The 144,179-nt window shown below is 32.6% G+C and overlaps 4 protein-coding genes across 4 annotated transcripts; 2 read left to right on the plus strand and 2 right to left on the minus strand.

Moving 5' to 3' along the window:
• Positions 1-962: 962 nt before the first annotated feature.
• Positions 963-44,859, minus strand: LOC114328273 (zinc transporter ZIP9-A). The gene is made up of 5 exons (XM_050647388.1): positions 44,556-44,859; positions 38,158-38,373; positions 24,498-24,718; positions 15,051-15,169; positions 963-9,414 (listed from the first exon to the last, which is right to left on the minus strand). Exons 1-5 carry the CDS (start codon positions 44,649-44,651, stop codon positions 9,194-9,196), a joined length of 873 nt encoding a protein of 290 aa, XP_050503345.1. The 5' UTR covers positions 44,652-44,859; the 3' UTR covers positions 963-9,193.
• An 830-nt stretch (positions 44,860-45,689) lies between these two features.
• On the plus strand, positions 45,690-85,473 carry LOC114328285 (transmembrane protein 185B). The gene is made up of 7 exons (XM_028277100.2): positions 45,690-45,792; positions 45,883-46,059; positions 55,937-56,144; positions 66,347-66,472; positions 73,501-73,635; positions 73,874-73,997; positions 76,899-85,473. The coding sequence occupies exons 1-7, from the start codon at positions 45,755-45,757 to the stop codon at positions 77,105-77,107; spliced, it is 1,017 nt and encodes a 338-aa protein (XP_028132901.1). The 5' UTR covers positions 45,690-45,754; the 3' UTR covers positions 77,108-85,473.
• Positions 85,474-88,478: 3,005 nt separating this feature from the next.
• On the minus strand, positions 88,479-98,917 carry LOC114328288 (uncharacterized). Its single transcript, XM_028277110.2, has 3 exons — positions 98,355-98,917; positions 93,923-94,075; positions 88,479-89,422 (listed from the first exon to the last, which is right to left on the minus strand). Exons 1-3 carry the CDS (start codon positions 98,551-98,553, stop codon positions 88,548-88,550), a joined length of 1,227 nt encoding a protein of 408 aa, XP_028132911.1. The 5' UTR covers positions 98,554-98,917; the 3' UTR covers positions 88,479-88,547.
• Positions 98,918-98,958: 41 nt separating this feature from the next.
• On the plus strand, positions 98,959-110,762 carry LOC114328289 (transmembrane protein 134). The gene is made up of 2 exons (XM_028277111.2): positions 98,959-99,335; positions 108,083-110,762. Exons 1-2 carry the CDS (start codon positions 99,151-99,153, stop codon positions 108,429-108,431), a joined length of 534 nt encoding a protein of 177 aa, XP_028132912.1. The 5' UTR covers positions 98,959-99,150; the 3' UTR covers positions 108,432-110,762.
• The last annotated feature ends 33,417 nt before the right edge of the window (positions 110,763-144,179 follow it).

Here is a 144,179-nt window from a genome sequence, read left to right on the forward strand (position 1 = left end):
ATTATTTCTGAAGGTAAGTAGCTAATAACTATAAATAATATTTTTGTACTAGTTCGTACAGTCTAGTACTGTCCAGAAACAACAGGGGAAGGTAAACTAGGGATATATAGTTCTTCCATGTTAACTTGGCACATGCATAAAATTATTCACGATTTACTTTTTATACTACGTCTCTTTTTTACTCACAGAAACTAGTATCGCAAAATTAAGCCGCTTGTTCATAGAAACCACAATAAGTTAAACAAGGATAAACAATACGGCATCTCTTTGATACCTTGTTTACTATGAATTTTGACGTTTATCATTTTCAGTGACCAATAATAGCCATTTTTTAATTATTACAGTGACAGTACATATATCAATGATATTATGTACAGATCGATGTACAGCTGGTTCCAAAAAAACTGATACGACTCTTAAAGCGTATTTTGTAGAAAATTGAGCAGTGTACTTTCTTCTTCTTCTTCTTTTTGTTTTTGGTCTCGCTGCAAGGCAATTACCAGCACGATTTATAGGCGATCTTGATGTAATCTGGCTCTAAGCCATATCAAAATCGCTGTCTATGTTCTTGTAAAAAGCTTTTGATGAGGTGTGATATAATGAATATGACTTTAATTATATTTAATTTATTATATTTTGAAGGATAAATACTTATTATTATTTACATACTGTTACTGTCACTGCCAAGTCTTAAAATTTGTCAGATAACTTCAACCTCAAAAAATGGCTGTTTGTTTATTTTATTATTTGTCTGTCATAATAAATATAATATAATGTCAGACCAATCATACACTGCTCAAAATGATCAAATCTTACTAGAGTCGTATCAGTTTTTTTAGGAACCAGCTGTACGTTTCACTTAAATGTTTTGATTTATCTGGTTTGAAAATAAATCATGACTTTTGTGCAAAGTTATAATGGAACAACTATATCAATACTGATGATGATAATAATACACGATACAATAGAATAAATTATATTTAATAAAAATTAATTTCATTAGACTTCATTACACATACAATTAATTTCAACATTTCCACTAAACGAAAAATTTTTCGTTGTACCCTAATAAAAAATATAAAAAATAACAAAAACACGATTAAAATACAATAAAGGGTATACCCCCGTTAAGATACGCAATGGAATTCACTCACAGAATTTAATTTTTTTCATTTTTTTTACGTTCTACATGATTAAAAAATAAGACTCATCGCAATTTTACCTTTTACGCCCCTCTCCCTACCCTCAAAAACCTCATTTTTTCGTTTTTATTATTTTTTTTTGTGTGGACTGAAAGTCAATTTCAAAATAGTCACACGCCTAGTTGTGGCTTTTACAAAACTTGTCTATTTTTTATAGACTTACAACTTGAGTGTACATAATCTAAAAATGCATTTTTTTTTTCAAAAAAAAACATGTTTCTTTGAATAATTGATGGATTCGACCGTTACTTGATGGAAGTTCATTTTATCTAACAATAAAACACTGAAAACGTTTGTTTTCTATACTTCCACAAAATTTATTATAACTAAGTGATATTCAAAAATTCTACATATTCAAAATAAAGGCCTTAAGCTATCTTTTTTAGAATCTATGGAAATTAATAAACTGAAAAATACAGATATAATTCTGAATGACCAACTCGAGACAAACAGCTCCCCACTCCTCAACCTCTTCAGTTGAAGACTTAAAAAGGCAAACACATTGTAAACTATATCACTTGAGAAAGGCACTCCGCCGAAACAGCTGTAGTCACTTAGTTATAATAAATTTTGTGGAAGTATAGAAAACAAACGTTTTCAGTGTTTTATTGTTAGATGTTTCTTTGAGATGGTTGCACGTTTTTTGTTGTATTTTGTGTGTTTTATCAAAACTATATTTCTCATTTTTTTAAGATTTTTCCGTAAGATGCGCCACCTTTAAAAACCCGAAAAACTTTTTTTAGGGGTTTTTTGGATTTTTTTCGATTTTATAGGCTTTGAAATATATCAAATCAAGGTTTTTTTATATGCTATATATAACTTGATGTAACTAAGTCCTTTAGGACATTCAGAAATTGGGCGAAACACCTTTAAGCCCAAAAAATCATGTTTTTGCAAGATTTTTAAGGATATTTCGTGGGCGTACTAGGAAAATCCACTAACCCCATTTTTTTCAATTATGATTTTTTAATACCATTAAATCCACAAACATCAATATGTTAACAGGAAAAACCGCATATCTCCAAATTCATCATCCACCGTGCTTAAATCGATACATTAAATGACAAAGAAAATCAACTAACACCATCTTTTTTCTAAGTTTTCTTGAATAAAATAATGTTTTTCCAAATATTTTTATGTACCGGGTGTCCCAATAAGAATGACTCTCGGCCATATCTCAGGAACCGTTTATAGTACAGCTTTGAGAAAAAAATATTTATAACAAAAGTTGCCTCGGGAAAAGCCTGGAAATTATTTTCATAATTGTAGGTCCACCGCTAGAGGGCGTAATTGAATATCAAAAATTAAAAAATCAAAATTTTACAAAATTTACCTAATGAAAGGGCCCTGGAAATCCAATCATCGTATTCTTCATAAAATTCTGCGCATATTTGGTTTCACAAGTTTAAGTCTACCGTTGCAAATAAGAGGTGGGGGTGAGTGGGAACCTTCTTATGAAAAAATGGCTGTAAGTCCGGTTCTGCTAAACCGAATTTTGCATACTTGGTCTTGTTGAAAACAGCTTTTTTTCGTCAATGTAAGTGTCTTATTTTCGAAATAGCCTAATAAGTAATAAGCAAGCTAGGAGGCTTTATTTGATTATTCTCAGAAATCTAGTTTTCTTTGGAAAATATTAAATACAAGTATGCATTTTTAATCCTGTACATATTACAAAATTAGCAACATAATACCGAAAACCGCATGCCGATATCTTTTTTCTATCTCGAGATATCTTAAGAAATGTGTAAATTTTAAACAAATGTTAATAGGTATAATAATAGGTGAACCAAAAGGTATAATAATGTTTAAATGCGTTTTTCTCAAAACTTTACTTTTGTGAGTTAGTGGATTTTTCCAGTACGCCCACGATTTGCTAAATATTTGCGAGGTTACTCATATTTTTTGAGATAGACTAAATTGAATCATTGCGTCTCCAATTCATATAAAATATATAAACAATAATTTTTTCAGACCTCAAAGAAGCAAATATGTACAACCATAGGTTATTCGAAAAACTAGGTGTTCCAGGGTTATTGGGGGGATTTTTACTAACATGGCGCTGAGTCTTATTTTTTAATTACATACAGCATAAAAAATGAAAAAAAATTAATTCTTTGAATGTGGGCGTTTTGCCTATCTTAATGGGGGGTGCCCTTTGCACAAATCTATTTACTGTCGATTACTAAACGTTTTACGTACATATTTACATATTATACAAGGTTGTATACCATTACATTATGAAATATCTTACTGGAAAGAGTTTCTTGAACTTACTGTATATAAACAGGTTCGAATCATTTTAAGGACGATGTTCAGAGTCCATTCTGATGAAGTTAGCTACAAACAATGACCACAGAACGAAATATTTGCGTTTGGCAGTGTTGCCATTTCCTTATAATGTATTTTATGTACGCCTCAAATACATATACAGAGAAAGCTTTGAAAAAGTACATGTTTATTATATTGTTTTATGAAAGTGTATGTGAAGGCAGAAAAGTATAAAAATAAAATGTGTAATGTTTTGGATATTATGATAATACGGCCTTGCCTGGCCATCTAATGCTTTCCGACCTACTCACGTTTGACATTAAACTGTTAATATAAATACAAGTAAAGTAAACACGAGATCGAATTGAAGTAATGATATTATCGGAAGTTTGTACATTATCATTAATGTAGATTTTTGCCTAGTATTATTTCTACGCGAGGGCTAATTCGTGTCTTCTCCATAGTAAAACAGTGCAGTATGTAGTGATTAAATAAACAAGTAAGTCAGATCAATTTGTTATTCATCCAGACTTCCTGAAGCGAATACGATCCATCCATGGGACATCACTAGAATATATGAATTAATTAACCTCCGACTTAAAGCCCTTAAAGCAGCGGTTCTCGACCTTTTTGAGTTATGTACCACCTACAGTTAATTTTATTATTTTTGGTACCACCTATATTTTTAAATTGTATTATGCTTCTTTTCATGAGCATTTTTCAGTGCGTCACAAATGATAGAAAAAAGGTAAGTTCGTGACAATATACATTTTAGTGACATGGCATTTTAGTTAAATCTGACAATTGTCACATTTTATTTGCAATTTGGTAAGAAAACAAATCAGTTGTGTTTATTGCATTTATAAAATGGTATTTTCTTTGATTTGTATAGTCTTACAAATTGTTCAGATTATATTCGTAGATATATTATATAATTCGAAAATTATTTTATTTTCGATTATGGCGCCATCTATTGACAACTAGAATAAATGTTATAAATGTCACCGACGAAATGTAATCACCGACGTGCGTTTTTTCTGTCACATACAATTTAATGCGTTAGAAAGAAATCGAAAACTGTGACGCACTGAAAGATCCTCATGAAAAAAAGCATATCAATACTTACTAAGTACCTACTACTATTTTAATTTTTTCTGTGTTTTGTGTACCACCGCCAATAATGATATGTACCACCAGTGGTACATGTACCACAGGTTGAGAACCTCTGCCTTAAAGACATTCTTATAATGGCAACACTGCCAAACACCTTCTTCTTCTTGTGGTGCTTTCGCCTTTAGTGGAGGTTAGCGACTACACTGACAAATATATCTCTGTCCAATGTGGCTCTTAACAAAGATGTTGAATCAAGGACGCTCCAGTCTCTGATATTTCTAATCCTGATCTGATGTCTACTGGGACCCCGTTTTCCTTCAATCTTACCCTGGATGATCAGTTCCGCGAGGGGGTAGTTTTCGTTTTTCATTATGTGTCAAAGGTAGTTAACTATTTTAACTTTAATAATCTTTAGTAGTTCCCTATCTGTACCTATTCCCCTCAGAACATTTTCGTTTGTGGTGAGGGTTGTCCAAGGTATTTTCAAGATTCTTCTATAAAGCCAAAGTGCAAAGATTTCTAACTTGTTAATCAGTGTTATGTTGAATGTCCAGGCCTCCGTTCCATACAAAAGTATTGACCACACATAGCCATGCAGAAAACGACATCTAATGCTGATATTAATACTACTGTTACAAAATAATCTTTTCATTTTGATAAACCCTTGTCGGGCTACGTCTATTCTCGCTCTTACTTCTTGTTTATTAGACCAGGACTAATCTGTAAAAAACGTGTATTTTTGGATGTGAGAGGTGGCATTCGGATTTTTGCAGATAAAGTTAGGTGACACCTTCAGTAATAATAATTGACTTATGCTCCTTCTCAAATATGCCCGGAACATTAATAAAAAAATTAAAATATTTAAAAAATTTCGAAAAATATCGATTTTTTCTGCTTTCTTTGCGTATAACTTTAAAACGATTCGTTTTGGAACAAAGTCGTAGAGAAATAAAATAAAGATAATTGAATTTTGTATGATATACGACTGGTCAAAAGTGTCAAGGTATTACCTTTTCTGCAATATAGCAATAAATACAAAATAAGGGGGCAAAATGCGCCTGTTGTTATTCAATGTTTCTTAACCACTTTGGTGGTACTTAGAACCTTAGTAGTTCGCTTAGAAAATTCTTATAACTTACTTAAATGGTCTACCAAATTTAATTAAAATCGACCTAATAGATTTGCATAATAAATTTGCAATGTAAATGTTTTTAAAAAAGTTCAAATTTTTTAAAATCTTTCTGAACAAAAAGTAGACTATTTAGAAGTTGGCTAATATTTTTACATATAAAGAGGTGCTCTACCTATCTAATACACTTTACAGAATTAAAATCGGATTATTTAAGGGGCCTCAGCAATGTTTTAAAATTATAAACAATTTTTTGGCTTATAAACAAATAGCTTTGTTTAATAATAATTTTTAGCAATGCAAATAATTAAAACCGATATAATTTGACTTAAACTTTCAAATGCTGTCAGCAGAAATGCTATTTTATTTTTTAATCAAAAGTTATTCTCGTTCAAAAATTGCAATTTTTCGATTTTTTGAATGTTCTACCGCGTTTATCTCGAAAACTATGCATCCTACGAAAAAACTTGTAAGAACATTTTTTGCTTAGAATTACCCAAGAAATACAAAAAAATGTTTATTTTGCGAAAAATCGATGTTATGTAATTCCTCAAGTTCTTTATTTATAACGATCTTGTCGACATCCGGATCAACTGTTACCCAAAAAAATTCGTGTTTTACGGGTCAAAATACATAAAAAAGACTTGGGTAAGTCCATCTAAATAAAGGAGCCCGTAGCACCCCCTCCTGGACACAACACTAATTTGTTATAAGCCAAAAAATTGTTTATAACTTTAAAACATTGCTGAGGCTGCTTAAATAATCCGATTTCAATTCTGTAAAGTGCATTAGATAGGTGGAGTGCCTTTATATGTAAAAAAATTGACAAATCTTTGTATGTTCTACTTTTTGTTGTGCAAGATTTTAAAAAATTTTAATTGTTTAAAAAAATTTAGATTGCAAAATTATTATGCAAAATCTAGTAAGTCAATTTTAGTGAAATTCGGTGGACGGTTTTAGCACATTACAAAAATTTTCTAAGCGAATTAGGAAGATTCCAAGTGTAACCTAAGTGATGGCAAAACATTGAATAAGGACAGGCTTGTTTTGCCCCCTTATTTTATATTTATTGCTATTTTGCAGCAAGGGTGTTAAATTAAGACATTTTTAACCAATCGTATCTGATGAAAAATTTAATTATCTTTGTTTTATTCCTATACGACTTTGTTTCAAAATGAATCTTTTTAAAGTTATAAGCAAAGAAAGTAGAAAAAAAAACGAAATTTTTTGAAACTTTTAAATATTTCATTTTTTTATTCAAAATCCATTCGAAAAGATGTCAGAAATTACAACACTGAACACATAACTCAAGCCATTGATAAAAATAAGAGTTTAAAGGTACTGCGCCGACAAATGACTGAAGGATCGAAAAATATTTGTAAACTTGTAAATAAAAAAGGAGAAATAACAACAAATAAGGAAGATATTTTAAAAATTGCTCAAGATTTTTACTCAGAATTGTATAAGCGAGAAGAACTTCCAGATCCTGATCAAAGTCAAATACCAAAAGTTCAAAATGTAGGCTCAGAAGACATCCCAGATATCACAACAGAGGAAATAAAATCAGCTCTCTCGGAGATGAAAAACAATAAATCACCTGGAGAAGATGGGATAGTCATTGAACACATCAAAGAAGGAGGAGAAACGTTAATAAATGTGTTGAAAAAGATGTTCAATGTTTGTTTGACAAGAGGGGTAACCCCCTCTCAGTGGCATAATGCAATAATAACCATAATGCATAAAAAAGGTGACATTTCAGATCTGAAGAACTACAGACCTATTAGTTTGCTCTCCCATACATACAAACTATTCATGAAGATAATAACAAAACGGCTTGTGAACAAACTGGATAGTTACCAACCTTGTGAACAGGCTGGGTTCCGCTCCAGATACGGAACAAACGATCATCTACAAGTTATAGAGTATACAAGTTATACAAACGCTAATAGAAAAGTGCACAGAGTATAACAAGCCTATCTTTCTTATATTCGTGGATTATGAAAAGGCGTTCGATACTATAGATCATCATAAAATGCTTCGAGCATTGGCGGACTGCCGCATTGACTACCGATATATCGCCTTGATTAAAAGTATCTACGAAACTGGTACAGCTTGTGTTCGACTTCATGAAGATACCAAGAAATTTAGAATAGAACGTGGAATTCGACAGGGTGATACTATCTCCCCGAAATTGTTTACAGCTGTTCTTGAATATATGTTCAAGCAAATGGAAGGAGAGGATAATATGGGAATCAATATAAACGGGGAGGATCTGAACCACCTAAGATTTGCCGATGACATCGTTTTAATATCTGATAGAGTTGATAAAGCTACAAAAATGCTGCACACGCTCTATAAAGTGTCAAAAACAATTGGTCTTAAAATTAACACCTCAAAGACAAAATTTATGACCAACCTTGTAGTCAGCGATAAAATTCAGATTGAGAGTCATAGCATCGACCAAGTAATAGCTTACAAATATCTAGGGCATGAGATTCGCTTAGGCCGAGATAACCAGACAACTGAAATACAAAGAAGGATAGGTCTCACATGGGCTGCTGCCTTCGGTAGATTAAATAACATTTTCAAGTCTAATATTCCAGTTTGTTTAAAAAGAAAGGTTTTTGACCAGTGTGTTTTGCCGGTTCTTACATATGGTGCAGAAACACTAACTCTGACAAAAAGAACAATAAATAAAATAAGAGTTACACAACGCGCTATGGAAAGATCAATGTTAGGTATTACCATCAGAGATAAAGTACCGAACCTAGAAATAAGAAGAAGAACAGGAGTCACGGAGGCAGTTGAAAGAATAGCCATGGCTAAATGGGTTTGGGCAGGACATGTTGCCAGACTGACGGATGACAGATGGACCAAAAAGATTCTGGAATGGCGACCAAGGCAGGAGGCATATCGAAGCAGAGGACGACCACCGACTAGATGGACGGATGATATCAAGCGCATCACCACAAATTGGATGCAAGAAGCTCAAGATAGAAATAGGTGGAAATTTTTACGGGAGGCCTACGTTCAGCAGTGGACAAATATAGGCTAGTTGATGATGATGATTTTTTTATTAATGTTCCGGGCATATTTGAGAAGGAGTATAAGTCAATTATTATTAACGAAGTTATCACCTAACTTTATCCGCAAAAATCCGAATGCCACCTCTCACATCCACCTAAAAACAGATCCTTCCTGGTCTATACAATCAAGTTGATTATTGAACCAGCAACCAAGATATTTGTATTGATTTACGTATTCAAGCTGTTGATGGTTCATATCTATTGGAAGAGGTAAATTTGTGTTCCTTGCCAAACACCAAATTTCGTTATGTCATTCATAATTTGTAGCTATCTTCATCGGAACGGACTCATAACATAGTCCCATTTTAATTTTTATAAATAAACTTCGCAAAAGCACAAAATAATCATCACACGGTGTATAGAAAACAAAATTTTGGAGCCTATGAAAAAGGAACTTAGTGGTGATGGCCTATCGACAGCAACAACGGACACATGCATCCCACAACGAGGAAGAGTAATTCTACAGATTTTAATCGAGAACTGGGCGAGGGCAGTTTAGAGTTCTCCGATTGCGGCAGTCTGTCGTAGCTGTGTTCGTGGCCTTGCGTTATATCCGCTAAAACGTGGACGGTTGCTACGTACAGGAAGGTTCCCGCCGAAAACAACATCGCTATACCTAAAAAAATCAGGAATATAAGTAATAGGTCAGTCAATGAGGGTATTTGGCTCCGAATTCCATCCTACTACATTGATTTACTTGATATTTTCACATTAACTAGGGAATAGCTCAAGAAACAAAGTCTACCCTATGCCGATGTGCGCTTTTATCTTAGAGGTGGTCCCCACCCGTTCTCGGGGGTGAAAAATGTTTTGGTTAAAATAGCCACGGAAGAGGCTAGAGAACCTAATTTTAAGCAAAAACTGTTCTATAATTATTTTTTGAAAACTCAATACTTTTTAAGTTATTCGTGGTTGAAAATTGGCCATTTTCATTGAAAGATGACACCTTTTCGGACAGACTTTTGCGAATACCTTAAAACTATGCATCTAACAAAAAAACTATATAAAATATTTCTGTAAGTTATAAAAAAACTAAGAGATTCGTTCCTTCATAAATCTTCTAGTTAAAATACAAAAAGGTAGGTAAGAAGAGTTTGTTTTTTTGCTGCATGCTTAAATCGGTGTATTCAACTTGAAATAACACAGAAACTGTCGATTTTAGGTGTATAATGACACTAATAACTTTTGTAGTGCTTGAAAAGACCTTTAAAATGAGCAATACTAAATTGTCGATTACATTCAAAATAAGCGAGATATTCTGCAAAAAAGTTGATGACATGTATTTTAAGAAGAAATGAGAAGTATATTTAACCCCTCATCTATCAGAATTTAAATATATCGTTTTCCTTCTACAATACTTTTTATTATAGTGTTATTTCTATGTTCAAAAAGTTGGACTGGATTTAAATAAATGGTTTTTGAAAAAAATGAGATCAAATTATAGAGCGCATTTTTGAATTTTCTTAAAAATCTTCTTTTTCCTCCATGTAACTCAAAAAAGATAAGAGATACGAAAAAAGATACCACACAAAAATATAGGGATTTTTCAGATAAAACTTTCCATTTTATTTTCCATTACTGTATCTCTTATCATTTTCAAGTTAGATGGAGAAAAAGGAAGATTTTCAAGAAAATTTAAAAATGCGCTCTATAATTTGATCTTTTTTTTCAAAAACCATTCATTTTAAACCCGTCCAACTTTTTGAACCTAGAATAATAACACTATACAAAAGGTATTGTAGAAGGAAAACGATGCATTTACATTTTGGTGGATGGAGGTTAAAATTACTTCTCATTTTTTCTTAAAATACATTAGTTATCAATTTTGTTTGCAGCATATCTCGCTTAGTTTTAATGTAATGGACCTTTAATATAGTTCATTTTAAAGGTCTTTTCAAGCACTACAAAAGGTATTAGCAGCATTATACACCTAAAATCGACCGTTTCTCTGTTATTTTAAGTTAAATACACCAATTTGAGAATGTACCAAAAAACAAACTATTTTCACCTACCATATCTCTTTTTGTATTATAACTAGAAGATTTATGAGGGCAAGTGTCTGTTTGTTTTTTTATAACCTATAAAAATTTTTAATATATTTTTTTAGTTAGATGCACAGTTTTTAAGGTATTTGCAAAAAACCGTTCGAAAGGGTGTCATTTTTCAATGAAAATGACCAATTTTCAAACACGAATATCTCAAAAAGTACATATTGGGTTTTCAAAAAAATTTATAGAACAGTTTTTGCTTAGAATTAGGTTATCTAGCGAATTCCGTGGTAATGTTAACCAAAAAATTTTCCAGTGGGAACCACCCCCAAGATAAAAGCACACATCGGCATAGGGTAGACTTTGAATTAGGAGATAAGTAGAGGCTAGGCCCAAAATTTCATTAAAATCCATGCAGTAGGATAGAATTCGGAGGTAATATCCTATTCTTGCTCCCATTGACTGGCGTATAAATATTTTGTTGATTTTTAGAAGTAGTAAAATATAGTCTAGTCGCAACATAGGGGATCGATCCCGTGGGCACTTTTAGGTCGCCGCGATTTGATGGTGGTATTATAGGTTTTTTGGGTCACTGAATCCAATGGAAGTGTTTTGGAAGCCCAAATGTGGTGCGTTTAATTGTTATTAACAAATTATGGTAATATTAGGTGTTTTTCAGGAATTATTAGAAGCCCAGTAAAGAAATTGATAGTGTTAAGGTCTTCTCTGATGTATTTTTGGTTGCTGAATCGAATGCGACTAGTCTCGATTACTCAAAATATGTTCTTATTTTGTTAATAACAAAATAATTGTTTATTCGCCGAAAAGCTCGAAATGCGTTATCTACAGCAAGTTTGTAGTCGTTTTCATAGTATGTATTTTTATACGCTAAATCGATTGCCACTAGTCGTGACAGCTTAAACGACGTTCCGACTTTGTTATTAATAAATTATTGCAAAAATAACGGTTTATAGTACGTTTATCCACGGTTTTTGCTCTAAATTTTAAGAAACCACTTAGATTGACATGAAATTTGGCATACAAATAACATGTCAAACAAAACAAGTGGTATTGTGCCGATGTGTGCTTTTACCCTGGGGGTGAGTTTCACCCCTTTATAGGGGTGAAAAAAGAAACCTTTAAAATAAGTCCGGAAGTGGATAAACTGATTAATTCTAAGCAACTTTTGTTCTATACAGTTTTTTCACTAAGTCAATACTTTTCGAGTTATTTGGTTTTTTTGTTGAAAGATGAACATATTCACTCACAAATAACTCAAAAAGTATTGACTTAGCGAAAAAACTGTATAGAACAAGCGTTGCTTAGAATTAATCAGTTTATCTAATTCCGGACTTATTTTAAAGGTTTCTTCTTTCACCCCCGAAACGGGGTGAAACTCACACCCAGGGTAAAAGCACACATCGGCACAATATCACTTGTTTTGTTTGATATGTTAGCTACGTGCATGCCAAATTTCATGTCATTCCAAGTGATTTTTTTTAAACTTAGAGCAAAAACCGTAAATAATCGTACTATAAACCGTTATTTTTGCAATAAATTATTAATAACAAAGTCGGAACGTGGTTTAAGCTTTCACGACTAGTGACAATCGATTTAGCGTATAAAAATACTATGAAGAAGACTACAAACTTGCTGTAGATAACGCATTTCCAGCTTTTCGGCAAATAAACAATTATTTTGTTATTAACAAAATAAGAACACATTTTGAGTAATCGCGACTAATCGCATTCGATTCAGCGACCAAAAATACACCAGAGAAGACCTGAACACTATCAATTTATTTACAGAACTTCTAATAATTCCTGAAAAACACCTAATTTTACAATAATTTGTTAATAGCAATTAAACGCATCACATTTGGGCTTCCAGGTCACTTCCATTGGATTCAGCGACCCAAAAAACCTATAATACCACCATCAAATCGCGGCGAACTAAAAATGTCCACGGGACCCCAGTGGCGTAGCTAGCCCCACAGGGGCCCCCTATCAAAGTTTGTCGCGGGGCCCTTTTCCGCGACTGATAAGGGATAGTGCTAAAAAAATGTTCAACAAAAGCAGCAAAAACACGTGTATAGAATAGAATAGAAATATACTTTATTGTCACTGAAGATTTTACAATTTTATGAACAAAGCGTAGGTACAAAGAGTAGAAACAAAACGACAACAAATACAGTTTACTGAAATTGCACAAATCGTCAATATTAGGTATTTACAAAATAAAAGATAATGAAATAAAACAAAACAATATAGAATGTTTCATTAATAATTGGAAATATTTTAACTGTAGATTTCTGGGCTCAAAATATTACGGTTTAAACTAAATCACCTACCCCGAAAAGGCTTACTAAGGGAGCTGGAGCTCTTTGAAGATGGTGCCTTTTAATTAGTTTTTTTGAAATACCTCTAGAATACATCCATTTAGAAAAACTAAAACTGGTACGGCTATTTATCTTCGAGAGATGAGAGATAAATCTATTTCATAAATTGCGAGTTTACTGGTCATATGCATCCTCTTTGGGTAGGGCAACGGTTATTTTATCGCATAACTTTTTTGTCTTTAACTTTTAAGCATTTTTGACACTGGGTTATTAAATTGTATGGTATTCTAGTACCTACTAAAAGTTACTCTTACTTTAAGTCGGTAGGATACAGCGTTTTCTAAAAAAATCGATTTGAAATTTTTTCGTTTCTTGAATTTGATCAAAATTTAAAATTTTTTTCAAAAAACGGTGTATTTTACCGACCTAAAGCAAAAGTAACTTTTAGTACTAGAATACCTCATAATTTGATAATCTAGTGTCAAAAATGTTTCAAAATTAAAAACACAAAAAATACTGCGATAAAATAACCGTTGACCTACTCAAAACACACGCATATGGCCGGTACTAATATAGAAATTCGCAATTGATGAGATCGATTCATCTCTGGAATAAACGTACCAGTTTTCGTTTATTGTTATCATAGTTTTTTTTTGAAAATTTTTTTCAAATTAAAAAACACAAAATTTTCAAATCGACATTTCTAGAAAACGGTGTATCTGTATCCTATCGACTTAAAGCAAGAGTACCTTTTATTACTAGAATGCCTCACAATTTAATAATCCAGTGTCAGAGAGGCTTAAAAGTTAAAGATAAAAAAGACAGATAAATAGTCGTACCAGTTTTGGTTTCTCAGAATAGAAGCGTTCTGGAGGTATTTAAAAAAACTAATTCCAAGATGTCTTTTTCAAAGAGCTCTAGCTTCTGTAAGAAGCATTTTCAGACTAGGTGATTTGGGTTAAATCTTAATACATATGTTGAGCCCAGAAATCCCTAATTAAATTATTTCCAATTATTAATGAAACATCCTGTATATTGCAAAATTTAAATAAATTGCAAATTGCATAATACAACCTTAGGAACTAATAAGTTCAGCGTATAACACTCAAATATAGATAATAATAATAAATCTGATAATCTCTAATAATCCAAAGTCAAAAAACAGATTTGAATTGAGACTCACTGTTTTAAAACAGATTCAGTTTTTTCAAGCCAAGGGTGAATAGACATTGAAAAGGAGCTTAAACAAAGAAGCTCTGTTCTTTAACGTCGAGCGACCGGCAAATAGATATACCTAAATACAATTTATAGATAAAGAACAGATTACACGAAAATATACGCAAACAATACACAGTGTTTAATGTTTCAAATTATCAAAGGTAAAGTGATTACGAATATTGCAATTTCGCATTATACATTATAAAATGTCTCACACAGCCAACGGTGAATAGACAATAAGAAGTAGCTTGAAAACAAAAAACGTCTGTTGTTATAGAACCGCGAGAGGCAGAAAATATATAGGTACCTGTACAGTACATAAATATAGTTTATAATAAAGAATCCATTACACGAAAATGTCGATATCCCAACAATATATGTACACTGTTTCAAAGCGTTTTAATAGTGAAATAATTGCAGAATATTTTGTTCAATATTTTGAATGGAATTTTGTTTCGACATGCTGCATTGGGGCCCCTGAATGTCGGGGGCCCCGTATAATTGATACGGCTGATACGGCGGTAGCTACGCCTCTGCGGGACCCCCTATGTTGCGACTAGACTAATTAAACCATGGTTTTTACTGCAGTAAATGTAAGAAGATGTATCCTTAGAACATAGATCTTTAAATAGATTTTCTATTGACTTAGATTTTTAAATGCTTCGTTTTTTGGGGAAAGCATTAAATAAATATAAGAATATGGCTTACCTGTCGCATTCAGTGAACTAAGAGTCTCTTTTTGCTTCTGTCCTATTCCGAAATACGTCAAACATGTTAGGACGGGAGCAGCTAATGAAAATATCAACAAATGTTTACGTATCCTCTGCCTAAAAGAAAGAAGCTTATATAAGAAATATTTACAAAACTATAAAACGACAATCACAATTTGAAGCATCACAAATATGAGAAAACCGTAATTTTCTTTTGTAATTCATCCTGAATAAGAATATTTTATCAATGATTTCTGTTAAACTTAATCTGAAAACTAGAATACCTTATTATGTAAAATTAGTATTTATTTATTTATTCCTTCTTTATATAGAGTGTTTCATTGGGAAACGGAAATACTTTAATGATGAATAGAGGTCACCGAGCCGGTTCTAGATATACTACATTTTTTGCCCTACCGACTTTTATAACCGAGTTACAGGGTATTTTATCGATTTTGCCCATTTTTTTCCTAAGCCATAACTTTAGAACCACCCTGTATATTTTTTTGATATTTGGTACACATATGTCTCATTCAAAACCCAAAAGACCGACATACTAACCATAACAAAAATCCAGGTCCGGATTAACAAAAAATTATAAAGTAATTGTGACCTTAAAAAAACACCCTGTATATTTAAATTTTGAAAATCTGTTTGCATATTTGAAAAGAGCACAAAAAAGTAAGTTTATTGGTTCGCTTCAATTTTTCGGCCAGACAATTTTATGACTTTAATTTTTAAATTATATTGAATTTTTTAAGAACTCATGACATTAAAAAGCAGATGTTATTAACTTTTAGTTATAAATTATTAAAGTTAATGAATAAATACTCATTTTAAAAATAATCAATACTTATTTACCACATTGGAACCCAATTACTAATGACAAGAAACATCCAGGTCCGGATTAACAAAAAAATATAAAGTAATTGTGACCTTGAAACAACACCCTGTATATTGAAATTTTGTTTGTGTATTTTAAATGACCATAAAAAACTGCGTTAAAAGGTGCATGTCAAATTTTTGCGCAGATGATTTAATTACGACAATTTTGAAATCATATTGATCAATTATGTCAAGGTCACAAGATGCTGCCAGAAAAATGCAGAACAATCCCAATGTAATTAGAAAATCGATTCGAAATCTTTTAAAACGAGCAAGGAAATGCATCGAACAAAATGGCGGACATTTTGAGCAACAACTGTTATAGTTCAAATATTTTTAATTTATGTTAAATTGTTGAATTGTTTAAACGAATTTTTGAAGTGAAAACTTCTTTAGGGACGTTGTGCGATTTTTGGATAGGGGAAAAAGCATTGAATTCGCGACCGTCACTGCGACCGTCATCTCTTCGGCAAAATAAATTTTGTACGTATCTATATTATGTGTATGTATACATAAATTGTATAGAAGTATTCTAATTTAAAATAAATGTAAAACCTATGTGTGCATGGGAAAAAGGGTTTATTTCGCGACCGTCATAGCGACCGTCATCTCTTCGGCGAAAAAAATTTTGTACGTATATTTATTGAAGTGAAGACTTCTTTAGGGACGTTGTGCACTTTTTGAATGGGAAAAAGTATGAAATTGGCGACCGTCATCGCTTCGAAGAAATAAATTTTTGAAGTGAAAACTTCTTGAGGGACGTTGTGCACTTTTCGGATGGGGAAAAAGTATTGAATTAGCGAACGTCATCGTGACAGTCATCGCTTCGGCGAAATAAAATTTTAAAGTGAAAACTTCTTTTGGAGACGTTGTGCACTTTTTAGATGGGGAAAAGTATTGAATTAGCGACCGTCATCGCTTCGGCGAAATACATTTTTGAAGTGAAAACTTCTTTAGGGACATTGTGCACATTTTGGATGGGAAAAAGTAATAAATTAGCGACCGTCATCGCTTCGACGAAATAAATATTGGGTGAAAACTTCTTGACGGACGTTGTGCACTTTTTGGATTACTTTTGGGACGTAGTGCACTTTTTGGATGGGAAAAAGTAATAAATTAGCGACCGTCATCGCTTCGACGAAATAAATATTTGAAGTGAAAACTTCTTTAGGGACGTTGTGCACTTTTTCGGTGGAAAAAATGTATTAAATTAGTGACCATCATCGCTTCGATGAAATAAATTTTTGAAGTGAAAACTTCTTGAGGGACGTTGTGCACTTTTAGGATGGGAAAACATATTAAATTAGCGACCGTCATCGCCTCGACGAAATTAATTTTTAAAGTGAAATTTTCTTTAGGGACGTTGTGCACTTTTTGAATGGGGGAAAAGTATTGAATTAGGGACCGTCATCGCGACCGTCATCGCTTCCATGAAATAAATTTTTTAAGTGTAAACTTCTTTAGGGACGTTGTGTACTTTTTGGACGGGAAAAAGTATCAAATTAGCGACCGTCATCGCGACCGTCATCGCTTCGACGAAATAAATATTGGGTGAAAACTTCTTGACGGACGTTGTGCACTTTTTGGATTACTTTTGGGACGTAGTGCACTTTTTGGATGGGAAAAAGTAATAAATTAGCGACCGTCATCGCTTCGACGAAATAAATATTTGAAGTGAAAACTTCTTTAGGGACGTTGTGCACTTTTTCGGTGGAAAAAATGTATTAAATTAGTGACCATCATCGCTTCGATGAAATAAATTTTTGAAGTGAAAACTTCTTGAGGGACGTTGTGCACTTTTAGGATGGGAAAACATATTAAATTAGCGACCGTCATCGCCTCGACGAAATTAATTTTTAAAGTGAAATTTTCTTTAGGGACGTTGTGCACTTTTTGAATGGGGGAAAAGTATTGAATTAGGGACCGTCATCGCGACCGTCATCGCTTCCATGAAATAAATTTTTTAAGTGTAAACTTCTTTAGGGACGTTGTGTACTTTTTGGACGGGAAAAAGTATCAAATTAGCGACCGTCATCGCGACCGTCATCGCTTCGACGAAATAAATATTTGAAGTGAAAACTTCTGAGGAACGTTGTGCACTTTTTGGATGGGGAAAAATATTAAATTAGCGACCGTTATCGCTTCGACGAAATAAATTTTTGAAGTGAAAATTTCTTTAGGGACGTTGTGCACTTCTTGGATGGACAAAAATTATTGAATTTTCGACCGTCCTCACTTCGCTGAAATAAATTTTGTACGTATATAAATTATTTGTATGTATACATAAATAGCATAGGGCATACGCATCGCGTATATGATATAGGTATAGCAGTTCTTTGTGGATGGGGAAAAAGCATTGAGCTCGTAATTTATATAGTATAAGAAGTTTTCACTTCTGTCGGCACTCCCACGAGTGCCTTCAATTTTTTTTATTAGATATAGCTGCTTTTTTAATTCTTTACTAAATCATTAAAATATCCCAATTCTCGCAATGCTAATTTTTAATGATGTGCATATAGCTACAAATCCAGCGAATCCACTAAGCCAGCGTAGTAAATAAGTATTAAGTATTTTTAAAATAAGTATTGATTCCATCCATCCATCCATCCAATGGCACTACAGCCCAAATCGAGCCTTGGCCTCCTTCAATAAGCTTCTCCAATCATTTCGATTTACCGCTGTTCTTTTCCATGAACGCGTTCCCAGAAAGTTCCTGGCATCCTCATCGACTTCGTCTTCCCATCTCTTTTTAGGTCTTCCAACAGGTCTTCTTCCCTGCATTCTTGCATTCAGAAATTTTCTGGGGATTCTACTCTCATGCATGCGGACCACGTGCCCTGCCCACCGTAATCTCTGCAGTTTAGTGTGTTGTGCTAGAGTTGGTTCGCTATATTAAGTATTGATTCATTAACATTAAATTATTAAAAGGTAATAATACCTGGTTTTTAATCTCAGAGTTCTTTAAAATTTCAATATAATTTTAAAATTGATGTAATTAAATCAACGGCGAAAAAATTAAAATGAACCTTTAATAACATTTAAAATGCGCAGACAAATTTTCAAAATTTCAATATACGGGGTGTTGGTTCTAGGTCACAATTACTTTATATTTTTTTGTTAATCCGGACCTAGAATTTTCTTGTCATTAGTAATTGGGTCGTTCCAATGCGGTAAATAAGTATTGATTATTTTTAAAATGAGTATTTATTCATTATTTTTAATAATTTATAACTGAAAGTTAATAATACCTGCTTTTTAATGTAAGAGTTATTAAAAAATTCAATATAATTTCAAAATTAAAGTTATAAAATTGTCTGGCCGAAAAATTTAAGCAAACCATTAAACTTACTTTTTTGTGATCTTTTCAAATATGCAAACAAATTTTCAAAATTTGAATATACAAGGTGGTGTTTTAAGGTCCCAATTTCTTTAAAATTTTTTGTTAATCCAGACCTGGATTCTTCTTATGGTTAGTATGTGGGTCGTTTGGGTTTTTAATGAGACATATGTGTACGAAATATAAAAAAAAATGTAAAGGTTGAGTCTAAAGTTATGGCTTAGGAAAGAACTGGGCAAAATCGATAAAACACCCTTTAACTCGGTTATAAAAGCCGGTAGGGCAAAAAATGTAGTATATCTAGAACCGGCTCGGTGACCTCTATTCACCGTTAAAGTATTTCCGTTTCCCAATGAAACACCCTGTATAGAGTGTTTTTTTTTTCATAGCGATTTCGAAATAAAAATGGTCATAGCTCGCTAAGTACCCTGTATAGTAGTGTGAAACTTCGTATTGTGAAGAAAAGGGATTATGAGAGGAATCTGAATATAAAAAAATATACAGGATGTCCTATTTCAAAAATTGTATTGATCACCCTGTAAAATTCGGCATATTCTGTCCCATAATGGAATTATCGACCACTAAAAACTCACCTTATCTGTATATTAAATAGACAATGTATTTTACATTCTATTACCTTTGTAAAATGACGATAATGTTAATTTGGTGATAAACGAAATGTACATAAAAATATTAACGACTGTAAACATAACTTTTTAGATTATTTTTGCACAGTTTAAAACATATATTTATGTAATGAGAAAACACACGAAAAGTTTTCAAATAAAAGTACACTTTACTCTTATGTACAGGGTGAATCATATGAAACTGATATTATTTGACCTGTAAACCATAGGACCATACTGTACATTATTGACGATTTATCTAATTTTAGTAAATTGTAGTTGTTATTTGTTATTTATATTATGTTTTTCTTTTGACTGTATGTAAGCTTTGTCCATAAAATTGTAAAAATTTTCAGTGGCAATAAAGCATATTTCTATTCTATTCTATTCTATTCTACCATAGTTTGGGTTCAGAAACGGACTAGGAACCAGAGAGACGTTATTTGCGTTTGATGCTCAAAGATGCACGGATATGAATGTGGATGTGCATATTTGTTACGTTGATTTTGAGAAAGCATTTGACAAAGTAAGGCATGAAAAATTAGTCCAAAATCTAAAGACGAAAAACATAGACCAAAGGGACTTACAAATAATAACAAACCTTTACTGCAATCAAAGAGCACAAATTATAATAGATAACGAACCCAGTCCAGAAATTGAAATCAGAAGAGGAGTTAGGCAGGGATGTATTATATTTCCATTACTCTTTAATGTATATACTGAAGCCGTTTTTGAAGAACCATTACTATCTCAAAGTGAAGGAATAATAATTAACGAAAGATCTATTAACAACATAAGATATGTAGATGACACAGTGATTATGGCAAGCTCTGCCGAACAACTCCAATTACTACTAAACAAAACAAACAGTTTCTGTGAAGAATCAGGACTAAAAATGAATATAAAAAAGACCAGATACATGATAACTAAGAAAACAAACATACAAAACAAGCATACATTTGGGAGCATTGGAGCATACAAAGAGGAATGAACGCATCCCTAAAAATCATAGTGTCTTGCATAATTTTCAACATGGTTTTACATCTTCTAAGTCTACAACTACAGCTCTTGCAAATTTCGTCAGCTTAGTGTTGGATGCTTTGGACAGACGAGAGAAGGCATGTGGTTTATTTCTCGATTTGTCCAAGGCTTTTGACACTTTGAATCATAATTTGTTGCTAATAAAACTTGAGGGGATTGGTATTCGTGGTGTAGTTCTAAAATGGTTTACTTCCTACCTAGAGAATAGAAGACAAAAAGTAAAGATAACATCTAATGGACTTGTAAACGAATCAAACACATTGCATATCAATTATGGTGTCCCTCAGGGTAGTGTATTAGGTCCTCTACTTTTTATAGTATTTGTTAATGATATAGCTTTGGTAACTAATTCACTGACTGGGGTTAACATCAGCGGATGATACCAACATTCTAGTCACAGGAACATTGATCAAAATTTGCAAAATAAAACTACACAGATACTATCCACCATCAACAGTTATTTCTTATCCAACAAACTAGTTTTGAATGAAGAGAAATCAAAGTATATGATTTTCACGTCAAATAATTTATTAAACCATCAAGCCACTATAAAATCAGCAATAGATAAAACAGACTGCACGAAGATGCTGGGGGTCCTTTTAGATAGTAATTGTAAATGGTCAAACCACACTTCTAATTTGAATTCCAGATTAAGTAGCGCATGTTATGCATTGAGAATTTTTTCACGTCTCTTTAATACATCAATATTAAAAACAGTATACTTTGCCCATTTTTACTCAATAGCCAAATATGGCATTGAAGTCTGGGGTTGTACCTCTGAATTAGAGCAGATATTCGTACTTCAGAAAAGAGCTATTAGGATAATGTATAAAATGAAATTTAGAGATTCTTGTAGAGGCATCTTTAGACAAAACAATATTCTTACAATTCCTGGTCTGTATATATTTTCGTGTATAATGTATTTACATTGCAAAATTTATGAATTTAATAAATTTCAATTTAACCATGTTTATTCAACAAGATTTAGAGAAAATCACTTTATGCTTCCACAACGTCGTTCTGTTTTGTAGGAAGGTAGCACACATTATGCAGCCATAAGTTTCTTTAATAAATTGCCAATAGATATACGCAGTGCTGTTTTTGTAACAATAAAGGTTCCGGTACGCAATGTTTCGGGGGGACTGGGGAGGGTTCATAAAGGGAGTCTGCCCCCGGGAAAACTTTTTAAATTTAGCCTCAATAAGGGCGTTTTAAAGCTATTTAGGAGCAAGGAAGAAATACAGGAATTTGTTTATAATTTGGTTGTTTTTTATTTTTTGTCCCAAAAGGTGCCGGTACGGCGTACCGGCGCGTACCGTCACAAAAACAGCACTGGATATACGAATAAATTTACATCAGCCAAACTTTCGGAGGTGTGTACATCAATACATTTGTGAGTTAGAGCCATATTCTAAAAATAACTTTTAAGAATGTATTATCGTATTTATTAATTTATATACTTTTAAGATGTATGTCTGTAACTTTGACTTGTCTCATACATGTACTTTGTATAATGTCGCATGTGATCAATAAATTTGACTTGTCGACATGATTCGGCCTCCTGTTCATATTGCTCAGCGAGCAATTTGTACTTTAAAAGAATGTTGAAACCAAATAAAACAAAAAGTATAGTAATCTCTAAAGATCCAATAAGGTGCAAGCTGGAAGTGAACGGCAAAATAATCCAGCAAGAAAAAAGTATCAGCTACCTGAGAGTGCTAATGCACAGTTATGGAGACACAGAACCGGAAGTTGCCCAACAAGTAAACAAAGCCAACAGAATAGCAGGATGTCAGAAACAAAGGCCAACATCTATAGGACAGTAGTTAGGCCAATTATGACTTACACTGCGGAAACAAGACCTGACACCACAAGGACAAAAAGACTGATGGAAACGAGTGAAATGAAAATAGTCCGAGATAGCACAGGAAAATCATTACGGGACAGAACGTAGCACAGATCTCAGGCAAAGCTGTAATATAGAGAATATAAATGACTGGACACGTGGACACTGAAAAGAAAAAAAATAATCCGATTTTAATTCTGTAAAGTGTATTAGATAGCTAGAGAACCTCTTTATATGTAAAAAAATTTGCAAACTTCTAAATGGTTACTTTTTCTTCAGAAAGTTTTTAAAAAATTTGAACTTTTAAAAAAAAATTAGATTGCAAAATTATTCTGAAAAATCTATCAGGTCAATTTTAATGAAATTTGGTGAACGATTTAAGTATGTTGTAAAAATTTTCTAAGCGAATTACGAAAGTAAGTGCAACCAAAGTGGTTGAAAAATATTGAATAAAAACAGGCTTATTTTTCCCCTTATTTTCTATTTATTGCTATTTCGCAGAAAGGGTAATAATTTAAAACATTTTTAAGCAGCCGTTTATCATACAAAATTCAATTATCTTTATTTTATTTCCGTACGACTTTGTTCCAAAATGAATCGTTTTAAAGTTATAAGCAATGAAAGTAGAAAAAAATCGATATTTTTCGAAATTTTTAAATATTTAAATTTTTTTAGTAATGTTCCCGGCATATTTGAGAAGAAGCATAATGGTAGGGGAGCCCAAGCGGGGATTTTTGCAGTCACTCGAGCGCGTCAGATTAGCATATGGTGAGAGACCTGGTACCCTGCAGATGTACCTCTACTATATTGGCTCTTAACACAGGGGAGTTCGTTAAGGGGGGCCCGAAAAAAAAAATCTACCCTTAAAAAAGCTCGAAATTGTCAGATTAAGATAAGGTAGATTAAGTACATGCAAAAGAGTGTATATTTCAAAAATCTGACGATTTGAGCCGGGAGTAAGGAAATGGGCGAGTCCCAAAATTTCACAAGAAAAAAGCGAATATTTCGCGAAATGAATGACAGATCGAAAAACTAAAAAATATATGCTCAATATTTTTTAAAAATCTATCGAATGATACCAAACACGACTTCTCACAGAGAGGGGTGGGGGGTAAATTTAATATTTTTAATACGAATCCCGCGGTATTTCGCGAAATGAATATCAGATCGAAAAACTGTAAAATACACTTATTCAATATTTTTGAAAAATCTGTCAAATGACACCAAATGCGACCCCCCATGGATGTGGGGTGGGGGGTTACTTTAAAATCTTAAATAGGAACCCCCTTTTTTTTGTATTGCAGATTTGGATTCCTTACGTAAAAATAAGTAACTTTTATTCGAAACATTTTTTCGAATTATGGATAGATGTCGCTATAATCAAAAAAAAACGATTGTTGGAAATGGAAAATTAAATTAAAAAATGGCAAGCGCCCACTAAAATGGAAAACTTTACTTAACTTTTTTTGGTTTTAGGACCTACTCTTTACAACCCAATAGGTCCCCAAAGCGCTCGAGTGACTGCACATTTAGCATACTTTGCTCCCCTACCATAAGTCAATTATAATTATTGAAGTTGTCACCTAACTTTATCCGCAAAAATCCGAATGCCACCTCTCACATCCACCTCAAAACAAATCCGCCCTGGTCTAAATACTTATATAATATTTTTAGGATTTTTGTAAAAACCAACAATTTCGGTGAACTTACCTCTCGATTCCTTCGTGAAGAAGAAAAGTGACGAGACCGAAGGCAGCAGGCGCCTTGTGTAACATTATTGCTAGGAATACGATTATTTCTACGTCCGCATGACTAGTCGTAGCTGCCGCACCGAGCGCCACTCCATCCGCAGCTGCGTGCACCACCAATCCGACGGTAGCGGTAATGTTCCTTTCGGATGGATTGACGTTTTCGTTTCGACTTTGGGATATCTACAAGAAACAGTAAAATTGTATTTATTTATTTATTTATTAACGGGATAACCCCAGTAACAGTAAAATAGAATAAAGAAGCGGGTAGAGGGTAGGAACTCCTTTGGAGTCCATTGGATTCTATTGGATAGTCCTATTAGGGGAGTCAATAAGGTTATTTGGCTCAGAATTCCATCCTACGATATCGATTTACTTAATATTTTCACAGTAAGTAGAGAATAGCTTAAGAAGCAAAATCTACCATATATAATATGGCGCCTTCAAGGGATGGACAATTTTTTTGTCAAAATAGCTACGGAAGTGGCTAGAGAACCTAATTTTAAATAAAAAAACTGTTCTATATAATTTTTTTTGAAAACTTAATACTTTTTCAGTTTTTCCTGGTCGAACATTGGCATTTTCATTAAAAAATGACACCTTTTCGGACGGTTTTTTGCGAAAACCTTAAAAACTATGCATCTAACTAAAAAAACTATATCAAACATTTTTGTAGCTTATAAAAAAACAAAGAAATTCGTTCCTTTATAAATCTTCTAGTTATAGTACAAAAAGAGATATGGTAGGTGAAAGAGTTTGTTTTTTGGTGCATGCTCAAATCGGTGCATTCAACTTAAAATAAGAGAGAAACGGTCGATTTTAGGTGTATAATGCTACCAATACCTTTTGTAGTGCTTGAAAAGACATTTAATGTTGATTACGTTCAAACTGAGCGAGATATGCTGCAAAAAAAATGTATCGCTAATGTATTTTAAGAAAAAATGAGAAGTATATTTTAACCACTCATCATCCAGAATTTAAATGCATCGTTTTCCTTTTACAATACCTTTTATTATAGTGTTATTTCTATGTTCAAAAAGTTGGACGGATTTAAAATGAGTGGTTTTTGAAAAAAAAAAGGATCAAATTATAGAGCGCATTTTTAAATTGTCTTAAAAATCTTCCTTTTTCTCCATTTAAAAATTAAACAATTTCCAACTTTCCAAATAATTAAACTTAATTTACAAACAATTAAACTTTACTATTTTTGGTTTTAGGACCTACTCTTCACAACCCAATAGGATGTTTTCCTCTACTTCTGCTTCCTAACCACGGTCTCCATTGTTGTATTTCGTGATTCCATCTTTTATCCTTCCGTCGGACATTGTGTCCTGCGAAGCTCCATTTTAATTTGGCAGCATGTTCTGCGTCTTTTACTTTGGTTTTGCTTCTAATCCATTTATTTTTTTTGTCTATGAGCCTCACCCCGAGCATCGATCTTTCCATCGCTCTCTGTGCCTTTACTATTTTATCCATATTGGCCTTGGTGAGTGTCCACGTTTGTGAACCATACGTAAGTATAGGAAGGATACACTGATCGTAAACTCTGGTTCTCAAATATTGTTCTATTTTAGTGTTTTTCTTCTGGTAATTTCGGCAGTTTGATTTTCTTTGTTAACTTTCATTATCAGTCCCAGGTAGATGTATTCGCTTACTGTTTCTAAATCTATGTCATTCAACGTTATTTTTGTAATGTTCGGTGTATTCGTCATTACTTTTGTTTTTTCATTACTTTTACCCGTATTTCTAGTTCTTTTAAATCCTAGTTAATCTCTTCCCGTTTAATTCTTCTCTAAGTACTTTTTTTGTACCTATATCTTTTATCATTCATCCTTTCTACTTGTTCGTATTTCTTTTCTGATAGTCGGTCTATTCAATATTTTATTTATTTCCAGGTTCATTCTCATAATTTAAAAATGGAAATGAGTCTCAATAAAACAAAACTTATGATAATAAATGAAGACAGAAAAAAGAATGGAATACCAAAATAATAGTAAGGGAACAAGTAATAGAACAAGTATCTACTTGAATACTTGGGAAATATAATATCAGATCATGGGAAAACGGTTATGGCAATAAGTAATAAACTGAAGAAGGCTACTAACGTGTATTATTGTTTAAATTACACAATTTTAGGGAAATCCGAAATAGACAATATAACTCAACGCAGATTAAGCCCAGGGAAACATGGATTGCGCAAAAGAAACATGAATCAATGATAAACGCGACCAAGGTTAAATACATGAGAAGAATAGCTGAGTTACGAAGTTTAAAAGATTCAGAAATGAAGATATAAGGCGAGAGCTGGAGCAAGAACCGATAATGAGGAAGATCGTAAACAATTGATCTGACTTGGTCACATAGAACGAATGGAGCAAAAGAAACTAACAAAGCAGGTACATGAAGCCAAAGTGGGAAACAAAAGAAAAAGGGAAGGACGAGGAAGACATGGATAGACCAGATTTATGATATAGGTGAAAACAGAGACATAAATATAAGAGATATGAAGCACCTGGCCACCACCAGAAGCACATGGGAGAAATGGATAATAGGCGGAACCCTACATCCGACGCCCCGAAGGGCACTAAGGATTATGAGAAAGAAGAAGGCGAAGATCTGAATTAATAATCTAATAGTAATAAATATAACTAACAGTTTTGTACTGTTTAATTTTTCTGATAATTTCCTTTTCTCTTGGACAGCAAAAACACAATTCTGGTAAATTATGAATACGACTAAATAAGGTAAGTGTGATTGTTCCCATTTTTTTGAGCATTTTGGGAAAGTACTTAACGTATTCTCCCTCTCTTCTCCTTTCCAATGGATTTACGTTTTCGTTTCGACTTTGGGATATCTAGAACAATCAGTAAAATTGTATGAGGGGGAATCTAATCTAAAATCTAAATCTAATAAAAGCATAGGCTCAGCTATACTTTCCCCTCACATCTAATCTTTTGTTCAAACTTCCCTCAAAAACTATGCCATATGCTCAACTCTAAAATATTTAAATACCTCACATTCCACGAGCTCTTATTTTTACCGATTCTCTAAGCTCTATCGAAGCAATATAACATATTATTGTGTATCATTTTGTCAATCAAAGATAGAATAAAAATTTAATTTTTTTTAATATAACGCGGGCACATAAATTTGATTGGTACACCCTGTATATTGATTTGTAACTATTTATTAGAAGTTAGCTTTTACGCAGTGGGTTTATCCTTAATGAGTTTTTCCCTGAAGAATTAAAGACATTTGTAAATAAGGTGAAGTAAAAAGACAATTTATTTCGGATTATAATTTTAAAAAGATTGTTTTGTTACGGGAAAGGCAAAATCCACAGGTAATTGTAATTATTAGTTTTTAGAAAAATAAGGTAGAGAAATTTGGAATTTTAAGTCCCGAAAAGTAATTATGATGAGTAGAAGTATTTGTTGAAAGAATGCATGGGTTTTTTTCGAATGTGGAGAGAGAAATGTTTCTGATTGGCTTGGCAATTTAGAATGGGGAGAGAGAAGTTTTGAATGTTCAGACAGTTTGGAAAAGGAGATTATTATGTGACCGGCATCCGATAAGAGCAGTCAAAGTTTTTGTGAGTAGTTCAGAAGCAAGTACTAGTGGTTGTTTGATAGTGAAGAGTAGCTGAAAAGTGGAACGAGAGACAAATCAAATTGAGAAGAAATACCTCTTTGATTCTGTAAAGTCCAAGAGAGTAAGTCACAAGAACTATAGTTATTAAAATTATTTGTGACACCAAGTAAAAAAGATACTTGGTCTCAGGAGATTATTATTGAGAGAAAGAGAGGAGAGAGTTTTGGAGTTTATTGAACGAGTACTGGTCAAAAGAGGCCTGGCTCGTATTTTGGAGAAATAGTTGCTGGTATGCTGCTGGATTGATGCGGAGAACGGAGAGGGCTTTGACTGGTAGCCTAACATAATCAACAAGGAAAAGCTGTTTGGGCCAAGAGGAGACATCATTGTGTGTGAATCAAAAAGGTCAGTCACTAACTTATGTGATAGATTTTCTTTATAATCAGAAGTTAATCTTTTTTGCGTAAAAGCATATGAATTAAGATTCCAACATTTCAAAAATTTAATAGGAAGTATAAGTAGTTTTGCGAATACCTAAACTGGTTTGTTTAGCTTGTTTTATTAATGGTATCAAGAACAAAGCGATAAATATTTGTTTGAATTAGATTAATTTATATGGTAAAAGTTTCGTTTGGACAGTTATGCCCACAGGATTTAATTGATAAATTTTCAGAGCATTGCTTTTGATAATAAAGGTATTGGTATGTGCTTATTTATGGTATTTCTATTTATTTCCTTTTCCTATTTTATCCCGATAAGGATCAACTAAGAGATACTGAAGCCACGAGAAAGGATAAGTATAACCTAAGATAATTTAGTTATTTTTTATGACAAAAAGGCACCCTGAGATTTTTCTTAATTTTTTTATGTATGATTTGCGACAATTGAATAATTAATTAAATAGATACTAATTAATATAAAAGTAAGAGAAAGCAGATCATAACAATATATATCCCAAACACCCCATATAAAAGATACCTCTTTGTAAAATCAGGTTTTTCGGAGTTCGGAGACTACGGTACGTGCTGGAAACGCTACGTGCAGGATAATATGCTACGACCTTAAGGGGAAACTATTATCTAATTGTCTCGTTATTCTCTTTCCTTGGTTGTTTTCCAATAGTGTGTTTCAATTTTTGTTTTTTTAACACTCTTTCAAATGGATTTTATGAGTTTTTCTCTCATATACGTTATTATTGCCAGATATTCAGTGTTAAATTTAATAAAAACGAATTGTTTCTTCGTTATTCATGTAATATCACGTACTTACCGAACGATCATTGTAATTATTTATTGTTTATTTTTTATATTTTTGGCCTCGAACAATTTTTATGTTCATAATAATTAACAATGACTAAACATGTCTGTTTATCTCTCATATTTTCTAGAACAATTTAAATAAATAAAAAGCACAATAATAATTCCTAATCAACAAATGTATAAGACAAGGTATTAAAATGTTTGGGTTCTTATAATCTTTCATTAATATAATGCAAAAATATTGAATTAAATAAATGCTTGTGCAAATAAAATTGCGGAAAAACTGTGCGATAAAGTTATATTTTTATAGAATATAGCTACTGTTAAATGTTGTTCAAAATATTGACTTTTTTATATAGATTTAAAAGATGCTTTAGAACTTTTTATAATAAGCAGAAAAAATTTACATGTACACATATTGTTATAATTAAAAAAAACTACGTTTTCAATCTAATAGCACATAAAACAACATCCAAAAATGTTACTCTACATCCTTCTTCTTCTTCTTCTACGGCACTACAGCCCAAATTGAGCCTTGGCCTCCTTTATTTTATGCCTCCACCCTTGCTTGTCTGTGGCTGCTCTTCTCCATACACGGACTCCTAAAAGGGCTTGTGCGTCGCTGTTTACTGTGTCTTCCAAGCGCTTTCGTGGCTTCCCAACCGGTCTCTTTCCTTGCATTCTAGCATTCAGTGCTCATTTTGGTAGCCTATCCTCTCCCATTCTTATCATATGTCCGGCCCATTGCAATCTTTGTATTCTAATGAAGTCTGACATGGGCGTTTCCTTATAAAGTTGATAAAGCTCGTTGTTGTATCGACTTCTGAAGATCCCGTTTTCCCTCACAGGTCCTAGTATTCTCCTAAGCACTTTCCTTTCGAATGTGTCGAGTTTGTTTTTGGATGTTTCTTTCAGGACCCAGGCTTCACTGCCATAGCATGTTATTGGTCGAATTAAGGTTTTATAGATTCTCATCTTTGTATTTCGGTGGACACTTTTAGACCGAAATATATGGGAGAGGGCAAAATAAGCTCTCTTTTCCTGCGTTATTCTCTTTCGTATTTCTCCATCTTCTGATCCGTCGGCATATATTTCTACTCCCAGGTATGTAAACTTTTCAACCGTTTCAATATCATCTTCATGTATAATGTTTTCTGGGACTATATTTCTTCTCGTCTGAGTCATTATTTTTGGGATTGGATATTGGGATTTTTCCATTGATTTCATTATTTTTGTTTTTTCTGTGTTAATTTCCAGACCTAGCTCTTTTGTTTGTGTTTTTAACTCTGCATATGTTTCCTGTCGATCGGATAGCTCAGTGCGACTAGCGGCTGACCCGCACTTCACTTCGCCGTGAGGTACGAGAGTTCAAGCCCAAGCCAGGCCATCGGAAAAACAAAAAGGCTAACGCGTCAGTATAAAATTCTAAATATGAATCTGGCGCTTAGACTGGAATATGCGGGCATCTGATCGACCTATGAGGGAGCAGTACGGCAAGGGATAAGGGCTTGCGGCTCGGTGATACTCCCCCATAGATCCCTACCGAAGGGCGTTGACGCCTAAGAACGGTGTATATACATACATATGTTTCCTGTGCTCCTGTTGATGTTCTAGTCATAATATTAATATCATCAGCATAAGCGGCCAGTTGAACCGTTCGGTTGGTCAGTAGATTTCCTCGTCCAGTTTGCATTTGCCTAACCGCATACTCCAGTACCAGGTTAAACAATGTTGAGGCCAGCCCATCTCCCTGCTTTAGTCCCTACGAAATGTTGAAAAAGTCTGTCCGGTGGTTTTGTATTCGTACACATGCCTGAGTTTCATCCATTGTGGCTTTAATGAGTCTTATTAGCTTGTGTGGTATTGCCAATTCAGCCAATATAGTTTGTTCCTTTTGACTGAGTCGTATGCCTGTTTGAAGTCTACAAACACGTTGTGAACATCAACATAGTGTTCCCATGCTTTGCTCAAGATCTGTTTGACTGTAAATATTTGATCCAGTGTCGATATTCCCCGTCGGAAGCCCGTCTGATACTCTCCAATAATATTTTCTGCTAGTGGTTGGAGCCGCTGGTTTATAATATACGTGAGGACTTTATATGCTGTACATAGTACAGAGATTCCACGGTAGTTTTTGCACTGGAGTTTGTCTCCTTTTTTATAGATCGGGCATACTATAATTTTCTTCCAGTCGTCTTTTTTTCTCTTCTTGCCATACGTCTTTGATGAGCGCGTGGATGTGACTTGCTAGGTGGTCGCCACCTACCTTATATAGTTCTGCTGGTATTTCGTCAACTCCTGGAGCTTTATTGTTTTTCTGGGCCTTAATGGCTTCGAGAACTTCCTCTATGGTTGGAGCTTCTACTCCATTCTCTTCTGCGTATATCATACCCATTTCATCTTCCATGTCTACTTGAGTTCCAAGTAGTGTCTGAAAAGAATGCTTCCAGGTTTCTGTGACTTTCTGTTGGTCACTGATTATTTGCCCACTTTCATCTTTACATAGACTTGTTTGAGGTTTATACCCACTTTTTATCTTTTTTAGGTATTCGTAAGCCCCTCTAATTTGGTTGTTTTTGAAATTTTCTTCCATTTTTTCTATTTGTCCATTTTCATAACTCTCATAATTCCCTGTTAACTCTGCATCTAAATTTGGTTTGTACTAAAAGATGGTCTGATCCACAGCATGCTCCTCGTCGTGTTCTCACATCGGAGATACTACTGGCTACCCTTTTGTCTATCAGCACATGGTCAATTTGATTGGTTGTGGTTCCATCTGGTGAAATCCATGTCATTTTGACTCTACATCCTACCAGATTCAAAAACAATGGGAACCTTGAGAATCTACCAGAGAAGGTTCCCATTGTTTTTCAATCTGGTGGGATGTAGACATGTAGAGTAACATTTTTGAATGTTGTTTTATGTGCTCTTGGATTGAAAACTTAGTTTTTTTTGCTAGCAGTTGCCGCTAGGGCATCCCTGTCATTTCGTTCGCTGCAATCCGTGACTGCACGCCGGGGTTTATCCAAGTTGGGTCAGAGAGAGTAGCATATGTGCCTCCTGATGAGAGACTAATAAGTTTCGAAACCGGTAGAGGTGCTTGCTGCACTCTTTGATTGAACTGGAATGATGATGCGGCTGTAGTTTCGTGTTGCAACGAAATTGGAAATGGTTATTCATTTTTGATATTATAATTTTATTATATGGCCACTAATGTACATATAGGCCTGGATCCCGCGTACCAAAAAATGTTTATTAATAGCAAGCTGAAAATTTGTTAATAGCTTAACGGTGTCTAGTCGGACAAACTTTGATGTATTAGAACACTGGAACAGGGGAAGTTTTAATTGTGGAACGTGTCATCCTGACAAGTTTATGATTGTTAAAACTAGCAGGTTTTTTTTTCGTGGATTTTATGGCTTTGGTGAGAACCAATTAGCCAGACTATGTTAGATTGAATAATTAAGTTGTGTAAATTGTTTCATAGTATCAAACTTGAGCATGATGTATTCATTTGTTTTGTTAGTAATATGTAGCATTAGTAAGGTGTTTAATTTAACTTTTTTTTGGTACGCGGGATCCAGGCCTAATATACATTTATCAGAAACAAAAAATTAAACATGCGGAAATTAACATAGTTACCTCTCTACTACTTTCTTTTTCAAGGAAAATCTACAAACCCTGGCATTTCATTGAAAATATGAATTCTCATTTAAAATTTAAATGTTCAGATTGCAAATGTCAGCTGAACTGGTTTATTTTATATAATTTATAGGTATAAATAGTCAAAGAAGATTGCTTTGAACTTTAAATTTACTTCCGTTGTTATATTTAGGCCATTTTCTTAAGAAGACTTTTACTTTCTGAATTAAAAAAAAATCGATTTTGTTTTTTACATTCCTTCGCATCATAGAAATACTGTCCCAAAATTGTATTAAGAAATTATAGCAATTAAGAAAAATAAGGAACTATTTATAATGGGAAATAAGCCAAGTATTTTGTATTTTGACAACGAAACCCGATTTGGGCTTCGAACCGTTAATAAAATCTTTTTTTGGTAAAATTGTGGCTTATTTCCCATTATAAATAGTTGATTATAAAAATGCCACAAGGAAATAACTTAAGAACAACAAAAATAAGCAAGTTATAGCTGTATTTATAACGGTACCTACTTGAGCTAATGCTCGTTTGTATACAACAACCCGCGCAACGCCTGACCTGTGCAGCTGCAACTCGACAGTTGGGTTCCAAAATGTAGGTATAAAAACGAGCACATGTTTTATATTATTGAAATTTACCTAAATTTATTGTCTTTAAAATCGGAAAAAATGCCTGAATCTGGTGGCCATTTAAAACGTAGTCGAAATAAAGGGACGCATAATATTAAAAAACAGCTTAAAGGTAATAAATTTACTAGAGAAAACGTTCAGAATTATGAACAAAAGCTTTGGCCGACCATTCACAGCTTTTACTGGCAAGTGGGGGCACCCAGTATGCACTAGGAATCACTGTTTAGAGGAAAAAAAGTAAAGATGACCATTTTATTCGATCAAATTACAGTAAAAATACTTTAAACGCATTTTTCTCGAAATCAAATTTTTCAAAACTGTGAGACGTTTTTCTCAAAATCTACTTTACCAATGTCAGTAAGCCAAATTTTGTTGATATATACGACTACTAAAACCTTTACAAAGTAAAAAACAAACCTTTTTAGTAGGTACAATGATGAATTCAAAAATATTAACTTTTTAAAGGGTATAAAATATTAAATTAGACCTCAAGAATTGAACCCCGTTGGAATTAAAAAAAGAATTGATACAGGAAGAAAAACAACTGTCTGTCAAATTAAAATGTATCTTTTAGAAGACGCCCTGCCCTGTGCGGTTGTGAAAAACAACTAAAAGTGCCACAAAAAATTTTTAATGTAGGCAAAACCTTCTTAACAATGTATAAAAAAACCATAAATTTGTAGAGTTTTGGCAATGGTTGATATGACAATCTAGCCTAATTTTTCATACGCCGCGCCGCGCCAGTCAATGGGAGCAAGAATAGAATATTACTTCCGAATTCTATCCTACTGCATGGATTTTAATGAAATTTTGGGCCTGGCCTCTACTTATCTCCTAATTCAAAATCTAGCCTAAGCCGATGTGTGCTTTTATCTTGGGAGTGGTTCCCACCCCTTCTTAGGGGTGGAAAATTTTTTGGTTAAAATTGCCACCTAATTCTAAGCAAAAACTGTTCTATAATTTTTTTTTTGAAAACTCAATACTTTTTGAGATATTCGTGGTTGAAAATTGGCCATTTTCATTTAAACATAATACCTTTTCGAACGGTTTTTTGAGAATACCTTAAAAACTATGCATCTAACTAAAAAAACTATATTAAACATTTTTGTAGGTTATAAAAAAACAAAAAGACACTTGCCTTCATAAATCTTCTAGTTTTAATACAAAAATATGTTAGGTGAAAATAGTTTGTTTTTTGGTACATTCTCAAATTGGTGTATTCAACTTGAAATAACAGAGAAATGGTCGATTTTAGGTGTATAATGCTACTAATACCTTTTGTAGTGCTTGAAAATACCTTAATGAGCTATATTAAAGGTCCATTACATTAAATCTAAGCGAGATATGCTGCAAACAAAATTGATAACAAATGTATTTTAAGAAAAAATGAGAAGTAATTTTAACCCCCATCCACCAAAATGTAAATGCATCGTTTTCCTTCTACAATACCTTTTATTATAGTGTTATTTCTATGTTCAAAAAGTTGGACGGGTTTAAAATGAATACTTAAAAAAAAAAGATCAAATTATAGAGCGCATTTTTAAATTTTCTTAAAATCGTCCTTTTTCTCCATGTAACTTGAAAATAATAAGAGATACAGTAATGAAAAATAAAAAGAAAATTTTTATCTGAAATAGTCCTACATTTTTGTGTGATATCTTTTTTTCATATCTCTTATCCTTTTCGAGTTACATGGAGGAAAAGGAAGATTTTTAAGAAAATTTAAAAATGCGCTCTATAATTTGATCTTATTTTTTTCAAAAACCGTTCATTTTAATCCAGCCCAACTTTTTGAACATAGAAATAACACTATAAGAAAAGTATTGTAGAAGGAAAACGATGTATTTAAATTTTGATGGATGAGGGGTTAAATATACTTCTCATTTCTTCTTAAAATACATTAGTCAATAACTTTTTTGCAGAATATCTCGATTAGTTTGCATGTAATCGACAACTAGTATTGCTCATTTTAAAGGTCTTTTCAAGCACTACAAAAGTGATTAGTATCATTATACACCTAAAATCGACAGTTTCTTCTGCTATTTCAAGTTGAAGACACCGCAAATTTTGAGCATGCAGCAAAAAAACAAACTTTTCTTACCTACCATATCCCTCTTTGTATTTTAACTAGAAGATTTATGAAGGAACGAATCTCTTTGTCTTTTTATAAAATACAGAAATATTTTATATAGTTTTTTTGTTAGATGCATAGTATTTAAGGTATTCGCAAAAATCCGTCCGAGAAGGTGTCATTTTTCAATGAAAATGGCCAATTTTCAACCACGAATAACTCAAAAAGTATCGAGTTTTCAAAAAATAATCATAGAACAGTTTTTGCTTAAAATTGGGTTCTCTAGCCTTTTCCGTGGCTATTTTAACCAAAACCACCCCCAAGATAAAAGCGCACATCGGCATAGGGTAGACTTTGTTTCTTGGGCTATTCCCTACTTACTGTGAAAATATCAAGTAAATTGATGTAGTAGGATGGAATTCGGAGCCAAATACCCTCATTGACTGCCCTATCAGGAGAGCATTTTGAAAGTTTGATTCATGTTTTGCCAACCCAAAAATTAAAAGTAATCAACATAAGAAATCAAGTAACATATCAAGTTTTGCCCTACCTTATAAGTAAAAAGCGGGCATATCATATCGCCGCCACCTACGAAAAGTATAACTCCGAAAAATGCCGTTAAGAGTAGAACTTTCAATGAACGCCGCGAAAAATATTATTTTCGATTATATGATTGTGAAAATTATAATCCATAATAAAGTGTTAGCAAAAAAATTTATTTTTTGAGGAGTATCTGCAAAAAACATCATTTCTGTTTGTGGATCCACGAAAATTATAATTACCTAGTAAAAAGTTCTCAGAAATAATTGTTTTCGTCGGCAAACACAGAAATAGAAAGAGAAATAATTGTTTTCGTCGGTATCTATTATGAACTAAATATTTTCATTATAAATATTTTGGGAGTTATAATCTTCGCGGACACGCATATAAAAAAAATTGTAATCGGCAATACTTATCAAAGAGTTATTATTTTCACTGGAAATGTATTAGGAATTACATTAGTCATAGGTACCAGCGAGATATTGTCATTCTCATTTTTAAGGGTTTTATTTTCATCATACATCATACCGGAGAGACCGCAGACGTTCGGATACAATTAGCGTCTCTTTGCAAAGACAATTACGTCGACTTTGCAAAGTAACAAGACACTTACTCAACACACACACACTACACATTACTGCCCTGAGTTAGTGATAAGTTATAGTCTAAAAAATCATTATGAAATTGACTGGTGAGTTGGTTGTGAAAACCAGTGCCAATAAAACACAAAACGCACACACATTTTCATCATAGACATACCAAACTATACCAACTTGAAGAAAAGTTACTATGTAAACAACATATCAAGCAAATAATTTCACTTTGGCAAAAATCAGACATATCAAGGTTTGCCATACCACTACAGAAATATAAGTTTTTTCTTTCAATATATTTAAAAATCATCTTTTTTCCAATTTAGAAAGTAAATGTATCCTTAAGGGAACAGGCGCAAACTTTCTGCTCCAATGCTATTTAAATGGGATTCATTTCTTTCGAATCCTGAGAAAACTAATAGTATTTTTGTAAAATTTAAACGCAGAATGAAAGATTACGTTATTACCGAGGGCCGAAAGTTCCTGAAAACTTCTATAATGTTTATTTTAATAAGTTACAGGGGTGAAAAACTAAAAGAAAATTTGGTGTGATTTTTAATTTCAAATATCTCAATCAAAAGAAACTTTTTATTTATTCTGAGGGACTTTCGGCCCTCGGTAATAATTTAGTCTTTCATTCTGCGTTTAAATTTTTCAAAAATATTGATTAGTTTTTTCAGGATTGACATGTGTCAAGCATGTGTTGACAAGACAGTGACAATTTTAGATATTTGAGACGGTTTCAGGAATATTTTGAGTTGTTTATTAAATAATATTAATAGCGTATTTGATAAATAATTGATTTAAGATGTGAAATTAATAAAAAGTTATTTATTTTTTATTATTTATGGAAGATCCCAAGCAGAGAATACACCAGTATATTCTGTGATCCAAGTATTTTCTTATTAAAGATGTTTGAAAATCTAAGCGTTTCCTATTAACAATATATTATTACAAAAAATCACTTTATCACTACATAGTAAGTATGTATATAAATTATTATAATCACTGAATACATAGTGAAAAAATTATCATATTAATTAACTGAATTAATCATTTAAGCGATTATACAAGTAACAGTTATCCAAGAACATTCAAAAGTCATCTCTAAGTTAATGTCATTGTCAAGTAATGTTTATATGTATCCATACCAGTGAGAATTGTACTACACATACTTTGTCGTGTAAAGAAAGAAAAAGTAGGGATAGCTGTAAAATATTTGCGCCTGAGCTCTTAATGAATAATATACTTATATACAAAAAAATCTTTAAATACATACCTGATCCACTAGCAGCATAAATATAAATCCCAAAACTAAACTAATACCAATTACTGACAAGGGATCCTTATGGTCTTCGATATGAGGTTCACTAGAGGCCCCATGTCCATGAGATTCTTGTGGAATCAACGATCTTACACCTTCTGGAATGATAACAGCTAGTGCTGTGCCCACTAGAAGACCAGCTCCAAATACACTTATCTTTTTTAATTTGTCCTGGAATAAATATTGTTAGTCATAAAATAACTCTTTACAAAATGGTTAAAACTTAAAATCAAAAATACACTGTATTAGGATTTTGAAAAGAAATACTCAATGTGATTAATTACTTAGTATGGGGTTTTTAGAAGGTCTAAAAGAGGAATGCTAAAAAAGTAAACTATGATAATTTGTTTAGATATCTCTGTAGGGTATACCCCAATATTAATATTGACATCACCCAGTATGGAAACATGTAAAATTACATCTAATTTTAGAGAGAAGTCAATCTTCCATAAAATGGATGGAAACAAAAAAAGACATACTTTTTTTCGGATTAAGTAATTTTTAAAAAATTCCTGTTCCGGCTATGAGTTGTTTTGAGTATTATGGCCCTCTATAACAAAAACATATATGTTACTCTATAACAAGAACGACCTGCAGTAGATTTCATAATTAGCATCACTAGATTTCTTAATTAAGTAAGTGTTAAGGACATAGGGCCAAAATTTCGGATCCAATGTTTTTTAAATGCATTCATTTTTTTTTCGAATCCTGAGAAAACTAATAAATATTTTTGAAAAGTTTAAACTCAGAATGAAAGATTGAATTATTATCGAGGGTCGAAAGTCCCTTAGAATAAACAAAAAGTTTCTTTTGAATGAGATATTTGAAATAAAAGTCACACTAAATTTTCTCTTTTTTTTTCACCGCTGTAACTTATTAAAATAACAGTCCAAGTAATGAAGCTTAAAATAGGACAAAACCTCGCAATTTTTACAGAATGGATCGATTTGCTTGAACATTTGAGAATAAGTAGTGGATAGTCCAAGGATCAAAATCTATATGATGCCGAAAGGCGCTTTTACCATGGGGGTAAATTAAGTATTTTTCGATTTATTCGCTATCGAAAGTGTTAGTTTTATATCGGAAAAATCAATGTTTTTAATAAGTTTTCTGCTAATAACTCCAAAAGATTTCGTTTTATCAAAACAACTTTACTTAACAAAAATGTACCTTTTGAAAAAATAAACAAAAACCGTTTTTTTTATTTTCTTTAAGACCAATAGTAATCGAGCTATACTTTATTATGTTAGCTCTTCTTTGTCAAATGCTAAATATTGTAGTTTCAAAGTCAAAAGACGGGAAAACTATGCATTTTTCGAGGATAACTTGTTTAAACTAATTTAAAGTATTTAAAAATATCTATCTCCAGAAATAAAAAAAGTCTCTAGCTCAAAAATTATGTGACATAATGAAAATAATGTCGGTCCCTATTTTTTTCAGCGAAAAAGTGATCGGAAGCAACCCCCTAATCACCATCCTAATTAAAATTAGTCATTGACCGTCTTCTTTATTTATGTATTATTAATAGGTCCTAGAAGTTTGACCGGCTTATAATGAATAGTTTTTTAAAAAATGTTAAAAAGAGTTAAAAGCAAATAACGAATTTTTGTAGTTTGGAAAAAAATGGCTTTTTCTTCAGAATAGAAAGATTAGCACGAAAAAATGTTTAAATATGAAATTGTAGCTTATATAATTCCCAAGAACTTGGTATGCAAAAATTTTTTCTACAGCAAAAATTGAGTGAGATATTGACAATTAAAACTTGTAATAACATGCAAAAACCACCTTTACCTATCAACGTCACCTCTTTTTGCGACTGAGGATTTTAAAAAGATTTAATATTCATAGGCTTATAGGTCTTGTAAAAACCTACAAAATTCTTTTTCACCAAACTTTCTAAGATAAAAAATAAAAAAATTACGGTTAAACAATCAATATATTTTTTTGAAAAAAAAAATGGAGAAATCCAATTGGAAGCATAATAATATAAGTTAGCGGTGTTTTTAGTCATTTTCCTTATTCCTTCTTCTTTATTTATGTATTATTAATAGATTCTAGAAGTTTAACTGGCTTAGAATGATTAGTTTTTAAAAAACTGGAGTTAAAAGTGAATAACGAATTTTTATAGTTTGGTAAAAAATGCCATTTTCTTCAGAATAGAAAGATTAGCATTAGAGATACGAAAAAATGTTTAAATATGAAATTGTAGGTTATTTAATTCCCAAGAACTCGGTTTGAAAAAATTTTTTCTACAGTAAAAATTGAGTGAATCGTAAATGAGTATATCAAAAAACATTGATTTTTTTCGATATAAAACTAACACTTTCGATAGCAAATAAATCGAAAACTATAAATTTTATCAAAAAAATGTATAGAACATTTTTGCTTAGAATGAATGTTTTTATCAACTTTTGTGGTCAAAATATAATAAAAAATATCCACCCCCGAGATGGGGGCTACCACCCCCATGGTGAAAGCGCCTTTCGGCATCATATAGATTTTGATCCTTGGACTATCCACTACTTATTCTCAAATTTTCAAGTAAATCGATCCATTCTGTAAAAATTGTGAGGTGAAAAGCTTCGGATTCTGGACTATAAACATTATAGAAGTTTTTAGGAACTTTTAGCCCTCGGTAATAACGTAATCTTTCATTCTGCGTTTAAATTTTTCAAAAATACTTATTAGTTTTCTCAGAATTTGAAAAGAAATTAATACATTTAACAGGTTGACTGCCGATATAGTGTGCCGGCCTCCTTCGGTAACTCCGACTACTCCATGAGTTGTACTTCAATTATGTGATCGATACTCTCATCAGAGTAGTTGGCGTCATGGAAGGAGGTCAGCACACTCCGATCAGAGTATTCGGCAATTAACCTGTTAAAAAGTATTTAAGCCGAAATTTTGCGCCTACCCCCTTAAGGTCAAAAAATTATCTACTTTCGTTTTTTTCATGTACTAGCATAAAGTGCTATCATATAAAAACCTTCAAAACAGTGTTTTTTTTAATGTTTCTATCCTTATTTTGTTGCTTAGGAAATTTCAGAATAAGTCAGAAATTTCGGTGTTTTAAAAATGTTAATAACTCTTTTAAAATAAGTTTAGAACCTTCATATTACATGGAATGTTGGGACTTGTAGTACTTAAAAAATATGCTCAAAATTTAAGAGCAAAGGGCCAAATAGTTTAAAAGTTATTTAATTTTTTTTATCCCAAATTAAATTTTTTGCAACAATATAATATGAATAATATGTCAGAAAATAATGAAGTTACAGTAATTCTACAGAGTTACTAAGAAAAACAATTTTATATATTGAAAAATTTTTTTTTCAAAAACATGTCGATTTTTTGCTTATAAATATTTAGAATAACTTCTTAACCATTGACTATCTGACTGATCGCTTTGAAATTTGGATCATATTTAAGCACCACAAGACCTAACATTCCATGTAATATGAAGGTTCTAAGTTCGTTTTTTTAACAGTTATTAACATTTATAAAAAACCGAAATTTCTGACTTATTCTATGATTTTCTAAGCAACACATAAGGATAGACACATTCAAAAACACCATTTTGAAGGTATTTATATGACTTTCTAACTCTCAAATTTTTGGACTTAACTTATTAATAACTAATTAAATAAAAAAAAAAACAAATGCAGAAAAATTAGAAACTCAAAACAACTGCTGTTTGCCTGAGTGGGTTAGTGTTACAAAAAGGGTACTTTTTTTATACCATCCTCCATCCAATGGCACTACAGCCCAAATCGAGCCTTGGCCTCCTTCAATAAGCTTCTCCAATCATTTCGATTTACCGCTGTTCTTTTCCATGAACGCGTTCCCAGAAAGTTCCTGGCATCCTCATCGACTTCGTCTTCCCATCTCTTTTTAGGTCTTCCAACAGGTCTTCTTCCCTGCATTCTTGCATTCAGCAACTTTCTGGGGATTCTACTCTCATGCATGCGGACCACGTGCCCTGCCCACCGTAATCTCTGCAGTTTAGTGTGTTGTGCTAGAGTTGGTTCGCTATATTGCTCGTATATTTCTCTATTATACCTAATTCGCCAGTTGTTATTTTCACTTATTGGGCCCAGTATCCTACGTAATACTTTTCTTTCAAACACATCTAATGCATTGGCAGATTTTTGTGTCACCACCCATGTTTCACAGCCATAACTTACTATGGGCCTGATTATTGTTTTATATACCCGGAGTTTTGTTTTCCGGTGTACGTCTCGCGATTTGAATATGTGGCACATCGCAAAATAGGCTTTATTTGCCAGCACAAGCCTTCTATTTATTTCCGGTTCTTCTTCATTGCTTGCAACCAGATCCATTCCTAGGTACGTGAATCTATTCACATGTTCTATATCGTCAATAAAGTGTTGTTGCACCGGTCTATTTGATCTGGTTTGTATGAGTAGTTTTGTTTTATTTGTGTTTATTGCTAGCCCTACTGCTTCTGCACTCTGTTTCAACTCAACGTAGGTTTCTTCCGCTGCATTCATTGTTCTGCTCATTATGTTTATATCATCCGCGTATGCTGCTAATTGGGTAGATTTGTTTGTAAGTATGTTATTTCCGCTTACCGTCAACCGTCTAATTACATATTCAAGAACAAGATTAAAAAGCGTTGGAGCCAGTCCGTTGCCTTGTTTCAGTCCTTGCGTTATCGTAAACGCATCAGTGATCTATTTATTTATTTATTAACGGGATAAACCCAATACATACAAAATACAATAAAGCAGAGCTTTTGTCATAATAATGAAAATATAAAATTTAGATACATGTAAAACTACAACTATAAAACACAAACATAAAAAATAAAAAAGAATATAAATTATTTGTAAATGATGAAAACAACTGAATTAACTATAACAGTTAAATCTATTTAATTTTTTAAATTCAAAATTCAAGACGCCCAAGTTCTTGTTTAATAGAGGAAACTGAAGAACCAAACAGATCTATTACATGACTAAACTTGTTTCCATACAGGGCCAATCTACTAATTGGTGCATATTGACCATAATTTGTAGCATGTCGTTGTTCCTTGAATATTTGTGGATTTCGTGTCAATCTAGCAGGTATATTAAAGTATACAAGACTTATCAATTCTTCGGAGTTAATAGCACCAGAGATAATTTTGCGAAGACAACAAATATCCAACATGACTCTTCTGCGTTCAAGAGTTTGTAAATTTAATCTCTTTAATATATTATCATAAGTATAATTTCTAACTGTTAAACCCATCTTAAAAGCTGCGAAACGTAAAAATTTGTTTTGAACCTTTTCAATATTCTGATCTGTCCTTGAATACATACTTGTGCTTCTGTTTCTGTCATTGTCATTTGCACTAGTCGTATTAATTTTGATGGTATGCCAAATTCTTCCAATATATTAGGTAGAATTGTTCTATCTATTGAATCATAGGCTTGTTTAAAATCTACAAAGAGATTGTAAACGTCCATGTCATATTCCCATGCTTTGGCTAGTATTTGTTTAACTGTATCTTTTTTTTTATACCACATACCATAAATTAAATACTATACCTACAGCTCCCAGAGTAAACCATGGCTGATGACAGCTTATCTCATCGCCATGTTTCGTTCTGGGAGCTGTACTTAAGTGAACACATTTCATTGATATTATAAATTACTTTGACAAACATAAAAAGATAAAGAAGCATGATGTCCAGAAAGAACAACAGTTAGATTGACCAATAGCAGAAAACAGGCATTATCAAAAAATATATAAAATAAATAATTAAACAAAATATGCTACGGCAAAGATTGGATAACAATATAAATTGAAATAAAGATATAATAAAAATATTAAAGAAATAAATCACAAAATAAAAAAAGAAAATGCATTAACAATAATAATATAAATTGAAATAATGCTGATTCAAGAAATAAATCACCAAATAAAAAGAAAATGCATTAACAATAAAAATTAACATGTAACATTTGAAGGAATTGGTAATAAAAGAAAGGAAAAAATAAGTGAACTTTAATCAGGTCTTAACATAAATACATGATACTTCTTGACTAAATAGAAAATTAGATCACTTAAATGTTAAAAAAAAAGATGGATTAAACAAAAAATTTTAGAAACAATGTCTAAAGAAAGTACATCCAAAAAGAAATATGTTAAACACATGCAAAAGGTTCGGTAATAGGGTAAAAAAATTGGAATTCATGAAGTAACAATTTAAATATCATATCTTACTGATAATAAGAAATAATTAACATACATGTCTTGTGTAAAGGTGAAATATATTACTGTAGAAAATAATGAATAAACGGGATAAATTTTAACTTAAAATTATTTATAAACAGTAAATATGAGATTACCTCTGAAAATGTAAAAAATAATGGGATAGATCCTGCTAGAAAGGACCCAACTAGCATAACAAATACCAGTGCCAACAACACAGCTGTTTCTTCCATTTCTTGCCGTTTATAACTAGAACACGGTGGAGTTAAATGTTTATTTTAATATTTAGGCATTGTTTGTAATGTGTACATAAAAAATGCGTGCGTATCACAACAAAATACTACAACAAACATTAACTAAATTTTAAAATTATAACTTTACACGTATCCTGCAAAATTTACAGAAATGTCAAATGCATGTTGTGACATTTGCGGTTGCCGTAATGTCAAAGTTGTCAATTAGACATGTGTCATTTTTCGTGACCGAATTTTTTTCTTTCCATAGAACTTCATCGTTCGTCATTTGCCGTCTTTATTTGAACATTCCGTCGGCTTAGATGTGGCAACACCGCCGAGATGTCAAATAGAGGGCCTATTTATAGATAAGCGGGAAGAATACAATTTTAAAGATTTATATTGGATAAAATTAACACAATATAAATTTATTTATTTTAATGAGATAATAGACGCAGTGATTAGTAAATAAAATACACTTTGACTTTTCATTATTGCCATGTTTATAATAAACATGGCAATAAAGAAAAGTCACATTCTAATGTTTTGACAGTTCTCTTACGTCAAAAATTTTGACCTACGTAATATTGCTTTTGTAGTAAAAATACTATAATTAATTCTATCCTTTTCATGAGACTTTTCCTTTGGCACCATCTTCTTTGTCAAATATTTTGGAAGTCCTGGAAATATTTTTGGAACAGTACTTTCTCTAAAAGGTCTATTGGAAAAGTTTTTACAGATATTTTTATAGGCGGCCCTCTATTCCCTATTGCCAAATTTCAATGCTCTGGTGTAGTGTTACGGGGACTACGATAAGCCGATAAGCCGCATATTTATAGTTCTATACATTTTGGATTATCTCGGAAAGATATTATCTCTATTTTACACGGAAATTATTATGAATTTGAATACAATATTTTATTCAAATTTTTAATAAATTGCGTCATTGCCAAGTTGCCCTATTCTTAAAAACATGCCTAGTTTCATATCATCATCTGACGGACGATGCGTCAAAAGATTGGTATTCCGTGTTCTTGACGTTTATTTGTCAGTCTACAAAAATGTATACAGAAGAGGTATAAATAGATAATTTACAATTTACAATGAACCTGCAATCACTCTTTCAAGATTTTAATCCAAGGTAATAAAACTCTTCAATTTCGTTAAGTGATATTGAACCATTTTTACAATATTCATTTTCAAGATACCATTAACTCATGTTTAATTTCAGTAAGTTTGTTGTACATACTTGCCTCCTAGTATTTACCATTCTCTTCGCCTTAAAACTAGATAATCACATCCACTGGTCCTTTTGGACTGTTTTTACTCCAATTTGGGTATGGAAGGTCTTAGTAATAATGGGAGCAACGGTGGGGAGCTATGTCTGGTGGAGGTATCCACATTTCAGGTAAGCCAAAACAATTTAATATTAATTAAAATGTAATCTAAAAATAACTAATGCTAATAACAACTTATTAAAAACATGGTGCAAGTAAAATTATACACATTAGAAACTATTTTAGAGATAAATACAGTCGGAAAAATTAAAGAATACCCATGAACGAACATATAAAACAGGCCGTATTTTCCTGTCACCGTGTCACAAAGAAAATTGCCCAGCGCAAGTACATGTAATAATAATTATTACATGTACTTGCGCTGGTGACAGGAAAATACAGCGTGTTTTATATGTTCGTTCATGTGTATTCTTTCATTTTTCCTACTGTAAGAATATATTATAAATGTTTTAACATATTGTTTTTTTAAAAAGGAAAGTTTCAATACTTTGTTATTTTGTTACTTTTTTTGTAGCAGTTGTTATAGTTTTAAATATGAAGTTCAATTGAAGTTAAACAAAGGTATGTGTGCAGTTAAACTGAGACATATTTAGTGAAAGCAGGAAGAGCAAGCATCAGTTTCATTGAGATATCAAAAAACATAATTTATTATACATCCCCTTAACATGTTCACTGCCATGTTGGTCCTATAGGACCCTCACTGATACTGCCTCAGCAGGTAACATTGGTCCGATGGGGCTAAGATATATTTTGCCTTACCATGCTGCTGTGTTGGTCCCATGGAGTCAACACATTTTCTAATAGCTGCTAAGCCGTTAAAGTATATTTAACTATGTATGATTGTAAAAATGGACTAACATGGACTAGGCGTTATATGCAGCATTTACAATTACTCAGGACCCCGATTTTTGACCCTTCGTTTGTTACAGTGTACAGATAGCAAATGATCAATAACGAACAAAGGGTCAAAAATCGGGGTCCAGATTATTTCATATTGAGAAACGTGATCCCTATCAGAACATGATTCCTGTAAACAGTGGTTGAAACCAAAGGTTTCAACCCTTAAGTGATATGACCAACAGTTATTTATGGCTCAGTACTTTGGTAGGAAAAGATGGCTGTAGAATCTTGTGTGACCTGTCTCACCACCTTGAATAGTATAGGAACTGTGTATCTTTAGAGCCTATCCCAGGTCTCCTTCCTCTGGAGTTATATAGTGTGGCAAAGCCAAATGGAATAAACTCATTATTTTGTATACTAGCGACTTTAAGGAAAAATCCCGAAACAGGTCGATTTTTATTTTTAAATTATGATTTTTTGACGTATATATCATACTAGTGACATATCCATCTAAACATGATAATGTAATATAAGATTTTTTTAAATGAGAGCAGTCCCACAATTGTAGATTTACAAGCCCAATCAGCAACAAATGGTCAAGAAATAGCTAATTTATTTATGAACTTCTTCCAAACTATGTATTCACCTAATAGCAATAACCTTTACATACCTATCCATCCATCAAACAGCAATGTTAGTACAAATATTTGTCCTTCGAAGATTACCACAACCGATATTTTTAATGGCATATGTGAACTACCCAATAAGCTCACTGCTGACCCAGATGGAGTGCTAATTATTTATTAAAAAAGAATGTGTGTGTACTTTGTACGCACGTAAGAAGTTATACTTCTATTATATGATTTAAACGAAATTAATATACTTTTTATTTATATTTTATTTAAATATTAAACTAATTTTTACTTACTACTTCTCAAACATTTTTATTAAATCAGTGCCAAAAATTAAAATAAAAGAATAAAACACACACAAACACATTAAACATGTCACAAATGATTTCTGAACATTGTCGGAAATTTTTTTAACTAAATACGTATTTTCTGAAAATAAAATTATATAATAAATATACTTACAATCATAAAATGTATAAAAAAAAAATAAAAGTTTCTATCGGGATTTGAACCAGCTTATTAGCGTGGTTGGTATTGGGGTTCATTCGCCTTAAACGTTTCGCCATGGAGACAATGTGTCATTATGTGTGAAGATCGACTAACTAAACGGATTAAACTTTTGACATTTTTGACTTCAATTATTTTGATTTTGAATTGAAATGATTTAGAATTGAAAAAATACAACAAAACATAGAGTAAGAAAATAATATATTACGTGAATATTGATAGAAATTTTGATGGTAATTAAATTATGCAAATAAAAGTATTACATACTATGTATTTTGGTAGGTTCAAATAGGTATGATACATTTACAATTAAGTATTAAGTACCTGTTGCTTTTAAAAACTATTTAAAATTCACTACAATTATAAACTTTTTTGTTTATGTCCTCACAACAATAAAACTAATATATTATACATTTGTTTACCTTCATATTGAACAATTATTTATTATTGACAGATCATTTCAACACCCAATCAGAGCCCGTATAACGACTAATACCATACTGTCGGTGTGCGCATGCGCGCAGATCAATATAAACTCACCCTCAATCTCAATCGCGCCTAAAGAAGTATAACTTCAAAAAGTGTGTCTGTACCCTTGTAATGTCGCTTGTTATGTTGTTTAACAGATCTCTGGAAACCTCGATGTTTCCTTCTTCATGGAAAGAAAGTTATATTGTTCCTATATTTAAAAATGGTCAGAAAGACAACATTGAAAATTATCGTAGTATATGTAGGTATACAATCTGCAATCCCTAAGCTCTTTGACTGTCTTATAGCAAAGCAACTTTCTTGGTTCTGTAAGGGCTTAATATCTCAATCTCAACATGGTTTTTATAGCAAAAGATCCACTGCAACCAACTTGGTTTGTTATCAATCTGATATATTATCTCAAATGGAAAACTGTAAACAGGTAGATGCTATATACACAGATTTTTCCAAGGCATTTGATTGTGTTGATCACCAAATATTTTTGGACAAATTAATTATTAATGTAGGCTTTCATGACACGTTTGTTGAATGGATTAAAAACTCTAGATATGCTAGAAGTCAAAGAGTCAAGATTGGTTGTCATCTGTCTGATAGTATTTCACTAACATCTGGAGTTCCTCAAGGTGGCCACACTTCTCCACTTCTTTTTAATATTTTTGTTAACGACATCATTTCCTGTTTCCTAAATAGCAAATGTCTAATGTTGGCAGATGACTTGAAATTTTGGTAAGTTATAGATAGCCTAAAAGACCAAGCTCTGTTGCAAGATGACTTAGACAGATTACAAAATTGGTGCAATCAGAACAAACTTCACTTGAATATAAAAAATGTTGTTTTATAGGTTTTTTTCGTAAAGTCAATAGAATCGAAACAAGCTATACCAGCGTTTCCCAAACTTATTTTTCTGTGGCCCGGTTATTTTTGTGCTTATCCTTCGTGACCCACTAATTTTTTTTCATACCCTGGTGTCTGTGTGTGTACAAGAAAACATATAGTTTTAGATATTTTAATAAAGAATCATAAGCTCAAACAAAAATATAATAAAACAAAATAAAAATCAAATAGTTTATTAATGAGAAGTATGCAGTTGTTTCTGGTTAACTAAAAACTTCGCGTTTGGAGGAAAAGATGTTAATTTTATTCTCAGGTCCGGTTCGACTTCCAAACGGTCACTATATCTATTTTTGAGGAAAACTAGTGTTGAAAACTCTGCCTCACACTTATAAGTCGTAACAAAAGGAATTAGAAACTTTATCGCTTTTTTGGCTGAAATTGGGTACTTACTCCTGGCGGCAAGACTACCAAAGATCTATTGCTGGTATTTTGTCAAATATGTCTTTGAGTGCCAATATCTGAATCCGCAAGTCCTGTCTCGGATTCTACGTTTATTGTAAATGGATTCCTTATCCATGCTTTGTTGCTGTGGATGGGGGAAAATATTCCTTCAGGTTTGCCTCCAGTCCTAGCAGATGTTCCTTGAAAGCTTCTGAAATCTCATCCAGCAATAAATTAAGGTGAGGTTTTTTGTAGTTTTGTCAATCAGTTCTTAAAAAGCAAGATGTGAAACGGAGAGGTGAGGCGACCCGGCATTTTGCTTTCGTGGCCCGGTACCGGGTCGCGACCCACTATTATAAAATTTTATTTGATAATAATCAATTGTTAAAAAGAACTAACGAGCTCCTTGAAGAAAAAGTAAAACAAAAAACTAAAGAACCTGAATTCAAGGTAATTAACGTTGACAAAAGAAAAAACTGGACTTCCCCTGGTAAAGATGATAAACAACTACAAAATGTTAATGACCTTACTAATCGTAAACAAACTGAATTAGTAGTGACTAAAATTCCTGCAGACGGAACGCTAGCGCGATCCTCAACATCGACAAACTTTGGAAATGAAGTGCCAAATGAAAAAAAATACATTACATCAAGACAAATGAGTGCCGCAATGCAAGAAGCCAAAACTCAAACTGTTTTACATAATCTGTTGAACACTGAAAATAATGCTCCGGTTCTTTCAGAGTCTTCAAGCAACGGTGCGTGGACACAGGTAGCTCATAGAAAAAAGAGGAAGTTCTTAGTTGGAAGTACCGAGTCGCCTTGCAACATTGAGGCTGTTCCACAAATGATCAACCTACATGTGACTCGCCTAAAGCCTGACACAAAACCGGAGCAATTAGAAAAGTTCCTGGAAAATCATTTAGATGGCGTAAAATGCGAAATCCATCAGTCCAAAAAACCTGACATATATGCATCCATGAAAGTGACCATTAGACGAGACTTAATTAAGAATGCATGGAAGCGAGAAATCTGGCCCAGTGGAGCATTAGTCTCGTTTTTCAAGATGAGGAGGACGCTGTCGCATTAGGTGGGTCCTCAAGCAATACAACTATTTCACGTATAGTAAATGACTTTAAATTGAAGTTAATCTCGGTTAATGTACAATGTTTAACAAACAAACTTTTAAATCTTGAGCTTTTTTCTAATGCTGAAAAACCTGACATTCTATGTATTCAGGAGCACTGGTGTAATGAGGATAATATTAATCTTATTTATATCCCAGGGTACACTTTGGTAACCCATTTTACTAGAAAAAATAAAATACATGGTGGAACTCTTATTTTATCTAAATCTGGGACAGACAAGTATGCAGTCTCAGTCGTTGATTGCCGTAAATTCTCTGAGGAAGAAAGCTTTGAATGTTGTGCTGTGACTATTTTAATCAGTAACTGTAAATTTCTAGTCATTAATGTGTACAGAACGCCTAACAGCAATCTAGATTCTTTTATAAATAATTGTTTTAATATTTTAGGTCATTTTCACAACCGTGTTGATAAAATTTATCTCTGTGGAGACTTTAATATCAACTACTTAATTCAGAGCAATGAAAAACTTCGATTAGATGATCTTTTTCAATCGTTTGGTTTGTCTCTTAATATCCCAAATATACCAACACGTATTTTCATGAATAACAATAAAGTAACTAAAACAAAAATTGACTACATTGCTACTAATAATATCACTATGAATCATACTTGTCAAGTCAATCAACCCAATATGGGTGACCATCTTGCCATTATTTTTGACATTGTTGTAAGTCGTAATCAGGATAGGATGGAATCTAATATAAAACAGCAGTGTTTTAGGTGTTTAAATGATAATAATTTAGACATCCTAAAACAAGACTTGATGAGGATTGGTTTTTACGAGGTATACAATGAAAGTAATATTAATAACGCTTTTATCGAATTTATGGATACTTTAAACTTTGCTATTACTTCAAACTGTCCCCTTAAAAGTAAAATAGGTAAGGACGTGCATAAAAGTAAAGGTTGGGTTGATCATGACATATATGCTAGGAGTAAACAATTAAAAAACCTATTTAATGAAGCTAAAAACTCTAATAATAGTAACATCTGGAATGAGTATAAAGCTACCAAGAAGGAATACAATAATCTTATTGCTGAAAAGAAAAGGGAATTCAATTATCTTCAAATTATAAGTAGTAATAATAAACAAAAAACTATGTGGAGTATAGTAAATAAAACTATAGGGAGAAAGCAAAGTACTAATAAAATTAAACTCAAAATTGAAGACAAACTAATATCAGATGATAAAAATTTAGCTCAATTTTTTGCATGCCATTTCAATGACAAAAATAATGCACTAAAAAATAGGCTTGACAATAACCCTCAAAACTGTACTTTATCACATAGGTGGACTATAGACAGTTTTGTTTATTTTCCAGTAACATCTGATGAAGTTCTTGATATTATTTGTGGTCTTAAAAATAAACATTCTTTTGGAAATGATGAATTAAACACAAGAATGATCAAACACATCAAGGATGTTATATCAGAACCGCTGGCATATTTAATTAACCTAGTATACAACACAGGTGAATTTCCTGAAAACCTAAAATTAAGTAAAATTGTTCCAGTATATAAAAAATCCGATCACACTTGTATTGATAATTATAGACCTATTTCTTTGTTAAATGTAATTTCAAAAATTTTTGAACGAGCTTACTACACTAGGATCATACAGTTTTTGGACAAAAATAATGCACTGTGTTCAGAACAGCATGGCTTTCGATCCGGAAGATCAACAGAGGGGGCTACTGAAGTATTTATGGAATCTGTCTATAGGCATCTTGATGATGGTCTTCTTGTAGTGGGTATCTTCTTTGATCTTTCCAGAGCATTCGACAGTCTTAAATTTGAATTTGTCCTTAACAAATTGTATGTCCACGGAATAAGAGGTAACATGTTAAATTTATTGAACTCATATCTTCTGGAGAGGAAATTCTATGTTGAATTAAACAAGGAAAGGTCAGACATCTTCAGTGTAGATGTAGGAGTGCCGCAGGGATCTGTGTTGGGACCACTGCTATTTCTTATTTTTGTCAATGACCTACCCGATCATATTACTCATGACCACATTGTAATGTACGCAGATGACTCATCTGTGATTGTATCAGCACATACATACGTAGAGCTTCAAAATAGAGTGTCAAGGGTTATCAGATTATTCCAAACATGGTGTACACAAAACTTGCTACAACTGAATATTGATAAAACATCGTATATACATTTTAGATGCAAACGAAATATGCCAGTTGTGTCTATTCCTGAAATTGTAAATATTCCAAACATAAAATTTTTAGGTGTATTCTTGGACCAGTTTATGAGTTGGGATGTTCACGTTGAATATGTTAATAAGAAACTAAATTGTTCATTCTATGCTTTAGTACAGTTGAAGAGAACACTCAGTATTAAAACTCTCATTAATGTATATTATTCTTTGGTTTATTGTCACCTTACTTATAATGTTACGTTATGGGGTAATTCCACAAAATCAGACACAGTGTTTATTAAACAGAAGAGAATTATTAGACTTATCTTCAATATTCCTTTTGGGCATACTTGTAAGCAAGTTTTCATTAATAACAATATCTTACCGTTGCCTTCCATATATATCTTGAAATCCATATTGTATATTAAGCATAATTTACATTCATTCAAGAGAAATTCTGATTTACATGCATACTCAACTAGGAATGCCAATCAGTTTGTTACTGTTGGTCACAAACTATCCAAATTTGAGAAGTCCACAGATTATGTGGGGGTCAGGCTATATAATCATCTTCCAAATGAAGTTAGATCTTTGCATCCGGTGAAATTCAAAAGAGTTGTGAAAAGTATACTATGTAAACATGCATTCTACAGTGTAGAAGAATACTTAGCAACTAGATTGCTGTTATGAGTTCTGTCTAATATTAATAATTTTCATATTTATCAATGTACATTATGTTAAATCTAAAATTTAAGTGTATGTATAGGTATTTGATTATGTGTCTGTGACTATATTGTGTTGTATATCTGACGTGTATATCCATCTTTATGATGGCAGCTGTAAAGCTATACCAATAAAGTATTCTATTCTATTCTATTCTATTTGGGAAACGCTGAGCTATACTATTAACAATATGCCATTGAATTATGTTTCTTCTATTCGGGATTTGGTCGTTATTTTCGATGAGAAGCTTACTTTCTGTGACCACATAAACAGTATTTCAATAAAGGCATCTAAACTTCTTGGTTTTGTTACTAGGAATTGCAAGTATTTCTCCATTAATTCAACAAGGTTAGTGTATTGTTGTTTAGTTAGATCTATTTTAGAACACTGCTCAGTTGTTTGGTCACCCTATTTTCAGAATAATATTGATACATTGGAAAGAGTCTAGCATAAATTTTTGAGATATTGTGCTTACCATGTTCATACTACCATTAGAAATCATGATTATTCCTCTATTGAACAACAATTATCTTTACCCCCCACTTAAGAAGCGTCATGATATATCAGGTGCTATATTTATATATAAGATCATATATGGATTTATTGATTTTCCAAACCTGTTAAATCACATTAACTTTAATGTTCCAAACCAAGCTCTACGTTACCACAATGTTTTCAACGTTCCTTTCCACAGAACAACATATGGTATTCACAACCCATTGGATAGATACATGGGGCTATTAAATGAATTTGATTATGCTATTTTCAATTTAACTTTATCTCGGTTCAAAAGATCTCTTGCTTTGTGATATGCTTTGTGATATATAATTATGGTATTGTTGAATTTTGTTCTTATTATATTTTGTATGTTTTTAGTATGTAGTGAATTTAAATGTAACTTTTTGTTATTGATTCTATACTATAGGTAATTTATATTTTGAAACCTAACTGATATTGTATTGTAATTTAACTGTTAATGGGGTTATCCCGTGTTTTAAGTAAATAAATAAATATAAGCAGTAAAAGTATTTTGAATTAAATAAATTACACACATTCTTCTTTTTGTTTCAATTAATTTAACCAAACATTTTTTTTGGACACCCTGTATAAATAATTATGTTAGTGTTTATATTACTGAATAGAGGATTGAATAACCTTTCAATCCTATTCTCATTTAGAATAGCACATAACCCCTATTCAATATCACACAACTCCTATTCTCATTTAAAAAAATCATCGATTATGTCATCACGCCAAGATGCATGACATCACTAGTGTGATATATATCCCAAAAAATCATAATTTAATAATAAAAATTGACCTGTTTCGGGATTTTTCCTTAAAGTCACTGGTTTACGAAATAATGAATTTATTCCATTTGGATTTGCCACAATGTATATTTTGGTGGTAGCCCTTATGACCATCCTGAGATTTAAAAAAACTATACTTGGAAGAAAAATTATGTATTGAATAAATAGTCAAACAAATACTACTGGAACTATACTTGAGGAATTCATCTTTATGATGAACTCAGATAAACATGATGATACCAGTACTAATCTTCACTGAGAAGATAACACAAAAGGGATAAACAAATAGAATAACTACATAAAAAATTCACATTGTGACATGTGTTTTAAATATTCTTATTGTTTATTTTAATAATTGAATCACTCTTTTGAGAAACCTGACATGTCCACAAAAGAAAAGTTGTGAATTAATTAAAAAATATATATACAGGTTGTTAGGTTCTTCTTGATACAGCAAAAAATTTAGGGTAGGGTTTCTCTTGAAACATGTGACTCTATATCTAAGGTTAGTGAAAATACAAAAAAATGAAAATTTATTTTTTTGGACATGGCGAGTGTTTCAAACGACGCGATCTATTCAATTATAAACAATTGAAAAATGCTAACTTTCTGGTTCAATTTGCAATAACTTTTTCGGCTGTAAACATTTTTTAATTGAGAAAATCTTATTGTAATGAACAATTATTTTTAAGAAAGTCATGTGTTGAATGTTTTCATCTACAATGCGTAGTTTTTCACGATATTGAAATTAATGAAAAAGTCACGTTTTTTGCTTAAACACTAAAAAACCATATCGCAGTAAAAATGTTGATACCCACGAAATGGTACTCCTTTTCTATTGACTTCCCCTAGAATCCTTAGATATTCCATTTGAATCCTATTTATGCAATAGTAAAAATAATATTTTGGTTTTAGGTTAGAAGGTGAAGCCTACGTACACTATAAATCGATGTTAATATCTTTAGCATTACATTTAATACTGTTAATGTTTGAACTTTTGGTTTGTGACAAACTCGAATCAGCAAGACACTTGTGGATTTTAGTATTTATTCCTTTAATTTTTATATCAATTGTTAGTATAGCTGTTTGTATTTGGGCTGTGAAACATGACAGATCATTTGAGGTAAGCTATAAAATTGTATTTATAATAGCGTAGGTATATGCTAAGCTAAGTATGCTGCAGAAAACTAATATTAAAAAATTGCAAATACAGTAGAACCCCTATTATGCTTGCTCTATCCAGATCAAATCTGGATATCCTCTAATCTAATCTAATTTCTCATATTTTTTTACCCTGACAATATTTTTTAATTATCAGTTGACGAAATTTATTATGTGTCACACTTCCTCTGGCGGTTTTTGAATAAACATTTTATCATAGCTTTTCGTTCCAGGTTTGTTACCAAAATGTCAAGAAACTTACACTAGGGGAGTGCATATAGATTTTCACTTCGGAAAAAATCAAAAAAGATAGAACTTTTTGTAATTTCATTAAAAATTAAATAAACAACATATCAAAAAGTTCTACTCGAGAAGTGGGTGCTTCATTTTTTATTAAGCAAATGAACTGCGAAATTAGATGTTTTTTTTAAATAACTCCGAAAATATAAATTTTAGAAAAAAACTGACTTGACCATTGAAAAATTCAGAAAATTTTACAAAAAAACTTTATATAAAGAATTTTCTAAAATTAAATCTGTATCTTCTATAAGTTTTTATTTATAACGCTAAAGTCACCCTTCTCACAAACATTGGCGCACTGTAAACTAACGTACGGCGAAGTGCACAGTTGAGTTATTGTAATGTAATTCTTTAACTAATTGATCAAATAAAATTTTACAAATTGAACATGAAAGAAGAATAATTAAGCTGTCTTATGATTATAATAGAAAGAAATAAAATACATGGGCGTAAGTACGGTGTGGGCGGAAAGTGAGCCTTACATGAATTTTGTTTAAAAATGGTTAAAAATGTCTAACTAATACAATTTTTCTTATATAACTCTCAATTTTGCACAACTTACCTTTCAAGCATCTTACTAAATGATGTTTTTTTAAAAAAAATCTCAAAAATTTAACTCAAATGATATGACGTCTCAAAAATTGTAATTTTTGAAATTTTCGTAGTTTTATAGAATTACCACCACTTTAAGACGGTATTACTCAAGTTTGAACAGATCTATTACAGTTTTATAAGTGCTTTTTTTAAGCTTAGGATGTAATCTTTAAAATGCACTAAATTATTTTACTTTAGAAATGAAATAAACTATTTATTAAGATATTATATAATTAAGAAATATAACAAAAATGTAATACAAAAACCGAAAATTACCAGCTAAAATAATGTTTATACAAAGTGATCAAAACTTTTTCTGTACAACTTGCCTAAAATACATTTAATAATACGCTTCAACAATAATAAACGTTCAGCAAAAAATTTTTTTTAGCTCTTATACAGTATGTCTGCGTAACTTGGAACTTATTGATAACTTTTTTATTATCAGTTTTACGAAAAAAAGTTATTCTTTATAAAATACTCTGCATCGTATATAATCTAAGATGCAATCATCAAATATCAAATTTAATTAATGTTATACGAGGTATGTCAAAAAATATGAATTTCACTCCAGAGTAAATTACCTTTACATTTCACAATATCGAAAATTGTTATTAAGAAAAGTTGTTTGGAATTAAAAAAAATGTTTTAGTGTTCAATTACATCCTTCTAATTAATATATTGTGAATAATAAAGGCATTTAACTCTTAAGAAAAATTCACACTTTTTACATACCTCGTATAAAATTTAAAAAGTTTGATATCTGATGATTGTATCTTAGATTTTAGACCAGGGAGAGCATTTTATGAAGAATAACTTTTTTTCGTAAAAGTGATCATAAAATAGTTACCATAATTGTAATAAAATGATGATGAGTATCCGTAATTTGAGAAAAAATTGAATTTTTTTTTCGGTTAGAATGATGTAATTGTATATTTACACATAGTTTCTAATTTCAAACAACTTTTCATAATAGCATTTGATATTCTGGAATATAAAGGTACTTTACTCTTTAACGAAATTTATATTTTTGACATAACTCGTATAAAATTGATAAAATTTGATATCTGATGGTTGAGTTTTAGATTTTTGACTATCCAGAGCATTTTATTAAGAATAACTTTTTTTCGTAAAATTGATAGTAAAAATGTTTTCCATGTGGTTCCTAGCTACGCAGACACACTGTATAAGAGCTTCTGTATAAGAATTTTCAAATTGCAATGCCATATTCGGATTCAGCATAATCAAAAACAAAATAGAAACATATTTGATCAAAGTAAAATAATGAATTTATCGATATTTTTAAAATTAATTATACAAAACAATTGTTATTGTTTAAACAATTAGCGGCCAAATCTGCGAGTAGAACTTTTTACTTTAACATGTATATAAACTAACAAAAAAGAATGTGTGTGTACTTTGTACGCACGTAAGAAGTTATATTTATATTATATGATTATATGATTATAAACGAAATTAATATACTTTTTATTCATATTTTATTTAAATATTAAATTAATTTATACTTACTACTTCTCAAACATTTTTATTAAAACAGTGCCAAAAATTAAAATAATAAAAAAATAAAACACACACAAACACATTAAAAATGCCACAAATGATTTCTGAACATTAATTGTCGGAAAAATTTTTAACTAAATACGTATTTTCTGAAAATAAAATTATATAATAAATATACTTACAATCATAAAATGTATAAAAAAAAATAAAAAAGTAAAAGTTTCTATTGGGATTCGAACCAACTTACCACGCGGCTGGTATTTGCGTTTTCACTCGCATTAAAACTTCGCCACAGAGGCAGCTTGTCATTACGTGCGAAGATCGTCTAACTAAACAGATTAACCTTTTGACATTTTTAACTTATGTAAATCAAATTATTTTGATTTTGAATTGAAATGATTTAGAATTGAAAAAATACAACAAAACATAGAGTAAGAAGAATCAAATTATGTAAATAAAAGTATTACATACTACTTATGTATTTTGGTAGGTTCAAGGTAGGTATCGGAGCCCGTATAACGACTAATAAATTTCGCAATCACTTGCGTTGTGCAAAGTGGCTATGTTCAAATATAACAAAATTTGATCAACTATTTATAAAACACTTACCAGTGAAAGATTCTTTAGCTTTGAATAAGCGAGATCTGCGGCACTCATACTAGGCACAGTTTGATGAGCTTTCACATTGGCATGCAACAATCATCTCTTCTATGTAAATAAGTCCAAAAATATAATATGAAAACTATTTAAAAAGGCAGTATAACCATTAACTAACTTTTTGTTTGTTGTTTCTCTTCCTACAAATTTTAAAACGCAACAAGCATACATTATAACCAAACACAGTCCCACAGCTGTGCCACAGCTGCCATATTGGATAATTTTTGTCATGTCATTTGAACATCCAATCAGAACAAAGTTATAATGCGCATGCGCCCGGTCGCTAGGTTTTCCCATATAAAATTTCACCGTCATTACGCCCGTAAAGAAGTATAACTTCAAAAAAGTTTTAGAAAAATATAAGCTTGTTTGAAATTTTCCGAAACAATGCATGTTTTCGTTCTAATTGCACTCCCCTACACCTTATAATGCGTTAATGTCAAAATTATTTGTTTTATACACTGTAACTAGGTCATTTCGATCATTTAGTTGCCACGATATTATGATGCAATACTTTTATTGTATGTATTTCAATATATTGTTGATCTATTTCTTTAATTTAAAGCAAGGTTCTGAAGATGAATGTTTTCGATAAATTTGCATTTGTCCGAATATTTAGTTCTTCTTTCTAGCTTGATCGATCTTGTTAGTAGTCTACTGCCTGTTCATTGTCATCAAGTCTTCCCTGGACGATGATGTCCAGCATTCTCGTCATCGCTTTGGTGGTCTACCCTGTGGTCTTTTACCTACTGAGTTATTCGTTTTTGCACTTTTAACGAGTCTGCTGTCCTCCATTCTCTTTATATGTTTGTTATAATACCTTAGTCTCTGACTGACCCACCTTCCTATGTTCTGTATTCCACAGTTTTGTCTGATGTCTTCACTTCTTATTCTGTCACATAGAGTTTTGCCTTGTATAGGTACTTCTTAGTGTTCTCATCATTTGTAACATTCTATTTGTTTCTGCCGCATATGTTGTAATAGGTCTTATTGTTGTGTTATATATTTTGAAATTGCTTTCAGTATTTAGATATTTGTTCTTCCATACGATTTCTTTCAGGCATCCCGAGATTCTAGCTGCTTTCATTGTTTGTTCTCTGACCTCATTTTAGTTTCGTATATATGTTATAGTCAAAGCCCGAATTTCAGGCACTCCTAGGTTTGACTAGGCAATCCTCAGGTCTGACTGACGGTCTTAGTCAAAGCCCGAAATAAATTACAGTTTCGGCCTTTGACTAGTCAAACCTAGGGGAGACTAAGTTGGTCAGGCAAAGGTCGAAATTTAATTTTATGAAATCGGGGTTTGACTAGTTAAACCCCGATCAGCTATTAAAATGTCGTAATTTGTTAAATTAGGTTTAATAAAACGTCATTTTTTAATTTTAATGTTTATTATCTTTATATTGTCGTAATTAAAATAAAAAAAATAGTGTGTATTCTCACATGTTGAGGTATTATGGCATTTTAAGTTGCAAAATACGTTAGACCTTTTACACTCACATAATTTTAAAGAGCATTTCTTATTGTAGTAGCATTTTGCCTGATCTTCCAAATTTAGAATCTTTTGTACCAATTTCTCTTAGAGACAGCTTAACATCTGGAACATCCTCTATATTAAGAAAATTCTCGGAAAAGCCTCGGAGGTGTAACCAGAGAAGGTTCCCATTGTTTTCAATCTGATAGGATATAGAGCAACATTTTTGGTGTTGTTTTATATGCTATTAGATTGAAAACTTAGTCTTTTGCTAGCAGTTGCCGCTAGGGCATCCCTGCCATTTCGTTCGTTGCAATTTGTGACTGCACGCCGGGGTTTGTCCTAGTTGGGTCAGAGAGAGCAGCAAATGTGCCTCCTGATGAGAGACTAATAAGTTTCGAAACCGGTAGAGGTGCTTGCTGCACTCTCTGATTGAACTGGAATAATGATGCGGCCGTAGTTTCGTGTTGCAACGAAATTGAAAATGGTTATTCATTTTTGATTTACATGTTTACTCCCATTGGAGTACAAAGGGAACCATTCTCGTTGGAACTTTACCGCGCTGAGCAGATGGGACGTGAATTATAAATTGTAAAATTCCCTCATCTTCCTTAGTCTCAGCATCCGTTATGGATTGCAAATTGTAGAAGCCTCGGAGGTGTTACCAGAGAAGGTTCCCATTGTTTTCAATCTGGTAGGATGTAGAGCAACATTTTTGGTGTTGTTTTATATGCTATTAGATTGAAAACTTAGTCTTTTGCTAGCAGTTGCCGCTAGGGCATCCCTGCCATTTCGTTCGTTGCAATTGGTGACTGCACGTCGGGGTTTGTCCTAGTTGGGTCAGAGAGAGCAGCATATGTGCTTCCTGATGAGAGACTAATAAGTTTCGAAACCGGTAGAGGTGCTTGCGGAACTCTCTGATTGGACTGGGATTTGGCGCGGCTGTAGTTTCGTGTTGCAACGAAATTGAAAATGGTTGTTCATTTAAGAAAATTCTCTTTGCATTCTCTTATTTGATTTCTTGAAAAAAGTGTGGTTTTATCTTGATGATACCCAAAATATTTCGAGCATCTCCTTTGGTTCTATCAAAAGCTGGGGATATGCATTGTTACAGTTTTTCCGATCGAAATTGGTGGACATTTTTTCACTTAATTGTTTCATAGCATTAGCCTGGGCATGAAGACCTTCAATCGCCTTTCCTTTATTTATTTTAATCTTTTCTGTCTGTGCACAACGCATGCATGTAACTTTTCTCTGGTTTGACCATATACTTTGTCAAACCAAATTACGTGTAAATAATAATCAAACTCTGTTCGCTCAACTCAGACACATTTTTACAGATTCAGAGTAGGAAACGTACAACACAAAATTTCCTACCTCACAATATTAACAGCTTAGTGCCGGATTAACCATTAGGCGGACTAGGCGGCCGCCTAGGGCCCGGTCACTTGATGGGGCCCGCATCCCACACAAATGCATTAATTAATATTGAATTATTTAAGCAGTAATTTAAAAAAAATTAAAATGTTAAAAAAATCAAATAGGGCACTGCGACAAAAAAAAAAGAGAATGGTTAATTTATGATTTCCGATCAAACTCAGTTTTTTGCTTTATCTTCGTTCAAATATCAGGAAAATACAACCGACTTCAAGACAAAGTGAGCAGTTATCTTCAAAGACATTTTTTATTCCATGTTCTAATCATTCCCTCAATTTGGTAATCAATTTTGCAAGCAAATTTTGCTTAGAAGCTGGTAATTATTTTGGTATGGTACGTTTTTTTTTTCAATTTATACCCACCGATGGGCCCTTACAGTACATTCACTTACAGTAAAATATTGCAAAACCTCCGGATTTTAAAGAACCTTTGGATTTGAAACAAGAGCTTGGATTGACATGAAATTTGGTATAAGCATAGCTAACATGTCAAAGAAAAAAGTGATATTGTGCCAATTTGTGTTTTTTTTCTACGGTTGAGTCCACCCCTTCTCGGGGGTGAAAAAATATACCGTCAAAATACGTCCGAAAGTGGATAAACTGACTAATTCTAAACAACTTTTGTTCAATAGAGTTTTTTCATCAAGTCAATACATTTCGCGTTATTTGCATGTGAATATCTTCATTTTTCAACAAAAAATAACACGTTTTTAGACGGTTTTTCGCAAATAACTCAAAAAGTAAGTATTTTATCAAAAAAATATTCTTAGCAAAAATATAGCTTTTAAAAAATTGAAAAAATGGTGTATGTGTGCAGTATGTAGACCCAGTAGAAGCAGAGTTGTAGCTAATGAAAAGTAGGTTCTTATTCGTCAAATTCCAAATCGAATATTTCAACGTGAAATAATCAAAAAATGAAGCACTTTTCATGGAAAACTCATCATAACTTGTTTAAATGTTTAAAAAAGCATTATTCTTTTTTTTTTTATTTCCAACATAAAAAGTAAGCAAGATACGCTCAGAATAAACTTGATCCCATTTTTTGGGTAACAAAAACTGGTGAAAATAACCCCCTAATTAGCATCCCAAATGAAATTAATCCTTACCGCTTCACAAGCTACTTTACTTATGTATTGTTTATATGATATGTGAGTTTTATCGGTATAAAGTGCTTATTTATAAAAGGGCTGGAAGGGCTTGAACAAGTCACTAATCACGAGTGTATGCAATTGTTGGCTTAATGCCTCGACAACTAATGGCCATTGGCATGGTACAGTGGATTTTTCAATCAGTTACCTAGTGTAATGGGTAATGTGTGTATTGAAATTGAGTAAATGTCTTGTTAGTTGCAAAGTCGTCATTGTTTTTGCAAAGAGACGCTAATTGTATCCGAACGTCTGTGGTCCCTCCGGTGAGTACCGATCCCGCAAGGATAGAAACTATTTTCATTTATTAATTTTTAATAAATGAAAAATTCTCTACCCAGGGTATGCAAATTTTGAACAGTCATATCTTAACCAATTTTTATCTTCCAAAAAAGCAAAAATCTCAAATATTCAGAAAAGCAAAACCTACATTTTTTACTCTTTAAGATTTTTGGTACCACTAATAATTTTTAAGTTATTTTGAAAAAAAAAACCTTTTTTCAAAATTTCAAAAAATTTGTTTTACTTTAAATCCCAATGTTTTGAAATATACAGTGCTAGTCAAAAGTCCGTACCCCCCTCGTATCTTTTGAACGGTTATACCTATAATAGTGAAATTTAGAGGGAATAAATAAACGGACGTAAGCTTCTTAACTAGTCATAACAGGTGACGTAATAGTGACAAATGACGTTACAGAGCCACTGTGACCGATAATTTTAAATGGGACCTTATGGCAAGTGATACCTCATTTGAAAAGTATTCAAAATACCTATTCAGTCATACTAATTTTTTTGGGATATAGTTAATTTTGATTTTGGTAAATAAATTAAATAAATATAATATTGTAGTTTCGTATTTAATTAATAAAAATTCAAATGTCCGCCTATGGTTTTTTTTGTCAAAAACGTTGACATTTTTCAGTTCTCTAGTAGTTTTTACCTCAACGTCAACCTTTTTGACAAGTAGTCATATGCGGAATTTTGAATTTTTATTAATTAAATGCGAAATTACAATTTTATATTTATTTCATTTATTCATCAAAATTAGCTTAAACTCAAACAATATTGGAATGACTGAATAGGTATTTTCAATACCTTTCAAACGAGGTATCACTTGCCATAAGGTCCCATTTAAAATTATCTGTCACAGTGGCGCTGTAAAGTCATCTGTCATAATTACGTCACCTGTCATGACTTGTTAAGAAGCTTACGTCCGTTTATTTCCTCCCTCCAAATTTCACTATTATAGGTATAACCGTTCAAAAGATACGAGGGGGGGTACGGACTTTTGACTAGCACTGTATAAGCACTGTGAACCGGTGAAACTTACAGATCATATAAATAATATACTTTTTCAAGATTTTCATAAATTTTAAAGATTTTTTTGCCAAAAAAAGGAATCAACATTATTTTAAGCTTTACTTGCTTAATTTTGATACTTGAAACTTGTTTAAAAAAAAATAAAACTTTTTTAACACTAAAAAAGTTGTGATGATTTTTCACCGAAAAGTGCTTCATTTTTTGGTTATTAACGTTGAAATATTTGATTTGGAATTTGTCGAATAAGAATCTACTTTTCATTAGCTCCAGTTTTGCTTATACTGGGTCTACATGCTTCATACATATACAATTTTTTAAAATTTTGTATACGCTATATTTTTTCTAAGAATATTTTTTCGATAAAATACTTAATTTTGGAGTTATTTGCGAAAAACCGTCTAAGAACGTGTTTTTTTTTTGTTGAAAAATGAACATATTCACTCGCAAATAATTCAAAAAGTATTGATTTAGTGAAAAAACTAGATAGAACAAAAGTTACTTAGAATTAATCAGTTTATCCATTAACGCACGTATTTTGAATGTATGTTTTTTCACCCCCAAAGGGGTGGCACGCATACTCAGGGCAAAATCACATATCGACACAATATCTCTTTTTTTCTTTGGCATAGTAGCTATGGACTATTGATGAGAAGTTGTTGCGAAATTAAAAAAAAAAAGAAAAATGATCTTTTTTACATTGTCGTAATTTATTTTTGGAGTAACTACTTCCCAAAACAACATAAATATCTGTAAATTTGTTTTAAGTAAATGGTCGCTATAAAGGGGCCTACTTCTTATGGCCGCCTAGGGCCCCATGATGCCTTAAACCGTCACTGTAACAGCTCAAATAAAGTTTCATTAAAAAAAAGAAGGATTATTGGAAATATTGGGAGTGTATACTAAACTCTTACAATTCTGTGGAATATATTTTCTCAAAATATTTTTATTCTGTGTAAAAAATTTAATATTTTTAAATATTTAATAATGTTAAATAATTTTCTCATTTGTTATGGTGCAAATAAATTCTATTTATTTAAAAAAAACTGTAACAATACCTATCCCCAGCTTTGATAGAGCCAAAGGAGATGCTCGAAATATTTTGGGTAACATACAAGATAAAACAACTATATAATAATAATGAACATTAAAATTAAAAAATGACGTTTTATTAAACCTAATCTAACAAATTACGACATTTCAATAGCTGATCGGGGTTTGACTAGTCAAACCCCGATTTCATAAAATTAAATTTCGACCTTTGCCTGACCAACTTAGTCTCTCCTAGGTTTGACTAGTCAAAGGCTGAAACTGTAATTTATTTCGGGCTTTGACTAAGACCGTCAGTCAGACCTGAGGATTGCCTAGTCAAACCTAGGAGTGCCTGAAATTCGGGCTTTGACTATAACATATATACATGTTAAAATATTCGTAGATATTTAAAAGGTGATGCAATTGTAAGGAGAATTGTAAAAGAAATTTTATTTTCACATACACTTACTTTAATTTCTTTATTTCTTGTCTGGATTCGTCTCTCTTCGGAGATCCCTCTGCAGTCTATGCGTTTGAAATGATAAGTTGACAATCATATGGAATTTCAAGTTTGGGTATAGTTTGACTACAAAAAAGTTTAATACAAAACAACACTAGCACTTTAAAGACATACATTTTACTAAAAAGTTTAATGTAATGTAATGTGTTCTGTTTTTATGTGTTTTAGCTTGAGTTATTCTGCGCTGTCAATGTTTTACAGTTCATATTTCTTGCCTTAAGATTAGATGGATTTATATCATGGTCCTGGGAGGTGGTATTTGTTCCTCTTTGGATTGTTATGTGTCTTTCATTGGTAAGTACAATGTACATATAAAATTTTTATAACATATTTTAAGAAGGTTATTAGGCCTCTATGATATAGATATCATAAAAAACAACAAAGCACCGGAAGAAAACGGTATCATTGCAGAGGTTTTAAAAGATGGTGGCGAAGGACTTCAAGAAGAAATCACTGAGTTAATATGTGAAGTGTGGATCAAAGAAAAAATACCCAATCAGTGGAAAGAAGCTATCCTATGTCCTGTACATAAAAAAGGAGACGTTACAGAATGTAGAAATTACAGGGGAATAGCTCTACAAGATACAGTATATAAGATTCTGGCCATATTAATTAGAAATAAAATTAAAACAAAAGTTGAAATTTTTTTAGGTGAATATCAAGCGGGTTTTAGAGCACACAGATCGGTAATAGACCAAATTTTTGCAATGAAACAAATTTTATCTAGCTCATATGAATTCAACCTAGCATTAAATATGTTATTTATTGATTTTAGACAGGCATACGATACCATAAAAAGAAGTAAAGTATATGAAACGCTAGAATATTTTGAATTTCCACCAAAAATAGTAAGATTGACCAAATGCATACTTAGTGACACTAAAAGTAAAGTTATGATAGAAAGACGGGTTTCGGATAGCTTTATCACCAATAGAGGCCTTCGACAAGGTGACCCGTTATGAACAGATTTCTTCAATTTAATTTTAGAGAAAATTTTACGAGAATGCAACATCTATACTAAAGGCACAGTATATCATCACAGGCATCAATGTGTAGCATACGCAGATGATATTACCTTAATAACAAGGAGACCTGCGGAATTGATAGACTAGAGAGAACAGCCAAGGAATATGGTTTAGAAATAAACGAAGAAAAAACGAAATATATGGTGATGAAGGGAAATGAAAATCATCTGGGACAGTCCTTTAAGATACAAAGCCCAAGTAAAGAATATGGTGTGCCTTAAATTGGCAGAATTGTTTGTATTTCCTTCAGAGTTGAGACTTCTGAGCTTCACCGATGAGGCATAAGGATGCTGAAATAGCTATATGGAGATGGTGGTCCAACTCTGAATCAAATATAAACAAAACCTGCCTTGATCTTTTTTATCTTTTTCATTTTTACTCAGTTTGAGTATTTAGAAACTGTCTTTCGGTCCTTTTCCTTGACGAAGGGAAAGGTAAATGCGTGGCCTAAGCGTCCTCTATTTTCTTTCTCCTACTTTCGTCGTCTCTTGTGATTATATATTGTAAAATCCGGAGATATGGGATGCAGCCAGAAAGCAGTTTATTAACGAAAAGTCTTGGATTTAAAATATTGTTTATTATATTTTTATTTCAATTATTCTAATTGTTTAAAAGGTAGTAAACTTTGCATCTGGGGCTTTTCGTTGTTTTCCTCGTAATACGAGAGATGTCGCTGAATTGCGTTTCAGAGGTGGGTTCATTGCATTGCGATGGTTTGCCTTAAATTGGCAGAATTGTTTGTATTTCCTTCAGAGTTGAGACTTCTGAGCTTCACCGATGAGGCATAAGGATGCTGAAATAGCTATATGGAGATGGTGGTCCAACTCTGAATCAAATATAAACAAAACCTGCCTTGATCTTTTTTATCTTTTTTTATCTTTAAAGAATATAACTTCGAAATTGGGAGCAACACTAACAAATAGGAACGAAGAGAACCAAGAAATCGCAAAAAGAATGGCGAAAGGTAGTAAGAGTGCTGGGAGTCTAACTAAGATAATAAGGTCGAAGATAATATCCAGAAAAGCAAAAAAACGTATATATACAAAAATTATCCGACCCACAGTACTCTATGCTAGCGAGACCTGGACATTAAATAAAGACAAGGAAATAAAATTAGATAGATGGGAACGAAAGATCCTCAGAAGGATATACGGAGGTCTAAAAGAGGGGAATATCTGGCGAAGAAGAACGAATGAAGAAATAATGCAAATATATGGACAACCAAAAATAACAACACTCGCCAAAATTCAAAGATTAAGATGGCTCAGGCATATAGCAAGAATGGAAGAAGGAAGAGTTCCCAATGAACTAATAAACACGGAGGCTGGTACAAAAAGAAAAAGAGGATGCCCCCGAAGAAGATGGTTGGAGTCGGCAAAAGAAGATCTGAAGTCGCTGAGGGTACAAGATTGGAAAAACCTAGCACAAGACAGAAAGAAATGGAAGAAAACCATTGAAGCCTTGGGTCCCTGAGGCCTGTTGAACTGAACTATACATTAGTCCTCAGATGTATGTACAATGTATACTATCACATTGCAGAGCAGAAAATGATAATAGTCATACTGGCATGTCAGAATTGCGTTTGAAGTGAATACACGTTTAAACTGGAATGAATGAGACTAAGTGTGAAAAAAGCCTTTTATTAGCCCTAATAAATAATTCATTGAGACGATCATCGAGAAAAAATACAAAGGAGAGGATGTCTTGATCCCGCCTATACCGATGTTTCCAACAGATTTAGCATTTGATTTTAAGCCTCTGCAATTTCCATTGTATTTGGCTTTTGCCATGACGATAAACAAACCGCAAACAAGACCAATCGTTGGAAGTTTGCGGAATCAACTTAGAGTTTCTGTTTCGCACATGGATGCATGTTTCATGATAATCATGAAACGTGTTTTCACGAGTTGGAAAATCGTCATCGTTGTATATATTTACGAACAAAGACCAAAAATATTGTTATCAGAAAGCATTAAATTGATTAAACTTTTTTCGTACATAATGTTTTTGAGTAATTTTGTTTGGATTGATAATTTTTAATTATTGAACCTTGACACATTATTTAATTCTAAGGCGGTACGTAGTTCGCCGGGCCAGCTGGTTTTATATAATTTTGATTGAATTTACATAATAGAGCAACACATTTTTATTAAAAAAAATTATTGGATAGTTTGTTGTTGACCTAGTTGACCCTGTTGACCTTGTTATTTCTTGAAATTGATAATGACAGATTATTTATGAACAAAAGGTTTCTGTAAATATTAAATTTTTAAAAATTTGAAATATTCAAAGAAAAACGAAATTTTCTGTTGTTACAAAATCATATGTTGATCAATTTCCGTCGAAAAATTCTCCTTTATAAATTTTATGAAATAGGTACAGCCAAATAGGTATTTTGGTTTCAAAGAGGAATTGTGTAGATACCCACAAAAATAACACAAGGTAACCTGGACCTCCCCTGATGGTAACAGTAAGTCAAATGGATCACATCTTAATATATTCAAGACAAGAAACAGCCGTTATAGGCTATTAAAAATAAAAAAATAAAAAAAGCTACACAATGTACCAATGTATCTATAAAAATAATATTGTAGAATGTACTTATGTTTATAAGAAATTTATGACTATGAATCTGCAATCAATCACAAACAAGTCTGGCTAATTGGCTCTGCCAAAGCCATTTTTCAAAAAAAAAAAAAAAAAAAAAAAAAAAATTATTGTTTCATATGGACCTCTATATTTGAAAAATCCGCGGAGTGCCACCATTTAAATGGGTGCGTTTTTGAGAAAGGGGTGAAGAATTTCAGGTTAAATTTACTATCAAAATATTACATTTTAAAGTCAAAAATATTTTTATTTACAAAAATATATTCAAAAGAAAAGCAAAAAAAAACACGAAAGAAAGCAATTTTTTTTTGCCCCATAACTTTTTTCCACGGGGATATAGGTAGAGACATTGCTTCAGCAAAAAATAACTTACATTCTTTCTCTTTAAAGTGACGTTTAATAGAAGTCTCTAGGATTTATATTTTCCGAAATTGGATTTTTCAAAATTCGCCGCTTACAGCATTTTTGGGCCAGTTTCCCCATTATTTCGCAAACATTGTTCTGTAACTTTTTCCAACGCATTTCTAGGTATATACAATGGTACATTTATTAGAAAGAGGAGTCAATTACCTTTAAAATGGTCTATTGTATAAGGTTGCTTGACTATGTTGAAGCAAGTTCTGCTTTTTCAAGCTTTTATACTTTTAATGATTTTTGATATTTTTTATGATTATTTTTTAAATTTCTCATTATGACTTTTTTTCTTGTACATTTAGGGATATACATTGTATAATAGAAAACAACATATTTTCTTTACTTTAAAATGGTATTTCAAAAAAATCTAGGACTATTTTTAAACAAGTTATCCGTAGGATATCGAAGAGTATCCGTAATTTGAAAAAGTTTTAAAATTTTTTATTTTTTTTTTCATCTAGAATATAATTTTTTTTTATTTATTGCCAATTTACAATCTACTTCAATACAGTAATAAGTGAATATGATGTATGTTCTTGGCTTGTGGCAGGTGTCTTCCATTGACGACTCTCTGGAATTTACCTAGCAGCTAGGTCTTCTGTCCAAAGTCTTTTCAGACGTCTGTCAACCAGTGGGGGTTGAATAATTGGTCTATGAGATGATTTGGGTGGTCTGCGCTGCGATTCATGTATCTTCTGGAGTGGTCAGCAATCACATCATTGATGAAGGGGATGTTGAGGTCTGCATGAAGGGTTTGGTTAGACACATACCATGGGGCTTTAGCTAACATACGAATAGTTTTTGACTGGAATGTCTGTAGTATTTTGGTGTTGAATGGTTTGCTACAGCCCCACAGCTCGATTCCGTATGTCCACACTGGTTTGAGTATTGTTTTATAGATGGTCAGTTTGTTTTCTAATGAAAGTTGCGATCTTCTGTTGATTAGCCAGCTCATATTTTTAACTTTTAGGTCGAGGTGTCGTCGTTTGGCTGCAATATGTGATTTCCAAGTAAGTTTTTCGTCTAGATGAAGGCCCAGGTACTTTACTTCTGTTTTTATTGGTATAGGTGAATTATTTAGGTGTAGTTGTGGACATCTAATTCTTCGATTTGTGAAATTTATTTGACAAGGCTTGTTTGTGTTGACTTAGAAGAATATAATTGTATATTATAATATAATATTTAATTCCAAATAATTTTTCTTAATAATACTTTTCGATAATGTGAAATATAAAGGTACTTTACTCCTGAGCAAATTCATGTTTTTTAACATACCTCGTACACTATTAATAAAATTTTATATCTGATGATTGCATTTTAGGTTTCAGACTAGGCAGAGCATTTTATAAAGAATAACTTTTTTTCATAAAATGAATACTAAAAAAGTTTTCCATATGGTTCCAACTATTGCATGTGTATGTTATGTCACACTTTGAAAAAGCATATTATCTTGTTTAAAAATAGTCCTAGAATTTTTACAGTACACCATTTTAAAGTAAAGAAAATGAGCTTTCCTTTTTATTACACAATGTATACTCAAATATACAATAAAAAAGTTATAATGAGAAATTTAAAAATAATTGTAAAATATATCAAAAATCATTAAAAGTATAAAATTTTGAAAAACCATATCTTGCTTAAACATAGCCATACGGCCTTCTACGATAGAACATTTTAAAGGTACTTGACTTCTCTTTCTACTAAATGCATATACCTAAAAATGCACGGAAAAAAGTTACAGAACAATGTTTGCGAAATAATGGGGAAAATGGCCCAAAAATGCTGTGAGCGGCGAATTTTGAAAAATTCCATTTAGAAAACTATAAATCATAGAGACTTTTACCAAACTTCATTTTAAAGAGGAAGGATGGAAGTTATTTTTCGCTGAAGCAATGTCTCTACCTATATCCCCGTGGAAAAAAGTTATGTTCTTTCGTGTTGTTTTTTTGCTTTTCTTTTGAAAATATTTTTGTAAATAAAAATATTTTTGACTTTAAAATGTAATATTTCGAGAGTAAATTTAACTTGAAACAATTTTCCTGTAGACGTCTTTGTACCAAAAGTGCATAGCACTCACCCTAATTCACCCTGTGCCTAGGGACTAATTCACCCATTTTTGAAAAACGCACCCATTTAAATGGTAGCACTCCGCGGTTTTTTCAAATTTAGAGGTCCGTTGACTATATGAGACAATAAAATCTCGTTAACGTTGTAATTCCTTTTAGCATCAATAGCCTATTATGAACATAGACTTATATAACATAGAGTATTAGAGTGTCATGTTAAGCGAAGCGACACCATATTTTTTTCTGGATCAGTGCTGTTTCACTCTTACACATAGTAAAGCTGCGACATTAGTGCTCCCCTACCATTTCTATACCCCCACTTAGTTTCATGTTAGTTTCTCCACATAATGTGCTAGAAAGAGATAGCATCAAACCAGTCAAGGAGATCTTGTCGTCAAGAAGCGCGGAAGGTATGCTCAGGCTATGTTAATATATGAATCTATGATAATGAACTGTAGAAGTTTTTCTTCTTGCAGTACCGTCTCCTATCGGAGGTTGGCTACCATCACAGCAATCTTAACTTTGTTGGCTGCAGCTCTGAACAATTGTATTGAACTGCACCCATACCATACTTTCGCAACCAGGAAATCCTCCTGCGTCCCACTTTTCTCTTTCCTGAGTTTTTTCTTTATGTTATGAACTGTAGCAGGGAGTACTTTCCCCTCTCATTATGTGGCCTAGACAGTTCAGTTTTCTCGTTTGTATGGTTTTTATGACTTCGCATTCCTTCACCATCATCTGCAGAAGTTATAGAGGCGCAAGCATAGACTTAGATCATTGTCTAGTGATCTTAACATTGAGGGCTAGTATTTCAAACGTCAGCAAAGAAAATAAGACGGCTAGAAAGAAATGAAATGTGCAACAGCTGAGAGATGCAATAGTTGCAGAACGGTACTAGAAAACATCACCAAAAAGACTGAAGGATCAAAATGTAAATGGTGTACTGGTCCGGGATAAAGGAAGGAAGATATTGAAGCAGCAGCAAAACAGGTGTGCATGTAAAAATCATTGGTTTGTTGATGAATTTAAGAATATAACAATTTAAAGAAATAAAGCCTATAGAAAAATGGATAAGGATAAATGGAGATGAATGAGAAAGGTCTATGTTCATACCAAATTGTCAATTATTTTACAAGAAACTATTAAGTCACTGTATTGTATGTTAACTTCATTACTAGTCATTCGTATACAGTGTCTATCTTTGTTTTAGGTTGGTGTTTTATATACAATCATTTTTGCTGCCATTTTGTTAAGAACTCCAGAAGTTAACGCTCAACAAAGAAGAAGTAGTTTTATTTCTGCTGTTGGTTATACATTTCTAGTTATTCCTATACTTGTATTTCAAGTAAGTACTTTTAAAGTAAACAATAAAGAACTACTAGTTCACTTATAAACTATTAAACAATGTATTTGTATTATATTAATATGTAGCACTAGCGCCACCTGTTAGAAGTTCTATCAAATTTTGTTGTAACTTTATCGCGTTGCTGCCAAGCATATAATTTTTCTTTCTCTTTAATTCTTTACATATCTCAATTTGATTGGATTTTATTTGAAACCACTAATTGGAATGTACTTTTTAGGTATTATTAGCTGATAAACTAGACGACGATATTCGGTTATCGTATGTAGCAGTTGCCAGCCCACTTTTTGTATCTTTTATCACTCTTATTTTAATGTCATTTAGTGCCAAAGGAGGAAATAAATGTAAGTATACATAAATTTACAAGAGTTTACTAATAAAAGTTATGCTCTTCATCGATTTATCTCATCGGTTATATTTTCTTGGGTTTAAAAATGAAATTAACAATTCTGTCTACAGGTCGGTTGCAATGTTGCCACATACTTTAAAAAGTCGTGGAACTCGGTAATCAATCCTGGTATATTCTTCATCTTGTGGGGCTGTCTCCTCTAGTAGAGGTTAGCAGCTACACTAGCAAATATGTCTCGGTCCAATGCGGCTCTAAACAAGGATATTTAATCAAGGCCGGTCCAGTCTTTAACATTTCTTCAATCTACCAATGGATGATCAATTGCGCGAGGTGGTACTTTCCATTTCTCGTTATTTATCCTAGATAGCTAACTTTTCTAATTTTGATGATCTTTAGCGCTCTTTATCTGTACTTATTCTCATCAGTGATGGCCCACAACCCCGTCTGACACCTCGTTATATTTCAATTGGCCTTGAAGTATTACCATTGGTCAAATATTGCTGTCTGATTCCAATAAATACCTCCTATAATTTGAGAATCTCTTTTGTCGATTCCAATGTCGTTCAATATCTCCATCAAGGTTCTGTGATACACCTGGTCGAACACCTTTTCAAAATCTATAAAACGAACAAAAAGGTCTACTTGTTGATCTTTGTGCCAGAGGTTGAAGACAGAATATTGCTTCTCGTGTCCCCATGCTTTTTCTGAAGCTAAATTTTCTTGGCTGGTGATGTAACAAAAAAGAAAACTTCTCTTGGAGTGAAAGTAAAGAGAATGATAAACTCCAACCGAAGTAGAAAAGAGAAAGAACAGAAGTTTAATGTGTAACAAAATTAACAAAAATGAAAAGAGAAAGAAAATAGCTTCTCGTTGGAGAAGCCGATGAAACAAAATACTACTTTTGCAGTAGTATTAGTAGAGGAAGATGCAAAGATGAAGAGATGGGATGAACTAATAAAAGAAGTATGAATAGACAAACCCAAACCGAATGAAGTTAGGCTAGCGATATATGGATATGCAAAACTATATTAAATATATTAAATCATTAAATGTGAACATAAAGGAATAATAAGAATAAATGATATACAAAATAAGTAAATATTTATTAAAAATAACTAGCTAGATTTGCACAATCTCTGAGTTACAAAATGAATAGGATGTGACTCTAACATGACAAAAGGTATATGGTTACAATATTAAACAATATACCGTAATGTAACAATGATGTTACATGTTACAAAATTAAAATACCTCTTACTTATATATAGGGTACAACTCACATGAGACTACCTGTACCAAACGGTTATAGTACGTTTGCTACGTACAACTAAATCAAATACCGACAAATATAAAAAAAAAACTAATTTTCTGGGCTTATTCCTTGTGCACAAGTAACTTACCGTAGATACAATAGTTTGGGAACTTACTACACTAATATATAAATATGTTATATAACGAAACAAAGGTAAGCTAAATCTTAAAAAAAATAAACATAGTGCATCAACTAAATGCCTGTGATATGATACGCAATAGTTACTAAAATCACCAAACTGAATGTTCCCAAACAAACCTATTCCTTGAACAACTAAACAAAAGGTTCCCAGAAAATGAGCACTAGGATAGTGCCAAACCGTGCTTCCTGTAAGCACAGGTGTAGAAGATAGAAAATGGAGCTGCAATGCTCCAGCTTGCTCCCAGGTTGACTGTGACTGTAGCCGGAATAGGAGGTTCCTCTCAGGTGGTTGAGGGTCCATGACTTTCCATGTTGTGTTAAGTATATTATTTCCCCAAAAGGCTAAAACAAATAGTTTCCCAGTCTTAGTTTCAATTTCTAATCGAACATGTGTGAGTAAAAAAACAAAAGAAGAAATAATGAGGAACAAGTTTTTAGAATGAACAGCAATAAAAAAAACATAGCAAAGCTTATCAGATGTGAAAAGGTATGAGTGTGACCTTGATGTAGAATTTAAATACAGAATATGATATTTAGAACAATATATTATAGGATAATTATTATTAATGATGTTGGTATAATTCAAAAGAAATTTTGACTTTTGTATGACAAAAAAATAAGGTTAGGATTTTCTCTGAATGAATATTACTTATAGATATTGGATCTGCAAATTGGATTATTTCCAACAACATTAATTTAGAAATTCATATGTTTGGTTATGTTAAAAAAAATACTAGAAAAAGAATATAGAATTTTCCTGGACGGAATCTTAAATAAACATCGATTAATCTATATAAAATCCAAATAGAAATTGATTTGAATCCAACAATAAGATTCCAAAATTTTACAAAATCAATATAAGCGGTCATATAAAAAACCTGACTATATAAAAAGTGAATAATTACCGGGAATAAACTCCTAGTGGACTGCCGTTTTCCCTGGTTCAAGACACAGCTGGGTACTATAATATTATTTTAAAGTCAAACTGGGAACTGTAGACAAAACTTAATTAATTTCTGGAGATATTCTCCGCCATTTTGGGTACTGGTACTACACTATTCCGGCTCCACGAGTCAAGTAACGAGCGAAAGGCGCTTCTCCGTCAAGGTAAACGTCAAATTCTCTCAGAACACGAAGTCATATTCACCACTAGGTGGCGTGTAGTACGTTCGGGACACCGAAGTGTGACGTCACGTAAATAGTTGATTACGAGAAAATTAAAGAATTTAATTCAGAGATCAAGAGAAAATAATTATAAAAATAATTAAAAAGTTCAAAAATAATTTCGTAACGTAACGAACCGTTACAGTGAGCTCGTCACATCTTCTATATATTTTGATCTTTATGATTCCCAAGAAAAGGTTCAGAATGTTATTTAGTAAACCTATAAGGCGGACTCTTAAGTCTCTTAATCTTAATTAAAAAAATTAACTTTGTTTTTAGGGTGGTTCGGTATAAGAAAAGACTTTTGCTCGTTTGTACTAGGTGCTTGTCCGCTATTACAAGAATACGCCAACATAGCTTATCACAGCGAGAGACGCACCAACGGCGTAGAACTGGAGCCCCAGGTGGACATACGAGAAAAAGTTGTCAAGAGAGCCGATCTACTGAAGCCCGTTGTACCTATAATTTCTATAGAGATTCCAGACTGAATTTACATACTTTTAGGATAGGATTTGTCTTACTTTGTCTAAGCCCTTTATGAAATCTTTTCTGTTTTATCAGAACAAAAAGTAAGGAACGTTTAGTTATATACGGTATAGAGTACATTTTGGTATAAGGTTTAGATAATATAGAATTTGATAGACTTTAATCTATTCTTATTTAATGAAGTCAAATGATACAAAAAGAAGATCAAAGGTGAGGTTTTCTATTAAGAAAAGCATGAAATTTAGGTTATTATATTTTATTTTTTATTGTATTTGCGATTTATTTCATTACAACTAAATTATAAAGTGAAGGAAAATACAGAGGTAAGTAAGGTACAATAATAGGTACTATAGGTTTTTGAATTATAAATATTTGTTCATGTTTTCTTTTATCATCAAAAAATGCGTCACATAAAGCTAGTTTTTAAAGGTGGTTCTTGTTCATATTTCCTTTGGTTTTTCCTTAGAACATATCAAAGCAATCTTGTCCAACACTTCTCTGATGAAATTGTACAGTGTAATTATCCTAAAACTTCCTTTTCGATGAGTTTTTCTTAATCAGTTTCGATTTTTATCTAAAATGTATACACCTCTTCTTCTAAAGGTGTCTATCTTCTGGTGATGCGTATCATCAGATACTTCAGCAATACGGTATCGTCTGCGTATCTAATATGAAATAACAATATACCGTAATATTAAGAATTTCTTCTGTTTACCATACACCAATTTTCATTTTTAGATGCTCATTAGTCATTCTGCACCTCTATTTTTAATCAATTCCTTAGATACTTCTTCTGAAGAAGGTACTTTTTTCTGTTTCATTTTTTATGAATTAATATATGTTAATGTATTTCTCTCATTATCTATATTGTTCCCTGTAGCATGAAACTTATTGTACCTAAATTTGTCAAATTTTTCCAAATTTTGACCAGTTGGTATCGCTTGAAGACTTAGTTCTTCCTTGTCATCTTCATGTATTTTTTGTTTTAACATTAATCTAAGAATTCTTCATTTGTTACATATTTCTGTACATTATCACAATTGTTTAATTTAGATAACTGTTGTGAAGTGTTTCAAAAGGGCTTAGGATTCTTTAAACCTTTATTATAATTGAATATATATACAAGATTGGAAGTCTAAAAAGTGAACATACAATGATATACTATATAATACACTATAGAGGAAGAGTTTGTGGATAATATTCTAGAACATGTAAAGCATCTTTAGCAATGTTTAAATACAAAATTGAAGTTCTACTTGAAGAATAGTGATAGTAATAACAAATATATTCAAATCCATGCTAAAATTTCAATTAAATACTTCTATTAAATCTATAGTATTCATAAAGTCAATTTTGCGACAACCATCATTTTTGAGCTGTGTCGAATTGCAGCTACACAGGTCAGGCTTCGCGAGCGTAGTTGTATACAAACGAGTTTAAGCTCAGGTAGGTACCTACCGCTATAAATACAGCTCTAACTTCGTTTCTATTTCGAATTTCTGAATAAAGTTTTATAACAGTATTTCAAGATACCAAGGAATGTTTTTACGTAAAAAAACAAAAATCGATTTTTTTTAAATACAGAAAGTAAAAGTACCTATTACTTAAAAAGTAATTATTTAGAAAGAAAGTATAGGTAGGTAATACCTACTCAAAATTGTTTAGTTCTCTCTCTGACAATAAACTGTAGGTTGCATATTTTGCGGTGTTGCGAGATTATATGTTATAACGGTATGTTCGTTTCATAGAGTTCTAACCCTGTACATAAATTAGGATAAAGGACTGGACTTAGTTTTAAAAAAATGTGATTTTTATAGTTGTACAAATTGAGCTACGAGCTATATTCGAATATATATAACTGGTGTTATGTAACAAACGCAGCGGAAAATACACTTATGTGATATTTTTAAACAAAATTACAATTAGATTTTTTAAAACAGTTTATATCTTATTTCAGCTGGAAATTATGTTGTAGATGTTTTAATATTTAAAATTGCGACCAAAAAGGAAACTTTTATATTATTTAGTGTAAGCGCCAGGGGGTGGTTGAGTATGCACTTTTATGTCTCATATACATAATTCTTTGACGTTTTTTTGGTGCCTAGATTCGATTTTTCGAGGCTACCAGGATAAATTTGGGTTAAGTTTATTTGGGCCAAATTATAAAACTAACAAGGAAAACCAAATAGCAGAGACCAAAAGATGAGTTAGACTGGCATGTGTGGTATTTGGCAAACTAAGCTACATTCTTAAAAACAAAAGATATCCACAACATCTTCAGACCAAGGTATACAATCAATGCGTACTCCCTGTTCTCACTTATGGTTCCCAAATGTGGACGTTTACAAAAGCAAACAAGGAGAAAATCATAAAAACACAAAGAGCAATGGAAAGACAAATGTTGCACATAAGACTAATGGAAAAAAAGAGAAACGAGTGGATAAAGAAAACAAAAGTGAGGGATGTTAAACAAGAAGTTGCAAAATTGAAATGGAAAAATTTACCGGACACAATATAAGACAAAAAGAAGACCGATAGAACAAAATTCTTGTAAATTGGAGGCCGTGTGAATATAGACGAAGCAAGCATCAAGAAGCACGTGGGCTCACTCTTTAGTTGCTTAAATGATTGTATTTTTAAACTCTTATAGTTTGTTTTTAAACCAAGAGGAGTAAACTAAAAAGACAGATTCACACCCAAGAAAGTCACCAGAAAAGTCACCAAATACATCTTCTTTTTTGCTGGATCATATCGGCCTTCGACGGTAATCCATACATATTATATTATATTAATACGTCGCTAAAGAGTTCTAAAACGATTGTTTTTTATATAAAAGTAGACTAAAAATTAAAGTAATAACGCAGAAAACACAAAAATCGCCGATATAAATTAATTAACCTATGAAATGTCAGTAATGTCAAAATTTTATAAATGTCATTAGTGTCAATATTTGAAGGGTACAGGGGAAAAAGAAGGAAGGTCACTTTATGTATTATGTATATTAATGGTATTAATGTATATGGTATTTTTTTTAAATCATATGTTTGGTATGTTTACTCTGTGGTCACACGAAAACAATGTGTAACAATAAAAGCCTTCTTAACCGGTAACACCATGATATTCCCCCTTCTTCTTCTGTATAGGTATTTTATTATTCGTGTTATCTCATGACACAACTCATTTTTAACCAGTGTTATTTACGTATAATAAAGTATAGAATATTCCCTATCTAATGAATTATTAAAACAAAAAATGAACATTTCTGACATTCCTCCTTTTCCCCCTGTACCCTTCATTTGATAACAGTGGAGTAAACTTGCCTGAGGTTGGACCAATTACAAAGAAGAATTACGGCGCGGTAAATTTGAATTACTCCTCTTGATTTAAAAACAGACCATAGAGATATTTCATTTTACCAAAATGAAAATTATTACAGTGGAACCCCGATAAGTCGGCCCCCGATAACTCGGAAGTCCGGCTAACCCGGACTGATTTTCATCAGATAAACATTTTGATTTTCAATACTTTGTATTTTGACAACGACCCGATTTGGGCGTCGAAACGTTCATAAAATTATTTTTCAATTTAATTGTGGCTTATTTAGTTATGTGGCCTATTTAAAATAGTTAATTATCAGACAAACCTTTTAACAATAAAAATGTATGTAATATAATATTTTTGAGAGATAATGTGTATGTGTGTAATTTGAACTATACGATAGTAAAAATGACTCATAGCACACGCCGCAGAAACAACAGGCACCTGTCTGTAGTACCTATTCCTTTTTATTTCAAACTGTCTTAGCATTGTTTAGGAAAGACTATTTAAAAAATTCTTTTATAAACAATGGTCTTTAGTTTTCACTGTTCTTAAATAACCTAACATGGTTGTGACTGTATTGTGTGTCTTGTATTGTTCGCTTCCGTTTGCTTACGTTTGTGTTTGGTGTTTTTTTTTTAGTAATTTTGATGTATAGGTACTGTGCATATTTATAAATATATTTCATGTTATTTCAATTCTAATGGAGTTTATCTGTAAGTATACCGTATTTTATTAATTTTTACCATATTCTCCGGCTAACCCGGATTTTCGATAACTCGGATCGGCCGCGGTCCCGATTAATCCGAGTTATCGAGGTTCCACTGTACTTTTGAAAAAATTAACAAAATAACGTTCTATGAACTTTGATCCGGTTGTTAGAACCGGAGTTATAACAAAATTCGTGAAAAACAACTGCAAAATAGGCATTCGATGGGGCTTTTCCAAGTATAACTTAGCTTTCATACACGCGATTAACTTTTCAAAGCCTCATTTTAAAGGTAATTGTTTCAGCTTTAACAACACTTTGCAAAATTACTTTATCTTTATTAATAAAAAAGTTTAAACAATCAAACATTTCACTAAAAAATTGCGAATTAATATGTTTATAATATTGTGACTGGCTGAGTGGAGACAGCCCATGCCAAAAAAAGAAAAAAAATATGTTTACAAGAGATTTAAACAAAATTAAACTATAAACTTTGAAAATCTGGCCAGTGGAAATTATAGAATAACTCAAAACATTTTAAGCTTTGGTATATGTTTCTATGTTCATTTTTGACCAAGATTGGCGAGGAACTGCAAAGTGGGCGACGCCTGGTGGCAAATTTGAAAAGCATCAACTCGAGGAAAACATTGACTTGGTCGTTAATTTGTGTACATATTTGCGGTCAGTTTATTTTGTAATTAACAGTGAATTCGACTTAAAAACACTATTGCAGTGTTCCTCAGTATTCATTCCTATTATACTTTACGTAATGACGTAAACTAACTAATGCCAAATCACACATTTTGTTAATTTAAAGTTTGTATTAAACGTAATATTTTTTAATGTTTAAGCGACTGTAAAATTAAATAAATAAATAAAATGCAGTATATATTCTGTACATAGAATGTACATTGTTATACAAAATATTCCGGCCACCTCATAATTTCCAAAACACAATTTTTATAAAATAAATTCACCTAGTACTTATTTTTAATATTCTTCTTATATTTTTAATATAATTCACCTAGTACTGTTAGTGTAAAATAAATTGTAGTGGCCTATAAATTAAATTAAAAACAAAATTAGAAATTTTAAGATAGATTAATAATTAATTTTTAAAACGCTGTGTGATTATCGGGGGGGGGGGGGCAGATTTTAACAAATCGGTAGTTAGCATCAAATTTTAACGAATGCATACAGATGAAACATAATTTTGAGTTGTCTTTAATTGTCTTATTGGCAAAACACTCGTCTAAATTATTTTAATTTAACGTTTTAGAACAAAATGAATTGTTTTCCTTGAGTTATCGTCCATCTTTGAAATTTTGAGCGCCCTCTGTCAGAATTTAATTTTGCGAATAGGGAACTTTTAATAACGCGCTCTAAGGCGCACGGTCAGCTCAGCGAATGCGGGCGCGCTTAAATCAATTTTTAACATAATTTATTTTAAAAAATAATTAAGTTTGCTCACTTGTAAATGCAGGTTGTTAATGTTAATTTTATCATTATTTTTTATTGTTGTAACTACATTAACACAAAACAATATCTTATTTATATGACGTGAAAAAGTTTTGAATGTTTCCCCTTTTTGGTCGCAAAAGTACATGTGCTAATGTATACAGTGCTTTAAATAAAAGAAAGTCTACAGCCGTATTCACCACCGTCTAAGTACCTACTTCTTATTTGAGTACCGTGGCCAAATTTTAGGAGTGGGTAACTTCCATGACAATTTGCCGAAAACATTCTCGATATTGCGCGGCATGTAATAATTGATCTGCTGATAAGCCAGTCCATTGACGAAGGTTTCAGAGCCAATAATATTTCTTCCTACCAATTCCACTTTTTCCCTAGACCTTTCCGTTGAGTATTAACTGCAATATTCGGTATCTGCTACATCTCATTATACGTCAAGTCACTTTCGCCTTGACCTACTCTGTTTAAGACTTCTCTGTTTGAAATGCGTTGAACCCATAATATTTTGAGTATTCTGCGATACGACCACATTTCAAAGGCTTCTAATTTGTTAATCGTGTTAACCTTCATGATCCAGGTTTCACATCCATATAGTAATACAGAATACACATAACATTTCACTTGCACTGAATTTTCCAGTCTTAAACATTCATTGTTCTAATATCTTCTACATCATCCAGCCATCTTGTTCTAGGCATTCGTCTTCACCTGGACCATATTGGTGTCCGTGTCCAGTTAGTTATTCTTCTCAATATATCTGAGTGTGGCGTCTCTATATATGTCCTATCCATTCAAGCGAAGAGATTTTATGTATCTGATTATATTTTCTCCCTTCATTCTATGTTGTTACATTGTTGCCCAGTATCGTGCTCATTATTTTTCCTTTTAAATTTTAGAAGGCTATCTTCCTTTCTTGTTAATCGTCGTTGTTTCCATCCCATATGTAAGAAGTCTAAGCTCTTGTATAGGGTCATCTTTGTTCTCTTATTTAGAGTCTTGCTTTTCAGCAGATTTCCATTCATTTCATAAGTTTTTTTGCCTTTCATAATTCTTTCCTCTGTTCTCTCTTTTCCGGTAAACAACATAGATCCGGTGAAAACCTGTTCGTTCAAAAGAGCTGTTAAGAGTTATAGGAAGCGTTGGTAAATACGGTTGTAAATAATTTATTTAAAAAATATCTCTGAAAGAAGATTATTAATAACGTTGTTAATATAGTACCGTACAGGAAAACTTAGGACTATTATCAGTTGATACTTTTGGTTTATGCGTGCAGTATACATTCACACATATCTTCCATGAAAGTATTTGGATATTGTGATTTTTGGAATCAAATATAATGCTTTAAACACAGGACTGTTCTTTTTAGGTTACTCAGGTTACTTTTCGCTGATTTACTGGTTAAATTAGAAACAACACTGTGGACTGTATAGGGCTTGTCATCGATTGTCATTTGTTTCAAGCTCCTGTCATGTGTCATCTAAATTAATATATCTACGTCATACGTTATTGGTAGGACCAATGATACAAACCAAAGACGTATGACGTAGATATATTAATATTAGACGACACATGACAGAAGCTCGAAACAAATCACTGTGAATGAAAAGCCCTATTACTTGTACTTGAATATAATTTATAATAGACTAGTTATTTAGATGGGAAATAAACCATCTAAATAGTTAATCATAAAAATGCCACAAGGAAATAGCTTCAGAACAACATGCACGACTAGGTCATATGCATCCACGGTGAGTAACTTGTGAATAGTTGTGAATGCTGTCCATAGATAAATTAACCTGTAGATTAGGCTAGCTATGGGCCGCTCTGTGCATCGAGGTGTAACGCGGATATCAAGGACGCAATTGGTCAATATTCATTTTGAGTGGTCTAGCCATCTCTGTCACTCATATGAGCGGTATCGCTTAGTAAAAAGAGAGATATGCTTTTTCTCATGAGGATCTTTCAGTCCGTCACGTTTTTCGATTTCTTTCTAACGCATTAAATTGCATGTCACATAAAAAACGCACGTCGGTGATTACATTTCGTCGGTGACATTTATAACATTTATTCTAGTTGTCAATAGATGGCGCTATAATCGAAAAAAAAATATTTACGGATTATATAATATATCTACGAATATAATCTGTTCAATTTATAAGACTATACAAATCAAAGAAAATACCATTTTATAAATGCAATAAACACAATTGATTTGATTTTATGCCAAATTGCAAATAAAATGTGACAACTGTCAGATTTAACTAAAATATGTCACTAAAATGTATATTATCACGGACTTACCTTTTTTTCTATCATTTGTGACGCACTGAAAAATGCTCATGAAGATTACGTTTTTTTGCTCAGTATGCCTTGTCTAGGGTTAACATGTCTCTGATGCTGTCTCTCGTTTCTGTGAATACGAAAACCTAGACATGCACAGGGTTGCCAGCTTACCAAATAATAAAAGTCTGAACATAAGCCACATCTGTCAAATATTTCACAGTCTATCGCCAACTATTTCAGTATCTACAGAGGTATCAACTTTTAATATCGTTCTCCGGCTTGATTATAATCAGCTTCAGTGGAAACGAATTATATTTCAACACGTAAAACGTTTTATATATATTTACTTTGTTAATATAATCGTTTGTTGTAAATATCCATTAATTAAATTATATATGTACATGTTATGTTATTGCATCCTAGGGCTTGTGTGATCTCGATTATCTGTCAAAATTTCATATCTTTTTTGATAATTTTATAGTGACTCATTGTTAGAGATTTGTGCCAATTATCGTGTTAAGTTGATATCAAATTTTTGAATATTTTGTACTTACTTTAGTATTTGTAATAAAGATACTATGTTAATTGCGTTTTTTATTCAATTGTTATTTAACAGGAATCTTAATGCTGACGGAAACATCATTTTGGACAAACAGAATAAAGTAAGAACGTGAAAATAATACCTATAAAAACTATTTGAAGACCAAAGAGTCGACGCCTTTGAACTAGAAAAAGAGGTAAATGATGAACTAACAATATTACAGCAGGAAGTTTATTCTGCAATAACACAGCTAAAGGATGGTAAAGCAGGCTCCGATAATATACAAGCAGAACTGCTCAAACTAATGAACAACGAATCAATAACAATAATCACAAAGATAGAGATAGTGCAAACACTCCTGACCATGGACTGCGCGAAGGCGGATATTTTCACGTTGCATAGTACAGTGCGTTTCGCATGGAAGTGGGGACTAAATCAAATTTCGTCTACTGCGCCGTGGTCACGAGTGTTTGCACTATCTCTACTCAACAACTTAAACAAATCTGAGTTGAAGGTGAACACACCGAATATGTGAAAATCATGCTTGGAAAGGTGGCAAGGCTGTATGTTGTCTCCTCTAATGTTCAATCTCTACTATGAAAGAATATTTATCGAAGCTTTGCATGAAACTGAAAAAAGTTTTCTACTAAACAATATCAGGTATGCAGATGACATCACATAGTATTTACGGACAGCCTAGAAGACCTATAAGTCCTTATGAACACAAAATTACGTATTACAGTCAACAATATGGACTCAATATAAACGTAAAGAAGACATAGTTTATGATCATTAGCAAGAAAAACATAACAGACGGTTAACTCTACGTCAACCAAACCCATGTAGAAAAGTGACCCAGTACAACTACATCATACCATCAAAAATGAAGAATGGACCAACAACCAAGAGATAAGAGGGCGCATCGGAAATGGTAGATCCTCCTTCAACCGGATGGGGGCCTTTTTCAAGAGCCAAAACCTCTCTCTTGGAATAAAAGTAAGAATGCTATATCTTCTCTGTTTTTTTATGGTATTGAATCATGGACTCTGACGAAGATATGTGCAGAAAATTGGAAGCATTTGAGATATGGCTATATCAGAGAATACTTAAAATCCCGTGGACTCACCGAGTCACAAATGAGGAGGTCCTCAGAAAAATGAAGAAGAACCAAAGAATAATGCTACGTCTTCTCTGTCCGTTTTTATGGTGTTGAATCGTGGAGTTGAACGAAGATAGGTGGAGAACATTGGAAGTATTTGAGATGTGGAAATGAGAAGAAGTTCCTCAAAAGAATGAAGAAGAACCGAGAGGTACTAACCATCATAAAATCTCGAAAGTAACAATATTTCGGACATATTGGAATGCGCGGTCCAGGAAGAAGAACATCGTGGTTAAAGAACCTTAGAACCTGGTCCAACACAACATCTGTGCAGCTTTACCGCGCTGCTGCAGATCAGATAAATATCGCCATGATGATCGCGAACATTCGTCACAGATAGCCACCATAGACGTATAATATAATATATTATATTGACATAGACAGAGTGTCATGCTGTACTATGCGTAAGAGTGAAACAGCACCGAACAAAAAAAAAAAGGGGGGTCGTCACTTCGTTCAACATGACCACCGAACAACTGTTGTTCGGTGGTACAGCTGCGACAGTATCCCTCCCTTTCCGTGCTTATACCTCCATTTAGTTTCATGTTAGTTTCTCGATACAATGTGCTAGAAAGAGATACCGCAAACCAGTCCAAGAGATCTTGTCGTCAGGAAGCGCGGAGGGTAGGCTCAGTCTATGTTAATATATACGTATTTGATAGGCACAAGAACAAGATTATTTGGACGGGATTCTGCAGAAATAAGGATCCAAACTACACTTTGTTAAAACTGAGATATTAGCCAAAAACTTTACCATAAAATTTAAAATTCTCTATTAAAAATAATCATGGTTTAACATTAAAATCGGCAATATATGCATTAGATTTGATTTCACACATACTGTTTGATTCAAGAAAATAGTTGTTTTCCAAAAAAAGATCCACTTTTGTGGCTTGGTTCCCTTCTGCAAAACAACTTGAGTGAATTCAAAGTTAACAAACATTTATTTTTCATTATTGAGGTACATAATCAGGCGTATAATATAAAAAATAATGTTAATATGAAATTACTGGGATTTAATAATTTGTTCGATTTCAAAATCTGGAAGTCCCGTGAATTCAAGAAAACAGTTTTTAAAAAAAAATTTACTTTTGTGGCTTGGTTCCCTTCTGCAAAACAACTTAAGTGAATTCAAAGTTAACAAACATTTATTTTCCATTATTGAGTTACATAATCAGGCGTATAATTTCATATGAAATTACTGGGATTTAATAATTTGGTAGACACTTTTGTAGCCTGGTTCCCTTCTGCAAAATAACTTAAGTGAATTTGCATAAACGAACCAACCCACATGGATCTTTTCTGCAGAACGCTGTCATGCTGCAACGATAATGCTGGTTGGTTCTTTCGCTCATAGGGGACGGTACATATCGTATTTGGCTTGGTTCTTTTCTGCACAAGTATCTACGGGGTATTTTACAACCTATGAGACTCTTAATAGAAAAAATACGTATTTGTGGTTTGGTTCCTTTCTGCAGGGAGGAATCCCGTCCATTTGTTGATAAATTTCTTATTATTAATGATGCAACCAGTAATACTTTTACGGATTGCAGTACGGTTAAGATAGGAATGCGCATTCAGTGTTGCCACAGTTCCTGTGCGACGCTCTTGAGAGAGCAATCAACAACTGGTGTACTGGTGAAGACCGACAACCCTGTGCGTTAATTCCTCATTAGATATGTATTGCCCTATCTTAGCCGTACTGTATTCTCGGTGTGAATTTCTCATAGAATGCGATATTGCATTCGCTAAAATTTAAATTGTCAAAATATTTTTGCTGCTTTAACTAATAAAACGTAAAATTTGACTTCTTTGTTTTAATATCTTGTTTATATATTATATAGTAGGTATTTATTACTTAAAAAGTAGAAAGGTATTAAAACACAAATGTAATTTCTAAAAACATTATGTATTTCTTTCTTAACCTAAATAAATACATTTTATACATTCTCAACCTATTCAAAGAACTTGAGTAGCAACACTGTTCGTAAAGTATATAAAAGCACCAGTCAGGTTTATGAATGTAGCACCAAGAAATACAGACATCCACTTTCCGTTCGAGTAAGTCACTAAGCTCGCTGTTACTGGTCCACAAAGTATTCCCGGAATGGTTGCAATGGTATTACTTATAGCGAATGTCGTTCCTGCGTAATTTGGAGCAATGTCTACATGGTTACTCAAATGCCCGGCCGAGTTACTGGCTGAAAGACCCATGGATATACTGACGAGAATGAGAGCGAACGCCAAGTGATCAACGACACAGAAAATCGCTAGAAACAGAGCTGGTCCAATCAGTCCTATACTTGTCATGAGTCTTCTTACATTTAAAACAGACCAATTCTTATTTCCAAGCAAACCATCAGCCACATGACCGCTTATTACACCGAATATAGAGTTCACAATGTATGGTACCGCGGTTAAACTTAAACTATGAGCATTGCCCCCTAAGTATCTAGATAAATATGTCGGTAACCACTGCATTATAATGTACGATGACCAGTTCATTGCAAAGTGAGCAGTGTATATCGCCCACAACGGTTTGCTGAATATGAAATCTGCCCAGCGGATGTTGTGCGATATCACCTTTTGGCTATGTAACGGTAAAGTTTCTTCACTGCTAAAGCCGTCTTCGTGATAGAAACAGTGCCATAGAACGAGCCAGAGGAATCCGAAGGAGCCAAACCAGTAAAAACATGCTTCCCACGATAAGTGTGGACAAACTATAGAAGCAACTGTTTGGCCGACAGATCCAGATGCCAGGAGGTATGAAAAGGCTCTCGATCGTTCTTCTACCGGTATGTTATGAGCAAACAGATGGAATATTGTGGGTAATCCTAAAAATAAAAAAAAATATTGATACATGACAAACCATGTAATATTTTTATTAAAAATATATTTAAACAAAAAAGCTAAAATAAATAAGTAAATAAATTCTAGTAATATCATGTGTGTAAAAACTATTCAGTAATAGATTAGGTTTTATAAAATATATTAAATTATGCGAGAATTTGGTATACCAAGGAAATTGGTAAAATAAATACAAGTCAAAGAACAATTGACAGATCCGCTGTAGATAACTAATGGCCTAAAACTCTGTTTAATATACACTCACCGGTACAAAATTCCGCCACCCAAAAATTTTTGATTAAGTTTGACAATTTATAACTTTATTATTTGTGCTCCGATTTTCAAGATTCTTGCACCAGTTTGTAGGTACATGTATTTATATCGTTTGGTATTATTCCGGTAACACAAAAATTTTGCTTGCATAGTATTATACAGGGGTGAATGGAAGCGTTGTATTTTCTCCTAACTTTAAAAAATTCTGTGGAAAAATGGAAGAGTTGATTTTGTTTCATAGTCCTGTCATATTATCCCGGAGGTATCACTAAAATTTTGTTTTTTGAATTATCCGAATATCGCTTTTCTTGTAAAAGCTGTACCATTTTTTGTAAATAAAAGCACTGAAGGGCTCATAAAGTAGAGGTTGGATTGATAAGATTAGAATGGTCTGTATGCAGCCCAGATCTCAATCATATTGAGCATTTATGGGATGAATTAAAAAAAGCTATTCGCCGTCATCCTAGGCCTCCAGAAAATTTGGTACAGTTATGGCCCTGGTAGAGGAATATCAGGCTATTCCTCAAGCAAGGATAACACATCTTTATTCGATGCCAAAGAGAATGCGAGCAGTCGTTGCTGCAGGAGGTGGACATACCCGCTATTGAATTGTTTTGTTTTGTTGTTAATTTTGTTTTGTTAATTTTAGTGCATTTGATATTTTTAATTCAAAAAACCATCAAAGCAGTGTTTTTATTTACAGCACTTACAAGAAAAGAGATATTCGGATAATTAAAAAAACAAAACCTTAGTGATACCTCCAGGATAATAAAAAGGAGTATGAAACAAAATCAGCCCTCCAATTTTTCCAAAGAATCTTTTAAAATTAGGAGAAAATACAATGCTTCCATTGACCCTCGTATAATGCCATCTAAACGAAAGAAATTTTGTTACCGGAATAATAAAAAACGACATCAATACCTGTACCTACAAACTGATGCAAGAATCTTGAAAATCAGAGTAAAAATAAGATAGTTATAGATTGTCAAACTTAATCAAAAATTTTGGGTGGCGGAATTTTGTGCCGGTGGAATATGTTATAATAAAATTGTCTGTAAACCCAAAAAATATATTGTTTAATAAGTCTTAACAGATTGTGATATATACAGATGATAAACTTGATGGGCTGATCCATAAGAGGCATCACAGAACTTTATGTGGAGCTTGAAGAATATGCGAAAGAAATAGGGATAGCCGTCAACGTAGATAAAACTTAAGCCCCAATACAAGCAAGGAAACAACTAAACTTGATAACAGACGTTTCAAACATAGACGTGGTAGAACAGGTCACACACCTGGGCATACAGATAACTGAGGATAGTAGCGAGGAAGGAGGAAATTATGTAAAAGTATAATTGTTGCTAACAAAGCATACTCTTCTCTGTCGCAAGTGTTTGGATCAAAACACATCCATAAGGAGGTAAAGTTCAAAATATATAAAACCATCATACAACCAATAGCAACATATGGAAAAGAAAGATGGATCGTCCCAGAAAAATCAATAAACCATATCAATACTTTTGAAAGAAAAGTAGTGAGAAGGATATAGGGGCCTATTTGTGATAATGGTATGTGGAGAATAAGATTCAACCACTAGTTATTTCAATATTACAAAGAACCTGAAAACTTTTTAAAAAAAGTTAAGAACCCTATAGTGTTGTCGCCAGGGGGGGGGGTACAACGGCCTCCTTTATTCAGATGGACTTACCCAAGTTTTTTTATGTATTTTGACCCGTAGAACACGAATCTTTTGGGTAACAATTGATCCGGATGTCGATAAGATTGTTATAAACAAAGAACTTGAGGAATTACATAGCAGCGATTTTTCGCAAAACAAAACATTTTTATATTTTTTGGGTCATTCTAAGCAAAAAATGTGTTTACAAATTTTTTCGTAGGATGCATAGTTTTCGATATAAACGCGGTTGAACTTTCAAAAAATCGAAAAATTGCAATTTTTGAACCCGAATAACTTTTGATTAAAAAATAAAATAGCAATTCTGCTTACCGCATTTGAAAGTTTAAGTCAAATTATACCGGATTTGATTATTTGCATTGCTAAGAATTATTTTTTTTTATTGTCAAACAAAGCTATAAACAAATAGTGTTTCCCGTGCCCAATGCATGCGTTTTAATGCATGGCTACGTAGAAATAGCCTGTCCAAAGGCGCTTGTACTTGTTCCTACTCGTTTGACTTTAAATTAGAGATGCATTGAAAACATCACTCAAGCACTATTTGTTTATAGATTTGTTTAACAATAAAAAAATTAATTTTTAGCAATGCAAATTATTAAAACCGGTATAATTTGACTTGCACTTTCAAATGTCGTAGGCAGAATTGCTATTTTATTTTTTAATCAAAAGTTATTCGGGTTCAAAAATTGCAATTTTTCGATTTTTTGAAAGTCCAACCGCGTTTATCTCGGAAACTATGCATCCTACGAAAAAACTTGTAAGAAGATTTTTGCTTAGAATGACCCAAAAAATACAAAAAAATGTTTTGTTTTGCGAAAAATCGCTGTTATGTAATTCCTCAAGTTCTTTGTTTATAACAATCTTGTCGACATCCGGATCAACTGTTACCCAAAAAATTCGTGTTCTACGGGTCAAAATACATAAAAAAAACCTTGGTAGGTCCATCTGAATAAAGGACGCCGTTGTACCCCCCTGGCGACAGGAATACTAGTTATTCCTGCTAAAATTGAATAATATTGAATCATCAGTTTTACTTTTTGCAGATGACTTAAAGTTATATAGATGCATAAAATCTGTAGCTGATATACATATATTGCAAAAGGATATTGACAGGTACTGGAGTATACAGAATAATCTTACATGAAATATCGATAAATGCTATTATATCAGTTTTTTTAGGGGGAATAAACAATATGACTCAAACTATTTTATGAATAATGTTAACTTAAGATATAAAAATCAAGTTAGAGACCTGGGCATCACTTTTAATGAAAGCATTAATTTCAATGACCATATTTCACAGATTACATTGAAAGGTCTTAAACTTCTTATATTTACATTAAGAAACTGTAGTAAGTTCCCAATTGATGTAACGAAAGTTGTGTATTGTTCTCTTGTACGCTCTCAACTAGAATATGGCACGCTAGTCTCGTCTCCGATGTATGACCAGTATATCAATTCTATTGAGAAAGTTCAGAATAAGTTTCTTAGGTATTGCGGTTACAAAATGGGAATTCCAGTTGCAAATATAGACAAAAAAGTAATTTTAGATAGATTAAATCTAACAACACTTTATAACAGGCGAATTCAGTTTGATTCTGTATGTATTTATAAATTATTAAATAATTTAATTCAATGTCCGAAACTTTTAAGTAAAATAAGCTTCAATATTCCATAGCATAGACTAAGATCTTTTGAACTTTTTCATATACAGTCGAACCCGCTTATTGGAATAGCCGTTGTACCAAGAAAAAGTATTCCTATAACAGGGATATTCTATTAACCGATAATATAAGCCTAGTTAAAACGTTTTGAGGCCTCAAATTTCCATTCCTTAAACCGGGATATTCCTTTAACCGGTATTCTAATAAGCGGGTTCGACTGTATAAACTTTCATGCTACCAATTATGCCTGCAATAATCCATTTGATAGGGCCTTAAGGTTTTTAAATAGTCACTGTGATATAAATTATAGATCTTTTTAATTTAAGTTTAAATCAAGTTAAAACCATGATTTATAGTAAACTCTAGAATTATTTGTAAGTACATATTGTATTTTAAAGTGTAGTTATAAGATAAATTAGATTAAAAATATAATGTTATTATAATGCTGTAATGGGGTGATCCCGTCTATTCAATAAATTAAAAAAATTAAAATTTGTCTTATTCACACAGCAGCTACATTATGTAAAATACACATTTTTAATTTATTTGTGATCTTGTGTATATTTTTTTTTTGTCAATTTGTTTGTCATTATTGTTTGTGATTTAGTTTTACAGCTTGTAGTTTGTTTGTTTTTTATTTTTGACAATACTACATATTTTGTAGTTGTTATATAATGTAAATGTGTTATGTGTTATATTTTATATTTAGTCATATTTTAATTTAATTTATTTATTTAAAACTCTTAAACAGTGTTTGTCAACAAGATTTTTTCTTAGACAATAAACATATATTCTCTCTCTCTCTCTAATTAATCGAATGCATTGAAGAAGACAATAAATGAGTGTATACTGACCTAACCCTTCTGCAAATCCAAGTATTATCCTACAAGCAATAAGAGATACAAGACTTCCAGCTAGAAATGGTGTTGTGAATGTTGCAATACTCCATAACAGCACGCTGCAAATTAATACATTCTTTGCTCCCACCTGAGTTGCCCAAAAACTTCCTAAAACAATTAAATTTAGAAGTATTAGAAGCTATATAAATCTGGAAAATTATATGGTATTGTCTACAATTCTTAAAATAAAATCATCACAAACCTTATTATTAATCTACAAATCATATTGCACTTGGTACTAAATGTGATAAGGCAGGGAAAGCTGATAAAAATGGATAGGCAAAAGCCTTTTGGCTTTCTCTCTCTCTCTCCTATGGAACTACAGCCCCAGTCGGACCCTGCCCTCTCCCAGCATCTGCCTCCAAGTATCTCTGTCCCTGGCAGCTCTCCTCCAGTTCTCCACCCTCAATATCTCTTTAGTATCAGTTCTCACTTCGTATTTCTACCTCTTCCTACTGGCCGACAACACACTATAGTCCCACTAAGTGTTCTGTCAGTATCCATTGTTATAAGGTCGCACCCAGTGCAATTTTTGTATTTTTGCATAATTTGCCATAGAGCGTTCTTTGTAGTAACAGTGGTATAACTTGTGGTTGAACCTTATACTCCATATACCATTGTTCATCATTCTTTCAAAAGTATTAATAAAATTTATTGTTTTTTCTTTTTTGAAAACCTTTTGGCTATCCGTGTCTAACTCTTGATGGGTATTTTTTGTCAACTTTCTACTATCAGAAGGAAAAGAACATAGAGGTGTTACAATTTTTAGCGATAGTAAAATCTCTACAAGACCAGTTGTCTGAAATGATATACATATATGTGAATATGAGGGTGAATTTTATGCATTAGAAATTACAGACATTAAAACTATTCTATAATAACAGTGTATAGAATCGGAAATGGGAATTTTAAAGTTTTTCTAGACCTATTTGAAAAGTTACTGGTGTTTTGCTGTGCTAATTTTTTAAAATCAAAAATAATTGGAGATTTCAACATTGATTTCAAAAAAAAACTTTTTGTAATTTAGTATCCAACAAAATTGGTGAACCTCACACTTGTTCTTACTTAATGTGCCGACTACTATGGTAATACAGTGGTTATCTATAGTCATTAGCTATATATATATTAACTATATGTAACATAGTTTTCCATAGTTACATTTTCCTCCAGTACCACTACAATGTCTCAAAAGTCTTAATACAATGCCATGAGGATCATTCTTTAGTTCATAAAGGCCAGTGGGCTGTGTACCTGCATAAATTTCAATATTAGATCTATAAAACATTCGTGAGTATACAACAACATTTCGTCAAAATCTGTAAAATTGGAGAAAAACGTTTCTAACAATCCAATACTATTTTGGCTTCCTTGGCAACACCTTTTACACCTGAACTGCACAATAATATTTTGAGGTATATGGCTTTTCCAACTTTGTTTCAATTTTAGAACCATATTTACCAGTATAAAATATGGACCACTTTCACATCTTCTTAAATTCCAAAAAACATTACCCACATTTGACTGTGTAGAGGCAGGGCTTTACACATCCTGTTCTTCTACTTTGTCATGAGAGATAAACAATTTATTATATATGTTGTCGCTTATTTTAAATAAACTACAACACTATTCAAAATTTGTAACTACATATTTGGTGCCACATTAGATTTTTTACTAGCATCTTGGCACAGATGACTGTCATCATAGCGTGCTGAACAAATATTCGTTAATTTCAATATAAATTACTGGTGGGGGTGACTAGATAAACATTGAGCAGGGCAACTAAAAATGTTAGATACAGTGGACTCTCTCTATAATGAACAAGGATATTACGAGGTTTCTCTTATAACGAGGTACACTAGATTCCATGAAATTCCTATTGAACTATAACACCTCTATAACGAGGCATAATTGGTTATAACAGTTACAATTTATGATGGTACGAAGTTTCATTGTTCAGGTCGACCATCGACACCTAATAAACTACTTAACAGGCATCAAAACATTTCAATATTATTGTTGTCTGATATAACGAAATCCGCTTATAACAAGGTAATTAGTCAGCCATTTCAGTGCTCGTTATAGAGAGTCTACTGTAATTTCAAACAGAGGTATTGATCTTAAGTTAAAAAAGCTAATTTAAATATATCAACAGGAGCTCAAAACATTAAGTCAGTAACACGTTGGAAATCTAGAAAGACCAGTGTTAACAGAAATTAAAAGGAACATTTCCATGTTTTTATTGACATCACATAAGTACTGGACTTATAGTCCATTCTTTCACGGTTTTTGCTCTAAATTTTAAAGAACCGCTTGGATTGACATGAAATTTGGCATAGGCATAGCTAACATGTCAAAGAAAAAAAGTGATATGGTGCCGATATGTGCTTTTGCCCTGGGGGTGACTTTCACCCCCTCTTGGGGGTAAAAAAATATATGTCCAAAATAAGTCTGGAAATGGGTAAACTGACTAATTTTAAGTAACTTTTGTTCTATAGAGCTTTTTCGCCAAGTCAACACTTTTCGAGTTATTTGCGAGTGAATACGTTCATTTTTCAACAAAATAACCACATTTTTAGACGGTTTTTCGCAAATAACTCAAAAAGTAAGAATTTTGTGGAAAAAAGCGTTCTTAGAAAAAATATAGCCTATAAAAAAAGTAAAAAAATGGTGTACGCGTTAGTTCACTGGATCTCGTAGAACCAGAGTTATAGCCAATGAAAAATAGATTCGTATTCACCAAGTTTCAAATAGAATATTTCGACGTGAAATATCCAAGCACTTTTTGAGAAAAACCCATTATAAGTTTTTAAATGTTTAAAAAAAGCTTTATTTCTGTTTTTAGAAAAAGTTTCTAGCAAAATAAAGTTGGTCTTTTTGTTTTTGCAAAAAAAAATCGGGAAGACCACCCCCTAATTAGCAACTTAAATGAAATTATTCGTTACCGCTCCACAAATTATTTTACTTATGTTGTATTTATATGATCTGTAAGTTTCATCGATTTAAAGTGCTTATTTTTGAAAAAACCTGGTTTCAAAATAAAATTTTTAAAAATTTAAATTTTGAAAAATATGCTTTTTTTCAAAATAACTTAAAAATTGTGAGAGATAACAAAAATCTCAAAAAACAAAAAAGTCAGATTTGCTTTTCTGAATATCATGTATTTTTTTGTCTTTCTGTTAGACAAAAATTGATTGAGATTTGGTGTTTCTAAATTTGCATACATTCGTAATCAGTGACTCGTTCAACCCCTTTTAACTACAGCCCTTTCAATAATAAGGACTTTGAACCGATGAAACTTACAGATCATATAAACAATATATACACGAGTCAAGAAACTTGCGAAGTCGTAACGATTAAGTTCATTTAAGATACTAATTAGGGGGTGATTTTCTCGATTTTTTTACCAAAACCAAAAGGGACTAACTTTATTTTCAGTGTAACTTGTTTAATTTTGATGCTAGAATTTTTTTTTTAAAACAAAAATGAAGCTTTTTTTAAACACTTTAAATAAGTTGTAGGTAATGAGTTTTCCCCGAAATGTGCTTCATTTTTGGTTCATTTCACGTTAAAGTATTCCATTTGGAATTTGACGAATATGAACCTATTTTTCATTAGCTATAACTCTGCTTCTACTAGGTGTAGTGACGTGATATATACACCATTTTTTAAAATTTTTTACAGGCTATATTTTTGCTCAGAATGTTTTTTCGACAAAATACTTACTATTTGAGTTATTTGTGAAAAACCGTCTAAAAGCGTGTTTATTTTGTTGAAAAAATGAACATATTCACTGCAAAATAACTCGAAAAATATTGACTTAGTGAAAAAACTCTATAGAAGAAAAGTTACTTAAAATTAACCAGTTTATCCATTTCCTGACTTTCTTTGGACGAATATTTTTTCACCCCCAACAGGGGGTGAAAACCACCCCCAGGGCAAAAGCACTTATTGGCACAATATCACTTTTTTTTCTTTGACTTGTTAGCTATGTGTATGCTAAATTTCATGTCAATCTAAGCGGTTCTTTAAAATTTAGAGGTTTTGCAATATTTTACTGTTAAAGAACAGACTATTATTACATTTTGGAGAGTGTAGTAATTTACTTTTTCTTTCAATATTTAATTAAATGAATTAGCTTTCATTTGAAAATCCCACTTAATATAACAGTAGGTATATGTTTTTATGTAACTATCACCAATCATTGTTGAAGTCCTGACATAATATTTGCATTGTCAATTGATCAATTAGAGTCAAGTTCATATTGAATTAAAATAGAATCTTCTTTTGTATTGAGTTTTACCTGTACATTGTCATAATATACATTATACTCACAAAGAAAATATCACAGATGTTTTCACAGTGCACAAGTATTCATTTATTTACTTACCCAATAACTGACTAGTAAAGTACCCAAATGCAAATGCTGACAGAATCCACCCTTGAGCATGTAAAGACCAGCCAAAAATATCGGTCATGGGTACAATAGCTATGGGCATTATCACTCTATCTGCACTGTTTATAAAATTTGCAAAACTGCATAGTGCCACTATCCTTGAGGTCCTTGTTAACCAACGTATTCTCGCCATTTTTACCTTATCTGAAAATTCTTTGTACTAAACAATGGCACAACTATTTTACTAGTAGTAATTTACTCAATAATTTTGTTTACATGGTCTATTTTCAATTTCATCCTTTTGGATATGCCTGCACAGCTGGCATTTTAGATTATACCTTTTTGACAATAAAGGTAGTTGTCAACTTGACAGTTCTCAATGTCATAAAAACAACCAAAATATTTTTGTTTTGGTTCCAATCAAGCGAAAGAAGGGTTGTCAGAATAATATATTCAACATGATATAATTAATGATATTCAGTTTAAAAAAACTTTTGAAAGATAGGTCTAAACAACATTTGAAATTTTAATTTGATTACGAAAATTGCCTGAACTGACGTTTATGCAAATAGCAAATGACACATGTCATCAGTGACATTGACAATTTCCATAATTTATTATTGTAATTTTCTCACAACATCCAAAAGCAATCCTAATTTGGCCTTCTAGAAGCCTTTAAATCGAACATTTCCGTCCTACATTTACAAAATTTAACAGTAAAAATGCATATTTGTACGAGAATGGCGTGAATATATAATAATCTGTCAACAAATTTCTAACCTGCCTCAAAATGTCATACCAGTTTTCCTTGACTAATGGAAAACAAAAGCGATTTTCCATTGACGATGCTTTTGAAGAAGAAACGGACGAAGCTATAAAAGTGTATGGAACTGCGGGACCTAGATCACCTATATCTGGTTCTAGAATTATGGTCGGCGATGGGGATCATGTAGCTGTTAACATGGAAAATGGGAGGTGAGTATCTATGTATTTTCGGCAAATGTCTTCTTCTACGGTGCCGTAACCTTAAGGACGTTGGCCATTACATTTGCCCATTTAATCTTATTTGCAACCGCCCTGAATAGTTCTATTGAGGTCACATTCGTCCATTGTCGTAGTTTTTTAAGCCAAGAGTTGCGTCTTCTTCCTGGTCCACTTTTGCTATTGATTTTGCCTTATTATAAGTTGAAGCAGTTCGTATGTTTGATTTCTTACGATATAACCAAAATATTTTGTTTTCTGTTCTTTTATTATATAAGCATAAGCTCTCTTTCCTTGTTCATCCTCCACAAGACTTCCGCATTTGTCATATCGACGGCCAAAGTGCAGTACCTCGTATCATTATTTTGGTCAATTTTACAGAAATCGCGAAAAACTACATTTTCTCGCATATTGCGCTTAATTTGTAACCAGAACTTAAAAAAATGATTTATTAACCTATTTTAATACAAATTTATTATATTTTTACATCCATAACCCACGTCTGCTTGATCCGAGGTATTGCATTAAAACGGTAAACCTATACGAGGTACTGAACAGCTAAAGTTGACACATGAGAGTAGAAAAAAAGGCACAAAAAGAGTAACTTTAATAACATTTTATTATCAAAAATGGTAACTCATTTAAAAAACAAAGCAACATTTTATTTTTTAATATTAGGTATGTTGAATAAACTTATAATAACATTTATTATCAAAAATGGTAAAAAACAAAACAAACCTTATTTTTTATTAGGTAGGTTGAAAAAACTTATGAAAAACATAAAAAATACATTTTGTGTAGAAAACTCCTACTATTCGTATTGCAAGCTTTCATAATACGCCCAACAATCTTTGGGAATAACCTGCTTTATTTCATTAAGATGATCAAACTTTTATTTTTTTATTTTTTGTAGTCTCTTGTATAACCGCGGAAACTCAACTCCAGCTAAACTTATCGCTTTTGGTCGTCGAGGAAGTACTTGAAATTCATCATTGAAATTGATCTTGAAATTGATTTCTCCGTTTGGCAAGTATTCCAGTACTCTTAGGTTTGTCACGACTAGATCTGATAATACTTTTCCAGGCCTTATGGAATCATACTTCATTAATGGCTTGTAATTAAAATTGGTGAAAAAATCAAAGTCTGGTGTTTTAACAATATAGGGGTTTTTCTTTTTAGCTTCCTTTGTGATTCGAGCGTAATCGCTTGGAAGATAAATGTCTTTATTTTTTAATGAAGTTTCAATGCAGGCGTGCACACTATCGCACTCCATTTGTGTATGGCCCTTGGCCAGATATTTTTGTGTGATTTTTACACTGTACGTTTCAGACAAATGAAGTAGCGCGTTAGACATTATAGAGTTGCGATTTTGGGCTGTGCAGCCATCTGAGAATATGATAACTTCTCTTTTGTCACCTTTATCCAAAAAATTCTCTTTGAGATAATCGACTACACACGAGACGTATGTCGAGGCGTGAAGATCTGTTTTGGTCTCATCAAACCAATAACAAGTTCCCAAGTTGGTTTTTAAGTCGTAGATGGTGAAATTGTTGCAGCAAAGCTTTACTTTGTAATAAAGTGAACTAGCGTTTAACTGAGGACAAAGCTTAACGGCTTGAAGGTCCATTGTAAGTGTATGACATTCTCCTAAAATTGCCCTATTTTTGTCAGATTCCTTCTCTTTTCTGGCCCTGTTTTTTTCTTCGCGATACTTGATAAATAACTCTTCCTCTAAATTTCCATTTTCATATTTGTAGCACTGGTCACATCTGTCCTTTCGTGGTGTAAATATTCCAATGTTCAGCTCATTTACAACCACCGTTAATTTAGTTATCGACAAGCACATTTTGTCATTGATATTGCACTGCTTTTTATACTCCCGGTATAATGGGGAACTTGCACATTTTTTTTTATTACATAATAATGTTCAGTTTTGTATAAAAATGAGATTTCCAAAATTTCCGGCTTCAAAAACTCATAATAACTTAGAAATACAAATTTAAAGTCTTCTTTATTTTAAAGTAGTTCAGACGGCCCGTGACGTCACATAGTTTTACATTAGTTTTTTATATGGTTATATCAGTGATGTGGGAGGGTTATATGTAAGTATATTCTTCTTCTTCTTCTTTAGTTTATTGGCCTCCACCTACTTGGGTATTTGGCCACAGCATCGTCGCGAAATATGGGAAAATATTTATATTGTAATGACATTTTTTGATCACTATACTTAATAGGAAGTGTGTACCTACTAAGTTTTATCGTTAAATAATTATGAGAATAATAATCAGAATAAAATCACAGTATAAAATTAGTAGGTATAATGGGAGTATAATATACATAATATATGTACTTACTTATCTGCTTTAACTCCCCGAACTTCTCCGATGGAAAAATTTTCACTCTTTTGAAAATATGTAGCCACCATACACATATCAACTATAGGTAAGTTATCAGACTGCCCTTTACAAAAACCCTCTTCGGTCATTTTAAAAAATATATCTTAAAAACACTCAAATATATCAGAAATAGAAATTATCAAATATATTTATAAAACTTAGTGTCAGTGTCAAAACGAATGCCAAACCTATGAGGGAACTTACACATTTTTTTATTACGTAATATTATTCAGTTTCCTTTAAAAATAATATTTCCAAACTTTCATGCGGTAAAACCTCATAATAACTTAGAAGATAATTTAAAATCTATATATTTTTTTCTGTTTTCTGGCCTTGGTTTAGAAGAACCCTTAGCCAATGTAAAATAGTTCAAACGATCAAAAACGCTTGTGACGTTACATAACTGTATTTTCTACTGACGTTTATAGTGTCTAATTTAAAATTATATACAATTTTGTTTACTTTGTTGGTGCAGAATGTACATGCACAACTATATGACGTCACTATGCGTTTTGGACCACCTGTTTTAATTTGAATTTTTAATCGTCTTTAGGGGCCAAACGAAAGACAAACAAAACTTTTTTTATCTTTTATACATGTGTTAAATTATGTTCTGTTGTGATTTATAACATTTTTTTCGAATTTAAAAATTTATGCAAGTTCCCTATTGAGCTATAGACTGAAACTGCTGTTCTAAATACTGTTTTGAAGTTTCCTTGCGACAGTAGTGCGCAGGTAACTTATTAAGGGATTGCAAAAATTCTTTTAGGTATTCGGAAGCTTCTGTGTGATTATTTTCTCTTTTCTTTCTGCTCTGCACAACAATTTCTTGCCTTTCAACAACGCCGTCACTACTTTTTAAAAACCAGTTTCGTACCGACCATTCACCAAGACCTGTTGTGTTCAGATACATTTTTTTGCAAACCGGAATGAACCGGTGATTTACCTTTAAGGTGTATTTTAGCGTCGTTGTCCTTCTTGAATCCGGTGTTTTATTTCTTGACGTTTCCAAAGTAACCGTATTACACACAAAAACCTTTCTTTGATCCCATGTCATTTTCGACCAAAAATTGTTAAATATTCCTGCACGGTCATTTTCGTCAATTAATTTACACTTTCGACTGGCTCCCTTCTCATCTCCACAATCGTATCGTGGTTTTAAGCGACGTTTTGTTCTCATTTTGTCATTAAATGTTTTATTTTGATTTCTTGGTTTTCTGAATCCTAAATAATCTTGTCCTTCCATCCTTAATTTTTTATTGAGCTGTCGTTGATTGGTTTTCTTTCGTTTCCGTTTTTGTAAGTTTTTTTCAATATTGTTGTCGGCTTCGGTTATATCAAGTTCCATATTTGTATTGTTCGGTTGAATATCTTCATTATCGCTTTCTTCTTCACTCTCTGGGTTTGAGTCTGGTATGTATTCTTCATCATTTTCTTTATTTGACTGCGTATCCTCCTCCACTTCACTATCGTCACTAATGGCTTTCTGGTAGTTCTTATCTGGTACATATACTCCTTCCTCTACAGTGTGAATAATAGTTTTGTAGTATTGCGGTCTTAAGTCAACATTAGTAGAAGTTGAATTTGTGGCTACGTTAGTTGGAAATAATTGATCCAAATCCTCAAATAGGTTCGACACGTTTGGAATTTCATTTTGGTTGTCTTCTAAATCTACGAGCATAAAAAAATTAGTCAAAGTGAAAGAAATAATGTTAGTGCAAATACCTGCTAAGTCATTAAAAACTTGACCTACATCGTTTTCAGGCTGGCTTAAAACTTCGTTAAGGGCATCAACAACTTTTTCATTTAAAGCAGGATTTAAGTCGTCTTGAAAAACAATTACAGCGTTTTCTAAATCTACTGTTGTATAATAATCTAAGGTATCGCTTTGACTAGAAGCGCCTTTAGCTTCAGTAATTTCTTTGGCATTCTCTAGAATTTTTTTCGTTCGTGATAACATTGCCACTATGACTCCTAAAAAAAGAGATACATTTCTACAAATATATCGATGAATAGTTAGTTTATAAGCATGAGCGTGCCATGCGAGAGAAATGAGTTCTATCGAGTATAGTAATAATTATTATTGTCTTTGTTGGATACGCGTTAAATTTACAGAATTATTTTTTCTGTTTTTCTTGTATATCAGTCTCAACAAACTTAGTCTCCAGTGTGCAAGTACTGTTATGTGTTTAACAAATTAACTTAGATGTAAAAAGCTTGTATAAAGTATTTACAAAGTAATGCATTACCTCGTATGGTAACAATAAATATTGTAGACAAAATATTGCAGGACCTCGTATAATTATTTGGACTTACAAACCTTATTTTAGTAAAATCGCAACGACTTTTAAAAAAATCAAACTATTTTTTCGATGAAATACAATATTAGGATAAATTTATAACAGCATTAATAATTATTAAATATTTACTTACCTCATTAACGTAAAAAAGGTAATGGCAAAGCCAAAGAGGGACTTCTTATGGCAGAAAACAATAGCGACTGACGGATACAAGGTACTGCATTCAAAAAGACAACAACAATTATCCGAGGTAATGAATTTGCCTCTAGAAACCTGTAACGAAGTTATGTTGAATTTTTTAAACGTTTTTAATAGATGGCGCGAGCAAAACCCTAAATATTCATGTATAAAACCTAAAACCGAAAAAATATCACATACGAGGTACTTCACTTTCGCCGTCGATATGGCTCATGTAGGATATTCTGAGCATTTTACGGTAGCACCAGAGTTTGAATGCATGAATTCTTTTTGTGTGGCTTCTGTCATTGTCCAGGCTTCAACACCATAGAGTAAGGTGGAGAAAACATAGCACTTAAGTATTCTAGTTCTCAATGAAATATCTAGCTGGCAGTTGCATAGAACTTTTTGCATTTTGTAAAACACTATACGTGCCTTTTCCAAACGTGTTCTGATATCTTCAGTTTCATCAAGGTTACTTCCAAGGTACGTTATTCTTGTTACTATTTCCAGATCTGTTCCATCGACATTGACCTTCACCCTTCTGTTTTGGGATTTGCTGATGATCATCATTTTTGTTTTCTTTGTGTTCAATTTCATTCCAAATTCTCTACAGTCTGTCGTTACTCAGTCCATTTGACAAATGTAGCATACTGAAAAACCATCAAAAACAGAAGATATTTGTAAATGCTTGTTACTAAATCCGTTATGCTCACAATACATTCAGAGCTATTTAACATTTTTTTAACTGTGAGTTCTTGGTGGACCAATAACTTACTGTGAAGTATGAACTAAGTAATGAATTTTTAATTATGCAGACTATGTGGCAGCCCAGTTTACACACCTGGTGCAGGAGCACGCCAAATAGAATTCTATTTTAGTGACGTCACGTTGCCTAGCAACCGTCGATTCTCCCATTATGAAATTCTATTTTGTGACGTCAGCATAATAGAATTCTATTTGGCGTGCTCTGGGCCCTGATATTTTTTTTTATTTAAATTAACGTGTCTCAGCAACAAAGACCATTGACATGGTTACAAAAGGATTGCAGCATAATATTTAACCCTCCGGTAGCCACGTCTCGTAAAGTTACATGAGTGGACACACTGCGGTACCTAATGTCGCACATATAAAAAACTGTATTAGATGTTAAAAATATCAAAAATTTGTTAGAATAACACAAGAAAAGCCTTGTTTTTAACATTTTATTGTATGACTTTAACATAATATAACGACTCAGGTGTAAAATAAAAAACAAGTAGTCAGTCTTACAATGTAATCTGAACAAAGAAAACGTTTACTACAAAAAATATTTCACAAACATTCCAAAAGTAAAATACCTAAATACAAAATAATGGAATTATGTAGTATTATTACGATTGCACTGAATTTTTTTCTCACTTTGATTTTTGCAAAAAAAATTATTGAGCAACTCTCACTTTAACGCTCAATATCACCCTGATAAAACACTTCAGAAAATGCAATAGCCACAGGTAGTATTTCAAGATAGTCACTCGCACATTCCTAAATGGGGAGTGGTGTGTACAAAAGAATATTGGTAATACTTATTAAAACTTTAAAATGCGGCACAGAGTACAGCAGTGAGGCCACCGGAGGGGTAAAAAGAAACTAGAATGTGAGCAAAATTATAAGAACAATATCTATATCAGTATAACGGTCAGCTTTTGAGAAACATTATCACATTATTAAAGTTACTATTGTCACTAAGAGTGGCTGTTAGGTCTTCATCCAGTTTGTGTAGTCTTCCAGTGTTGATGAATAGCTGGCATTATAACCATAATTGTTTGATGATGACACAGGTATTGTAGATATGGCACCAAGAAGGATTGCTTTGATACCTAACACAGCAATGTCCAATTCTTAGTCTTCTTTTGACAACTTTGTCCCCTTTACAAAGTGCTTGTATTTTTAATGTAGGGATTCTGGGTTGAATATCACGAAGTTTTGAGCTTGTTCTATTCCAGAGGTTTTGTCAGGATCTCAAGTATATTTGATTTGATTGACTATAAATATGTTCAGGGCTGGCGATAACGGGCCTGCAAGGGATGTACTGCAGGCGGGCGCCCCTGTTTGGATGGCGCCAAAATGAGCATTTGTTCTGCTGGTGTTATAAAAAATAATAATTTAGAAAACAGAAGGGTGCCTTTGGTAGTTTTTAGTCGGGCGCCTTATACCCTAGCGCCGGGACTGAATATGTTGTTAGTCTACTTTAGGTTGAATACTTTCTGTTAAAATATCAGAACAGGATGCCTCTTTAGCCACTTGATCTGCATTTTTATTTCCTATACCTAATATCTTTGTGTGATGGAGTCCAAATAATGTTAACCAATGGGGAACTGTTACAAAGATAAATTAAATAATGCATGAAAGGTTTATATTATAAATTGTAGACACATCTTTTTCAGAAATATGTAGGAATATTATCAGTAGTAATTGCACAAGAGCTCTAAAATTCTATATTAATTTTAGAGATCGAGTGCAATTTGTTACGATTATTTCATGAATAAAACTGTTCAAAACCAAAATTTTATTGTAATTTATTTATGTAAGTACAAATTAGTACAATTAAACACACAGTTGTTATAAATATTAATTTGACGGTTGAAAGTCATCACTTTTATAATTTTAAAAACATTAATTGTCATTAATGTCACTGAATGTATTTTTTCATAGCAACGAAGGGCATCTGACATAATATACTTGACGACGGGAAATTATCAAAAATTATCGGGTATAATATCACAAAAGAGTGAGAATAAATTGAAAATAATGCGACATTTTTTCGAAAATTTGTTGTCTGGCAATAGACACGAGAGCCCGCAGCGCTCGAGTGGCTATTGCCCAATGACAACAAATTTGAGTAAAAATGAAGCATTATTTTCTTATTTAATCTTACTGTCGTGTGATATTCGTAAGATTATTTTTTAATACGTATATTATGAATATTTTCTTAAATGTGACAGTTGTCAAAACTAGGAAACTGGTTGCCATTAAACAGAAACAATCTATTTAAAAAAAATCTATCGGTAATTTTCTACAGTAGATAATTCTCAGTATAATTTTAATCTGATTGGACAGAATTAAATGTGTGATCAACTATACGATTGGAAGTTAAAATCATCAAAAAATAATCAGTTTAATTTTTATTTCTGTAGCTTTCTCTTGGTCAGAATCTCCTATGAATGAAATAATCTGGAATATAACTCAGTTTATCCTTGAGACCAGTTACCAATAGACTCAAAGACTTCAGAAAGTGGAAATTGAATAAATGGAATGAAACATAATTTTTTACTTTGACATGATAAGCACTATGGCAGTCCCTAGGGACCAATGTAGGAAGTTCCCCATACACCATGGAGGCCCCTAGGGACCGCTTTGTATTGTCGAAATATGCTATGGCGAAATGCCTTGGCCCAGGGGGCATTTTTTCAATATTATGTCTAGCGTTTAATGTGTTAAAATTGATGAATGATAAATTATTCCGATTAATTAATCACTCAGATAAAGATAATTAGGTTAACTTTATCTAAGCCATGTGATAGACACTGGAGAAATGACTCATAACAGTCAGCTGTCAGTGGGCTGACAAGTCATTAAAATTCCATAACATTTGGAATTCATAGTCTTTTATTCAAAGATTGATCTGTTAATGCCTAACATTGTGTTGTAAGATCTGAAAATAAGGTATAATTTAGCGTGAGCAGACTTTTTTGAAATAACAAGTTTTTTTAATTCTGGAGAAAATCAACTAGGAAATTTTGAAGGTTTATATATTTTTTCTTAACATAAAGTGGTAGACTACTTCACTAATTAGATTAGTTAATAGTATACAAATTATTTTTTATAGAAGTTACAAAATGGCCAATGACACATCCAGAGATAGTGACTCTTTGATACAGGATTATTACGATTGTCCCAACGAAGAAAACTTCAGTAGATCATGTTTCAAGCATCCAAAAGTTAAAGAAAACTGGAGGATGGTACTGGCAGCGGCAACTTTACTAATAATAGGGATAGGATTACTAGCAACAGGTAGTGTTACGTTAGCAGAGCCTAATTCTGGTTTGCAAGGTTTGGTGTTCTTATTAGCTGGATTTATTTGCTTTTTACCTGGAGCATATCACATTGTGTATATATATTTGGCTGCTAAGGGGAAACGTGGGTACCACTTTCACAATTTGCCCTTGTTTACTTAAAAACTATGAGGTTAAATTTTGAGTTGTTAATTCTTGGGATCTGTTAGCCATAGCCTATATAAACCTATATTGATTATAAAAATAGTAAAAGTAACATTGCTATGTGCCATATATTTTGCAAGAGAGTATTTTTATACGAAAATAAGAGCTTGAAGCTGAAGGTAAAACGTTACACATTATTCATCAGTGTATTTTTACAATATATTGCATTTGCAGAATTCTACATTATATTTGAATCATTAAAATCAATTTACATTTAATGCATCTATGCCTATGGTTTTAAATGGGAGAGTAAGACATTTGTCATCTGAAAACATTCCTAACTCTTTGATATTGTTACTACCCAGACCTTACAGAAGGATAGAAATCATATAATAGCTTATTTACCAAATTCATTGCTGATTTCCATCTCTTAATTTTGTCCTCACTTACTCACAAATTCTCCCTTTGAATATTTTCTGATAATTCATTCCAATTTGTTCCTGATTGTTTTTACACATACAAATGTTTAAAATTAACACATTTACCGGATTAAAAAAAGATTTTTCAGTGATTCAAATGTGGTGTTTAAGGCCTGAGTAATTCTATACCAAGTGAGCAAAATTGGGTGTTAACATTTGCTGTAAAATATACAGAGTGAGTTTTATCTATAGAACGTCTTAATTATCTTGGAAGCAGCTTGCACGATTTTTAAAGATTTTAGCGAGTAAGGGTCTTGTGACGCGGTTGATATTAGGGTGGTATTTACATTGTTGTCAGATCTGCCGTTTTTCTGGAAATCTAGTGAATTTTCTTTATTTCAAATGAAACACCCTGTATATTTTTTATCTTTTGAATTCCTTAAGAAATACTGATTATTTTTTATGTAATGTTTCCTATACCTAAAGGCCATAATTGTCATTAAGGATGATTGCGAAATCTCTACTGATTTACTGACAGTAGATCTTGTTATGAGATTTCGGTTAGGGTATAAATTATTAAAGATATTGCTTGTTGACTATTGTAATACGTTGCTTGTTGACTTTTTTATCAATATCACCATATCGTATAGTGATAAGTAATGTTCACATTCTCAGTGTTTTTCATTTCTAATGATAACCTTTTCATTTTTTGATTTGTACAAGGTGAAGCCTCAGCATGTATTTCGTTTATCTTCAGCAACCTTAGCATCCTTATCTTGAGCATTTATCTTAGAATTTTTGGATTTTATTATCTTTTTTACACTCAGTTTTATTTTTGAGATACGGTCATGGTCTGATGGGACAAGTGTTCCAGGATTCTGCTTCTTGTTCCAGTAAAATGAAATATATTGACAAAATGACACTAGAAGAGGGAAACTCTTTATTTCCATAGCCCTCTAAATCTTGTTATTTTAACTTCGGCAAAGATAATATAAATGTAGGAATAACAGCAGAAATTGTGGTAGGTATTTAGGTGTAGGGAAAATTACATGAAAAATAATGAGTATGTATTTGTTAAGTCTGAAATAAGGGTCTGACAACAATGTTAATACCACTATAATATCAGCCACATAATAAGACTCTTGCACACCAAAATCTATAAAAATCGTGCAAGCCGTTTCCGAGATAACTGAGGCATTCCATACTTAAGTACTTACTCTGTATAAAAAAAAGTTTTGCTTGAACATTTCATATGTAAAAATTCTTGCTTAATGTTATGATTGCGCCAGAACTTTGAAATTTTCTCAATAGAATCAAAAAAATCCAATTTGGATAGGGTAAAATAGCACCCAGGTTAACTGCATCAACCTAGACAAACAGGCATTTCTGTGCAGGGACACCTTAAATTGAGTTTGAAGTCACTTTTTTTATAATGAAGATCAAGTGCATGACACTTCAGACAAATTGAAGAGGACCAATCCTAATATTGCTCACTTGTTTTGGAATTACCCATCTTCATTATACAGTCGAACCCGCTTATTGGAATAACCTTGGCTCCAAGACAAAGTATTCCTACAATCGGGTTATTCTAATAACCGATCATTGCTTGCTAGTAGAAACGTTTCGGGACCTCAAATTTCTATTCCTTAAACCGGGATATTCCTATAACAGGTATTCTAATAAGCGGGTTCGACTGTATCTATATTTTTCAGTTACCGATTTTCATTTGAAGTGATATAATTATCCCAAAAATTAACAGAAAGTTTACCTAATTATTAAATCGTTATAGGGGCAGGTAGAATTGGTTATTAAATTATTTATATAGAGATTTTTATAAATTAGATCTGATCGGTCTTAGCCCTAAAATTTTTTGTTTTTATATTGTATTAATTAGTACAATATGTTCAATAAATTTGATTACAGTATTGGATTATTGTAGCTTTCGTTAATTGTATATACACTTCTCCAAAAAATTAACACGCCCCCTTAAAAATTGGTTATTTTTAATGTCTCGAATTTCCTAAACCTGTTCTCCAATTTAAGTGTTTGTTTTTTAACATGTTATAGCCTTAATCTTTAACAATATCGCTGTAATAATATTGTTGTTAGACATGTAAATTGTCATTTTATACTGGGTGTACCAATCAAACTGTGATTTTTTTTCAAAGTTCGCGTCACCCTGTGGAATATTCTAGCATTTATAAAATCCTGAAATTAAAACCCAACTATAGCCTCATATTTTCTTAACATTCTGTTTTGATTCATTCGCTTATGTTGGATAATAAAAAAGTTAGGTACTTTAACAACTAGCCTTGTTTTTCGTCAATACAGGGTGTTTTTAAATAAGTATGGCAAACTTTAAGGGGTAATTCTGCATGAAAAAATAATGGCAGTTTGTTTTGTAAACGTATCTTCGTTTCCGAGATAGGGGGTGTTAAAATTTTTCTTACAAATTGACGATTTATTTATTGCTGTAAAACCGGTTGAGATATGCAAATGAAATTTGGTGGATTTTAAGAGGTAGTTATTGCGCATTTTTTTATATACAATTAGGAATTTAATATTCACCATTGGCGCGCATACGGGTAATATGACCCTTATGTGCGCCAATGGTGAATGCACAATAACTACCTCTTAAAATCCACCAAATTTCATTTGCATATCTCAACCGGCTTTAGAGCAATAAATAAATCGTCAGTTTGTAAGAAAAATATCAACACCCCTATCTCGGAAACGAAGCAAGTAGTGTAATTATGTACTAGCAAAATGAGCAGAAATGAGCAGGGTCAACGACCTGGCCATCTGGCAGTCTCGACATCCGGTCTAAAAATAGGGTGGGGGAATATATGATATTGTATGAGCAAAATGTGGTGGAACATCTGGCAGTGAACACCTGCATCCGGTCTAAAAATAACTCAAGGTTAATGACCAATATCTAAAAATAGCTCAAGGTCAGCGACCTGGGCATCTGCTTGTCTAGACAATATCCGGGTTAAAAATAGCATTCGACCAATCAAACTCACGGTCCTTTTAACAAGTCTTGACACGCAACATCGAGAAGTAGGGGTAGTGGATAGAGTAGGGGGAGGGTTAATGTGTATAAGAACCCGAGACATGTAGACATGGATCATAATTATAAAATGAGTGCTACATATCGAAACGTATTCCTGGGTGAACGCCGGTTTTACCTGAACCCATCGAACTCAAAATTTGTTTCTGTTTGCCTAGCACATGAATTAAATTTTGAACCGGTAGTTGTTATCAGTGGTAACAAACAAGATCGTGTTTTGTTTAGTGAACCTGAGTGGTTAAACTTTTTATCGCATAAAAGTGTAATTGACAGTTTCATGGCAGGGAATCCTCAACAATCGATTAATGATGGTAAAGTACAACTAGAGTTCATGCATCTACCCCACATGTCAGTTGTGAAAGTTACCAATGGTGAGTCACAGATAATTTTGGGTGCCAATTCCATTGCATCGCTGTGGACAACACTTCCAATAGTTAACTACCTTTTGGAAACTTTGAAAAAGGAAAACTTTATCGCTTCGTTAAAAATACTAAAGATGGGAATTGATTCAAATAATCCTATTGAAACTGGGGTGAAAATAATGGAACCAATAAAGAATATAAATAAAACAACTTATGGGATGGCGCTAGAGTTAATTCATAGATATCCAGAGCTACTCTATGATCAAATTTAATGAAAATGTTCGTATTCACTACATTGAATCAACTTGTTCGTGCAGAACAAGGTACTGGGAGTTTGTGGCTGCTGACAGAGTAAGATTTCAACGTAGAATAAAAGAACTTGCTAAAATTATTAATCCTGTATTAGATGTAAGCCATAGAAATAAATATTTATATAAAAATTGAATATATTAATTTACCACACCCCCCTTCCACTACAGAAATAAATTATTTTATATGTAGGAGCACATCTTTTAAAAACTAATAGTCACCATGTGTCTAGAAGACGAGTCAGACAAACTGAAGGTTATCCACATTTAAAAACTGGAGAGGGTTGGTTCCTTCGATTGAGTTAGCAGCATATGGATTTTACTATTTACAAAAAGAAGATATTGTAAGGTGCTTTTGGTGTCATGTAGAAATTTATCATTGGTTGGCTACTGATGATGTGTATAAAGAACACATCAAATTTAGTCCAAACTGCAGTTTCGCACAAATAATTCACTCCAAATTTCCGAAATACCAGATCAATAAAGAAATCCAAACCGAAAACAATCAACTAAATGGAAAAATTAATTTATATGTAAATGTGCTTCTTAGTGTGGTACATTTTGTGTTTTTGCTATTAAGTATCTACGTAAGTAGAAAAATATGATCCAATATGTAGATATAAACAAAAACTGTGTATGTTAAATTATTTACGTCAGTGAAATAAAAATAATTTTTTTGTAAAAAAGTTTTTTATTTTAATATTATAATACATTATTTTTATTAATCCATGAATTATGAGTAGAATCCATCCCTAACCATTTCACAAACACCTTGTTACCCTTTCTTTTCAATACCTTCTCGACTAAGTAGACATCAGGGTGCTGGGTTTTCATTAATTCTTCGCTGTAAAACGCCCCTTGAATTTCTTCTTTGCGTGAATCTTCTAGTAAGTAAGTCACTGGATTTGTCTGCTTGACTTTTCTTATTTTAAAAATCTCATTTGTCCAGTTGGGTAAATAACCCTTAGAAAACAAATTTCTATATCTCGAAATTCTGACATAATCACCAACTTTGTATTTATTTTTTCGAGGGTCAATGATTTTAAGGTAATTATATGCTGTTATATTCCTGGAATTCTTTTCATTAACTTTGCTAGGAATGGCACCTGTGGTTGAATGTTTAGTATTATTGTACTTTTTAACTATATTAGGAAGATTATTCACCCATTTGTAAGTACCTTGCAAGCTGAACTGCCTCCACAACATTGATTTTATTGTTCTGATGACTCTCTCAGCAATAGAGGCTTTTAAATTCGAGAATGTGCTGTAGTGGTTAATACCATGTGACTTCATGAGCTCATGAAACTGAGAATTGTAAAACTCTTTACCCAAATCTGTTTGAAGGTTTTTTGGTGTCTTCTTCATTTGATTTAAAATTTTTTCCATGGCTTTAGTAATTTCAGTCCCTGTTTTTCTTTTAACCGGTTCCGCCCACACAAATTTACTAAACGCATTAATTACAACGAGAATATATTGGTATCCACTATTTACTTTGGCATAAGGAATCATTATAGCTAAATCTGCTTGAATCAGATCGTTTAATCCTTTGATGATTACATGTCTCCGTCTAAAATTTTTTTTTGCCGGTTTATGCAGTTCGTGTACGACTTGTGATTTAATGTTTGACATCTTTTTCTAAAGGACAACGAAGAGTAATATAAACTACGAAAGTAGAATCTTTATCTAGTTTAAAAGAAATTATATCACCTTTAAAAATCTTTACTCCTTGTAATTGCTCATATTTATACTCTGTATTAACTGATTTAGATTTTATCATTACATTTCCACTTGAAACATTAATTTGCACTTGATCAACAGTACCACTTAGTGTAAATTGGTATGAAAATAAACCACTTTCCAACATATAATATTGTTTGTTCAAATTTGTTTCTTTCGTTCCTTTGAAAGTTAACACACATTTACTATAGAAAGAAGAAGGATCACACACAAAATATAATGGTGATGGAGATAAATCAGAAGTTTGACAACTTTTTAAAAAATGACTTCCAAATCTATTCATAGGCATTACTGTATTATACCACCTTCTCGAAGTTCCTCAATTATAGATATAATTTCATTCACCACTCCGTCGTTTCCTGCAGCCAGTGATGCTAGGAGCAGTTGTAATCTATCTATTAGTTCATTAAAATCATCAAAGTATTTATACTCTAATTGTTTGCCACTAAATTTTTTGTAAAGTGCACCGCCTTTTTTATTCAATAATTCTTTAGCTAGCTTTCGTGTTATTATTCCTGATATATTTCCAGGAAGCGAATTTAAACGAGTTCTAGGTGGTTGAGGTCTAGTCTCCAAAGCTGGTTTAATAATAAAATTATATTTATCCTTTATTTTTGATGGAATACTTTTTGTAGGTAATGCAGGATTATTGTTTCTATGTATCGCATTTGTTCTACGTAATATATCAATATATTCATTAACATCTTCTTTTTTAAACGATACGGGATTAGCTTTAAATAAAAGCTCGTATAAACCAGGTGTTCCGCGATATGTAACGTCGTTGATATTTAAGTCAGGTCCTTCAAAAGTAATTTGAGAATCTCCAATAGAAAATTTCTCAGTTTCAAGGTCGTGGTAAACTCCCAGGTCGTGGTCGAAATTACCTTCAGTGTCTTCAATGTTAGCTTTAATATAATTCTTTGGCAAGGGTGAAGTATAATTTTCATAAAATTTTTTCATTACAGCTGGATTATTGATCATCTCATTAAATTCTCTAAGTGTATCCTCAAAATACCGATTAATATCCTCATCCGTGGTATTTGCTTGTCCTTCCGACACAAAAGTTTCTTCTGGTTGTATTGTTACTTCCCTCGGAATAATAGATTCATTTCCAAAATTAGTAGGTGTTTTCGATTGTTCATAAATTACACTCTTATTTGGAGATGAATTTTCAGAAAATACACTCTTATTTGGAGATGAAAATGCTAAACGATAATTAGATTTTCGTATTTTATAGTCCTTTGGTGTGAGTGGTTCATATTTAATATTTGGTTCTTGTTTAATAGATGGAACAGTATCGAGTTTGTGTAAAAGTTCATTAAGTGGTTGAGTAATTGGCTTATAGTTTTTTTCTAATGTAGACTGAGATTGAGCTATATCCCTTTTTAAACTGCGATACTTTTTCTTTAATGCTTGTCGCGATAAAAGCAGTTTTCGTGTAACTTTGGGATCCATTGTGTATTCTAAACCACTTCTTTACAGCCTTATATACTTATCGAACCCACACCGATATCGCCCGTTAGATTTGGGGGAGTCTTTATCAATGACAAGAAATCCATGTTTATCTTTCCAGCAGAATGAGCACAAATCCTTAAATTGTTGAAAAGTCATATCAATATTTACATGATCATCAAAGATATGTTTTAAATTCGTAAAGTCTTGGTGAAAAACTACAAGTAAATTAGAATTATCTCTAATTAATTGTTTTGGAATTGCACTATAAGTTTGACATAGATAAAAACAATCCAAGTGTTTATGTCTTCCGTAACAATAATAATTTTGTATAATTTTTTGATCACATGACGGAATATCGTCAAAAATAACTACTGAATTTTCTTTAATATCATCAGGAGGTGGTACATTAATGGAATCATCATATTCTTTATAGCCAATTTCGTTTACAGGCTCAATCAAGTTTCGCAAGTATATATACTTTGGTTGGTACAAAGATTTGGAATATAAATAAATATTTTCAAATCTAAGACCATTTGGATGTTCAATTAAAGACAATAATACCTTAGTCTTGCCACACCCACTTGGTCCAACAATTAGAACCCTTTTGAGCCCATTAAAGAGATAACCATGTTTTACCTGAAGCTCTTTGGTAATATCATCATGGTTTGTAATGGGAAGAGAGAGTTTTTGTGGTTCAATCTTCATTGAGAAAATGAGTTTAAAACTTTGGGTATATATAGCCCAACACCTATATATATAAGAGGCAGACCATGAAAAAAAAGTTTCAACGAACTACTAAAAGAAAAGGACGTGGGGTATTAAACTCACTCATTAACAAGCTCCCTCTAGAACTACATCTCCCCGGATATTCATTTTGTGGACCAGGAACTCGTTTAAAACAGAGATTAAAGCGAGGGGATAAGGGAATCAATAAACTAGACGAGGCTTGTAAAGAACACGATATTGAATACTCTAAACATACTGATTTATCAACCAGACACGAAGCGGATAAAATCTTAGAAAACAAAGCGTGGGATATTGTGAAATCGAAAGACACCCCATTTGGACAAAAAGCAGCCGCCTGGTTTGTTACGACAGCTATGAAAGGAAAACGTAAGTTGGGAATGGGTCTTAAACGCAAAAAAGGTGGTTCTCTTCGTAAAAGGATAAATAAAAAAAAACGAATAATTAAAGCACCTAAAAAGGGAGGATTTCTACCATTACTTTTACCTTTATTAAGCGCACTCGGAGCCGTCGGAGGAATGGGTGCAGGAATTTACAAGGCCATCGGTGATGCGAAAGCCAATCGAATGAATCTTGAAGAACAAAAACGCCATAATCTAGCCATGGAACAAAAAGGCAAAGGATTGTATTTAAGACCGTATAAAGGGTATGGATTATACTTAAAACCTTATTCAAAAAACTAAACCTTCCTCATCACGCTTTAACAAATACAGATATAATGAAGTATGGTAAAACATTCCCATATTTTAGAGGTGTATTTATGAGAGACATGCTACCTAAAAGTATTCATAAAAACGAGTGTGGTGTTATAAATTTAGATTCAAAACATGGTGAGGGTACACACTGGGTAGCCTATGCAAAATCTAAATCCCATATAATTTACTTTGATTCGTATGGGGATTTGCCTCCACCACAAAATGTAATCAAATATTTTTTAAGTAATGGTGATGTACAAATATATTACAACTATGATAAAATCCAAAACGATTCATACAAGTGCGGTCATTACTCATTAGATTTCCTATTCAACTACTATAAATAGCAAATAATGTTAATTGCTTGCGTAAAATGTCTTTAAACTTTACGCTTACTGGAAGCTCTTCAAATCTGAGCTACAATTTTAATCCCCCAATTTACCTTGAAGATGAATTTGATTATGAAATTGGTCTAACCAGTTTCTATAGTTTTAATACTATTCCAAATGTTGATGAAAGCAATAACCTTTTTCTCTGGAATTTCAAAAATTTTACCCATAACTACAAGTTACCTGAGGGGGCCTATGAGTTGGATGATATTACAAAGCTTATTCAAGAAAACATGAAAAAGATTGATAATGATGCGACTTTAGAAATTACTCCACAATTATCAACTTCAAAAGTTGTTATTAAGAGTAACCGAGAAATTTCTTTTCTTCCCGTAAATTCTATTGGACTATTATTTGGTTTTAAATCACGACAACTAGCTCCAAACCAAACACATGTTTCAGATAAACCCGTGGAAATATGGGGAGCAAACACCCTATGTGTTGATTGTAACATTGCTTCGGGATGCTATTTAAATGGGAATCCAGTTCACATTATCCATCAGTTCTTTCCAACAGTACCGATTGGGTATAAAATAGTGGATGCACCTCAAAATATTTTGTATTATCCAGTTGGTATCAAGACAATCACCAACCTTACAGTAAAGATTATTAACCAAGCAGGTAAACCTATTAACTTTGGGGGAGAAGAAGTAACAGTAAATTTACATCTTAGAAAACGTATATAAATAATGGTTTTAGTTTTTTCTCACATACCAAAAACATATATAAAGAAATTACCTTCTAAAATAGTAACGCCATCTATAAAAAAAACATATAAACGGAGATCACCTTCTAAAAAACCATCTATAGCAAAAACATATAAAAGGAGATTACCTTCCAAAATAATAACATCATCAAATCGCCACTTTCTGCAATCGTTGGGATTTAAAGTCTTAATATAATGGAAATTCTACATGTTACTGGCCAACCTTTCAATGACAACACTATTGAAGAGTATCAATTTCACACATATCAACCATACATTCCTGGAAAGTTAGGTTATAATGATGAAATACGTATTCCAATTCAAGATTTAGATGCATTCACATATCCAGCAAATAGTTATCTCTATATTGAAGGTCAACTTCTTACCCATGATAATAAAGTCCCAACAAAACTAAAATTTATTAATAATGCTATAGCTTACTTGTTTCGCGAAATACGTTTTGAATTAAATGGGGTAGTAATTGACTCAGTACGTGATGTAGGCTTAGTATCAAGTATTAAAAACTACCTTAGTCTTAACGAAAACCAAAGCCTGCAATTGGAAAACTCGGGATGGTTTCCAAAAAGGGGTAGACTGGAAACTAATAATGAAGTCCCCACAAACAGTGTGTTGGTGGATGCAAATGGAAACTTTAACGTATGTATACCTCTAAGACTGCTATCAGGCTTCTTCGAAGATTTTAGAAAAATCATAATGAATTTGAAAATGGAATTAATACTTATTAGATCAAATGATGATATTGATGCTGTAGTAAGCGAAGATGAAAGCGAACGACCGAAGATTGATATTAATAAATTATATTGGGAGGTTCCACATGTAACACCAAGTATACAAGAACAGTTACGGCTTAATAAGATTTCACATACAAATCAAGAACTTCCTATTAAATTTCGCTCATGGCAAATGATTGAATATCCTGCCCTAAACAACTCTACCCGCCATACGTGGTCTGTGCGCACTAGTACGAAAATTGAAACACCTCGTCACATCATTGTTGCTTTCCAAAATAACAGAAAATCGAAATTAACAAAAGATATGAGTAAATTTGATCATTGCAATTTAAAAAATATTAAAGTGTTTTTAAATTCTGAAAGATATCCTTATAATGACCTACAAATAGATTTTAAAACAAATAGATTTGCGAAACTTTATGAAATGTTTGCTAATTTTCAAGAAAGTTATTATCACATGGTGCTGAATCAACCTATATTTAATCCACATGACTTTAAAATGATTGCCCCGCTTATACATATTGACTGCTCTCGTCAAAAAGAAATCATTCAATCGGGGTCTGTTGTGTTACGTATAGAATTTGAGACAGATGACCCAACAACCTCTGATATCTCTGCTTATTGTCTGATATTACATGAAAAAGAATTTACGTATAATCCCTTAACTAAAATAGTAAAACAATTATAAAACTAAATATTTATATTATGGTGGGCAAGTTAAGGTATATGTACATAATTAATGAAGTCATGAGACTATAACATTATTTGGGGGACCCTCTCATGCGCATGATTCAAAATATGTTTATAAATATAGGTTAGACACCACACAAAGACAGACTTTAACATGTACCTAATAGTAGACGTACAAGGTTTTAATACCGAGAAAAATAAATTTATCGCAAAAGAGTTGGCCACTTATGATGGACAAAAAATTAGTCATTATTTCTTCAAACCACCATATCCAATGAGGTTGCTGAATCCAGAGTTCCATAAACAAGCTGTATGGTTAATGAATAATTATCATGGTCTTAACTGGGATCATGGATTTACCCCGGTACATCAAGTTCATAATATTATCCAATGCTTGACAAGTAATGTCGATATAGTTTATGTCAAAGGAAGAGAAAAGTCTCAGTATATAAAAAAGTATAGTTTAGCTCCAGTTGTGGAATTTGATGAACAACCAGCTTTGGAGAAAATGGAACCCAAATGTCCTTACCATTTAAATAATAATAGTGTATGTGCGTTATCTAACGTATTTTATTTGTATGATACTTTTATGATGCAATAAAGAATTTTTTTGACATTTTGTTTTATTAATAAAAAACCTTAATAAAAAATAGTACTTTATTTAACCGCTATAATTGTTACATAAATTTTCCAGTGCAAATCTGCATAAACGGCAACTGGATTGAGCAGGAGCTAATCCTTCTTCCTCTGTTCTCCATTCGGGACGATTGAAATGAACAAAACACGGAAGTCGAGTTCGAATTTCAAAATCTTGCACAAATTTCTGGGGTAGGAGATGCCAAGACTGAAGTAGTTCATATGGATCCACAAATTTTCTAATGTATGGTATGGTAAAGTTTTGTAGTTCTGCTTCTGTGAATAGGTACAAAGGTTTTTGTGGGTGTTGATTCATCACAATTCTTTTCTGGCAACATTCCATTATTGTTAAAACGATTAATGTTTTTAAACACCAAGTCTATCCACTTTTGCTCCTCGATTGCAGAAACAAAAAATAGTCTATTTTCTTCTTCTGCTGGATAAACTCTTCCACTACGCAAACGCATCACTTATACTAAGTCGTGAAAAGTTTTTAAACATATATTCTTTGTCTTTATATTTTCTTATTAACTGGTTAATACTCTTCTCTAACTCTTTAATATTTCTTGTTTTTTCATAAACTAAAATATCACGCTTTATTCTGTTAATACCTTTACTAAATTGTTCAACACGTTCACGAAGACTTCTTGAGCACATACTGTTCACATTATCGATGTTTCTGTACTCTTATATCCTCCCCACTCTCGTTGATACCAGTTGCAAATGTGTGGCTCACTGCCCCCTACCCCCCACTCCTAATTATATATCCTCCCTACTCTCATCCATAGCAGTTGCAGATGCATGGCTCACTACACCCCCACTCCTAATAAAACTCCTAGATTATACCAGACTTTATCAGCTTGCGGGACTCATTCCCTTTGTAGCTTGCTAAGCTAAATTATAAACCAGTTCGTTGTAAGCCACGTGAAACCACGTGTTATGTTCAAATATAATATGTCATACAAATATGCGGATAATTGTGACGAGTGGGAAACGAGACTCCCTTTTTATATTGTACGACAAAAGCTTTGTCTTATTTGTCGTAAAATGTCGGGGACTAAACTTATTCCAAGAAGCTTAATATTTAAAGGGTGGAAATTGGTATTTGAATTTTGTGTATTTTGTAGCGAGACTAGACCTATGGGATTATCTCATCGAAGCGTAGGTTATCGTGATGGGTTAATGGAATCTCCACCATATACGTGTGACTCCCCACGTCCAAAGTTAGATTTACTATAAATAGATGCTAAAATCTTGGTAGAGATTATTAAGATGGTATCATTAGACTTTATTGTTTTACAAGCAATTCTGCAAAATCTGCTTTTAATTCAGCAACCCATCAATGTTAGAGAAGTTTTTGTGTGCTTTGACAGTAATGGTACACTAAATGAGACATGGCCTGAGACATGGTCAAGAATGGAATCATATCCGGGAAACAATTTTTTACCAACTTTACAAGCTGAAATATCATTAAATAGCACTAAATATAAATTGCGTTTTAGACATATGAGTGGTAGAAGCAGTGACTCCAAATGGTTAGAACTTTATAATGAAAGACCTAGAAAGGATACAGTCATATCTCCAATATTTTATTATATAGCCCTATGTTCGACTTTTTCAATAATTATGGTATTAATAGAATTGTGTAAGGTTTTAAATAAAAATATTTGTTTTTATATATGCGTTTTATTGATACATAAAAATATACAATTTACAAATTTTACAAGTATGAATCATATTGAAAAGAATCGACTTGAAACAATTCTTCAAGAGGAATCTTTTCTAAATCGGCTAATTCCGGGGTGTATAGCAGCTCATTCCCAAACATTATGAGATCATCTATGGTACCATTATGTGGACTAATTAAAAAATGCCCCCACGCAAGAGTTTTTACGTCACCGTTTATTACACAGCGTTTATCATCCTTAGAAGATAGTGCCACTTTATTCCTAAGTTCCGTATATATGGTATGTAAATTAGACACAAATACATACATTTTTCTAAAGATTACACCACCTTTTTTTACTAATAGTACATAATCGCTCTTTTGCAACTGTGTTTTGGTTACGTGTTTTGAAATGCCTTTTGCTTTTTTTATTATTTTATTTGCTTCTATGCAATAAGCTTTAGCACCTGTACCATAGAAACATTTAATGGGTAGAGATGCAAATTCATCTTTCATTTTTCCTAGTATTGACGGTGTTTTCGGTATCCCGTGAACATTATCAGTTGGATAGTTGGAGGTGTCGAAATGTTCTAAATTTCTTTTCATGTCCTTATAGAAATTGGGGGTGTATATCTCCATAATCAGGGAGTCTGTGTCTGTGTATAACAAGTTTGCGGCTTCCCCATATTTCTTTTTGATATATCCATAATAAAAATCATATATCACTGTTTTTGATAAATCTAAAATTGTAAATCCAACATAGAGAGGCTTGTCATAAACTATTTTGGTTTTACCCAAATGGACTGCCACCAAATTCTCATTAAACACGGAACAAGACTTGAATTCTGGTTTAGAGATAAGTGCCCTGGCTCCCAATGAATTTGTTTTTGTTTCCCAGCGGGTGCACAGGCGGATATCTCTTCTTTTTTCAACGTTCTCTAGAGTTTTACCGAATATTGCATTAACCAGAAGCTTAAAAAGATCCCGTTCAAACTCGTTTTTGGCTTTGTTTCTGAGTGATGTGTTTAGATCAATATATTTTTTAACCATGGTGATTGCAAAAACTCTAGTATACGATGAATCCTTTTTAGTACCAGACCATACCTAAGACACTGCTTAAGATTGCGATAATGGATAATGTATTTAGTTTTATTGTTGAAATTTGGGATAAGTTTAGTCCCCGACATTTTACGACAAATAAGACAAAGCTTTTGTCGTACAATATAAAAAGGGAGTCTCGTTTCCCACTCGTCACAATTATCCGCATATTTGTATGACATATTATATTTGAACATAACACGTGGTTTCACGTGGCTTACAACGAACTGGTTTATAATTTAGCTTAGCAAGCTACAAAGGGAATGAGTCCCGCAAGCTGATAAAGTCTGGTATAATCTAGGAGTTTTATTAGGAGTGGGGGGGTAGTGAGCCATGCATCTGCAACTGCTATGGATGAGAGTAGGGAGGATATATAATTAGGAGTGGGGGGTAGGGGGCAGTGAGCCACACATTTGCAACTGGTATCAACGAGAGTGGGGAGGATATAAGAGTACAGAAACATCGATAATGTGAACAGTATGTGCTCAAGAAGTCTTCGTGAACGTGTTGAACAATTTAGTAAAGGTATTAACAGAATAAAGCGTGATATTTTAGTTTATGAAAAAACAAGAAATATTAAAGAGTTAGAGAAGAGTATTAACCAGTTAATAAGAAAATATAAAGACAAAGAATATATGTTTAAAAACTTTTCACGACTTAGTATAAGTGATGCGTTTGCGTAGTGGAAGAGTTTATCCAGCAGAAGAAGAAAATAGACTATTTTTTGTTTCTGCAATCGAGGAGCAAAAGTGGATAGACTTGGTGTTTAAAAACATTAATCGTTTTAACAATAATGGAATGTTGCCAGAAAAGAATTGTGATGAATCAACACCCACAAAAACCTTTGTACCTATTCACAGAAGCAGAACTACAAAACTTTACCATACCATACATTAGAAAATTTGTGGATCCATATGAACTACTTCAGTCTTGGCATCTCCTACCCCAGAAATTTGTGCAAGATTTTGAAATTCGAACTCGACTTCCGTGTTTTGTTCATTTCAATCGTCCCGAATGGAGAACAGAGGAAGAAGGATTAGCTCCTGCTCAATCCAGTTGCCGTTTATGCAGATTTGCACTGGAAAATTTATGTAACAATTATAGCGGTTAAATAAAGTACTATTTTTTATTAAGGTTTTTTATTAATAAAACAAAATGTCAAAAAAATTCTTTATTGCATCATAAAAGTATCATACAAATAAAATACGTTAGATAACGCACATACACTATTATTATTTAAATGGTAAGGACATTTGGGTTCCATTTTCTCCAAAGCTGGTTGTTCATCAAATTCCACAACTGGAGCTAAACTATACTTTTTTATATACTGAGACTTTTCTCTTCCTTTGACATAAACTATATCGACATTACTTGTCAAGCATTGGATAATATTATGAACTTGATGTACCGGGGTAAATCCATGATCCCAGTTAAGACCATGATAATTATTCATTAACCATACAGCTTGTTTATGGAACTCTGGATTCAGCAACCTCATTGGATATGGTGGTTTGAAGAAATAATGACTAATTTTTTGTCCATCATAAGTGGCCAACTCTTTTGCGATAAATTTATTTTTCTCGGTATTAAAACCTTGTACGTCTACTATTAGGTACATGTTAAAGTCTGTCTTTGTGTGGTGTCTAACCTATATTTATAAACATATTTTGAATCATGCGCATGAGAGGGTCCCCCAAATAATGTTATAGTCTCATGACTTCATTAATTATGTACATATACCTTAACTTGCCCACCATAATATAAATATTTAGTTTTATAATTGTTTTACTATTTTAGTTAAGGGATTATACGTAAATTCTTTTTCATGTAATATCAGACAATAAGCAGAGATATCAGAGGTTGTTGGGTCATCTGTCTCAAATTCTATACGTAACACAACAGACCCCGATTGAATGATTTCTTTTTGACGAGAGCAGTCAATATGTATAAGCGGGGCAATCATTTTAAAGTCATGTGGATTAAATATAGGTTGATTCAGCACCATGTGATAATAACTTTCTTGAAAATTAGCAAACATTTCATAAAGTTTCGCAAATCTATTTGTTTTAAAATCTATTTGTAGGTCATTATAAGGATATCTTTCAGAATTTAAAAACACTTTAATATTTTTTAAATTGCAATGATCAAATTTACTCATATCTTTTGTTAATTTCGATTTTCTGTTATTTTGGAAAGCAACAATGGTGTGACGAGGTGTTTCAATTTTCGTACTAGTGCGCACAGACCACGTATGGCGGGTAGAGTTGTTTAGGGCAGGATATTCAATCATTTGCCATGAGCGAAATTTAATAGGAAGTTCTTGATTTGTATGTGAAATCTTATTAAGCCGTAACTGTTCTTGTATACTTGGTGTTACATGTGGAACCTCCCAATATAATTTATTAATATCAATCTTCGGTCGTTCGCTTTCATCTTCGCTTACTACAGCATCAATATCATCATTTGATCTAATAAGTATTAATTCCATTTTCAAATTCATTATGATTTTTCTAAAATCTTCGAAGAAGCCTGATAGCAGTCTTAGAGGTATACATACGTTAAAGTTTCCATTTGCATCCACCAACACACTGTTTGTGGGGACTTCATTATTAGTTTCCAGTCTACCCCTTTTTGGAAACCATCCCGAGTTTTCCAATTGCAGGCTTTGGTTTTCGTTAAGACTAAGGTAGTTTTTAATACTTGATACTAAGCCTACATCACGTACTGAGTCAATTACTACCCCATTTAATTCAAAACGTATTTCGCGAAACAAGTAAGCTATAGCATTATTAATAAATTTTAGTTTTGTTGGGACTTTATTATCATGGGTAAGAAGTTGACCTTCAATATAGAGATAACTATTTGCTGGATATGTGAATGCATCTAAATCTTGAATTGGAATACGTATTTCATCATTATAACCTAACTTTCCAGGAATGTATGGTTGATATGTGTGAAATTGATACTCTTCAATAGTGTTGTCATTGAAAGGTTGGCCAGTAACATGTAGAATTTCCATTATATTAAGACTTTAAATCCCAACGATTGCAGAAAGTGGCGATTTGATGATGTTATTATTTTGGAAGGTAATCTCCTTTTATATGTTTTTGCTATAGATGGTTTTTTAGAAGGTGATCTCCGTTTATATGTTTTTTTTATAGATGGCGTTACTATTTTAGAAGGTAATTTCTTTATATATGTTTTTGGTATGTGAGAAAAAACTAAAACCATTATTTATATACGTTTTCTAAGATGTAAATTTACTGTTACTTCTTCTCCCCCAAAGTTAATAGGTTTACCTGCTTGGTTAATAATCTTTACTGTAAGGTTGGTGATTGTCTTGATACCAACTGGATAATACAAAATATTTTGAGGTGCATCCACTATTTTATACCCAATCGGTACTGTTGGAAAGAACTGATGGATAATGTGAACTGGATTCCCATTTAAATAGCATCCCGAAGCAATGTTACAATCAACACATAGGGTGTTTGCTCCCCATATTTCCACGGGTTTATCTGAAACATGTGTTTGGTTTGGAGCTAGTTGTCGTGATTTAAAACCAAATAATAGTCCAATAGAATTTACGGGAAGAAAAGAAATTTCTCGGTTACTCTTAATAACAACTTTTGAAGTTGATAATTGTGGAGTAATTTCTAAAGTCGCATCATTATCAATCTTTTTCATGTTTTCTTGAATAAGCTTTGTAATATCATCCAACTCATAGGCCCCCTCAGGTAACTTGTAGTTATGGGTAAAATTTTTGAAATTCCAGAGAAAAAGGTTATTGCTTTCATCAACATTTGGAATAGTATTAAAACTATAGAAACTGGTTAGACCAATTTCATAATCAAATTCATCTTCAAGGTAAATTGGGGGATTAAAATTGTAGCTCAGATTTGAAGAGCTTCCAGTAAGCGTAAAGTTTAAAGACATTTTACGCAAGCAATTAACATTATTTGCTATTTATAGTAGTTGAATAGGAAATCTAATGAGTAATGACCGCACTTGTATGAATCGTTTTGGATTTTATCATAGTTGTAATATATTTGTACATCACCATTACTTAAAAAATATTTGATTACATTTTGTGGTGGAGGCAAATCCCCATACGAATCAAAGTAAATTATATGGGATTTAGATTTTGCATAGGCTACCCAGTGTGTACCCTCACCATGTTTTGAATCTAAATTTATAACACCACACTCGTTTTTATGAATACTTTTAGGTAGCATGTCTCTCATAAATACACCTCTAAAATATGGGAATGTTTTACCATACTTCATTATATCTGTATTTGTTAAAGCGTGATGAGGAAGGTTTAGTTTTTTGAATAAGGTTTTAAGTATAATCCATACCCTTTATACGGTCTTAAATACAATCCTTTGCCTTTTTGTTCCATGGCTAGATTATGGCGTTTTTGTTCTTCAAGATTCATTCGATTGGCTTTCGCATCACCGATGGCCTTGTAAATTCCTGCACCCATTCCTCCGACGGCTCCGAGTGCGCTTAATAAAGGTAAAAGTAATGGTAGAAATCCTCCCTTTTTAGGTGCTTTAATTATTCGTTTTTTTTTATTTATCCTTTTACGAAGAGAACCACCTTTTTTGCGTTTAAGACCCATTCCCAACTTACGTTTTCCTTTCATAGCTGTCGTAACAAACCAGGCGGCTGCTTTTTGTCCAAATGGGGTGTCTTTCGATTTCACAATATCCCACGCTTTGTTTTCTAAGATTTTATCCGCTTCGTGTCTGGTTGATAAATCAGTATGTTTAGAGTATTCAATATCGTGTTCTTTACAAGCCTCGTCTAGTTTATTGATTCCCTTATCCCCTCGCTTTAATCTCTGTTTTAAACGAGTTCCTGGTCCACAAAATGAATATCCGGGGAGATGTAGTTCTAGAGGGAGCTTGTTAATGAGTGAGTTTAATACCCCACGTCCTTTTCTTTTAGTAGTTCGTTGAAACTTTTTTTTCATGGTCTGCCTCTTATATATATAGGTGTTGGGCTATATATACCCAAAGTTTTAAACTCATTTTCTCAATGAAGATTGAACCACAAAAACTCTCTCTTCCCATTACAAACCATGATGATATTACCAAAGAGCTTCAGGTAAAACATGGTTATCTCTTTAATGGGCTCAAAAGGGTTCTAATTGTTGGACCAAGTGGGTGTGGCAAGACTAACGTATTATTGTCTTTAATTGAACATCCAAATGGTCTTAGATTTGAAAATATTTATTTATATTCCAAATCTTTGTACCAACCAAAGTATATATACTTGCGAAACTTGATTGAGCCTGTAAACGAAATTGGCTATAAAGAATATGATGATTCCATTAATGTACCACCTCCTGATGATATTAAAGAAAATTCAGTAGTTATTTTTGACGATATTCCGTCATGTGATCAAAAAATTATACAAAATTATTATTGTTACGGAAGACATAAACACTTGGATTGTTTTTATCTATGTCAAACTTATAGTGCAATTCCAAAACAATTAATTAGAGATAATTCTAATTTACTTGTAGTTTTTCACCAAGACTTTACGAATTTAAAACATATCTTTGATGATCATGTAAATATTGATATGACTTTTCAACAATTTAAGGATTTGTGCTCATTCTGCTGGAAAGATAAACATGGATTTCTTGTCATTGATAAAGACTCCCCCAAATCTAACGGGCGATATCGGTGTGGGTTCGATAAGTATATAAGGCTGTAAAGAAGTGGTTTAGAATACACAATGGATCCCAAAGTTACACGAAAACTGCTTTTATCGCGACAAGCATTAAAGAAAAAGTATCGCAGTTTAAAAAGGGATATAGCTCAATCTCAGTCTACATTAGAAAAAAACTATAAGCCAATTACTCAACCACTTAATGAACTTTTACACAAACTCGATACTGTTCCATCTATTAAACAAGAACCAAATATTAAATATGAACCACTCACACCAAAGGACTATAAAATACGAAAATCTAATTATCGTTTAGCATTTTCATCTCCAAATAAGAGTGTATTTTCTGAAAATTCATCTCCAAATAAGAGTGTAATTTATGAACAATCGAAAACACCTACTAATTTTGGAAATGAATCTATTATTCCGAGGGAAGTAACAATACAACCAGAAGAAACTTTTGTGTCGGAAGGACAAGCAAATACCACGGATGAGGATATTAATCGGTATTTTGAGGATACACTTAGAGAATTTAATGAGATGATCAATAATCCAGCTGTAATGAAAAAATTTTATGAAAATTATACTTCACCCTTGCCAAAGAATTATATTAAAGCTAACATTGAAGACACTGAAGGTAATTTCGACCACGACCTGGGAGTTTACCACGACCTTGAAACTGAGAAATTTTCTATTGGAGATTCTCAAATTACTTTTGAAGGACCTGACTTAAATATCAACGACGTTACATATCGCGGAACACCTGGTTTATACGAGCTTTTATTTAAAGCTAATCCCGTATCGTTTAAAAAAGAAGATGTTAATGAATATATTGATATATTACGTAGAACAAATGCGATACATAGAAACAATAATCCTGCATTACCTACAAAAAGTATTCCATCAAAAATAAAGGATAAATATAATTTTATTATTAAACCAGCTTTGGAGACTAGACCTCAACCACCTAGAACTCGTTTAAATTCGCTTCCTGGAAATATATCAGGAATAATAACACGAAAGCTAGCTAAAGAATTATTGAATAAAAAAGGCGGTGCACTTTACAAAAAATTTAGTGGCAAACAATTAGAGTATAAATACTTTGATGATTTTAATGAACTAATAGATAGATTACAACTGCTCCTAGCATCACTGGCTGCAGGAAACGACGGAGTGGTGAATGAAATTATATCTATAATTGAGGAACTTCGAGAAGGTGGTATAATACAGTAATGCCTATGAATAGATTTGGAAGTCATTTTTTAAAAAGTTGTCAAACTTCTGATTTATCTCCATCACCATTATATTTTGTGTGTGATCCTTCTTCTTTCTATAGTAAATGTGTGTTAACTTTCAAAGGAACGAAAGAAACAAATTTGAACAAACAATATTATATGTTGGAAAGTGGTTTATTTTCATACCAATTTACACTAAGTGGTACTGTTGATCAAGTGCAAATTAATGTTTCAAGTGGAAATGTAATGATAAAATCTAAATCAGTTAATACAGAGTATAAATATGAGCAATTACCAGGAGTAAAGATTTTTAAAGGTGATACAATTTCTTTTAAACTAGATAAAGATTCTACTTTTGTAGTTTATATTACTCTTCGTTGTCCTTTAGAAAAAGATGTCAAACATTAAATCACAAGTCGTACACGAACTGCATAAACCGGCAAAAAAAAATTTTAGACGGAGACATGTAATCATCAAAGGATTAAACGATCTGATTCAAGCAGATTTAGCTATAATGATTCCTTATGCCAAAGTAAATAGTGGATACCAATATATTCTCGTTGTAATTAATGCGTTTAGTAAATTTGTGTGGGCGGAACCGGTTAAAAGAAAAACAGGGACTGAAATTACTAAAGCCATGGAAAAAATTTTAAATCAAATGAAGAAGACACCAAAAAACCTTCAAACAGATTTGGGTAAAGAGTTTTACAATTCTCAGTTTCATGAGCTCATGAAGTCACATGGTATTAACCACTACAGCACATTCTCGAATTTAAAAGCCTCTATTGCTGAGAGAGTCATCAGAACAATAAAATCAATGTTGTGGAGGCAGTTCAGCTTGCAAGGTACTTACAAATGGGTGAATAATCTTCCTAATATAGTTAAAAAGTACAATAATACTAAACATTCAACCACAGGTGCCATTCCTAGCAAAGTTAATGAAAAGAATTCCAGGAATATAACAGCATATAATTACCTTAAAATCATTGACCCTCGAAAAAATAAATACAAAGTTGGTGATTATGTCAGAATTTCGAGATATAGAAATTTGTTTTCTAAGGGTTATTTACCCAACTGGACAAATGAGATTTTTAAAATAAGAAAAGTCAAGCAGACAAATCCAGTGACTTACTTACTAGAAGATTCACGCAAAGAAGAAATTCAAGGGGCGTTTTACAGCGAAGAATTAATGAAAACCCAGCACCCTGATGTCTACTTAGTCGAGAAGGTATTGAAAAGAAAGGGTAACAAGGTGTTTGTGAAATGGTTAGGGATGGATTCTACTCATAATTCATGGATTAATAAAAATAATGTATTATAATATTAAAATAAAAAACTTTTTTACAAAAAAATTATTTTTATTTCACTGACGTAAATAATTTAACATACACAGTTTTTGTTTATATCTACATATTGGATCATATTTTTCTACTTACGTAGATACTTAATAGCAAAAACACAAAATGTACCACACTAAGAAGCACATTTACATATAAATTAATTTTTCCATTTAGTTGATTGTTTTCGGTTTGGATTTCTTTATTGATCTGGTATTTCGGAAATTTGGAGTGAATTATTTGTGCGAAACTGCAGTTTGGACTAAATTTGATGTGTTCTTTATACACATCATCAGTAGCCAACCAATGATAAATTTCTACATGACACCAAAAGCACCTTACAATATCTTCTTTTTGTAAATAGTAAAATCCATATGCTGCTAACTCAATCGAAGGAACCAACCCTCTCCAGTTTTTAAATGTGGATAACCTTCCATAAAAACTATTCAGTTTGTCTGACTCGTCTTCTAGACACATGGTGACTATTAGTTTTTAAAAGATGTGCTCCTACATATAAAATAATTTATTTCTGTAGTGGAAGGGGGGTGTGGTAAATTAATATATTCAATTTTTATATAAATATTTATTTCTATGGCTTACATCTAATACAGGATTAATAATTTTAGCAAGTTCTTTTATTCTACGTTGAAATCTTACTCTGTCAGCAGCCACAAACTCCCAGTACCTTGTTCTGCACGAACAAGTTGATTCAATGTAGTGAATACGAACATTTTCATTAAATTTGATCATAGAGTAGCTCTGGATATCTATGAATTAACTCTAGCGCCATCCCATAAGTTGTTTTATTTATATTCTTTATTGGTTCCATTATTTTCACCCCAGTTTCAATAGGATTATTTGAATCAATTCCCATCTTTAGTATTTTTAACGAAGCGATAAAGTTTTCCTTTTTCAAAGTTTCCAAAAGGTAGTTAACTATTGGAAGTGTTGTCCACAGCGATGCAATGGAATTGGCACCCAAAATTATCTGTGACTCACCATTGGTAACTTTCACAACTGACATGTGGGGTAGATGCATGAACTCTAGTTGTACTTTACCATCATTAATCGATTGTTGAGGATTCCCTGCCATGAAACTGTCAATTACACTTTTATGCGATAAAAAGTTTAACCACTCAGGTTCACTAAACAAAACACGATCTTGTTTGTTACCACTGATAACAACTACCGGTTCAAAATTTAATTCATGTGCTAGGCAAACAGAAACAAATTTTGAGTTCGATGGGTTCAGGTAAAACCGGCGTTCACCCAGGAATACGTTTCGATATGTAGCACTCATTTTATAATTATGATCCATGTCTACATGTCTCGGGTTCTTATACACATTAACCCTCCCCCTACTCTATCCACTACCCCTACTTCTCGATGTTGCGTGTCAAGACTTGTTAAAAGGACCGTGAGTTTGATTGGTCGAATGCTATTTTTAACCCGGATATTGTCTAGACAAGCAGATGCCCAGGTCGCTGACCTTGAGCTATTTTTAGATATTGGTCATTAACCTTGAGTTATTTTTAGACCGGATGCAGGTGTTCACTGCCAGATGTTCCACCACATTTTGCTCATACAATATCATATATTCCCCCACCCTATTTTTAGACCGGATGTCGAGACTGCCAGATGGCCAGGTCGTTGACCCTGCTCATTTCTGCTCATTTTGCTAGTACATAATTACACTACTGAAGCATTTGCGGACATACCTCTATAAAGTAAACTGTCATTATTTTTTCATGCAGAATTACCCCTTAAAGTTTGCCATACTTATTTAAAAACACCCTGTATTGATGAAAAACAAGGCTAGTTGTTAAAGTGCTCAACTTTTTTATTATCCAACATAAGCGAATGAATAAAAAACAGAATGTTAAGAAAAATAAGGCTATAGTTGGGTTTTAATTTCAGTATTTTATAAATGCTAGAATATTCCACAGGATGACACGAACTTTGAGAAAAAAATCACTGTTTGATTGGTACACATGGTACACCATGACGATTTACCGGTCTAGCAACAAAATTATTACAGCCACATTGTTAAAGCATAAGGCTATAACATGTTAAAAATATCACTTAAATCGGACAACAGGTTTAGAAAATTCGAGACATTAAAAATGACCAATTTTTAAGGTGATAGGTGGTGCGTTAATTTCTTGGAGAAGTGTAGGAACTTAAAGAGATTTTATATAAAATAATACTTTCCATAGATACTTGAATAGGGGCTTCGATTATTTTTTCTTGTGATTTTCGATTTTAAATCAAAATTGATCTCGGAAAATTAGATACGTATTTTTTATGTTGTGTAGAATTACGTAGGTAGGATATTTTCTAAAAAATGGTATTAGGTCTAGCAATAAAATTGCACTTTGCCTTATGAAAACTGGCACATTTACGAAAAGTTGTGTTTATTTATTTTTACAGATTAACTTACTACAAAAATATTAAATGTTTGATACCAAAAAACATTTACTTACTGGCTCTGTCTTTATATTAATAATAGTCTCCCTTTATACCGCCAGTGTGTCTTCGGGATTATAGCAGGGTAATGCGCTATCTCTTGGTCTTAAGGTATACAAGGAATGTAACACTTGAACAGCCTATTAGTACCCCGGGTTTCACCTATGGTAATCATTTTATTCAGGATTACGCCACAGGGTACCGCATTCCACAGTTTTTTTGGCTCCCGTATCAAATTTCTGGGTCTCCTTCTCTATTAACAGTTTCTCTACTGGTTCCATTGAGTTCTTAACCAGCCATTCCTTCACCAGATTCATCTTCTGGAAGGAATGTCTTTTTGCAAGGTTCTTACACAAGTCCTCAATGGGCTTCGGTGTGTTAGTGTGCTCTTTAACTAGCGAATCAAACTTGAAAAGCTGCTTCGATATGTCCGCAAGGTAGTTTAGTAACTCGATTACCTCATAGCATGTCTTCTTTTTGTATACTTTTTCTTCCGGCTTGTCGCGGGAGGACATTTTTCTTTTGGTATAAATGGCTTCAGGGGGGTAGTTTATAGAACTCCTCCTCTTAAAGTGGTCTGTTATCCTTCCAGATTCACCGCTCTGGTCGTCGTACACAATTGTGTATGAGCTCATATAGGTCCCACGAGTAACAAAGGAACTAATTTTTCGTCACCACAGAGCCCCGCGTGTGGCAGTAAGGCTACGTTACAACGGGGTTTCGCCAGGTGCCCCGAGGAACCGTTCATGGCCAAGTATCGTGTGGTCATCCATCCTTCGGCACGGTGTCCCACACCTTGGATTACGGATTTTTTATTGAGGTTTTCTCCTCTAGGCTTTTTCTAACGGTTGCCTCCGGGTGCAGTGGCAGTCTGTATCCACAGTCTGTCTGGAATTTCCACGCAACTGCTGCTTCCCCAGCTAGGCGGGATTGGGTTAGGGATGTGGTGGGAGAAGTGTTTGGGTGGGGGTAAGACATGTCGGCTACATTTAGGGTGTGATGATCCACTAGGGTGTACTATACGGTTTAGGATCCACAAAGGATTGTCGAGACAAAGATGATAATGAGATAAGCGATACGTTCTGTACTAGACCTACAGGGTGGTCCTTGTCTCATATTCAACCTTTTGGTCATTATCATCCACCAGTTCTTGTACTTTTCACCTACACTTTGCTAATTGAAATCAATATCTTTCGAAAAAAAGAGCCATCACTTCTTACTTTTTGTACTTCTTAGAAATCTCATAGTTATAGGAGGCACTTCTAATCATCGTCATCGGAGATCCTGTTGGTTCAGTTACCAAAGTGGTCCAGAACCAAGCTTGCTCTACTACTTCTCTTATTTGAAAGGATATACCAAAACTTGTGAAATCAAATAAAAGAATTTTGCAAAGAATACGAATAATCATGTTCAGTGTTGGTTAATCTAGCAAATGGCCATCTAGCGTATTACTTTCTAAATAATTTTCAGGCTTTGCCCGAGGCAATTTGCACCCGGTACATTTTATTTATTTATTTATTTATGCAATTTATCCTACGTGTGCCATTTATACATACGGTCTTGAAGTCGCTATTTTAAAAATTGGAATAAAAAATAAACTATTAATAAAAGACAAAAACACTTCCATTTTTTACTTGCCTCTTCAAAGACAAAGTGGTTAGATATAAAATAAAAAGTTCACTGTTTTTGTACTTTCACCATATTTGCATTTATATATTTGTTTGTTATTTATAGAATTACGCTGAAAACATCGGTGTAAAAGTCCAAAATGTTGAGTACATACCAAAGCTATTAAGGTGCTTGAGATAATAGTATGTGCTCTAAAGAAATTACAGCATACAGTTGTGTTAATAGTATAAAAGAATGCTGAAGATATGTTGAGTGATCTGAATTTTTGTGTCTTTTTATAATTTTTTTATAATATCATTATGTCCATGTAGTGGTTTTTGGTAGATCCTCACAGTTGAAATTATTTTTATTTATTAGTACCGCACTAATTAATACCTGACTAGTAGACAGAAATTATTTTAAAATATAATTTTGAAATCTTTATTTGAATTGATAAAAATATATCGTCAGTATTTCTTTTATTTCACACACAGTATTTAATTTTTTCTTTTTGCCCGACAACCCTGTAGAGTTTTAAAATATTAAGTATATTATTTGTAATAATTGACAATCGGTACTACCATATCATTAAAAAACTTGTTAGTACTAGTATGACTTATTGTAGTCCCGAATCAAACAGAAGTACTTGTTTGGTTTTTCCATATATACATAACCGGTTCTATAGCGTTCTACGCCTTCCGGTACCCAATCGCCAAGCCTGTCGATCTAGCCAGTCATTTTCTTGAAGATTTCTTTCTGACATGGCTTTTGTAATTCCTTGTTTCCAGGAGGTCGGTGGCCTTCCTCTTTTCCGTTTTTCTGGCGGTATCCATCTCATTGTAATTTTTGGTAATCTTTCATCTCCCATTCGTTGGACGTGTCCATACCAAGTAAGTTGGTTTCGTTGTACCTCGTCCACTATTGTTTTCTGCTTACCTACTTTTTCTCTGATCTGTTCATTTCGAACATGGTCCCATCTCGATATTCTCGCAGATCTTCTAAAAAAATCCATTTCAGTAGTAAGCAGCTTATTTTCGGATTTTTTTGTCAGAATATTCAGAATAGCGTCGTACATCCTCATTTTTGTATTTAAATTTATGTTATGTTGCCATAAGACAGGGTTTAGGGCTCTAGTAACCTTTCTAGCCTTCGTCACTCTATCATCTATACTGGGTTCCGTTCTTCCACTATTTGTTAATTTAATCCCTAGATATATATACTCTGTACAACCCCTGATGTAGTCACTTCCGTCAAGGTCTAGGTCCTCCTGTTGTATTTGGTTACCGATGTGTAGATATTGTGTTTTCCTTATGTTTACCTCTAAACCCCATTTCCTGTATTCTTCCATCAATTTTCTGGTCATATATTCTAAGTCTTCCTTATCTTGGGCAACTACCACCTGGTCGTCTGCGTAATTCAAATTGTATAATGTTATGTCTCCGATTGGTATACCCATACCACTGCATTTCTGCTTCCAAAGTCTGAGAGCACCGTCGGTATATATATATATATTGAAAAGAATGGGAGATAAGCAGCACCCTTGTTTAAGGCTTTTTGTTACTTGGAAGCTAGATGACAGATGGTTACCTCTCTTTACCCTTGACATAGAATCTTTATAGAGGCATTGTATGGCTTTGATGACAGTTGCAGATATGTGTGTGTTGTCCAAAACCTCCCACAATTTTTTCACGGGCACTGTGTCATATGCTTTCGTTAGGTCGACAAAAAGTATATGTGTGTCTTGTCCACGTTCTAGTCTTTTTTCCATAACCTGTGTTAGACAGAATATATTATCAATCGTAGATCGGCCGGCCCTGAAACCACACTGTTCTTCGGATTCATAGGGTTGATATTCTTCGCAAATAATGGTTTTCAGTATTCTGCCATATAAACGGCTCATTGTGCTTGTTACAGTTATTCCCCTATAATTGTTGACATCACTTTTACTTTCCTTTTTGTGTATTGAAGAGATCCAGCCCTCTTTCCAGCTTTTTGGAACTTGTTCTCCGTTAATAATTCTGTGAAGGAATTCTGTGATCATTCGGATTAATTTCTTTGAACCTGATTTTATTAGTTCTGCGGGAACATTGTCAGGGCCAGGTGCCCGACCATTTTTTAATTGTGAGATAGCTTTCTGTACCATTTCTGTTGTTATTGTTATTTCTTCACCTTCTACTATTACTGGGTTTGATTCTTCTTGTATGTATTGTGGGCGGTCTTCAGTCAGCAAGGATTTATAATGGTTTTTCCAGCATGTAGTTAAAATATGCTCAGAATTCTTTCTCGTCAATATTTCTATACGGGTCAGGAAATTGAACTCTTGGCGCACAAGAACGCAAAACATGCGGTGTTGAAGAAAAATGCTGCGCATACCATGGACCGCTCATCAGACATTAAAAAAGGCTGTCCACAATATGTCTGCAGCGAATTCTACGGTTCTTTAGTCACATGATTCGTAGAGGTCACGATAATGTAGAGAGATCGATTGTTTCTGGAAACGTTCCGGGGAGAAGATGAAGATCAAGATAGTATCAAAAGATACTCCGACCAAATTCTCTTAGAGAAATCTCTTAGAGCAGCTAAAGATAGAGACAAATTGAGAAAGTTTGTCAGGAGTATTGGAGGAAATCGCTATCCTCAGTAATAGAGACACGACAAGAGAGATATATAGAGTGAAAAAGAGGGGGAGGGGAGAAAGGAAAGCACAAGGAACTTCGAAAGTGTTTAACGATATTTGAGAAGCTTTTCTACGTTTTTTTGGTACTTAAAAATCGAGGGACCTCTTCCTGGTTGAAGGAAGAATTCTTTAAATAATTGATGGATTCGACCGTTACTTGATGGAAGTTCATTTTATCTAACAATAAAATACTGAAAACATTTGTTTTCTATACTTCCACAACATTTATTATAACTATGTGACTACAGCTGTTTCGGCAGAGTTCCTTTCTCAAGTGATTTAGTTTACTATGGGTTTGCCTTTTTAACCTTCGGATGACCAAGAGGGGGAAATTGTGACCCCAGCGTATGTTTTTCTTTAATAAATTCAAAAGTATTTTCAATTTTTAACTTATTATTTTTTTATTTGACTTTAATATCATTCTAGATATCCTCATATTTTAAAATAAAAAAAATTCCCTATATTTTACGAATAAAAAATATATTCTGAAGTTAATGTTTAGTAAAATACCGTCTATTATGTGTAATTCCAAGTAGTTTTACGCTAATGACGTCGACTTTGCAAAGTAACAAGACACTTACTCAACATACACACTACACATGACACTAATACTCATGTTGTGACTGGCTGAATAACAAAAAGTCCATGCCATAAAAAAATAAAAAATAAAAAAACTTCATTTTTTTGTTAATTGTCATTTTTGACCTGGGGTCATTTCCCCCCCCCCCCTTGGTCATCCGTGTAACAAAAAAAGGTTGGTCATCGGAAGGTTAAAGTCTTTAACTGAAAAGGTTGAGGAGTGGGGGTCTCGAGTTGGTCATTCAGAATTATATCTGTATGCCAGTATATGTGATAGAGCAGAAGGTACTGGGTTCTTTCTGTGGTGGTGGTTCCACTGAAATTAGTCTATCCACCACCACAGAAAGAACCCAGTACCTTCTGCTCTATCACATATACTTTCAAGATAACAACAAAAAATTGCCAGATACATAAAAAAGAAAGGAATAACACCAGCTTTCAGAACTAACAACAACTTAAGCAAATATATTAAGAACAATAAGAGCCGAAAGAGAAAACAACTACAAAGTGGTGTCTACAAACTAACTTGTGGTGACTGTCCGAAAACTTACATCGGTCAAACTGGCAGAACCTTTGACAAACGGATAGCAGAACACAAAAGGGCTTTCAACAATAGAAAAACAGACACTTCTACATACGCACTTCACCTTCTGGATCATAATCATTCTTTTAATGAAGAGTTTCAAATTTTGCATATTCATAATAAAGGCCTTAAACTATCTTTATTATAATCTATGGAAATTAATAAATTAAAAAATACAGATATAATTCTGAATGGCTATCTCGAGACAAACAGCTCCCCACTCCTCAACCTCTTCAGTTAAAGACTTTAAAAAGGCAAACCCATAGTAAACTAAATCACTTGAGAAAGGCACTCTGCCGAAACAGCTGTAGTCACATAGTTATAATAAATTTTGTTGAAGTATAGAAAACAAACGTTTTCAGTGTTTTATTTTTAGAATAATTCTTTATAAGAATCCGTATAACCAATCTGTGAAGATAATTCGCCAGAAAGAATATTATTTTTGACTGAAATTTACTGTAAGGTGAGTAGTACAGAGTATACAGAATATAAAAAAGATAAACAAAGAGATAACTACTAATGTATACGATTAAACAGTGTTAGTAAAGTTTTGTTTATTGTAAGTGGTACACAACTTAACGAACTAATAACTAGTTTGTCTCTTCTATATTAGTCCTTTTGTGCAAAAATTTTGTAATAACTTTACTGATACCATATCAAATAAAGCAAGAAAGAAAAATTTAAATACTGTAATATATAAATATACAGTGCACGCTTAAAGTGTGAAAACACAAGATATCTGTGACACCCCGTATGATATAGTAACAAAATGTTGGTTATGTATATTAGATGGACCAGCGATTTAAAATTTTATTTTTTCTACGTTGTCAAATGTACAATTCTGAGATATACGGATAATATGTGAACTTATTTTTAACTATGACCACCCGTATTGGGCCGTGCAAGTTCGGCAAAGCGACACCTATTTCTACGCTCTGCAACTTTATTCGCACTTTTAATTATATTGGCCAATTATATTAGTCCTGGTTACTGGATAATTGTCAAGGCCATAGTCCAAAAAAATAATAAGAAGAAAAAATAAGATTCAGGTTATGTTATTAAAACCTAAACAATTGTATGTAGTAAATAAAATTAGTTATTAAAATGCAGTACTGCAAGCAAAATACAATTGATTAAATTGTGGAGCAACATATAATTGGAGCAACAAATATTGTGGAGCAACATATAATTTTTCGTCTTTAATGACAGTAGATATGAAATTTACGTCAATTTGACAATTTCAATTGACAATATGAATTATTTAAGAAAGTTGCAATATTTCTCCGCTATTCGCGCACGATCGTTTCTCAATCCCTTCCAAGTACTTGCACACCGCGAATATTTTACAATCTCTTACAGTTTTTTATTGCTATTAATATGAAGACATTGGTAAAAGCATTTTTTATTACAACCGTTGATATTAACATAAAGAGAAAATAAAATGGGCCACTTGGTACCTATTGGTTAAAATTAAAAAAAAAGTCCTTTCTGTTTTTTTTATTATGTTAACAATATCGAAAAAGATCAATCATTGTGTGGGCAGGAATTATTAGTAATGCCATTATTGGACCTTATTTTTGGGATAGAACCATAGCAAGAGAAGAATACTGGGCATTTTTAGAATTGGAATTAATTACAGAATTAGCCAGACTCTTTCCTGATGATATAAATCCTCATCTCGTGACTAGGCCAATTTGATTTCAGCAAGATGAGCGTTCGTGAGTTTGTCGACATTATATTTCCAAATCGTTAGATTGGAAGAAGAGGAGCTATAGAATGACCAGCAAGATTCCCGGATTTAACACCTCTAAATTATTTTTATGGGGTTATTTAAAAAGGAAAGTGTATGTAAATTGGCCACAGACTATCTATAACTGAAAGACAGAATTACTGAAGAAATAGAACTAATTTTTCCGGAATCGATTAGAAAAGTCTTAGATTACCTTTTTATTCAGAATGAATTTGTGCTTCCAAAGACAAGGTGGTCATATTTAACACCACTTTTAATTTTTTTTCTTTAGGTGTTTCCTGTTTATACGGCAATATAAATTACAAAATAAAAATGTTTTTCCTAATTTCCGTATATGCAGGGTCAATACTAGCCACTAACAGATTGTATGTTGCATCGGCAATAAAAAACTGTAACAAAATATGGTAAAATACGGGTAGTTCCATTTAAAAATACTCGTATTATCCGTATATCTCAGAAACTGTACATTTGCAACGTTGAGAATATAAAATTTTAAATCGCTGGTTCATCTAATATACAGTCTGTTCCAACGAAAATTTGACCCCCCCAGAAACTCAGAAACCAAGAGCTTCTTCAAAATTAAAAAAAATACGTCCATTTTTAATGGGAGGGTGACGAATTTTCTTGCAAAATTCATGCCCTCAAATGTAACACCCTACTGCCTCGCATCGACATCCACTTTTTTTTAAATAGCAAGTGTGGTTAGTGGCACATTATTTGAAAAGTAATTTTTTTCTCTAAACGACGCTCTATTTTTTTTAATTTACGTAATAAGTTTGAAGATAATTTTGGACTTAACAAATTTATTATAAATTAGTTAAATCCAAAATTATCTTTAAAGTTATTCCGCAAATAAAAAAAATTAGAGGGTCCTGTAGAGAAAAAAATGCCTTTCAAATGAACACTTACTATTAAAAAAACTGAGGGTTGACGCGGGGCAGGGAAAGGGGGACGAATTTTGCATGAAAATTCGTCCCCCTTTCGATACAAATTTACATGTTTTTTTAAATTCTGAAGAAACTATTGGTTTCTGAGTTACTAGGAGGGGGTCAAATTTTGGTTGGAACACTCTGTACGTAAAAGCTATATCATACGCACGGGGTATTGGGACCGTGCAAGTTCGGCAAAGCGACCTCTATTTCTACGCTCTGTACTTTTATTCGCACTTTTAATTATATTGGCCAATTATATTAGTCCTGGTTGCTGGATAATTGTCAAGACCATAGTCCAAAAAAATAATAAGAAGAAAAAATAAGATGCAGGTTATGTTTAGCAAACGTAAACAATTGTATGTTGTACATAAAATCAGTTATTAAAATGCATTACTGCAAGCAAAATACAATTAATTAAATTTACCTTTATATAATAATTGCATATCATATCAATATTGTGGAGCAACATATAATTTTTCTGCGTCAATGACAGAAGGTATGAAATATACGTCAATTTGACAATTTCAATTGACAATATGAATTATTTAAAATAGTTGCAATATTTCTCCGCGACTCGCGCACGGTCGTTTCTCGTTTCCCTTTCCAAGTACTTGCACACCGCGAATAACGTATAACAGATATATTTATGCTTCCATACCTCAAGTGCGCACTGTATAAAAGATTCGAATCCACATTTGAAAAAGAATTTGTAAATATCACATCGCTTTAAATGTAATTTAGCAAAAATGTGGCTTCTAATCGTGATACGTATTAATAGTTTTAATCCAGCAGTCGATACCTCTCTTTTAAACGCATGAAGACATAGGAATCTCGAAATTTCAAGCTAAATGGGTGATATAGATTCGTTTTAATCAAAATATTAATCAATAAACTTCGTCGTCGAAAAAAGTATCGTCTCTTGGTAGTACTATGGAATACTCTTGTAGTATTTGTTATAGATACGAATATTTTTGTTTTTTTTGTGTATAATTATTTATAAAGTGTAATTTTGGTGGTTGTCTTTAGAGCAGATATAAGTGCCATTTATTAGTTAATGTAGATGTAGAAATTTAGTCACAGGACGCTAAATAACATACATTTAACGCTTAAGTATATTAAATCGAAGATAAAAATTACTTTACTTCTTTTTATTTTGTTAAAGGGTGTTGGGAGATTTGCCACGAAAGAAAACACATATTTAGATTATATTATTGGGATTTTTTATGTGCAGAGTATATTTAATATAACATAGGACTGAGCACTGTCTCGTGTGAGACGCATCACTTATGTTTGTTCTAAATTATCTGTCAAGTTCACGTGACCTGAGTAGGTAGTAGAATGCTAATGGAGACATTTTGAGACCTTATAAGGTAGTCTATCATCCCAAACCTTGTCGAAGACGTGGCTAACATCCAAGAATAGCGATGGACAGTATTTCTTTTATTCTGTTGATTATTGAATGTCTTTTTTCTGTATTTGCTGCATAGGTGTAACCAGGGTGGGTTTGGGGGTTATAACCCAGCCCCATTGGGATGTACTTTGAGCTCTATACGCTTAATACCATACCCCCAGAGACCTTCCAGTAGTTGTAACCCCCTTAGGATCATCCTGGTTATGCCGTTGATTTGCTGGATAGTTGTGTGACCTTTCCTGATGCCGAATTATTATGAAGGAATCCATTATTTGGGTGATAGATTCATATCCCTTGCGTTTAAGTCGTTCTAGTCCTTTAGTTAAGATTGGCAATAGACTTATTAATAGATAGGCATTTGTTTGGATTTGCTTCTAGTTTTGATATTAAAAGTATTGGCTCTTGTAAAATACTTATCCACTAGGTTAGTTGAAGAATTGCATCAAATGTATACATTCCTCTAGGCGGCAGTTCTTTTAACATCAAAGAAGTCAATTTTTCAATCGCTGCAGCTTTTCTTTGGTTCACAAGGTTTTTTCACCCTTAAGCTTCGTTATAGAAACGATTTTACTACATTGTATGCTTCATAACAATTCGGTCAACTGATTTTGTCGTTTAGGATATTGAAAGTGTTGAATTTTCTATAACTTTGAATTTCATATTAAGCCCTAAATGTCCAAGCTAACGAATATGGAGTATCAACACAGCTTTTTGCAGTTCAATCCTCTGGGAGATGGAGGATAAAAAATACCTCGGAGGAATACCATGGAATTGATTTG

Source organism: Diabrotica virgifera, chromosome 3, assembly GCF_917563875.1.
Source record: "Diabrotica virgifera virgifera chromosome 3, PGI_DIABVI_V3a".
Classification (NCBI taxonomy): Eukaryota; Metazoa; Arthropoda; class Insecta; order Coleoptera; family Chrysomelidae; genus Diabrotica; species Diabrotica virgifera.

Excerpts from the sequence above, each read along its gene's own strand:
- LOC114328273 (XM_050647388.1), bottom strand. The coding sequence starts at position 44,651 with ATGGAAGAAACAGCTGTGTTGTTGGCACTGGTATTTGTTATGCTAGTT. Across the intron at positions 38,374-44,555 it reads TATTTTTTACATTTTCAGAG|GACAAATTAAAAAAGATAAG; the intron begins GTAATCTCATAT and ends TATTTATTCCAG. Across the intron at positions 15,170-24,497 it reads CTTCACGAAGGAATCGAGAG|GCAGAGGATACGTAAACATT; the intron begins GTAAGTTCACCG and ends TCTTTCTTTTAG.
- LOC114328285 (XM_028277100.2), top strand. The coding sequence starts at position 45,755 with ATGAACCTGCAATCACTCTTTCAAGATTTTAATCCAAG. Across the intron at positions 66,473-73,500 it reads TTGTTATGTGTCTTTCATTG|GTTGGTGTTTTATATACAAT; the intron begins GTAAGTACAATG and ends TCTTTGTTTTAG. Across the intron at positions 73,998-76,898 it reads TGCCAAAGGAGGAAATAAAT|GGTGGTTCGGTATAAGAAAA; the intron begins GTAAGTATACAT and ends CTTTGTTTTTAG.
- LOC114328288 (XM_028277110.2), bottom strand. The coding sequence starts at position 98,553 with ATGGCGAGAATACGTTGGTTAACAAGGACCTCAAGGATAGTGGCACTA. Across the intron at positions 94,076-98,354 it reads CTTTACTAGTCAGTTATTGG|GAAGTTTTTGGGCAACTCAG; the intron begins GTAAGTAAATAA and ends TAATTGTTTTAG. Across the intron at positions 89,423-93,922 it reads TGGATTTGCAGAAGGGTTAG|GATTACCCACAATATTCCAT; the intron begins GTCAGTATACAC and ends TTTTATTTTTAG.
- LOC114328289 (XM_028277111.2), top strand. The coding sequence starts at position 99,151 with ATGTCATACCAGTTTTCCTTGACTAATGGAAAACAAAAGCGATTTTCC. Across the intron at positions 99,336-108,082 it reads GTTAACATGGAAAATGGGAG|AAGTTACAAAATGGCCAATG; the intron begins GTGAGTATCTAT and ends TATTTTTTATAG.